Raw genomic sequence first — 135,894 nt, 5'->3', positions numbered from 1 at the left:
AGATCTCTAAAATAAAAACATAACTGTGATATATTCACACGTTTTTTTTTTAAATCGGATAAAAATTGTGACCTCTATAGGGACCACAAGCTCAAAACACGATTTTTCGTACAATCAAGGGATAATAATTCAGGGAGTTACGATCGGATATGCGCGAATATCGAAAGGAACCAAGATCTTTGGGTTATAAACATGCATTTCAAGTTTCATCAAATTCGGATCAAAATTGGGACCTCTAGGAGGTCCACAACCTTGATATACCAGATGTTCACACTATTTGCGTACAAGGGGCGGCCATTTTGTCTGACAGTTTTGGTCCGATTTTTACGAAATTCGAACTCAACTATCATTAGACTGCAACGGTGATATACTAAAACATTTATTTTTTAAATCGAATAAAAATTGTGACCTCTATACCACGGACCACAAGCCAAAAGCGCGATTTTTCGTAAAATCAGGGGCCATAATACATAAAGTTATGGTCTGATAAATGCCAATATCGAAAGGAAACGAGATCTTTGGGAGATAGACCTATATTTCAAGTTTCGTCAAAATCGGATAAAAATTGTGACCTGTAGTGGCGACGACAGTATAGATCAACATGAAAATGTGGGCTTATAAAAATAGCAATCGAAGGCTTATTTTCTCGTCTTCATTATACAACAGTGTTCCATATTTTGTATATATACTATTCAAAAAAAGTAGGGGATATTTGATTTTGGGGGCATAATACTAAAATATGCAAATGACTACGAAAAAAGTCACTATAGAACCTAACAGAAGAAACATTTCCAGTTACATGTGACGCCCAAACGCACCAATAGCTACCGCATGGAATGCAGGTGATGCTTTGGATCATCATGGGGGTCCAACCCAAGATTTGCACGACTCTGACTTTGAATGTTACAGTCATTGTGGCATTGAATTCAAGGGTGGAAACATCAGTTTAATTGTTTTAGTGACCAGAAAACAAATTTTGATATGCGTCGGCTTACCCAAAATGAAAGGTTACGTGCCCTTGGCATGCTACAGATCGGCACAACACAGGCGGTTGTGGCGCGGACGATGAATGTTTCTCAGTCTGTCATAAGCAGGCTATGGTCCAGATACCGTGATACACAATCTGTACAGGACAGACCACGCTCAGGTCGACCAAGGGCGACAACTCAAGCCCAGGATCGATTTATCCGTACCTTGGCCTTGAGAAATCGTGTCATCACAGCAAATCAGATCAGCGATCGTCTTCAAACAGACACTGGTGTGAGAGTCAGTGGCCAGACGATTCGGAATCGACTGCATAGGGGTCACCTTCGCGCCCGACGTCCTCGCGTGATCCCTTGTTTGAGAGATCATCACATTCAGGCAAGACGTCGTTGGTGTAGGGATCGTCAACACTGGGATAATCGACGCTGAAGCAATGTGATGTTTTCAGATGAGTCAAGGTTCACTGTTGATTTTTTGGACAGACGTAGGAGGGTGTGGCGTCGTCGAAACGAGCGCTTCCAAGACGTTAACGTCATCAGACATGATCGATTTGGGGGTGGTTCTGTTATGGTGTGGGGAGGCATCACTGTTGCTGGAAGAACGGCTTTACATGTTGTTGCAGGGCGTGTTACAGGCCAGTACTACCGGGACAACATCTTGGCAGTCCATGTTGTGGCGTTCGCACGACGTCATGGCCGCCGTTTCATCTTCCAGGATGACAACGCAAGATGTCACAGGGCCAGGATCGTTACAGGTTACCTCCAACAACAGAACATCACCACATTACCTTGGCCAGCACTGAGTCCCGACCTCTCCCCCATCGAGCATGTCTGGGACATGCTTGGACAGAGGTTACGTCAACGTCAACAACGTCCTGCCAATGTCCAAGAACTTGCTGCTGCGTTGCAACAGGAATGGGACAATCTGGACCAAAATGACCTTAGACGTCTCATTAGGAGTATGCCACGTCGGATCAATGCTTGTTTGGCAAACAGAGGAGGATTTACCCGTTACTGACTTGGTTGTGATGCTGTGGTAACTTTGCTGTTTGACCCCGGGTATCATTTTACCCTTATAATGGTCAGTCTGTGCCTTACTTAGTCTAACGATCATTTGGAATAAATCGATGAATGTGAACTTCATTTCATTTTGTCATTTGTTTCTTCGTCAGTTTCATTAGGTGAATAGTATATATCTTCATTGCACTGTGGTTGTCATTCTTTGCTTGACGGGAGAACCCTCCTCGAAACGTCGCTGAAATAAATCCTTTAAGTAACTTGTATTCCATAATTGTGTCATGTGTTATTCTCATTCAGTTACTAAATGCCACTTTAAACAATTTAAAACAATTCATTATACCAGTCGCTGATGAACACTAGGAGGTTAAACCCCATTTCATTTCATTTTGAAATATGCTTTCCTGGTTCTTCTAGAACTGATTTATCCACAGTTATATATGAAACAATAGGCTTACCATGGAGATAGTTTATCGACAGTTATGCGAGATAATTAATTTATGGATATAACTTCCAATTTTATAAACAAGGCAGGTGGTTCAACTGATTTTGTGTTCCAGCGTAGATACAGTAATTCCAAAATGAAACTAAAATTAGTACTACAGGCATACTCATTAGATTTTGACCTAACTCAAAAGGATTTTGATCTTATAACCTCTACGATATTGGGATAGATATTTGAAATAGTCAATAATTAAGCTTTACATCTATGTATAATCTTAGTTTTGTCAAGGACTGACAGGAAATTCTCAACCAGAAAAATGACAATGAAACTGACATGTTGTATATAAAGTTACATACTGAAGTCTAGAATATGTTATTTCATATAATTATTCAACATCAAAAAGACCCAGAGAGAGAAATGGGGTTTAACATCCACTTGACACAAACAAAGTCATTTCGGGACTAACATGGTTCAATTTTATTTCAGTGATTTGCTTGCACTTAGGACCCGGAGAAAACTCAAGAGGTTGGACAGGTGTACAAGCAGGGAATCAAAACCATGCCACTTTACTCAATGGCAGACCTTATGATGCAATGCACAGGTGTTAACCATTCGCCTCTCCCAACATCAAAAACACCACAGACACATTAAATTAATCACAATTTTTAATTTTTAAAATTCACAAATAACATTTCAAATTTAAAATAAAATTCCTAAATGATAGAAATGAACATAAATGCTGTGAATACACAAGAAATTGTACATGCTTACTTCTGTGGTGTGAATGGTCTTTAAATTGTAATAAATAAAAACTAAAATAAATATATCTACATCATTTTTTTCTGTCTCTTAATTTTAAGATTGCAAGTGGATGGAGATTTAAGTAAATTATTTACACAATAGAAATAATACATCCAGTTCCTCCCAGAGTGATATTTTTTTTAAATACAGAGGCCCACCATTACAAATGGAAAAGAAGTTTGATCAAAGGCAGTTATCAAATAAAATCAACATATAATGAACAAGGAGAAATTTACAAATAGTTTATAGCACCATGACCATATAGTTAATTATATTCACATACACTAACCATAAAATTTGAATAAAATATATTAAGGGACTAGACAGAACTTCTAATGAAATGCATAAAATATTTACGTGATTCCTGCACTCAATGTTAATTTTAATAGATTTATAAGTATTTTTAATTATTTCTCCAAATTGAAAGCCTATTTAATTGTACATTATGATACTAGTTCTAATTTATAGAAATCCTCATTAAAATAAACCAATATATACATTAGACCAGTATTAATTAAATTGCATCAGAGAAAATAATAATTAAAATGTACAAATATCTTAATTGGAATAGTCCTAATTAAAACAGACATGTATCTTAATTGGAGTTGTCCTAATTAAAACAGTCCTGTGTGTTAATTGGAGTTGTCCTAATAATAATTATACTAATACATTATATTAATTGTAGAAGTCCTAATTATAACGTGCTGATATATTAATTGGAGAAGTCCATTTATAACATACTAATATGTTAATTAGGGAAGGCTGATTTTGAATGCACCAAAATATAACCTACAAATATATTAATCTGAGAAGAATAAATTAAATTGAGATGCATAAATAGAGCAATTAAATGTACAAATTCGTTGGATTAGAAGTTCTACTAATTGAAATGAACAAATAAATTAATCCCACCATAATACAATCACCAGACTGATTAAACCATTACTAATTTAAAATTAAACATTGGGGTCGAATTCAGATTTCATAAACATCAATAGTTGAAATTAATTTATATACAAACTTATCTAAAGGCTAATAGAATTCTTATAGTGGTCTTTATCGAACATGCAATAAGATGATGGTTGATGATAAAAATAAGATATAGATGTGGTTTGTTCTATAGTTCAATTTTCTCATCATTTGATTCTGTCGATAATTTTCCTTTTTCTACAGCGTCTATAACTCTTTTCATACTATCAGCGACTGTAAAAAAAATATTTACACTAATGGATTAACTGTAATGACAGTATACTTGTAATTATATTCCATAAACATTAACTTCTACTGATCGACTGTAATGACAGAAACTTGTAATTATATTCCATAAACACTAACTTATATATTATCATGTTAATAAATTTAAATGTCTAAATCCTAAATGACAAGGGGATCACAGTGGCTAAGTGGGTAAGATGCTGGCTCACTAGCCTAGAGGTCGGGTGTTTGATCCCTGCATTGGCCGAGAAAGTTCATCCAGATTTTCCAGTGTGGTTCCCCCCTTGTCAGTGATGCAGGACGGAGGGCCTGACAAGGACAGCTGTCTAGTCATTTGGATGGGACGAAAAATCGAGGTCCCGTGTACACATTGGCGTGCACGTAAAAGATCCCTTGACAGTTGGAATTCGATATAAGAGTAGGCCGTAGTGCCGCTGTCCGGCCAAAATTTCCCTCATAGCACACTGTATGGCATATCCCCGTCTTCATTAGCCGAGTTCGGAGCAGAACAGTAGGATGTTAAACCCAATTTCATTTCCTAAATGACAATTTATACTAAACCTAAAACATTTAAATGCAAATGTTATTAATGGAACAGGTGGTTGCCATACAAGATACGCCCACATTTTGCAAGTGATGGACAGAGAACGAGCTAAAAAAATAATGTGATTTTTTGTACAATTAGGGGCCATACTCCAGGAAGTTACGGTCCGATATGCGTGAATATTGAAAGGAACCAAGATCTTTGGGTTATGAACATACATTTCAAGTTTCATCAAAATCGGATAAAAATTGTGACCTCTATAGGGTCCACAAGCTAAAAACGCGACTTTTCGTACAATCAGGGGCCATAATCCATGAAGTTACGGTCCGATACATGCCAATATCAAAAGGTACCGAGATCTTGGGGAGATAAACCAATATTTCAAGTTGCGTTGAAATTGGATCAAAATTGTGACCTATAGAGTGTCTACAAACAATTGTGGACGAACAGGGACGACGACAATATACGTCCACATGAAAATGTGGGTGTATAACAAAACAGGTTTGGTTTGATCAAAGCCAGTTTTTATAGAGACATTATTGTCTGTGGTCTACAGTGTGGAGAAATGGGGTTTAACTGGGCTAATGAACTTGGCTATGAGGGAAATTTTTTCCGTACAGCGGCGTTACAGCCTACTCTTATATCAAATTCCAACTGCCATCGGGGAACCACAACGGAAAATACAAATTTATATAACATTTGAACCCAGAAACACACCATTGGCATTAAGAAATGATACGAAATGGGGTTTAATATCCTATTGTTCTAAACCGACTGGGCTAATCAAGACGCACATACGCCATACAGTGTGCTGCAAGAGAAATTTTGCCCTGTCAGTGGCGCTACGGTCTACTCTTTATTTCGACTTCCAACTGTCATAGGATCTTTTACGTTCATGCCAATGTGTATACAGGACCTTGGTTTTAAATCCTGTCAAAATGACTAGACACTGTCCTTGTCAGGTCCTCCTTCCTGCAGCATTGACAAGAGGACACAGCACCTGAAAATCCAAGAGGAACTTTTTTGGCCAACATCAGGAGCAAACCTGAGACCTCCTGGTTAGTGAGCCAGCATCTTACTCACTGAGGCATCGCGCCTCCCAGACCCCCCCCCCCCCCAGCAATAAGCAAGTTTACCTCTTGCATTTTGCCTCTTTAATACATTACTGTAACTTTATCTTAGCACACGGCATGCACTCTTAATAAAACGCAAATTTGTCCATCACCAAATATAGAGGTTTTTTGAGGGAATAATTTTTTTTTAATCTTAAGAATCAACTTACTGTGTGAAACCATAGGATAATAATACTTATAACTAGGGTTACCATCTTCATTTTTAAACTCTTTTCTAACTTTACCACTTGGATCTGAAAGAAATAATGAAGAACTATTCACTGAATGATTGTGAATGTGTCCCAACTGTTACTTTGTCTGAAACACTGGAGGACAGTGTATGTGAAGGGCTCGACTAGGTCTTGCAGCCCGCTTACATGTCAAATGAAGTCATTCGCCTGCGTCTTAAGTAGAATAAAGTGGGTTAAAGCCTTGTTTAAGAATTATCATAACCCGCCCTACCAGATACATTGCAGTTAGTAAGATAATGTCAAATAGGGAGCGGGATGTGTCATTTGTCAGCGATGTATTCCTCCCATGTAAAGTAATAAAAAAAATAAAAAAGTTTGTGTTTTGCCTATAGGACTCCTCACAGTGAAAGCACTGTGCCTACAATACTTACATTTAGACGCTAATTCAGAGGAAAGTATACTAATCAATCCATTAGTCTAAAATTAGCAACACCAGTTCAATCTGATTCTAATGACTTCAGTACAAATGTAAGGAAGGCTGCTTAAATTTCTAAACTGCTTCCGAAGTCTGATATTATTTTCTCATGTTTAGAAAAGACTTTGTGTATGACAAAAAGAAAATCGCTGAAAATAGTATAAAGATGCCACTCTACCGAAATCGAATGGGTACAATGAATCAGAAGCATATGCAAAAAGGGGAGATAACTTCAATATAATTGCCAATTCACAACCTGTTTGATTTGCATCTTCAAAGAGATGAACATTTTTAAATAAAATAGAAGAGATTAATCAAAGGCTGATATAATATCAGGAAATCTACAAACCTCTATTCTTATAGAGCAATCATGCAAACTGGATAACAATAAACCAGACAAAACATATGAGTTCACTTTTTCCTAATCAAAGCTTGTCCATTGACTAAAATAGACTGATTGACTTGCTTGAAAAACACAAGTGATAGTATTCACAATCACTTATAACTTACACTAATTAAATCATGTAACAATATGTTATTAATGAAACAACACAGGTAAATGGGAAGTATGACATATTGGTTTGATCAAAGGCAGTTTGTATAGACATTATTGTCAGTGGTCTACAGTATGGAGAAACACTATGCTAACCTACCTAGAAATAAAACTCGGGGTATATAACCACCATCAGGTGTATATTGACTATCTGTTGGTTCTTCATCATCCTACAAATAACAAATAGTACTAATCTATATTACAGGGGAAAATGTGTTTGTTGATTTGCCTGAAATCTTAAAATAACTTTATAAGAATCATTTTTTTTAAAGGTGCTTTTTATTTTGTATTTGCTGCACTATTTAATGACGAAATCAACATAACACACCATGGTTCCCAAGATATCCAAGATGTCCAAAGGACAAAACTCCATTTGCAATATTGGGTCATGGAAGTTATCTGCCCGACAAGATGTTTGCAATTTGCACAAGAGAGAGGGACAGAAAACAAGTTTAAAATGATTTCATAACCAAGTTTTTTTTTTTACGAAAAATTCAATGGTGCCATATATTTTGTAGTTACTGCAGTATGTAATTAACAATTATTGCTATATACGGATGTTACAGAAATGGAGATAAACTCTACCAATGCTGTAAGAGAGCTAGCTGTATATAAATATTTAGTTTTTATATAATATTTTCCGGATTAGAATTTATTTGGCGAAGTTCAACGTAGTATTTATCTGATCATTCAAATCTGCTATTGGAAAATAGTTGTAAACATAATGTTTAAAGAATCTGGAAAATTAGTCTATCTTTCTATTCTTTCAATGGCAATGACAAAGAGCATAATAATAACAATGTAATTCAGTCTTGCTTTTAAATGTCAATTCTAAAGCCTAATATATCACAGGGACGAAGAGGGAATCTGTCAAGACTGTGTCTTTAAAAATAAAATAAATAAATAAATACCCTTGAATTAACCATCACAAAGTTTTCACTAAGACTTTCTATATCTTTTGATTCAGCAAATTTGGGCATTAAAGCTACAATAACATAAAATAAAAGAATAAAAATATAAGATAGTCTTATACAAACGCGTTTACAAACATATTAACTGCCGACATCTTAGCAATCATTCAAAACACTGTAAAATATAATAAATTCATATAAAATTCTAACTCTTAATATCAAACAGTTGTACATTCTACTGTGAACTTATTCATGTGTAGTGGTTATCAAATCAAATGTAAAGTAATTAATTAAGTACCATTATAAAATGTTTAAAATTGTCCCACACACTACTGACTAAATGAACTGCCTTTATTGGCCTATCATACAAAAAACAGAACACAAATAGGCAAAATCATGATACGATATTTTTTTGTAATTTTTTTTTACTTGAAAATGTCAACTAGTGGCTGTTCATAAAAAAAAATAAACACGTACGACGATCACAATAACAATATGTTATGGTCACAATAACAATATGTAATTCACAATAACAATGTAGATACCGTATATGATAAAAAGACTTGATATTATTACCTTTACATGCACCACACCATGATTTGTGTATAACAATCATCAATGGTTTCTGTCTGAAAATAACGAAGAGAACAAATAATACAATTTATTTGACATGCAAAATGATTAAAATATTTTGATATTCAAATGACATCGGCACCATTTTATTTTTGTGATTATAGAAAATAATTAGGGATATCAGTAGGCTACATATAGACATGTTATGAATAATCAAACAAAAGTCCTATTCAACTCATGCAAATAAACACTGTGTATAAATCTAAGGTCAATTGAATGATGATTTTAGCATTGTAGGGAAAAAAATGACAGGGCGACATCAATATACAATCACTTTTCAATGTGGGTGTATAAAAGGAAATCAAGTAGATTAAGTAGCCGGGGGGTCTAGAGTGTCGCGCTTCGACATCTAGCTGGCCGGTCACCTCTAGCTTGCAGTTGTGGTTTCGATCCCAGATCCCAGGTGTAAGCATATGTGACTTGGAGATAGGGAAGCCTTCTCAACCTCGTGGGCTTACTCCAGGTACTCCGGTTTCTTCCCACAGGAAAGACCCCTACGCGTGCGCTAAGATAATAAAAATGAAAATAAGACAACTTGTCTGTGATACCTTCGGTGGAAGCAGACGTTAAACACTAAGAACAACATTAAGTAGCCAATCAATGTAGGTGCAGAAGATTGTAATAGGTTTGATCATTTAATAAATTTGCGCGTAGGGGTTTTTAGCAGTGGGAGGAAACCGGAGAAACCGGAGGAGCCGGAGAAAACCCACGAGGTTGGACAGGCGACCATACTCCTTGTCACATACAACTGGGGATTCGAAACCACGCCAGTTGACTCAATGACAGGTCTTATGATACAGCGCACAGTGCGCACGTGCTAACCATTCGGCCATCCAACCCCCCGCTGAATCGTCATACATCTAGCCGGCGGTATATTTGTAATAAATAAGTGCCTGAATCATCTTTATATTATATAATGTTAGAGTTGAACATCCACTTACTCATCTTTAGCTATCTTTAAACCATCTTCTAGTAATACCCAGTTAATATTATCATTCCATCCTGAAATACAACAAAAACACAATTCATTATTCCCATTCTCTTCTTAAAAATTAAAAGTTTTTAATAAACTTATTGATTTTATAGGTAAATAAAACAAGATCCTGACTTACTTTCCATCACAAACATTTTTGAAGCTTAATACCAGTATTTCAGATAGAGAGAACAAAATACATATAATTACAAAAGTTCTAAATATGACAAAAAAGGTATCCAAAAATGATTTACATACTGGATTCTTATTAAATAACAAAAATTTAATTGATTATTTAAAACCAGTTTATCTATAACCATTATAAACATGCTGGCACAATCTTTAAGTGTGGCTGAAAGCTGAGTCCCCTTTTATGTTGATGTTTTGATTTTGTTTTGTTAATTAAATGTTAAATAATAATCAATTTGAGTACATTTTAGCATGGATTAAGCCAAGGAAAATTTGATATTTTCTGAAAATGCAAAAAATGCACAGAAGCTTTAAATATTTGAAATTTGACTAAAATATGTATCATGGCTCCGATACTAACTTCTTCAATTTGAAAATGTACAACATTTTAACTGTCAAAGAATTGCAAGTCTAAATTGAGGTTCTTATATATTAAACCATTGAAATTTTATTATTTTATAGTTATAATCTTTGGAAACTAAATTTTTAAAAAAATTGTTTAAATCTAATGTATCGGATTTGTGATATTGGTATGATATTCTGACTCTCTCTAGACTCTGTCTAAAATAACTACTACAGACCATGGAGAGATCAGATAATTCAATTAAATTTAAGGTTGGCCAGGGTTTGTATTCAACAATTTATCAAATCAATAAAGTTTACACAACAAATATAGTTTTTATTGATAAAACTCTGGCCATCTGTTACATGCATTGCATTCAATCCCATGCTTTACATCTGTTCTATCACTTTTTTAACTGAGTTTTCCAGTCAGTGATTCTTGCAAGCGAAATAAATTTATCCATGAATTTTATGAGATCTACAATTTTATTCAAAGCAGGGCACTCTGCACAGCCAGAAATGAGCTGTAATAAAGTTTGAAGTTATTTTATTCAAACTGTGTTCAACAATCATTTCTAAAGTGATTACTCGGTATGAAAAACAACTCCTGTGCACATGAATTCATTAGCTCATTATATGGTATATAATCTCTAAGAGGCATTTAGTAACTGGATAGAGCAATAAACTATACACATACTTATGGAAAAACAGCTACTTATTTATTTGAGCGACGTTTCGAAGAGTAACTGGATAGTAACTGGATAGAGCAATAAACTATACACATACTTATGGAAAAACAGCTACTTATTTATTTGAGCGACGTTTCGAAGAGTATTCTCTCAACGTTATCAAGCTAATACAGTAATACAAAAATGTGAGGACAATTTATACAGAAAAACTATAACAACAATTCCTGAAACCACAGGACTATCTGGTATATATTGACCTATAATTAGCCATGGTTATGATATTCTAAAATGTTTTGTCATTGCAGTAATATTTTGATTGTAAGAGTTTATTTTTCAGTTTGCTATTTTACCAACCATGCGGTTCAGTGCGGCATGGATTGGTTTAAAAGAATTTATATTTGCCGTTAGAATTTCTCTAGTTGTCTATAATGTTTTGTATAAAATAATCTGAGTCGGTCGACCAGCTGGTGAGCACTGAGCAGTAAACAGACTGGTTTCACCTAACTATTAGTATTATCCAACCTGGGTACAGCGGTCACGATTTCAGTGTATGCAATACATCTTAAATGGATAAAACTTAATAAATACAGCATGATCGTATATTTAATGATGATCATTGGGGAAACTAAGATAAGGTTTGAAATACATTAATTTTCAACATGCCAATATGATGGCATAATTGTCATATTTATAATTTTTCAAGTTTTGTCTTTGCTGGAGTTTTTTTAAATCACGATTTATGGGGGACCGTGTCGGTATCAAAAAGTTTCCAAACCTTTGCAAACTCATGCATGCGGATTTATATTATAAGTAAAGAAAAACTTCTCAGATGTACACATTTATCATCCTGATGTCCTGATTGATATGGTGAAAACAATTACTGGCACTGCAGTGAAGACACGTTGACATGTCATGTACCGGTATCTAAAACCAACACGTCACCACTGAATTCAATCAATTACATACGTACAATACCGTCAAATCCAGTAGACAGGGGTATTTATCGCTGTAAAGTTATATGGATAAAGCAATTTAAAATTTTACCTCTCGCTAATTCATTTGCTGTAGACTGGGTAACACATATTAACAGAGAAACCATAGACAACACGGTAAAGTCAGCCATTGTACTTGACAAGTGACGTAGAAGATAGACAGATTTTTCCAGTTGCGGAGTTTAACATCGATAGGATAACTCTCACAAAACTCAAAACTTAATTTCAGGAATGCATTTGCATTTAATCGGTCCAGAAAACAGTGGTCAGAAAATAAAAAAAAAATAAAATTAGATCACGAATGAACGATTATATATAATGTAACAGTCGGTTATGATCTAATTGACTTTTTTTTTCTTGAAAGTTTTTAAAATTTGTCATCCCTGGGGCCATCTCTATCCTTTTGCTTTTCGGGTAGAGATTCGAGAGCCGCGATGGCTCAGTGAGAAGAGAGAGAGAGAGAGAGAGAGAGAGAGGGGTGGGGGGTAACGTCCACTCGACACAAATTAGATCATTTCAGGACTAACATATGGTTTAATTTTATTTCAATAATTCGCTTGCGTGTAGGGGCCTTTAGCAGTGGGGGAAAACCTGAGGGCCCGGAGAAAACTACCCTATAATCCTTGTCACGTACAACCGGGGATTCGAAACCACGCCAGTTGACTCAATGACAGGCCTTATGATACAGCGCGCACATGCTAACCATTTGGCCATCCACCATCGGGATTTCCGGAGCGTTTTTTTTCCTTTGTCAGTACCACAAGGAACAATACATAGTCCTTCGGATGGTAACAAAAACTGAGGTTCCCTGTACATTGGCGTGCACGTAAAATAACCCATAACGGGCGGTCATATTCGGCCGATAAAGACCTTCAGGATTTTTCAAGCCAAGCAATCACTTGTCAGAAATAGGGGGTTAATCGGACGTTAAGCTAGACGAAAACAAAAAGCCAGTTTTTAATGTAATTTATAATGATTCAATAAACTATAAGTCTTGCTACTTTGATGCAAAGGGAAGTCGTCCTTTATAAAATCTTATTTGTTCGGGTTTTTTTTGTGGGGGGGGGGGGGGTAAATCAAATATTTAGCGAAATGTCATTGAAAGGATGCGTTTCAGCAATATTTAAGAGTTTAAGAGAATAACACGGGTTAATTGTGAACGAAAGACTATTATTAGTCCTCTGCATCTACATGGTGCTCTGTAATAATTTTCGAATCATATAAACGTTTAGTTTAGATGTGGAATTGGTGATGTTTCCAACAGACACTTGTATTGGAGTCCAGATAATCATGTCTAAAAGCTTCGCGTGGTAGTTCCGTTTATCGTCGCTCATGACAAAAAAACAACAAACAGTAGTTCTTTATCAGGTAATTTTGACGACGGCCATTTACGAGCAACTTAGACACGGTTTGATTTGCACACATAATCTCACGTTAATCAACAGATAATTTATGAAATCTATACTCTTTAGAAACAGAATTCAAGATTTATTCGATAAATAAATGGAATTAATATTTTATTACAATTTTGGTTGTTTGTGAGGTTATTATTTCTTTTTTTGCGTTGTGGATATGACACCGTTACATAACAGATACAGATTTCACGTCATTTGTACATATCTATAAGATTGGATATAATGAATTAACTATATAACAGTGGGTTCATTCCACTAAGAAATATTTTCGTCTCCAGGGATATCCTATACTGATGTAACTCAGACCAAAAAGAACAGCAGGGGAGATGGTTCATTCGCCATTTTTCTTAGCTTTTTATGACTTTTTTATTATGTAAATATAAAGATCTAAAATACCTCAAATAATACAATTTAACTCTCTATTTTCTCATCTTACCAAAGGCTAATCAAAAAATCGAAACCATTGAAGCAGACCAAGAAATATAACAATTCAAATAATATAATAAAGAAATGTTTGTTGTCACTTACTATAAAATATTAAATATGGTTCCGCGTGACTGAGTTATTTCAACGTGTTGGCTGAAATTTGAAGACGTGGAACGAGCCTGGCCAGTGACAGTACGGTAATTTTATGAATAGCACTGTTCTTGTAGAATTCTAGTTACGCATAAAGAATAAGGTAAGATTTTTATCTATATATACTATTCAAAAAAAGTAGGGGATATTTGATTTTTAAGTGTTATTAAAGTCACCTAATGAAACTGACGAAGAAACAAATGACAAAATGAAATGAAGTTCACATTCATCGATTTATTCCAAATGATGGTTAGACTAAGTAAGGCACAGACTGACCATTATAAGGGTAAAATGATACCCGGGGTCAAACAGCAAAGTTACAACAGCATCACAACCACGTCAGTAACGGGTAAATCCTCCTCTGTTTGCCAAACAAGCATTGATCCGACGTGGCATACTCCTAATGAGACGTCTAAGGTCATTTTGGTCCAGATTGTCCCATTCCTGTTGCAACGCAGCAGCAAGTTCTTGGACATTGGCAGAACGTTGTTGACGTTGACGTAACCTCTGTCCAAGCATGTCCCAGACATGCTCGATGGGGGAGAGGTCGGGACTCAGTGCTGGCCAAGGTAATGTGGTGATGTTCTGTTGTTGGAGGTAACCTGTAACGATCCTGGCCCTGTGACATCTTGCGTTGTCATCCTGGAAGATGAAACGGCGGCCATGACGTCGTGCGAACGGCACAACATGGACTGCCAAGATGTTGTCCCGGTAGTACTGGCCTGTAACACGCCCTGCAACAACATGTAAAGCCGTTCTTCCAGCAACAGTGATGCCTCCCCACACCATAACAGAACCACCCCCAAATCGACCATGTCTGATGACGTTAACGTCTTGGAAGCGCTCGTTTCGACGACGCCACACCCTCCTACGTCTGTCCAAAAAATCAACAGTGAACCTTGACTCATCTGAAAACATCACATTGCTCCAGCGTCGATTATCCCAGTGTTGACGATCCCTACACCAACGACGTCTTGCCTGAATGTTATGATCTCTCAAACAAGGGATCACGCGAGGACGTCGGGCGCGAAGGTGACCCCTATGCAGTCGATTCCGAATCGTCTGGCCACTCACTCTCACACCAGTGTCTGTTTGAAGACGAGCGCTGATCTGATTTGCTGTGATGACACGATTTCTCAAGGCCAAGGTACGGATAAATCGATCCTGGGCTTGAGTTGTCGCCCTTGGTCGACCTGAGCGTGGTCTGTCCTGTACAGATTGTGTATCACGGTATCTGGACCATAGCCTGCTTATGACAGACTGAGAAACATTCATCGTCCGCGCCACAACCGCCTGTGTTGTGCCGATCTGTAGCATGCCAAGGGCACGTAACCTTTCATTTTGGGTAAGCCGACGCATATCAAAATTTGTTTTCTGGTCACTAAAACAATTAAACTGATGTTTCCACCCTGGAATTCAATGCCACAATGACTGTAACATTCAAAGTCAGAGTCGTGCAAATCTTGGGTTGGACCCCCATGATGATCCCAAGCATCACCTGCATTCCATGCCTTAGCTATTGGTGCGTTTGGGCGTCACATGTAACTGGAAATGTTTCTTCTGTAAGGTTCTATAGTGACTTTTTTCGTAGTCATTTGCATATTTTAGTATTATGCCCCCAAAATCAAATATCCCCTACTTTTTTTGAATAGTATATAAGGAAAAAAACACAGCACGGTAAACTTCGTTATTTGGGATTTCAACCGATGAAAAGAAAATTAAGAAAATCGAAGTTTGACATTAAAGACCCAGACTAAAAAGCAGAACACTATGCACAATACAAATGCTTTCTTTCCAAAAACTTATAGTCCAAAATGTAAGAGGAAATATTGTGGGACTTGATCGACAAGGATACCAGTGCCGGATTTAGATGAAGATAGCCCCTAGGCTGTTCCACTTATGCGGCCTCTCACAATCCCCCACCCCCATAAGCAAAGCCGTAAATGATGACATATGTTTAAAACTACAGCACGTGTAAGAAAGGCTTATGATAGCGTGAAAAATTTACACATTGGCCGGAGGACCCCATGACATTGAAGCCCTAGGCTTCAGAAGTCCAGACTGCTAAGCATGTAAATGTGACATTCCGCACATGCATATAACCCCATATCTGCTGAAATTATAAGAAACTCAATGTTTTTTTTTTGTACCAGGTACAACTGAAGTTGTTACGTTGATGTTTCTTATTCATGATTTCTATACTGAAATATTCGGATAGGGAAAATTAAAATTCATACTATTATCTTAAAATCTAATCCCCGTGTAGATTTCTTTACGGTATATAAAAAATAAATACAATGAAATATATATATTTTTTTTGCCTTGTCATGACAATAATAATAGTTGCATCAAATCTAAAATCTGACAAAAATTTAATGCATGCATACTTTATAATATTCTTATTTGCATTTTAAAATCTTGGGCGTTATTCATTAAAGAAAATATAGATTTAGATACAAGAAGGTGGGATTTGTCTTGAAAGAAAATAATTACATTGTATCTCAGCATCTGTATATGGAATATAGATAAAGACAAAATTCTAAAGTTTTAGTCATGGCGAGTCGACGCTTTAGTAATATAATCCAGATGATTATCGAGTAAATGAAATGGAGTTTAATGTATATAATAATACTGTTCTGATCCAACTGGGCTAATGAAGACAGCCATACGCCATACAGTGCGCCGTGAGGGCAATTCCTAAAGCCAAGTGGTGTTTTACGTACGGGATCTCGTTTTTTTGTGCCATCCGAATGATTATACGTTGTCTCTCACGATTATTGAGTAAGTTTGTTGGTTGTATGCATTACAAATATTCATTATTATTATTATTATTATAACAGTCGAAACACCACGATTGATTCCTTAGTATGGCGCTGATTCACAGCCGGACTCAGTAACAAGGAGGTGCCAGGTTCGATCCCGCTGTTGACGTAGACGACAGTTCCTCTGGACTGTCCAGGTTGTTTTTGCCCTGCGGAGCGCCGCTGTGCGGACAAATTGTCCCTCACAACACACTGCATGCTCGTCTCAATTAGCCCGACTGGTGAAGAAAAGAAAGACGCTAAACCTCACCCCATTTCAATTTTGTTGAACATATTGATGGATCATTTATCACCTGACCACCGAAAGCGTTTTTAAAGCTTGTGACCTAGGTTTACACGTCAGATATCATGAGATATGATGCACTATTTGTACCAGTTTTCTACACATAAAAAAACATTGTTTTGAAAAAAAAACCAAAAAAACTTCTGATCAAAGGGAGTCTAACTCTTTTGATATATAAAAAAGAGTTTTGCGTAATGCTTGTGATTTTCGCAAGATAGTATCAATATAAAACATTAAAATGGGTATTCTTCATTCAGCTTTTGTCACTATTTCTTCATATACCAGTGAAGCTTTTTGTATGCCCACGAATTTCATTCATGCTTATGGACTACCTCTAAATGTGCGAGTAGACATTCGATAACATTCATGTAGTCAGTAAGTTGATTAGATGTTTCATTACATTTACCTACGGTATACCTCTGTGCCGTGAGGGAATTTACAATAATTACCAATAATTTGATTTGCTATAGCATTAATTATAGTACTATAAATCACATCGGCGATACAAATTTATTGTGAAAGCTTGTGACACATCTGTTAACATTTTGGGTTTTGGTTTGTCAATTTTAAAGCTTGTAAACGCTTTACAGATCGATCAGTCTAGGCTTGTATTGCGATATATTGCAATATTTCTATTTGCATTGTTATATGAAAACTGTGCAATATTTTATATTTTATCAAACTAATACGCATTTTCAGTTTAGAAATACTCAGAAATTGAAAAAATGCACACGATTAACAATGGAGATTTTGCCAAAAATGAGATATTTGCGGATGTGAAAAAAGGGACCATTTATTAAAATATTGTTTAATATTGACTTTGAGAAATCTTATCATAATATACTATTCAAAAAAAGTAGGGGATATTTGATTTTGGGGGCATAATACTAAAATATGCAAATGACTACGAAAAAAGTCACTATAGAACCTAACAGAAGAAACATTTCCAGTTACATGTGACGCCCAAACGCACCAATAGCTACCGCATGGAATGCAGGTGATGCTTGGGATCATCATGGGGGTCCAACCCAAGATTTGCACGACTCTGACTTTGAATGTTACAGTCATTGTGGCATTGAATTCCAGGGTGGAAACATCAGTTTAATTGTTTTAGTGACCAGAAAACAAATTTTGATATGCGTCGGCTTACCCAAAATGAAAGGTTACGTGCCCTTGGCATGCTACAGATCGGCACAACACAGGCGGTTGTGGCGCGGACGATGAATGTTTCTCAGTCTGTCATAAGCAGGCTATGGTCCAGATACCGTGATACACAATCTGTACAGGACAGACCACGCTCAGGTCGACCAAGGGCGACAACTCAAGCCAGGATCGATTTATCCGTACCTTGGCCTTGAGAAATCGTGTCATCACAGCAAATCAGATCAGCGCTCGTCTTCAAACAGACACTGGTGTGAGAGTGAGTGGCCAGACGATTCGGAATCGACTGCATAGGGGTCACCTTCGCGCCCGACGTCCTCGCGTGATCCCTTGTTTGAGAGATCATCACATTCAGGCAAGACGTCGTTGGTGTAGGGATCGTCAACACTGGGATAATCGACGCTGGAGCAATGTGATGTTTTCAGATGAGTCAAGGTTCACTGTTGATTTTTTGGACAGACGTAGGAGGGTGTGGCGTCGTCGAAACGAGCGCTTCCAAGACGTTAACGTCATCAGACATGATCGATTTGGGGGTGGTTCTGTTATGGTGTGGGGAGGCATCACTGTTGCTGGAAGAACGGCTTTACATGTTGTTGCAGGGTGTGTTACAGGCCAGTACTACCGGGACAACATCTTGGCAGTCCATGTTGTGCCGTTCGCACGACGTCATGGCCGCCGTTTCATATTCCAGGATGACAACGCAAGATGTCACAGGGCCAGGATCGTTACAGGTTACCTCCAACAACAGAACATCACCACATTACCTTGGCCAGCACTGAGTCCCGACCTCTCCCCTATCGAGCATGTCTGGGACATGCTTGGACAGAGGTTACGTCAACGTCAACAACGTCCTGCCAATGTCCAAGAACTTGCTGCTGCGTTGCAACAGGAATGGGACAATCTGGACCAAAATGACCTTAGACGTCTCATTAGGAGTATGCCACGTCGGATCAATGCTTGTTTGGCAAACAGAGGAGGATTTACCCGTTACTGACTTGGTTGTGATGATGTGGTAATTTTGCTGTTTGACCCCGGGTATCATTTTACCCTTATAATGGTCAGTCTGTGCCTTACTTAGTCTAACGATCATTTGGAATAAATCGATGAATGTGAACTTCATTTCATTTTGTCATTTGTTTCTTCGTCAGTTTCATTAGGTGACTTTAATAACACTTAAAAATCAAATATCCCCTACTTTTTTTGAATAGTATACATTAATATTCGGTATACTGTGACAAGTCTAGCTCACACTCCCAAAGCGTCATACTCGAAGAAACTGTATGGTCACGAGGACCGGTCACCTCTGGTGTACCACAAGGTACAGTCCTTGGGGGCCCTGCTGTTTCTTACATAATATCAATGACATGACATGCCAGAAACCCCAACTTCGTCAGAGACCAAATCATTTGTAGATGATAACATGCTATTTAGAACCACCAACAGCTAAACAGACAGTGACCTGGAATGAAATGAAATGAAATGGAGTGTAACCCCCTTTTAAAGAGAGCAAGTATACAGAATAGCTGTAACACTTTATAACAAGAAAGTAAAATATCTGATGTATAACGAAACTACTATGTCTACGGGAAATCCACACAATATCATACTTCAAAAATTCTAATTATTAATAAATGTTTAACACTTTTTGTCCAGATAATAATAATAATATATTGCATTTGATAATGCGCCACATCCACCCAAGTGAGTGCTCTGTGCGCGGTGTAGATGTGAAAGTAGCTGTAGAATTTAGTTATCTATTCAAAGTTTTGTTTAAAGAGGAAAGTCTTCAGTTGAGTCTTGAATGTAGAGAGGTTGTGACAGGACTTGATGTTGGGTGGCAGAGATTTACGTCAAGTCATTAGATGAAAGAAACATCACGGGGTCTTATCGCGGTCGTAATCACTGTTTATGTAATTATAAAAAAAATAACTGTTAGTGATAAGATCAATAAGGTGATATTGGGTATAAAAGGGATAGGCCTCGTCTTATTTTTATGATTACATGTAAAAGGCTTGACAACTAAACAAAATTTGACAAAGAATTGACATAACAGTAATATCACCGGCAGTGGTCTTTTCCAATCTGGTCAGAGGTAAATAGCCCAAATTCTTCTGCTCTGTAACACCTGAAGAATCATTACACGGTTGAAATACGAATCCCCCTTATAAATGAAATGGTATACGCATAAGCAAGTGGTACTTCTAACATTATAATTCATTCCTTCATTTATACTTTCTTTGGTTCAGAAAAGTAGGACGTTAAAACCAATCTCATTTAATTTCTTTGTCTTTAGTGGCCTATTTGGGTAATGTGCGCTATCTGTCACTGTATAAAGAGAATATACTTGTACATGTATTGTGAAATGATATCTGTAAGTCAATTTATGGAAATATTATAATGAAGGATAATATACGATTTGGGGGCTTTTTCCACATCCGCCTTAATTCATTATTGTCAAATAGTTGTACGTTGTATATCACCTGCCTATCAAGACCAGGTTAACCCAATCTGTGTTTAAATAATGACGATTAGATGACATTTTCGCAATAACTATTTAAACAGTTTTCTTAGAGGGGACACTGCGACCACCTACACACACACACCCTTACCAATACCTTGTTGCAAAGGGGCGGGAAGTTCGCCCTGTTCTTCCGGAGTCCCTTGTGGAACCTACGCATTTAACTAAATAAATAGATACGTAGTTTACAGTTTGCTTTCTTTATTTTAGAATGGAATTACATTCAGTAACCGGGACAAATTTGAAATGTACAGATAGAAGAAACAAACTAAAGTTTTAATGTTAAAACATTTTATCGATCGATATTTATAAATATAACAATGTCACGACAAGAGCTTTACGATGATAATATGAGTCGTATGTTCGCTAGACACAGAGCAGTGTATCTGGGTAATTTGAGTGGGTCTTGGAATTCTAACGATTCCAGAATATCATACCAGGTAAGACCTTTTTTTAAAATACACCTAATTTAAAAAAAAATAAAATAAGATAAAACGCTATCGTTAATTTGCAAAGTTATGGGTCCGTTTCCTTTTATCTTAATGAACATAGTATGCTGCCAACATTAGAAGTAAATTACGCAATTGAAAAGTGTATCAGCCCAGTACGAAGTGTTTTGTGCCATCGGAAGGCTGTTTATCACTTGAGAATTTACACAACAACAACTACAAAAACAAAAACATCATCAAAAACCAAAACAAAACAAAAATGGTATTACCATATTATAAATTATTGAAACAATGATTATTTGTAGATGACCGAAATGTGAGACGCATTATAGACCGTCCAGCAATTTGTTTTACACACACTAACTGACGTAATCTATAAAATAATGCTATTTTTATTTTTTGCGTATTAAGCGCAACAAATTGGTTTGGCAAAGAGACTGCATTTAATATCATTTTATGTAGTTTAAAAACTTTTGTGACCCCCCCCCCCCCCCACATCACACCACCACTCACCCGGTCAACTAACACCCCGACCCCCCCCCCCCCACACCCAAACCCTGAGATCCACCCTCCTGCATTCGAAAATCCCACAAACATCACTGGTCATATCACGTTACATTTATTGTATTTAGGTGTTTGTTATAATATACGGCATTATTTTAAACATGATATTTGATTAATATGGTTTCCATGGTAAACCAGTTACTTCGTAGTTTTCTATCTTATTACCAGGATACACTGTAATAATATATATATATATTACAATAATATATGTAGTTCATAGTTAATGAAGCATATTAATTGCCTGCAGTGTTGTTTTTACCGACAAAGAAAGTATGTCTATAGTAGCGGGAATAGCACAAAAACTGAGGTCCGATGTAACAATATCTAGAAACTCGGCTTTACCTATATTGTCCTGGAATGATTAAAATAGTATTAGTCTCAAATAAACTAACGAGGCTTTAAATTTCGTAACCATATATTCAAATATATATGGGTGGAAACCTCCCGGATGTCTAGTTAAAAACTCCAAACCGTGCACGCCCGTATTATTTTTTTCAGTTAATGTAAATTAATCTGGATAATTTGTAAACGTTATAAATTATCAGCAAAGAAGAACATTCGAACCTTATCCTACTACAATGCATGTTATTTGATCGTTAATACCAAGCAATGACCAGTATTTGAATAGCGTATTAAATATCCCTACTGTCCACATCAAAGTCTAGACAAGCAACGCATCTTTAAAAAAATCTTTATTGGGTTATTGGTAGGTGATTTGCAATACGTTTAATTTTGTTTGTTTAATATAACTTGCTTTACATTATTTTCAGAAAACCAAGCAGTGGGTTGATAGTAACATGTCGTCCTTTGATTCCTCCGATACACCGACACCGCAAAACAAATCCGGAAAATCCCTGAAAAAAATAGTGAAATCTTTTGCTGAAAGGACGTCCATGCAGGGTGTTCCAAATATCAATAACTCTAAACACTGGTTCCAGAAGTTAATCTGGTCTGTTCTGTTGGTGGGGTCCATGGTGGCAATGACCTTTCATCTTAAATTTTTGTTTGACACGTATTATGCTTGGCCAAAACATTCAACGGTGTCTTTAGGATTTAATAGCCTCGAGTTTCCAGCAGTCACCATATGCAACGTGAATCCAATCAGACAGTCGAAGATACATTTGGGTTCTGCAGCCTTGCGAAACATCGTCTCTGTAACCAGCCCAGAAAATATTGTGAAAAAGATGAACGAACGTAAGGTAAGTGTCTCCATTAAACATACATTAAGCAAGAGCTAAATCTGCCAATTGCAGCAGATCTTTCTTTAGGCCTGAAATGTTATCTAAATCATTAACTAGACATTAAGTAACTTATCCAGACCATAATAAACTCTCGATGGCATCGCTAGCCTGCGATATTTACTGGATTAGAACCCGATCTGCTGCTCAACGCTCATTGATAATTAAATCAAAAATGGATAATCGAGACTTTAGTAATGATGATCGAGGCTAGGCCCAAAATACAATCGCTACATTCTCGGTTCAGAGTGGATCAATTTGACCTATTATAGTGAGAACTGTCAGCTCTTTGTCTAATCTTCCATAATGTATCTTTAAGAACTGGGTTTTTTTTATTTCCGAAGCATGTGCTACTTACCTTCATATCAAGCATTTTGTATGAATTGGAAAAACGAAGATGGACTAATATAATAAAGAGATTTTGAAAATACACACTTATACAGCATGACTTTAATTTGCCAAGAGCATGATGTCCTAATATAGAGATTACGCTAATACATTAATGATTTAGTTTGGGCTAAAATTTATCAATGACCAATTGTCGTATGAAACTCAATGATAATAATAACAGACAGAAAAGGATAAATTGTTCCTTGGCGCAACCACCCAAGTACCCACTAAGGGTATTTGTCCTCGTTCTTAACCCGAATGTGCTTGTTGTGGAGTGTCACTCTGTTCCTCCTGTGTATTGTTTAGCCGATGTAATGCAGCCACCAACCACAATAACGTATTGTGTAAATTTCATTTTAATATATAAAACTGTCCCCATTCAAATTTTGAACGTGTCATGATGTTTTTTAAAAAGATTTTGTATGGACGTTTTGGTAGAGTATTTGGTCATTTTCTCATATCTTTGCAAAGTTTGGAAAGTTTGAAACCAGTTTGTGGTGACTTTTCATTTTTTTTCGGTTCGTAAACATGTTTGAGCGAAAGCATTGCATTATCAGTTAAAAGCATTGGCTATTTTCGGGTAATCAGAAAAGCTTTTTATTCCTCCAAACGCTTTCCATATGATTGTATAAATACGCCTAGCAAGATTACACGGATCATACGAGTCAAATTCTCAATATACTTTTATGTATCAGTGATTTTGTAGAAAATCTATGTTTATATCCTGTTTTGTTCGTTCATAACCAATATACCGAGAACGGGGATTGGTTTTGTATTTGGTTCCTTTGTGGATTTTATTTTGAAGTGGTTACTGTTAACAATGCCATTACAAATCAAAAGCGTCTCATGGTTTTGTAACCATACCATAAAACAATGGTCCAGGAATCTCTTCCAGTTATTGTATTCTGGGTGGTTTCAGTGCCATTTCCAAATTTAACATCCAGGTACGGCAGCTGAATTATTAAAAGAATTGTCAGTTCACCCCTTTCAACACCACAAAAACAAATTCGAGACCAAAATAACGTATAAGTCGAAACAGGTCAAACAAGAATTGGACTAAACTGTATTATATTATCGAAAACAACATGCCCCTTCACGCCATAGACGTAGGATTTATACTCTTCAAAAAAAGTTGGGGATATTCAGAAACAATACAAAACTGCGGAAATGCACTGCTGTTTTTATTAGAGGTAATCAGTGTATGTTAATAATAGGCCAATTGCCTAGACATGAACATAAACAGTTCATATGGGCGGCTTGTCTGACGGTCCCATTTCACTCGCAAAGAGATACACTGTCAAATGTGAAAATGGACGTTTTGATTTGGGGCAATCTGACCAACTCCTCTTGCAGTGCCACGGCCAATTCTTGCAGTGTTGTCGGTTGACGTTGACGTCGACGAACACGTCTCCTGATCATGTCCCAGACATGCTCTATAGGGGAAAGGTCAGGACTCATGGCTGGCCAAGGCATATGGACAATATGGTGACGCTGGAGGTAGTCATTCACGACACGAGCGCGGTGGGCACGGGCATTTTCATCTTGAAAGATGAAACGTCGACCTGCACGTTGAGCAAAGGGCAGAACTATCGCTGCCAGGATGTGGTCACGGTAGCACACACCAGTGACCCTTCCTTGAACAATATGCAAGTCCGTTCTGCCAGTCATGGTGATTCCTCCCCACACCGTAACAGACCCATGCTGTCTGACGTTAACGCTAGTATGACGTCCATTTACACTCCTCCAAACGCGAGCACGCCTGTCGGTGAAATCCAGAGTAAATCTGGACTCATCTGAGAACATTACACGCGCCCATCGACGATTACCCCCTTGTGCTGGCGAGTCATTGGCGGCACAGCACGCGGTCGCCGCGCATGCAAATGGGCTGCATGTAGCCGATTTCTAATCGTTTGGGGTGTAACTCGAATTCGTGTAACTTGGTACAAGTTTACAGGAAGCTGATTGGCCGTTTGTCATCGATTTCGAAGGACCTGTGTACGAATGTATCGATCCTAGGCTTGTGTAGTGGTTCTAGGACGACCCGAACGAGGTTTTTTATCAACATTGTGTGTTTGTTGGTACCGGTTCCACATTAAGCATGTTGGCAAATGCTCGCTCTGTAAAACCCATTTGAAGCATGCCAATAGCACGTAGACGTCCATCATGTTGAAGACGTCTCATCGCAAAATATACGTAACACACTAAAGCAAAGATACGCTAAACAGTAAATCTTATGCAAGAACCGATAGGAGAGCAAATATGGATAGGATAATCCAGCACGTGGCAGTTTTCATCAACCCTTCCTTGAAGTGTGAAATTTGAGAATGAACCCCTTCCACGTGTATTGCGCTACGTGGTTCTGTTGGGGGATAAGTTCTTCATCTGTGAACATACTCTCAAAGCATGTCAAGTGTCCATGACTATTCATCATATCACAACCTGCATAGGTATTTGCATTTCAATATCCCCTATTTATTTTGAAGAGTATATTTTAGTTCATGTCATGCGATGCCATAATATGGACTACCCCTCCCCTTCCCCCACACACACCTAATTATACGTCCTTCCTACATTCCCCCCCCCCCCCTCGCCTACAGACATGCCTTCCTACATTCATCACTCTGTTAATTTTATAAAAACCTGATTATACAGTTTCTGAATCTAAAATAGAGTAACGCCTCTCTTCCCCACGCGCTTCAGTCCGAAAATTCTTATTCCGTTGAACCGTTGATAGTGATTTCAACCTTTAGTTGAAATTGAACCAAGGGGTTTGCACTAATACCAAGAATTACAATACAGTTATCAGACACGTGTCACATCAAGTATATGTTGTGACTTGATTTGAAGGGTAATCATGTGTAAAACGTCTTTGGTGTACAGAGTTTAGTCTATTATATAAAGATTTGATATTGATGAAAGCTCACTTATCTATCAATTGTATCTGGAAATTATTATGTTTAAATATGTTCTTTGAATGCGAGCTATATACACGGTTCATTAACGAATAATTACATTTCGCAATGAAAGTACCTAAATTTTAAAAGAATCGGGATTGAAATTAAATGACACTGTTATGTCGTATACAATAATCGTGGGGGTTTACATCAAACGTCAAATAGACTTTCGGATTTTCAGAATTTAAATTACCAACATTTACCATGCCATGTAATACCACCGCGGCACACTATATGACATCAAACCATGCCATACTATACCACAGCATACCGTATAACATAATATACACATCACACCACATCAAATCATACCATAGCGTATACCATCACATCATATTATAGCATATGGCATCACAGAATATGATATAATATAATATTAAACTCTACTGCATTGTGCATATACCAGACGGAATCACACCATACTATAACACATCACACTATAGAACAAGTCATATCATACCATACTATGTATTCACATTCACACCATAGTATATTATATGACATTCTATTCCATCACACCACACCCAATCGTCATAACCAGTCCTTAATACGATTTCGTTTCGACTTTTGTAAACACATTTTGAAAATATCAGCACCGACACATAATTATATTTGTCGGTGACAAATATTCCTTAGTGTGCGCGGGCCTTTATATAAATCCAAAGCAACTGGTATATATATTTTTACTAGATATTATACAAAACCTTGTTATCGCTAAATATGGTCGAGTTACCTGTTCGCATGGCTAAACAAGAATTATATTGGCAATCGAGAGGAAGGGGAGAAGAAGGTGCTGTAAACAATATCTTAGACAACAATGTAGCACAGTAGGTGATAATCTAGCCACAATAATCTTGAGAAAGATGAGGACTTGTAGAGCAGATTAACCTGTAATTTGGTACATGATTTTAGCTATGTGATAGATATTAAACCCCTTTATACATCTGAACATGGACAATTACACAAATACCAAACATATTGTTATAGAAATTACTGAAAATCCATCATCAATAAAACACTTCATTATCGTGCTGTTTGACATCTTATCTGTATTTTCACTATTTGTAATATATAATAAAGTAATTTGGGGTATTTGTAAAATGCGTAATTCCAGGACATTGACGTACCATCATTGAACATGTCAACAATATCGATAGAAGGGTAGAGTTTGACTTCATGACATAAATATTTAAACTATTTCAGAACAAAACAGCGCAAGAACAGACAACGGGAAATATAAGAGTTCGAAGAGAAGTTACAAATTCACCCCCAACAACAACAACAACAAAAACAACAACTCGTAGCACTATTGACCGAATCCTCGACATTTTGTTTGGGCGTAAACCCCAAAACACAGAAACTAGCGAGGTTAGAAAACCGAAGCTTACCAACTGTCTCTAATTCGTGTCATCTAAAATATATTATATATCACATAGCTAATAAACTAACATAACAATACTTTTAATTGATGTAAATGTAACTACATCCGCATTTAACTAACAAAATGTAATAACATACCTTCATAATTAAAATTATAGTAACAGCAGGAGTCGTGTGTGGTTTGGGCCTTTCAAAACACAGGGATTTCATGTTAGGACTGATTGTGTATAGCGATTCAGTCAGATTGTCTGCCAAATATAACATAATTATATCTTTACATACACGTGTAACCTATACTGGGTCCATGTCTTACATTATAACATTTTTACATGGTTATGTAAACTTTTATACTCTAACCATACCTAACATTATAACATCTGTACATGCTTATGTAAACTTTTATTATGTAGCCATACCTAATATTATAATATCTTCTAGCATTAAAACATCTTTATATAGTTTATGTAAACTTTTATACTGTAGCGATATCTAACATTATAACATCTTTACATGTTTATGTAAACTTTTATACTGTAGCCATACCTAACGTTAAAAGATATTTACATGTTTATGTAAACGTTTGTATTGTAACCATAACATTATTATACTGTTCGGCGCATGGCATTATTGTAGACACACACATTTATTTATCCTCCTTGAATAACGGTATATAGGGGTTTTTGAAATGCAAATACTTATGCAGGTTGTGATATGATAAATAGTCATAGACACTTTGAGAGTATGTTCACAAATGAATAACTTATCGCCCCAACAGAACCACTGGGCTGCAAGTGCGACACGCAATAGCGCCATACACGTGGGAGGGGTTCATTGTCAAATTTGACACTTCAAGGAAGGGTTGATGAAAACTGCATTTGCTGGTTTATCCTCTCCATGTTTGCTTTCCTATCGGTTCTTGCATAAGATTAGCGTATCTTTGCTTTAGTGTGTTACGTTTAATTTGTAATGAGACGTCTTCAACATGATGAACGTCTACGTGCTATTGGCATGCTTCAAATGGGTTCTACACAGCGAGCAGTAGCCAACATGGTTAATGTGTCACAGTCTGTGATCAGTAGGTTGTGGAACCGGTACCAACAAACACACAATGTTGATGATAGACCTCGTTCAGGTCGTCCTAGAGCCACTACACAAGCCCAGGGTCGATACATTCGTACACAGGTCTTTCGAAATCGAGGACAAACGGCCAATCAGGTTTCTGTTAACTTACACCAAGTTACAGTAATTCGAGTTACACCCCAAACGATTAGAAATCGGCTACATGCAACCCATTTGCACGCGCGACGACCGCGTGATGTGCCTCCAGCACATGGAAAACAGGCGTCAATGGTGTAGGCAGCGTATAAATTGGGGTAATCGTCGATGGGCGCGTGTAATGTTCTCAGATGAGTCCAGATTTACTCTGGATTTCACCGATAGGCGTGCTCGCGTTTCGAGGCGTGTAAATGAGCGTCATGCTAACGTTAACGTCAGACAGCATGACAGATTCGGGCGTGGGTCTGTTATGGTGTGGGGAGGAATCACCATGACTGGCAGAACGGACTTGCATATTGTTCAAGGAAGGTTCACTTTGCTCAACGTGCAGGTCGACGTTTCAACTTTCAAGATGATAATGCCCGTGCCCACCGCGCTCGTGTCGTGAATGACTACCTCCAGCGTCACCATATTGTCCATATGCCTTGGCCAGCCATGAGTCCTGACCTTTCCCCTATAGAGCATGTCTGGAACATGACCGGGAGACGTGTTCGTCGACCTCAACGTCAACCGACAACACTGCAAGAATTGACCGTGGCACTGCAAGAGGTGTGGGTCAGACTGCCCCAAATCGTGATTGGACGGTTGATTAGGAGCATGCCACGACGAATTGCTGAATGTCTGAGGATTGGTGGAGCAAATTACTAATTATTAAGACAAAAATCAAAAGGTCCATTTTCACTTTTGACAGTGTATCATTTTGCGAGATAAATGGGTTCGTCGGATAAGCCGCCCATGAACTGTTTATGTTCATGTGTAGGCAATCGACCTGTTATTAACATTCACGGGTTACCTCTAATAAAAACAACAGTGCATTTCCGCAGTTTTGTATTATTTCTGAATATCTCCTACTTTTTTTTGAAGAGTATATATTGAGAATGTTGCAATTTCAGCAAATACTTTTTTTTATTAGAAAAATGTTTCAATTAACCATTTAAATACATCAGGTGATATTATTTGGATTCATTTCTTATCCCACACTTCAGATTTTATCATGCTTAAATCTACATTATAATATATAATTTTATATAATGAAATGCAGTTTAATAGAATGCGACAAAAAATGTTGGTATCAGGAACGGAGATCTACAGAATATTTCTTTCACCTTAAAGAAGACACCCCGGTTTACAACGGGTCTCTGAAAAATGTTCGCTCAAGTAATGCGTTCGCCTATTAAGCCGATTGGAAATGATGACGAAAACAGTTTTTATGGAGGTGGCCTAACTCGTTTAGAGTGCCTTCCTTCAATTTTTCTTTGAGAAACCTGAACAACAATAACTGGCAATATCTATACCCGAGTTATAGACAGGTTTATCCAACAACGACAACTGGAGTTTGATATTTTGAAAATAACCAGTGTTATTCACCTTTCTCAGAGAATTAACCAGTTTTATTCAATGAAATGTATATGGGACTTCTCCTTTAAATGAACATTGTGCTCGTTTGTTCATTCTTCTCCTATATAATATTTCTACGCTACACTAGCCATGTTTTAATAATGACAAAAGTCACTCAGCTGACTAACAGAAGAATGTTCTCTCAACCTTATAATTTTAGCTTTTCTTTCAAATTCACTCTTAAAATGCTAACCCTATACATCTGTTCCAAGAAACAAATTCCAATTTATTTTTGCCCTAACCACAAATAAAAATGTGTAGCTTATGGCATAGTTGGTTTTGAATTTTCCAGTTAATTTGAAATCAGTACAACCCCGTAGGCGTGAATGCGACGGTTAAAATGACTAGCTTACGGCACGCTACACTTAATGATTAGATCTATATAATACAAGATATAAATGAAAATTATAACCCAGTACTTTTTCACACATCATCTAACTAAGCTTTTTAACATTTTTGATTCTAGCACCTACGCACTTCAAGAAACGCTAAACCAAAACGGAAGGTATTGTATTTGACAATGTGTACGCCCGTCTGTTACGGGTATTGTCGTCACCAGGGCCTTCTTAACGCATTTGACTCTCGGCAGTTGCCCGGGGGCCCCACGGGGATATAGGCCCCATGTTTATGTATTTGCTGTCAATAAATAAATACTAAACTGCACTAAACAATATATATTTGTTGAATAATTTCGTCCATCATTTACATTTTTATTCTTGTAAGTGGTTGTGTATGTAGGGCCCGAGTGCATTGCTTTGCCCGGGGGCCTATAATGGTGTTAAGACGGCCTTGGTTGTCACCCCACTTAATTCTTTATAGAGACTACAATATTTATTTGGTATTTTTGGTATTTATATATTTGTCTCCCTAGTTAAGATGGCGAATAATTGTCGACTGCAAGAAGAAGAAGAAGCATATTGATGCTATGAATTACATAATGAAACACTTTAATTTCTTGGTATTTGTATAGGCCATGAACCTTTCAAACAAAAGCCCTATACAGAGGGAAAGAGGTTATGATAATTCATTCAAACAATAGGTTTTGATTTATTTATTATTTTTTGATTTTGTTGTTATTGTTGTGGGTGGTGTGGTCAGCACAACTTGGCTTATTCTATTAATTCTTACATAATTGCAAATTTCTTTCTTTGTTGTTAGTAGACTATTTCGCTTGCTATTTGTTTTATTTTCCATATTTACTTATGAGATCCAAACATTTATTTGAAAATATGAATAATATTATTCTTATACAGCAGTTTTCTAATTGATAGGCAATCACAAATAAGTATAAATGTAAACTTTTACAATAACATATATAAAAAAATAAGACATTTATATTTGTTGGAAAGTAAGTTACCTTTAATTTTGTCCATCCTTGATAACTGTAGAAAGAATCGGAAAGTGAAGAAACAGAAGATGGGAATATAAGGAAAGGAAGCACCGAAGCAGCTACAAGTTTACTTACCGAGGGATTTTCAACAATGGTTACCGAGGAAACTACCAGACACAAATCTACAACTGAATATTTGTCAACAATGGCTATTGAGGAAACTACCAGTCAAAAATCCACAACTGAATATTTGCCAACCGCGACGTCCGCGGGTGTGGGGGACGAAAGGGGCAGTGCAGATAAGGGTAGCACAGAGCTTGTTAATGAAGAGGGGGGTGAAGAAATAGGCTTAGTTAACACAGTCAATCTTAAACCAAAACAACCAGAGAACAAAGACATTATACTTTTACCACACACTACAACAACGGAGAAACCCACAATTACAGTAGAACCCATTATACCAACTGAGAAACCAACTACAACAACTAAAAAAACAACTAAAACAACTAGAAAACCTACTGAAAAACTGACTATGACAACTGAGACACCAACTACGACAACTGAGAACCAGCCCAATACAACTCAAATCGACAATTCAAATTCGCAAAACAGTGCCGAAGAGCTATCGTCCAAGGGGGCAAAAACGAAACTAGCCGCCAAGAACATCCAATTTCAGATGGTTGAATCTAAGAATGGTATTAAACTTCTAAATGATATTGAACTAGATTTCCAAAATGTTCGAAAGCAAGTAAAGGCTGAAATGGAAAGTGAAGGGGACGCAGAAGCAACATCATTAGCTTTACCTCAGCAATCTATGATGTCACAAATAATAGAAGAGTTTCAATATTTGTTCAGTCAGGAACAAAGGTAGGAATTTAATCCAAGTTTGTTTGATTTTAACGCTAATATCGGCCCTGTCGTTTTTCTTCAACAACTAGGAATGTCTCATCCTTAAAACACTGATGCACAATTCAAGGTGATAACAATCACGATATATCGTCTGTTTACTGTTATCGTTTAACGTTTGGCCATTGCGATATACATTAAACATTATGTTATTATCAGGCGTTGTTGTGATTTTGTCTATACCGACCAGATACGTTATTTGCTGAAATGAAATAGGGTTTAAAGTGCAACTTCTACACACCGATCAGGTAGATTGACGGGTAAACGCCATGTAATGTGCTGTGAGGGTATTTTGCGCCTTATACTCTTCGTTGAAGTCCAACTGTCAAGTCTTCTTTGCGTCCAGGGGTGATCCTCAGGTTTTCGTTCCACCCAAACAACAAGACATTGCTGCTCACCTCCCCAAGGAAATGTCTCGGCCAACAACCGGATTGGTCACGGGATCTTCCTGTGAGTCCGTGCCATACTTACTGAGCTACCGCGGTCCCTGCGTTATTTTTCATTGTTCGTATTATTTGTATTTCGAAGTTAATTGTAAATGAAATACTGTGTTTTACTATATTTCAGATCTGTACGAGTTGCAATGGGTCATCAGCTAGATGATATGTTAGTGGATTGTAGTTTTGGTGGACGAATCTGTCATCCACAGTGAGTAGTCACTACGCCCTTGTGTCATTCGCCCCCCCCCCCCCCTTACGAAAACACAGTACAAAACATAGCAATGCATGCTTAGATTATTAAACAAAATATAGTGTTTTCGTGGAAAATTTAAATTGTGTAAGGTGACTTGCATCCTTACAGTACCGATGGAAAAAGAAGTTTTTTTCAATGCAGTGTCATCCCTCCCAAGGATCAATATGTGCAATCTTTGAAATAGTTCTAATAATGTTGATAGAATACTTTGCTTGAGCCCCGTTTTCCTCGAATAAGAAGCGTATTAATGTATTAATATGAGAATAATTTCAATAACGGAACATAATTATTTTTCAGGAATTTTAGTTTACGTGCAACAACTGGTCTTGGTAATTGTTTTACTCTACAACATAAAGGTCTGGTTGCTCAAACAAGTGGCTTACAGGAAGGTACGTTATGTCTGATAATTGTATCATAACATTAAAGTTTCCGGACAATATTTTTTTTACATAATATACGCTAAAATTATGTACACAGATTGATCATGTAACATTTGATCATCGAAACAAAAACCCAAACGTCAACGGTAGATAATATCCAGGCTCGGATTAAATAGAAACCCATGATTAGATTTTATCCAACACTGATAGGCGGCGCTAGCTTGTTTACATCGTCTGCAAAGCGGAATTAAACCATTTTTGGACGGATATTACTTTTAGTTTCCCAACCTTTACAATATTGAACCAGGACTAAAATATTTCTTTTAGAGCTTCAACTTTCACGATATATATTGTATTTGCGACTTTTTAAAAAATCCCCCGAATTTTCTCCTTAATTTTTTTCTGATTTAAATATATTTATTTACAGGAATGCAACTGGTAATATATCTAGAAAATGGGGAATATTTACGAGGTTTAACAAGTGGGAATGGCGGTCAAATTGTTATACACGATAGGGATTCCTGTCCTTTTCCACAAAATGATGGTATAGCTATAGCTTCTGGTACTGAATCAAATATTGGTTTAAGATTGGTATGTCTACATTAAATATAAATATCCCCTTTTATTCACATATTGTGTCTATACGTGCTATACGTTTTTCTATTTGATAACGGTGTGGGAGGGGGGTGGATGGCCGAATGGTTAGCAAGCGCGCGCTGTATTATGCGGTCTGTCATTGAGTCAACTGGCTGGGTTTCGATTCCCCGGTTGTACGTGACAAGGAGTTAAGTCACCTGTCCAAACTCGTGGGTTTTCTCCGTGTCCACTGCTAAAAACCCCTACGCGCAAGCGAATTATTGAAATAAAATTGGAACCATGTGTTAGTCCCGAAATGACCTTGTTTGTGTCGAATGAACGTTAAACCCAATTTCTCTCTCTCTCCCTATTTGATAACTGAAGATTGGCTCGTAAAAACAGTATTGTGTAAAAGGGCAATATTGGTACCAGTCATTATCACATATGTGATAGAACTGGTTAAACACGTTCCAAATATAATTTTAACACAGAGATCATTGCTACGATAGATGTACGGTGTAATCAATGTTTCAACAATCGGAAGTGACGAACGCAAAAGGAAAACACGAGTTATCCCTCTATATAACTGACTGAAGTGACGAGTGATAACAGATACATGGGCGAATTTCTGCTTGGAGATATGTTTCACTATCCTTTATTTTCAGTTTATTGAATCAATATAATTACGGCTTCCCCCGTCCATTTTTTACAGACTAATAAGAAGCTTTATATATCTTCCACGATTTTCTGTTCTTTGAATTAATATATTTTATATTTTTATAATTTTATTTTTAATTTTTTGTTTTTTTAATTTATTATTATTTTTCTTTACACCTGCATCAGCGATCACTCTTGTTCACTTATACATACACACTTCTCTTTATATTATTGTTTATCTATAGCTCAGGTTAATCGTATTCCATTAACGGTGTTAATACACTGATCTTTATAAATATAGCATTCACCTCCTTTTAATCCCTGTAAGAGATTTTCGTTGTGTAGGTTTAGTTCCTAATGGCCCCCTAATCAAAGGTGTTAAGCTTTAATTGCATTTGATTATTATCTTTGTTGCACATTCTGTATATATATTTGCCCACAATTCACATATATATTTGTATCATTTGCTTGATAAGCACGAGAGTATCCTCGTCGAAACGTCGCTTAGTATCAAACTCAGTAATTGTGTATCCATAAAATTGTACATTGTGTTCATTTAGTATACTATAATATCGAAGTACATATTATATTAATTGCAGGTAAATATAGAGAGATTGGGGTTACCACATGGTACATGTGAAGAAGGCGATTTATTTAAGGAACAATATGGATTTAAATATACTAGACAGGTAGTGTTATATAGTGTTACCTACATGTTTGCCCCGGAATTGCCTCTTTAAAGCTATGACAGCGTTATTCATTAGAAGTTTAGAAAGACGTTGCCGAATTTTGTAACCATGGGATAATTTAATAACTATTGATTTCAATTTTTAAAATGTTTGGGACATGCATTAATTAGTGCCAACTTTGAAAATAGATAGTTAAATATATGTTTTAAAAATTTAGCCGGATGCACTTCGTTCGGGATAAGGATGAAAAATATACATGTCATGTTTTCACTTGTTTTTATTTGGTATTAGGTGCAGGATTTTATCAGTTTTAATTGATGTTATTTAAGCATGTATTTTAAATTACAGGCATGTCAGGTATTCTGTCTACAAACGTTAATTAGTTCTATATGTAAATGCTATGATGAAGATGAAGAAGAGTTAAACATCATCGCTCATATACAAGAACACTATGATCCGTGTAGAAATATTAGCGGTAGGTGCTCTATACACCAATCTATTCAATCAAACAAAACCTCGATATAATCCGATTCCTGTATTTAAAGCTTAGCGTTCACTTGTCGGGGGTATATTTAGAGTAAAATCATAAATCATAATAAGGCAAATTGTAGTAATTATAAAACAGTTCATCATCCCTACTGTTTGAGATAAATTGACGCAATACATAATACACGCCACTAAATTTAACTAAAGATATGATCATTTATAATCTCCTAAATATTTAGCTGAAGACTTGGATCGCAACTATTTTGGCATTTTACCACTGGCGGCTCGATTACAAGAACTGGTTTCCTGTATTTGCGTCACATCCGGAACTTTAACGTAGACTTGGACACAGTAAAAAAACTTTACTTTAAGCATTATTTTTGGAATCTGTTGACGGCCACATTGTCCTTTAGTGAGATAATATTTTACGATTACCCCATTTTACTTTCAGAAATTAGATGTATGCTCAACATACAAAGAGATTATGAAAAGGGTGAGCAAAAATGTGAATGTGATAATCCTTGCATGTAAGTCATTTTAAAATATTCACTGAAAGATTGATAATTAAAACTGTATTTTGAATTATGTGTTCACATGTCCATTTGTTCCAGAATTTCATATAGTATCTTTACTTCCAATTTAGGGAAAAAATGACCAAATTTTGGATAACATTTTTAGATTAATTCATATTTTATCAATAAAATCTAACGTATATTTTCCCCAGAGAAACCAGATATCAACATACTATTTCTGCCAGACAATGGCCATCTGATGAGTACACGGTAAGTATTTTATTATTCAATGATCAATAAAATCTTAGCGCTTTTACTGAAAAAAAACCTGTACAACTTAGCACCCCGCTTCCCCACTGCTTTTAATTGCAATTAGTATGCTCATTTAACTAATTTATTTGACAATCGTTTTTTGAACAGAACATCCTACTTACTGCTTTATGTGAGAAGAAAAGTCCCGAAGAATGCCAAAGATTAAGGAATATGGAGCCCAGGGAATTAGCGTAAGTAGACATATATAAAATTGGTAGTTTTCTATTTAAAGTAGCTAAGTCTCTAACTCAATATCATCCAAAATCTTCAACATTGAAAACACGATTTATTTGTCAAATTAAATCAACATTCATGTTGTGATCTTACCGGAAAAAGATGGGCTTTTGATATCCAATATTTAAGACAAAATAAACATTTTACCATTGGTACACGAATCGTGTACCATAATGCGCTTCAGCCCCAGTTGTATCAAGAGACTCGAGGGACGAGGCTAGTAGACACATTGCACCAAATCAAACGGCGCCTGTAGACTGGAATAACCAGACGCTAGAAATTTGCACTCGATTGAGACTGCTGGCTTATTTCGCCGAACATAACTGATTTGAAATTGAAGTAAAACGGAAACCATTGAATGTAAATCAGTTGATATACATTCATATTACAGTATTATATGCGTTGCGACCCACTTTTGTCAATTTCTAGCTCCCAAATGTTAGCGATTTAGCTCCTTTAAATGTTAAATGATACCTTTGGTTTCATATGTATTTATACTATATTGTTGGCAATTATTTAAAAATGTATGTACTTCAAATTTTGATCTCAACAAGGAGCTCTCTCTCACCGTACAGATACTATACAATGATAAGGTCTATATATAAGTTCAGAATTGTCTCTTGCAGGAATAATTTTTTGAAAATTAATATTTACTATGAAGATCTGAATTATGAAAATATAACAGAAGAAGAAGATTATGAGGTAGGTAATTTAGAGCACCATGCAGAAATTGAAAAAAACGATAACCCGGGGAGGGGGGGGCAGCAAATTTCAACCATACTTGGTCTATGGGGACCCCTAGGCGACAGAAGTCACATGATGAAGTGAAAAAATTTTGAACGGACAACTTCCGGTATAACTGGAAATTGTTGTTTTGGGGTAAAAGTTGACATATTTCGACCAATTTGTTACCCTAATTTCAAAACGCTCCTACCCGAAATGTCGTGTCTCTAAATTTTTGATATTGGTCAGGTATGATAGGCCTAGTAGTCGTCTTAAAATCCTGCAGTCGTTTGGGAATGAATGAATCATGTGGAATTTTCTCCGAGTGATCATAAAGTGGTCATTTTACATATGTTTAAAACTATGCTATCCTAAAACGCATGTAGCTGCTTCTTTGCAGGTCTGACATAGAATTGCTTGGTGTGGTTGTGAAGGGCATTTCTCAAAGTAAATGTCAAAAGAAAAAAACTGACCGGAACGCAACCCACTAGAGTGCTGTAATATTCTGAAAATGTGTAAAAACGGTATTTTCCACGAAATTCGTCTTTTCACTGTGATCGACTACTATTTTCAAGAGTTCAAATGACCGTTGATTATGAACATTAGTACTATTTTTGTTACTTGAACGTTCCTTGTGCCAAATATACTATCTTGGTTAAAAATCATGAAGTTTTTGTGACAAAATCGGACGTTCGCGGTCATCGTAGGAAAGGGGCTTAATTGGTGTATAATATTGCAGGATCAGGCAACGATTATTCTCATCTGTATTCAGTAGTTAGTAGCACGGAAGTGCATAAATGCAAGGACTGGCATAGCAAGCTTTTATTTTAGCACAATTTAACCAAAGCAGCACCTTTTCAGCAATGACTAACGATTATCTTCAAATGACTACTGATCATCACCATTACTTGTAATATTTCGTAATTTCAACGTGAATCGTGTCAAATACATCATTTTGTTTAAAATCATAATATTTTTGTGACAAAATCTGACTTTCACGCTTGCTTGATAGCCATAGGGAAGAGTCATAAGTGGTGTGTAATTTTGCAGGGATCAGACCACTGTTAATAAGATCTGTATTCATGAGCAGATCATCGTATAAATTTGACTGACATGACTATCATAAACTTGATATCTTTTAATTTGTACATCTTTTCATGTAAAGAAGAACCATAAGAAGAAACATTCAGAAGTGTTCATGTAGGGACATTTAATGTCGGGTATTTAAATCTCTGAATCATGGCATAGATCACAACAGGATTTATGGCACTCCAGGATAATGTTGACCGCATGTGCCAAACTCCTACATATACCTACGTTCGAGCAGAAGTGCTCACTTATTTAGATTCCTACGTTCGAGTGTAAATGCTCTCTGACCTTCCTTCAAGGTTTTTGGACCACAGAGTACTGTTTTATTTTGTAGTACTGTTTTTGACCTCTTCTCCTTCAGGGATTTCAATATGGAATTATCATAGCCTCCCGATCTGTAATGCCTCTCCATGAAAACGTACAAATGTTTCCATACAATGATCGGCTACCTAATACAGATGGGAATAAGCTGGTCTGATTCCTAAAATATGTTTGACCAAACTAACCTATTTGGCACAAGGAACATTGGTAGAAAAGGTGTTGTATAGTCGTCTTGCTGTCACTGGATCATCTACAATCCCCTCGTCCTTAAAATCTGTTACAAGAGCGAACATGTACATCCCTCAGAGACACTTCTTTTACCCAAGAGTTAAAATATGCTTACACTGAATCGTGTATCATATTTCACCTTTCATTATATCATATTTATAGAAGACGATTTGTTCTGTTTAAATTGCATTGGACATTCATGAAACTTGTCCCTGGTCTAACATACAGACTTTAGACTTTAGATCCTAAGGTCTGTCATTGAGTTATGTGGTGTGACAGCATGCCGGTGACATGGTGTGGTGTTGTTTGTCCAACCTCATGGATATTCTCTTTTCCCACAAGTGTATTATTGAAGTAAAATTGTACCATATGTTAGTCCCAAAATGACATAGTTTGTGTTGAGTGGACCTTAAACCCCATTTCTCTCTTTTAAGTCAAAATCACCCTTGTTAACGAATATATTAACTTTGTGATGATGTCCATAGATACAGTATGCATCACCATATTATGCTAGTCCCAAAATGACCTAGTTTGTGTCCAGTGGACTTTAAATCTCATTTTACTTTGTTCCTCTCATGTCTAAATCATCCTTGCTAACGACTAAATGGATTTGTAAAGATGTCCATACATATACGCCATCTGGGGTATTGATAGACGGGACATTTTATCCTAATTTTTGGTGTTTTTAATATATTTCTCCTGTTTTTATTATGACTGTTCCGGTCATTTTTATTTTTTATTTTGTTAGTAGGAATGTTGTTAGTTGTGGGTAACATTCAACTTTGGTCCTAGTCCCTGCAAAGAACGAGCTATAGCCTCTTAAACATTGGTTTTCATTAAATTCAATTTTCAGAGAGAGTTGGGTATCCGGCCAGTACAAAGGTATCATTAGCAGTAGAAACTTCAAACACAGTGTGAAGGAGGAACCTGAGTGGTCCCACTAATGCCCAAAATTTTGTCTATCCAAATCAATTATTGTCCGAATAGCAGGTCATTCAAATTTGGATCCAAAATTGCCTATTTTTGGCTTATTTTTCGATTAAAAAATACTTTTCCAATTTTCCAGATCGGTATCAACTGAATACATCTAATATTTTGGGGGGATGTATCTGGGTACTAACCCATCTCACAGAAAAAATTTGGTCCAAATCCCTGACCCAAGGGTTATCACCCCCTGCATGGTGCTCTCGCGGACACACTCATAATATGTACAACAATATTCAGAGAGCAACGGCCTGTCATAACAATCACTATAACGGGCGGGGAGGGGGTGGGTGTATATTATTATTAATGGGGAAGTTTCTGATTTTACAAAACACCGTAAATCAACTTCCAAAATGTGACGATATAGCCAACCATCTGCTTTATCTAAAAATTTCATATCAAAAGGAATTTCATTCTGTAAGTGATACACACTTGTCTTACCAGTATATAGACGGGAGTACCGGTGGCTCCGAGAGTAAGACGTTGGATCGCCAATCTGGAGGTCGGGTGTTCGATTTTCCGGCGTAGTTCCCCCTTGTCAGTGGTGCATTACGTGGGATCTGACAAGGGCAAACGTATAGTTGTTCGGATGAGACACGTAAAAGAACCATTGGCAGATGGAATATGAAATTATCCCAGTCGGTGCTGAACAGTAGGACGTTAACCCTCATTTCATTTCATTTCAGTATATAGACATGGTTATCTATGGTTGTTCTGTTTATTTCAGACCTCCCAGTTTATATCGGATGTTGGTGGTACTATTGGTTTGTGGGTTGGCTTGTCCATGTTGAGTATGTTTGAAGTGGTTGAATTCGTCGTACAGATACTCCAATTCTTTACATTTTCTCTGTGGTTCCGGAAAAAGCCCAAAACAACGAAAGAAAATACACAGCTTTCAACGCATCATAAAACATGGGATGGATTGTGAAAGTTTATACCACGTCCTTTACCATTACCTAGAAGATGTAGTCTTGCATTAGTCTTTATACTTTTGTGATCAATTAGGAATGTTTTTATTACATGATTATTATTGCATACGGTGACAATGTGTTAGTTATCACATTTGTATTGAGCATTTTGTTAAATTTTCGAACCCAAGTCATTGCATCTTATCCCATGATGATGGAATATTGTTGATTTTGTGTCTTCTACTGTGAGATATTATAGCACCTGCGACAATTTTTACTTGTATATAAAAAAGATGAATTTCTTTAAAACATCTAGTCGACGCCATAGAAAAGAGCATTTTTAGACGTATACTAATGATAAATATTTTTTAATAAACGATTCAAGTGAATACATATACATTTCATGAATTTTAGATAATTAAAGGAGGGATATATCTATCTATCTATATGTATGGAATCCTGTATTTATGTTGTTTCTGTGAAGTATTATAGTGGTTCGTTATCCCAAGGTTCGAATTTTGGCACATATCTAACCTAACTTCCTGGATTATTGCCCCTGATTGTACGGAAATCGCCTAAATCTTTTTTTTTTTTACAAATGCTTCACTCTTTCATTTTGTTTTCAAATTCGATGTGTAGCATTGGGACAATGAATCCTATCGATTTTTCCTACTTTCCTATATCTCTTGGCGTGTCTTGTTGCATCCCAAGCCATGTTTTAGAAATGGAAATATTGTTAGAATTCTTTTATAGCATTATATAAATATATTTATTGTTTGTATTTCAATAAACTTATGTACTAAACCCCATTGTATTAAACAGAGGTTTTTACAAATTAGAAATGCGTTTTCTCTGGGTAGTTTTATGATAATAACTTGATTACCATTAACCGCGACTTTGTAGGTTGAACGTCAACATATGCTGTCAAAAAACAAATTATGTGCCATAAATCAGTATTAAGAAGAGTTTAATTAACATCAATACATGTCGATCGATTTCCACTTATTTTCAGACATTCAGGCAAAGTTTGACACTCGGTAGAATTAATTGAGACCTCGGTTAAATGGAGCTCTGACTTCAGTGTAAGGGCCCCTCTGTCTGTGTCCAGTCGAAAGGCACACGAATATTTTAATTCAGCATTTACAATTGAAATAAGTTTTCACTCAACCTCTCGAGGCCCTCCAGCTGGCGAAGGTCATTTTTCTTTTGTCAACTGTGTTTCCAGGGAGTGGGTGGTTAACGATTTTAGAACCACTTTCCAATTACAATACTCTTTTTGTTCGTTAATCGTGAAGAGTTCAGTAAGACCTCGACAAAGAAACTCAATGGTTTGAAAAAGCTTCCCATATTCTTATTAATCCTGTGTTTCACCTCTATTAACACTTTTGCCACGGCAAGATGTAAGTCTGATGCTTTACGTACAATCGATATTCCGAACTTGTTTTTCGGGACTAACATGTATATTAACTCGCTTGGGAAATCGAACCGATTGGTGAGGGGTGAGGCCACATCCATACAAACCATGCCTTTGGGGTAATTAATTTATTTTGTCAACCAGAAGCTTTCTGACGGGAAATAATATTTACCAATTTCTGCATTTACCATTATACCATGTATTTAGTATATCTATTTAAGTCATTTTCTTTTGACTGTATATAGTAAGCTGAATAACAAAATAAAAACATATTTTACTGCCGGGTGTTATTGCCAAGCCAAGGACTCTTTCTTTCAAGTCCACACAGAATTCATGCCAGCCCCATAGCTCAGTGGAAACTTGGGCTGAAAATTGGAAATGAAATGGGGTTTAACGTCCTACTGGGCTAATGAAGACGGACATACGCCATACAGTGTGCTATGACGGAAATTTTGCCCGGACAGCGGCACTACGACTCACTCTTAAGGTCTTGCGTCCCATCCGAACAACTATACGTTGTCCTTTGCCAGGTCCTCCATCCTGCACCATTGACAAAGGGGAACCACGCCGGAAAATTCCGATGAACTTTCTCGGTTAAAACAGGGATCGAACACGGGACCTCCAGGTAAGCGAGCCAATGTCTTTCTCACTGAGCCTTTCCCATTACTCTTCTTCCAATTCCAACTGTGATAAAAAAAAAATGACATATTATTGCCGAATTATCATTGAAATTCTGACAAAACGGAGGCATCAGCGTTATCATATAGGTACTTTCATAACAACTTTTAAAAAATATTAATCATAGCAGGACTTTTATTTATTTATAATGTAGGCCTACCTGAATAATCCAATTTTTTTCGTTTAAAATGTTATTAGTGAATTGATTAAAACTAGGTGACGCACGGACATTTTTTCTGTTTATTTCTGAATTCGTAAGAGTGAATTTTTTTTATGAATAGTTGGTTTTGGACAGATATCATAGTCTCATATAACGACGTCTTCACGGGAATTAACAGTCAGTTGAAAATCCTATGTGTGGCTGTTCACATACATCAACAATAACGGCTATCCTTGATTTGCGTCACTTACCGGTTCTTCAAATCTATTACACACCCTCCCCTCCAGCAAGCATTACAGATGTAATTCACACAAACTAGTAGCTTGTGCATATTGCGCTTGCAAACTTGGAATACACATAGATCACTTGGTTGTATATTTGATACAACAGTATAATAGATTTTCAATACACAGAGAGCAATCAATTCTATATTAGGCTTGCAATACACATAGACCAGTTGATTGTGTATTATTCTTGTAATCAAAAAAGACCAGTCAATTGTGTATTATATTATACTTGCACTGTATATTACACTTTCAATACACATCGCCCAATATTGCACTGGTAATTCATATAGACATGGAAAGTGTTCATTAATAATCTAAAATACATAGTTACAGACATTTTGCTTGTTCCATATCCAAACTTTATATCCATACAAAATTTATAAATGTCATAAAACAAATGATGGATAATTGAAATTGGATACATTGGCGTAATACCGACAAGAACGAACTATGACTTAAATAGATAAACGATTAATATAACCGACAGACGAGGAGAAACTTTAACTTACACTGGATAAACTATTTATAAAACTCACAGACAATGAGACAAGAATAAACGTGTGATAGATATAATATGTCATGTAACTCGTATCCAAAACTCGGCTCAATTGAATGAAAATTAAGGATGATATGCAGGTTGCAAGAGTCTGTGCATGTTTGAACAAACCATCTGTTTTACCAATGAGTATGATATAATCGTGAACATGGAACAAGACGCTGCATAGACGTACCGACAAGAAACATCGGTGAACTGATTGTTTTACATGACATATACATTTAGTCTTGTCTGTGGGTTCTATAAATTCTGTATCCGATCTAAGCAATAATAGCTCACCCCTGTCCGTATCACGCCGTTTTGTCAAAATTCCAATTGTCCATAATTTTATGATACAGTATTTAAATTTTGGATATGATGTGTAAAATATACTTATCTATAATATATCTTTTCTTGTCACTTTTGGCAATACTTGGGACGAGGGGCGCTCTTGCTCATGATTGGTTTAGGACCGTCTTATTCACACTAAGCTATCTAGAGCACGGGCACCTGTAACGTGGAAATATTTCAAAAACAATATTAAGCTATGACTAAGTTAAGTCTAAAGTCTGTTACGTCCATGGTCATAAGTGAGATTATCAAATAACTAGTCGGATTCCAATTTCTAACTCAGGGGCAAATAACTCGTCTGAAACCGATTCCCTTTCAGTGGAAATAATAATACCAAGGTTAGAAACGGGTTGAAATTAAATAATTAGGATAAAAGTTCACTACTCTAAATTCCGTCAACCAGTACCAACACTTACTAATTTTCGCTAGGTAAACACGTGGGTAATTTTAAAAAAAATCATCGTTGTGTAGGGGTTGGGGTGGGGGGGGGGGCAAGGTGCAATGTCTAGTACGGATGCGACTAAAACACGAGGTCCCGTTTACACGTTGGCGTACACCATATCAAGTTACTTTATATTAAAACCCAGCTTGGTTCTAGATAGTAAGATGCTTCAACAATATAGTTTCGTCATATCACCACCGTCATCACTACCCTCACCATCAATGTCAATCTTTCCTTGATATAGACCTGGGGATAGAAAAGTAAAACAAAAATAAGTTAGCTATGTGAGCTCTTCAAAATTTCTAGTATTGGGTTCCAGATAGAATAAATTTCTAAATTGGATTTAGACTTCAGAAACCAAAGGTACTGGGTGAGTCACTTGCCTGGTGGTGTAAATACAAATGCACAGCAGAAATTACAGAAAGGTTATTCCCATCGAAAATGTTATAAGGTGTTTCAGAAATACAAATCACACCCTGCCTCAGACACAAGGCCAAAACATACTTAAATAAACTATACTATACTGTCAGAGAATAACGCATCTCAACCCAACAAATTAATGTCGCATGAATTTTGAGGACAATGAACCATTCCCGCATCACAAGTGAACATATCAGCAGAAACGTTTTTAGTCTGAGCGCCATGGAAAACGCATCACTTAGTTTTTCGTATAACAAAATGATCCTGTAAACATATTTATTTTGCTTCTTATTGTGAACAATATTCAAATGGGAACACATCAGTAACAACACATTTGTACACTTATGGATGTTTAATCTGTAATCAACGGTACAAAGTCAGAGGGGTCAAAACCAAAAGTACGACACAGATGTCAGTAGCGCGTGTGTCCTCCATGGGCTCTTGCACACGCTGTGCAGCGACGTCGCATGGAATTTACCAATGTTTGAAAGAAGGCCTGGGGCAAATTGTTCCATTCTTGGACAAGAGCAGCTTCTAAAGCAGCAATGGTGTGCATCTGTGGTCACGATACAGACGGCGTCCAATCTCATCCCAGACATGTTCTATCGGTGCCATGTCCGGAGACATGGCTAGTCAGTCCAAGACATTGATGTTGTTAGCAGCCAGGAAGTTCATACTAAAACGGGCGGTATGCGGACGTGCATTATCCTGTTGGAAGTGCTGAAGTTGTGGGTGCGCTCGAAACATCGGAACAACAATTGGTTGCAAGACATCATCACGGTAGGCTACAGCATTAACGCGACCCCTGCAAATGTGTAGGGCGGTCCGGTGATGAAATGTGAAGCCTTCCCACACCATTACACTTCCCCCACCCCATCGATTCGTTTCGAAGACGCAGCAGTCTGCAAGACGTTCCCCAAGACGTCTCCACACACGTTGACGGCCATCAGCGTGATAAAGATGAAATCGACTCTCATCACTGAAGAGCACACTTTGCCAGTCTACTCTTCTCCATGTCTGGTGTCCTTGAGCCCATATCAAACGCCGCTGACGGTTATGATCCCTGAGGATAGCTCCAACATAAGGACGTCGTGCACGGAGTCCTACTTCTCTTAGACGGCGTCTTACGGTGTTGGCACTTACTGGTCCTTGTCTTCCGACGACTGCTGGACCTGTTCGAGTCGCTGGGCGGAATCTGTCACGCAGATGAGTGACCCGGATGTAGCGGTCTTGAACCTGGGTTGTAACGCGTTGTGGACCAGGACGTTGACGGTCACGTGTTGATCCAGTAACTTGAACACGTTCCACCAACCTTACAATAGTGGACTGATGACAATTGAAGTGTCTGGCAATAGCACGTATAGACATGCCAGTCCTGGACATTCCCATGGCTTCATTCCATTGATTTTCAGTAAGTCTCGGCATCTCTAGCTCGATTCCTTCACACGTCCAACAACACATTACGACAGATTGACGTTTCACAGTTCATGTACTGCACATTAAGTTGAAAACATGCTTTTAAAGGGCTCACACACAATGCTGCATGTGAATACTGGGTTTTTCATGTGCATCTCGTGCTTAAGTTGACCAACTTCAGATGTCGCCAAAAACACCAAAAAGACAACCGCAGGGGCGGATGCAAGAATTTTTGCAGGAGGGGGTTTGCCAGGTTCCTGAGACAATGTACCCCCCCCCCTCCTTCCGCATGGTCTCTTTCTTCATTTTGGCGTATACACATACACATTGAGCTTTTTAAACAGAGAAATTCAACACCTCGTTTAACGTCAATTTTTATTATGAATTAATACAATGACATTGTGATTCAATTTCATGGATGCAAAGCATTAATTGTGATATCACATAATGTCTATATCATTGTCTCGTGCTTTGAGTGCCCATCCTGTCCCACATCTGACGATAAAGGATAAAGCACACGGCCGAGAAACTTTTCTCATAAAAAGTGTTGATTTACAAAAAAATTTATGTACCCTCACACTATTTTCAAATTTCATCCTTTATCCAAACACTACACCCACCCCTCCGATTTAAGTGAAACTTAAAAGTCTATTTTATGCTAATATCGACAGGAAACGAGATCTTAGGGTGATAAAATCGGATAAAAATTGTGACCTGTAGAGTGTTCACAAACAATCGTGGACGGACGGGCGTCCGGACGGACGGACAGGGGCGACGACAATATACGTCCACATGAAAGTGTTGGCGTATAAAAAAGATAACGTAAATATAATATGCTGAAAATTTCAATCACATTGCTACACTCTGATCTGAAATATTAGCTTTTGAATTTTAGGCTAGCTTCGATCTTCATTACTAAAGTCGGTACAATAAAAAACAAAGTCTCGATTATCCAGTTTACGTTTAATCATTTTTCAAAAAATGTATTCCAATCCGCTAAATATCACAGACTAGCGATGGCACCGAGAGTTGATTATGGTCTGGATAAGTTAATTAATGTCTAATTAATAAATTAGATAACATTTCAGGCCTTAAGAAAGACCTGCAATAGACAGATTTAGCTCTTGCATAATGTATGTTTAATGTATCAAAACTTGCAAAACCCCGACAGCCCATTAAAGATACACGTAAGATTTAGATAAAGACCTGACCGTTCTTGCTATATTAGTTCAAAAATAAATAATGAAAAATGAACATATTGATAATTTCAATCAAATTACTTCATTCTAGGTGTCGGAAGATGTAGAGTAGTTTGTTTATTATCGTAGCAACAGTACTGGACTAACGACATTACGTCTCGACTTTCCCTATTATCGTTAAATTTTTAAATCTCGAGGGCGTTCTAATCCATTTAAATTTTTGCCATTCGATGTTCTAGAGAGTTGATTATGGGTCTGTCATGTGAAAAAAATGTCTAAATAAAGACCTGAAATAGGCAGATTTAGCAAATATAAAATGGCCATCAGTTTGATTTTAAATAACTTGGGTTTTTGGGGTTTTTTTTGTATCCTATTGTAACTAAAAATGTTGATATATCGATCGAAAGCCCCAACTCATCCAAAATCTCCTCAAATGTTAGCCATTGCCCATGTACTAACTTTCAACTTTCGAGACGAGACTCGCCATTATGCCAGAGCGACGTATAGGTCGCCGATAAAGGCGCCTATTTTTTTTATTTTTTTTTTTGGCAACCTCTTCGTCGTGCTGGCTAAAATCGGGAGTGTGGGGTGGGGCAATCTTGGTATTCTGAATTGCTGCAAACTTGGTGTAAATGTTTGATACTGAGAGGGAGACACAGCGAGATAGATATTTAACATCCACGCAATACTAACCAATTTATTTCAGGACTGACTGATGGTATACTTTTATTTCTATAATTTACTGGGGTCTTTAGATGTGTTGTGTGGGGTGCTGTGTGTGTGTGTGGGGGGGGGGGGCATCTGGAGTACCTGGAAAATACCCTACTCACTGTCATGTACAAACCAGGGATCAAACCCAAGAGTTGCATAGATAATAAACTTATGCTCTACAGCGCACGCGTTAGACCACTCACACATATACAATTTGGCACCACACTTAAAAAATTTAAAAAAAAAAATAGTAAACATAGATGAATAATTTTTTATTGATATAAATATATAAATAAATGTTAGACAGTTTTAATATTCCTCTCCTCCTTCTTCTTCTCCTTCACCTTCAACAGAATCAACACCGACTTCTTCATAATCCTTCTCCAGGGCTGCTAAATCTTCTCTAGCTTCTGAAAATTCTCCCTCTTCCATACCTTCACCAACATACCAATGGACGAAAGCCCTCTTAGCGTACATTAAGTCAAATTTATGATCCAGACGAGCCCAGGCTTCAGCAATAGCAGTTGTGTTACTCAACATACAGACAGCTCTCTGTACCTTGGCTAAATCACCTCCTGGCACAACAGTTGGTGGTTGGTAGTTAATGCCGACTTTAAAACCTGTTGGACACCAGTCAACGAATTGGATGGTTCTCTTAGTCTTGATGGTAGCGATAGCAGCATTGACATCTTTAGGAACAACATCACCTCTGTACAACATACAGCACGACATGTACTTGCCGTGACGAGGATCACATTTTACCATCTGGTTAGCGGGTTCAAAGCAAGCATTGGTGATTTCAGCAACTGTAAGTTGTTCATGGTAGGCCTTTTCAGCAGAGATGACTGGTGCATACGTAGCTAGAGGGAAATGGATACGTGGGTAGGGTACCAAATTGGTTTGGAACTCAGTCAGGTCGACGTTCAATGCACCGTCAAATCTTAGAGAAGCTGTGATTGAACTGACAATTTGACCAATTAACCTGTTTAAGTTGGTGTAGGTTGGTCTTTCAATATCCAAGTTGCGACGACAGATATCATAGATAGCTTCATTATCCACCATGAAGGCGCAATCTGAGTGTTCCAAGGTTGTGTGGGTGGTCAGGATAGAGTTGTAGGGTTCGACCACAGCAGTGGAAATCTGGGGAGCGGGGTAGATAGCGAATTCCAGCTTGGATTTCTTGCCATAATCGACACTCAATCTTTCCATGAGAAGGGAAGAGAAACCAGAGCCGGTTCCTCCACCGAAGCTGTGGAAGATAAGGAATCCTTGTAGACCGGTGCATTGATCAGCCAGCTTCCTGATTCTGTCGAGAACTAAATCAATAATCTCTTTACCCACGGTGTAATGACCTCTGGCATAATTATTTGCAGCATCTTCTTTTCCGGTGATAAGTTGTTCTGGGTGGAAGAGTTGGCGGTATGTACCAGTTCTTACTTCATCTACAACTGTTGGTTCCAAGTCAACAAACACAGCTCTTGGTACATGTTTACCAGCACCTGTCTCACTGAAGAAGGTGTTGAAAGAATCGTCTCCACCTCCAATAGTTTTATCTGATGGCATTTGACCATCAGGCTGGATACCATGTTCCAAACAGTACAATTCCCAACAGGCATTGCCCATCTGGACACCAGCCTGACCAATATGTACAGAGATACATTCTCGCTGTAAAGAGAAACAGGGTAGAATAAGTAAAGCTTTATAAAATTAAAGAAAAAACGGCCCAGGTGGGGGTGGGGGTAAATCTATGTGTTCTTTATACCACGTAACTCTATAGATAAGGAAATACACGGGACTTCGGATTTTCGTACCTTCCGAACGACAGGCACATCACCCTTGGAATGTCCGACAAATTTAATGACAAATGAAGGATGTTCTCGACCTATGCTTGGATAAATAAAAAATTCAGGGACATTTTTATTCAGTCTGATTAAAATATAGATCTATACTTCGTTTCGTTTTTTTATACTTTCGATGACCTACACTACATGAAGATCTGACCAGTTGTACTAGGTAGTCGCGTCAGGGGTCATCGGGCGGCTTTTGACCCTCTGACGTCAGACATTGATTAATCAATCAGCGTTGACGTTTCTAGCGGTTTACCCACAGTTCCGTGCAGTGCACTCCAATAACTCGCCGCAACAGACCGTTTCATAGCTAATTCAACTTGAACGCATGTTATATAACAACTCTTCCAGATCCCAGTGTAGTGAATACAAGTAAAACGAGTTTCTAAACTCTAAAAAACGAAACGAAATAGGATCTGTGTTTAATCAGATTGATTTTTATCGTGAGCCCAGTTGCCTAAACATTCAACCACCGGTCGTGGCCCCTACAATACCATCTGAAGCACGGAACAGCACATCGATGTTGAAGTTCTGTCTATATATTTATCATTACCAATATTAAAATAATAAAATGTAATACATGTATCCGTAGAAATATATTGTGGAATATCTTTATAGCGAATAGTTTAACGATATTATATTAATGATATATATAACAACTGACTTACCATTTTGAATTGTAGTATCTAGTATATCCAACAAAGGTATTAAATTGAGTATATCAGCGAAGGCAGGTATTTTAACAAGGAGAACACTGTCTGTAAATGATGGTTAGAAAATGCACACTAAGTTTTATACCTGTATTGGTAAAGCTTTGTTGTTAACTACACAAGGTTTGTTTGTTTGCTGGTAATTAAGTTCTATTAGATAAACCGATTAACGGATTAGATAAACCGATTATCGGATTGCGCATTAAGTGGATTATGGCTTAAACGGATTCAAGGTAGTATAAACTGTTCTAATAACATTATCAATAAATTTGTTTAAATATAGTTATTTTGAAACAAATCTGTTTTAAATAAAAATTTGTATAAAGGACAGTCTGTCACCTTTTAATTACCAAAGTTTATATACATTCTGGAATTGCTATATTCAAATACAAAAAATTGCGATCAGAATTTGAGATTTGATTATATCACATTGTACTTATACCGGTAATGTCAATACTAATGTATAATACCGGGCTACGGAAACAACTTAACCATTTATATATACTAAACAGCACCCCCCCCCCCCCCAAAAAAAAAAAAACAAAAAAAAAACGCAAAAAAAAAACGTCAGCACGATTTCAAAATCAGAGAGGCACTTTAATCAAATCAATTTTTGGTGAACAGTATGTTGACACATTAGTGATTAATTCATCACAATTCCAAGAGGGGATCACGTGGCTAAGTGAGTAAGACGCTGGCTCGCTAGCCTGGAGATCGGGTGTTCGATCCCTGCATTGGCCGAGAAAGTTCATCCAGATTTTCCGGCGTGGTCCCCCCTTGTCAGTGATGCAGGACGGAGGGCCTGACAAGGACAGCTTTCTAGTCGTTCGAATGGGACGAAAAACCGAGGTACCGTGTACACATTGGCGTACACGTAAAGATCCCTTGGCAGTTGGAATTAGATATAAGAGTGTCCATAGTGCCGCTGTCCGGGCAAAATTTCCCTCATAGCACACTGTATGGCGTATGCCCGTCTTCATTAGCCGAGTTCGGAGCAGAACAGTAGGACGTTAAACCCCATTTCATTTCATTTCATTTCATTACAATTCCAAGACATTACGAGAAGGTTTGGAGTCTGTACACAGTCTATACATCTGGTGTGTCCACCGCGAGTGTCAATAATAGCAGCGCAGCGTCTGTGCATGGAGTGGACCAGACAATTGATGAACACCATTGTCACCTGGAACCACACTCTCAGAAAAGCCTGGCGCAATCCATCAGCTGTGTTTGGTCTCGGTATGACGTTATTAAGTCTCCTCTGAATTTCAACCCAATGATGTTCACGCGGGTTTAAGTCCGGACTAAGGGCAAACAAGTGTAGAAAGTCCCGAGTAACTCTGGCGGTGTGGGCATGGGCGTTGTCATGCCCTTAAAACGTTGTTTCGATGACGTGCGAAATGTGGTATGACATGGGGTCTAAAAGCTTGATCGATGTAACCCACTGCTGTGATGCCGCCTTCTCTCATTGGACCAAGATTTTGGAACACCACGGGACACACTCTCTAGTTCAGGCCGATTCCACCCCAAACCATTATGCTTGGGCGTCCCCGTGAGTCTCGTTCCATGACACATTGGTCAGAATAACGTTGGCCACGTCGACGCCATATTCTGGTCCTGTCAATTTGCAGTTGATACGCAATACCGACTCAGAACAGTTCTCCATTGCCTGTGTCGCCAGTTCTGGTGTTGTTGGGCAAACTGTAAACGTTCACGTCGATGGCGAGGGGTGAGGATCAGTCCACGGTAAGGTCTACGGCAATGGATGTTCTCTCTGGTGAGACGTCGGCGCACTGTATCGGTACTGATGGGTCTTCCGTGTGTTCCCACTGTCTGACGTGCTGTCTCAGATGTTGTCGCACAACATGGTGGTCTTGTCGCCTTGTGGTAACCCTTGTTCTACCAGTTCGGGGGCGATCATCCGTGTTGTTGGTGGCCCGAAAGCGTTGCGGAAGTCTGTAGATGGTCCGAACATTGACCTGGAAGTGATTGGCAACGACTTGGGCAGTGCGGCCAGTGTCGAGTCTTCCAAGCACCTGGCTCAACTGAGTTGTCGTGGGTCGTGGCATGCTGCTGACGTTGTAGTGTGAATGATTCAACCAGGTATGGGGGGTGCATTTTATAGGGCTAGTCCCGGTGAACAGCACGTGCAGCATGAATTACATAAAAATCCCGGAGAACACATTACCATCTCAGAAGTTAGGTTGCGTTTTTGAGAACATTTGCTGGGTTCAATTTTGTGGTTGGGAAGGAGCTTTATTGCTCAGGTAAAGTTGGAGATGTGGTCACAAATATACAATAAAAACATTTGGCAAATTTTATGCAATTCGTCTATTCATTTGATGGGTTTTAATTATCTCATATTTGGTTTAACGTTTGGTCTGAATCGGGGTTTGAAAAAAAAAATCCCTCCTTTTAAAGTGAATTAAATTTATTTTATATACACATGTATATTATAGGTATGGCCCTTATCGTAAACTCGTGTTTACCTCTTTTCAGATATTCTCACTTCGAGTGATTCCGACTTCCAACGGGTTCCGATTGAATACATCTGTATCTTGAGACGCCTGTTAATTGTGAAGAATCGTTAGAAGTCAGAATCACTAAGAAGTGGGCAGCTAAAGTAAAAAAAAAACACTTCAATGCGAACAATAAAGTCGAAATACCTGATTTGGGTCAATTTAGGGGGGAGGGGGGTATCTTAAACCCACGGTACACTTTTCTGATTTTTTTTAATAACATGCGTTTTAATATACTCAAAAGAAGTAGGGGATATTGAAATGCAAATACCTATGCAGGTTGTGATATGATAAATAGTCATGCTTTGAGTGTATGTTCACAGATGAAGAACTTATTGCCCCAACAGAAACACTGAGCTGCATATGCGACACGCAATAGCGCCATACACGTGGGAGGGGTTCGTTGTCAAATTTGACACTTCAAGGAAGGGTTGATGAAAACTGTCGCGTGCTGGTTTATCCTATCCATGTTTGCTTTCCTATCGGTTCTTGCATAAGATTTACTGTTAGCGTATCTTTGCTTTAGTGTGTTACGTTTAATTTGCAATGAGACGTCTTCAAAATGATGAACTTCTACGTGCTATTGACATGCTTCAAATGGGTTCTACACAGCGAGCAGTAGCCAACATGCTTAATGTGTCACAGTCTGTGATCAGCAGACTGTGGAACCGGTATCAACAAACACACAATGCTGATGATAGACTTCGTTCAGGTCGTCCTAGAGCCACTACACAAGCCCAGGATCGATACATTCGTACACAGGTCCTGCGAAATTGAGGACAAACGGCCTATCAGATTTCTATAAACTTGTACCAAGTTACAGGAATTCGAGTTACACCCCAAACGATTAGAAATCGGCCCATTTGCATGCGCGACGACCGCGTGTTGTGCCTCCATTAACTCGCCAGCACATGGCAAAGAGACGTTAATGATGTAGGCAGCGTAGAAATTGGGGTAATCGTTGATGGGTGCGTGTAATGTTCCCAAATGAATCCAAATTTACTCTGGATTTTACCGATAGGCGTGCTCGCGTTTGGAGGCGTATAAATGAGCGTCATGCTAACGTTAACGTCAGACAGCATGACAGATTCGGGCGTGGATCTGTTATGGTGTAGGGAGGAATCACCACGACTGGCAGAACGGACTTGCGTATTGTTCAAGGAAGGGTCACTAGTGTGTACTGTCATATAGTAATGATGATACTATATGACATGCACTACATTTTGCAGGCCTTTGCTTTAAGCGAGGGGGATGTCATATAGTAATGATGATATTATATGTGTTGTTCCTTTAATGTAAGGTTGTATGTATGTGTGAGAGAGTGTACACTCCAGTGAGAGAGGTCAGTTAACTTGTGGTTTTCACTGTGTGAGGACATCATTTTGTGTTGTGACAGTTTTGCTCAGTTTATTGGAATAAACACCTCTAGAACTTATAAATACTTCTGTTCTGTCATCTAAGTATATGAATAGGCTAAAGGCCTATTCCACAGTACTACCGTGACCACACCCTGGCACCGATAGTTCTGCCCTTTGCTCAACGTGCCGGTCGACGTTTCATCTTTCAAAATGATAATACCCGTGCCCACCGCGCTCGTGTCGTGAATGACTACCCCCATCGTCACCATATTGTCCATATGCCTTGGCCAGCCATGAGTACTGATCTTTCCCCTATAGAGCATGTCTGGGACATGATCGGGAGACGTGTTCGTCGACGTCAACGTCGACCGACAACACTGCAAGAATTGGCCGTGGCACTGCAAGAGGAATGGGTCAGATTGCCCCAAATCGTGATTGGACGGTTGATTAGAAGCATGCTACTGCGAATTGCTGAATGTCTGAGGATTGGTGGAGCAATTACTCATTATTAAGACAAAAATCAAAAACGTCCTTTTTCACTTTTGACAGTATATCTCTTTGTTGGTGAAATGGGGCCATCAGATAAGACACCCATATGAACTGTTTATGTTCATGTGTAGGCAATTGGCCTGTTATTAACATACACTGGTTACCTCTAATAAAAACAGCAGTGCATTTCCACAGTTTTGTATTGTTTCTGAATATCCCCAACTTTTTTTGAAGAGTATATATATATATATATATATATATATTTTATTTGTACTCATAATAATAGTACTTATTTTATTGTTTCTGGGGCTTGGATTTTTAGTTCACCGTGTTGTAGGCCTGTCGTTGTGTCAACTGACGTGGTTTCGAATCTCCGGTTGTACGTGACAAGGAGTAGGGTCGCCTGTCTAACCTCGTGGGGTTTCTCCGGGTCCTTCGGTTTCCTCCTACTGCTAAAGACCCCTACGCGCAAGCAAATTATTGAAATAAAATTAACACAACCATATGTTAGTCCCGAAATGACCTAGTTTGTGTCGAGTGGACGTTAAACCCCATTTCTCTCTTTACAGTGTCGGTTCTACGGGTTTTCTAGGCAAACAATGAAATGGGGTTTAACGTCCTACTGTTATGCTCCGACTGTTCTAATGAAGGCGGGCATACACCATACAGTGTGCTATGGGGGTAATTTTGCCAGGACAGTGGCGCTATGGCCTACTCTTATATCAAATTCCAACTGCCAGGGATATTTTATGTGCACTCCATACCATCTGAACGTTTAGGTTTTCGAGGCATTTTACTACCCGATAGATTAAGTTGTATAAAGTGTACTACTTCAAAGAGTATGGTAATCATATGCTTTGTAGAGCGGTTGGTCGAGTGGGCTTAACGCAATGAAGGAATAAAATGGGTTTTGACATCCTACTTTTCTGACCAACTGGACTAATGGAGACGGCCATACACCATACAGTGTGTTATGAGGGAAATTGAATTTCAACTGGTAAGGGTTCTTTTACATGTTCCCAAAGTTTACCAGGGGTACCTTGTTAGTGGGCCAGCGCCTTACCCACAGAGCCACCTTAGCTCCCATGGTCTAAATACGTGCCAGGAATCTGAAGTATTGGGGCATAGGGGTGCGAGGTGGTGTGTGTGTGTTACAACAAATAAAAATGATCATTGAGGGAAAATAACTCCAAAGGCTATAACTACGCTATATGGACCCAGACTACAAATTCTCTTGAATTAATAGTCCGATCCTTAATAAAACTATTTCATACAATTCACAATGAGAAAGGAAATAACCATTGGGGATACCGATGATGGTAGAAATCGTGGAACAAGCTTTATATTGTAGGTTATTATGTTTATGGCAAAAAAACCAATGTTGATATTTTTTTCTGAGTAGGTCTTCATAGTACGGGGCGCCATGAATAGTAAGGCAGCCATTTTGCGATAATATTCCAACTTATATTTTGTTTTCAACTTATCTATATTGACATGTCGATAACATTATAAACAAGTTATTAGTATTTATAGGGGTCATGACTATGTTCCAGATCTTTTTTCCATCACTTCATGAAGATATTTACAAGATGGCGGCCATTTTTGGTGGGAAAATGGGACCATGTTAATATTTTGATTACGTAGTAGTGTTTGGTGTCAAAATATATGTTTTCGGGGTCGCAGATTCCATTTCTGTCAATAACAGCCTTCTAAAATAATCACATGTTCACATACTTTGCATATTTCCAAGATGGCGGCCATTTTTGGCGGGAGGAAGGGACGATGTGCAGATTTTGATTAAGTAGTAGTGTTAGGTGGCAATATATATGTTTAAGGGGCGCATATTCCATTTCTGACATTTACAACCTTGTAAAATTATCACATGTTCACATTTTTAGCATATTTCCAATATATTGCTGCCACTTGTGCCGGGAAAATCGGACACTGTTCTAATTTTAATTAAGTAGTAGTGTTTGGTGTCAATATATATGTTTACCGGGGCGCAGATTCCATTTCTGACATTTACAACCTTATTATCATTTATTTACTGGTTATTTACAGGTTTCTGAGCCCGATTCTGCTACGTTGGCTATTGGCTTGTAGCACATTCCTGAAAGCCGGTATCGTCTCGTACCCCTTTGGTATATTATCCAACGATGAAAATTCCTCATCCGATATTACCACTGAGCCGATATCGATTTTACCGGGAAAGAGAAGCCTATTCACTCAGTCTCCTGGCACGAAGGCAAAGAAAGCGTAATGGCAGCGTGGGGCTTGCGTCAATATGAGTGGCGAGAAAGTGACATGCGCCATTCATGCTCCTGCTACGACCACACCAAGCGCTTACTACGCATAACGCGCACCAGTCAAGATCTTACTAGGCTCATGGTCAAGCTTTGACTACGCACTCCATGTTCCCACCATGCTCTCGCGGTTAGCAGTCAGACCGGGATACGTGCCTACCTATCGCAAGCCGCTCTCGCCACGACTATAGAGACTGTGCCATGCTTTCCCCGCCCTCATTTACTTTCAAAGCAGAAAACAACCACAGGTCAAGCAATAAAGAACATTTTTTAGTTTTCTTGATGTTTCCTCTTTGGATGCTAGACTAGAGCTGGTGGATGAGGCTCAATTACCTTCCCTATAAGTGGTGACATAGTTGTTTTTCCAACGACTCATTCCACATGGGGTATATTATCATGGGGTCAGTTGATAATATAGTCTATAGCAAGTATTACTATTTCATTTGCAGTCCTTGCTTTTATCTCTTTGTATAACACTCTCAAAAGTTGTACGTCTCACATTTTTAACCATCTTTAATTTTGTATGTATAACTGACAGGCAACATAAACTGAAAGTCTCGATGGCGTCACCAAGTCTTAAAATCAGACTGGAGTACAACTACAACAAAGCGACCGACCAAGTAAATGTGCTATTTTTCTAGAATATCGATATTAGCTCAGTGGTCAATTTGGGTGAGGAATTTTCATAGTTAGATAATATACCTAATGTGTCAAACACGACACTGGCTTCCACGGAACATGCTACAAGCGTCTACATAACAGAATTGGATTCAGAAACCTTCTCAGTAACGTGTTTAGAAAACCTGCCACAAACACGGCCATCTTGAAATATGCTGAATAGGTGAACATACCATTATTTCACGCAGTTGTAAATGGCAGAAATGGAATCTGTGCCCCCGAAAACATATATTGACATAAAACACGACTACTTAATCAAAATCAGCAGATCGTCCCATTTTCCCGCCACAAAATGGCCACCATCATGGAAATATGCAAAACAGGTAGGCATGTGACCATTTTACCCAGTTGTAACTAGCAGAAATATATTGACACCAAATACGACTACTTAATCAATATTAGCACATCGTCCAATTTTCGAATCCCGCCACAAAATGGCCGCCGTCATGGAGATATACAAAATAGGTGAGCATGTGGCTATTTTTATACGCCCACATTTTCATGCGGACGTAAATTGTCGTCGCCCCTGTCCGTCCGTCCGTCCACAATTGTTTGTGAACACTCTACAGGTCACAATTTTTCTCGGTTCCTTTCGATATTGGCATGTATCGGACTGTAACTTTATGGATTATGGACCCTGATTGTACGAAAAATCAGGTATTTAGCTTGTGAACACTGTAGAGGTCACAATTTTTATCCGATTTGGTTTAAACTTGAAATGTATGTTTATAACCCATAGATCTCGGTTCCTGTCGATATTCGCGTATATCGGATCATAACTTCCTGAATTATGACCCCTGATCGCACGAAAAATCGCGTTTTTAGCTTGTGGACCCCATAGAGGTCACAATTTTTATCCGATTTAAAAAAAAACCGTTACAATATATCACCATAACACCCTAAGGGTGGTTGAGTTCGAATTTCGTAAAAATCTGACCGAAACTGACAGACAAAATGGCCGCTCCTCGTTCGCAAATAGTGTCAAAATATTGTGTATCAGGGCTGTGGACCCTCTGGAGGTCACAATTTTCATCCGATTTTGATGAAACTTGAAATGCAGGCTTATAACCCACAGATCTCGGTTCCTTTCGATATTCGAGCATATCGGACCATAACTTCCTGAATTATGGACCCTGACTGTACGAAAATCGCATTTTTAACTTGTGGACCCCATAGAGGTCACAATTTTTATCCGATTTAAAAAAAAACCTTTGAATATATCACCGTTACACCCTAAGGGTGGTTGAGTTCGAACTTCGTAAAAATCGGACCGAAACTGACGGACAAAATGGCCTCCCCTCGAAAGCAAATAGTGTAAACATCTGGTATATCAAAGTTGTGGACCCTCTAGAGGCCACACTTTTGATCTAATTTTGATGAAACTTGAAATGCAAGTTTATAACCCTAAGATCTCAGTTCCTGTCAATACTCATGCATATCGGATCGTAACTTCCTGAATTAAGGCCTCTGATTGTAAGCAAAATCGCGTTATTAGCTTGTGGTCCCTGTAGAGGTCACAATTTTTATCCGATTTAAAAAAAAACGTGTTAATATATCACCATTACACACTAAGATCATGGTTCCTTTTGATAATCGCGGATACCCGAAATTTTTTCCGATTTTATAAACCATAATGAAGGTGGAATTCGTATTTCGGGAATATTGAAATGAAACTGCCCCACAAAATCTGAAAACATTTATATTGACAACAAACACTACTACTTAATCAAAATCAGCACATCGTCTGATTTCCCGCCAAAAATGGTCGTCATCTTGGAAATATCTTCATGGAGTGATGGGAAAAAATCTGAAATACAGTCACGAACCCTGCCAATGTCACACCACAGTTGATAACATTATGAATAAGTTAAAAACAAAATATAAATTGGAATGTTATCGCATAATGGCTACCTTACAATTAATGGCGCCCCGTACTGTGAAGACCTACTCAGAAAAAATGTCAACATTGGTTTTTTTTTTTGTCATTAAACATCATAACCTTCAAAATAAAGCTTGTTCCACGATTTCTACCCGAAAAGCCGGCGGGTGGGAATTATGTAACAAACCGAATCGGACCACAATGCTAAATCTATGCTTTTTCTAGGCCTATAATATTTTCTTTAACATTCCAGTCATAATCTTTATAACCACAAAGAGCATACACTACAATTATTTGAAGAAATCTTGGAAGGGAGAGGGAGAGAGAGAGAGAGAGAAATGGGTTTAGCGTCCACTAGACACAAACTAGGTCAATTTTATTTCAATAATTCACTGTGCATGGGTCTTCAGCGGTGGGAGTAAATCGGAGGACTTGGAGAACCAGCGGCTGCCAGGCAGGATACGCCCACATTTTCGAGAGATGGAAAGAGAACAAGCTAACAAGAAAGTGATTTTTCCTACTATCAAGGGCCATAATTTAGGAAATTACAATTCAATATGCGCGAATATCGAAAGGAACTGAGATCTTTGTGTTATAAACTTACATTTCAAGTTTCAACAAAATCGGATAAAAATTGTGACCTCTATAGGGTCCACAACCTTGATATACCATATTTTTACGCTATTTGAGAACGAACGGCGGCCATTTTGTCTGTCAATTTTGGGCCGATTTTCACGAAATTCGAACTCAACCTTTCTTAGGGTGTAACGGTGATATAATAATATGTTTTTTTTAAATCGAATAAAAATTATGACCTCTACAGGGTCCACAAGCTAAAAACGCGATTTTTCGTACAATCAGGGGCCATAATTCAGGAAGTTACGGTCCGATATGCGCGAAGATCGAAAGGAACCGAGATCTTTGGGTTATAAGCTTACATTTCAATTTTCAACAAAATCGGATAAAAATTGTGACCTCTATAGGGTCCACAACCTTGATATACCATATTTTACGCTATTTGAGAACGAACGGCGGCCATTTTGTCTGTCAATTTTGGGCCGATTTTCACGAAATTCGAACTCAATTCTTAGGGTGTAACGGTGATATAATAATACGGTTTTTTAAATCGGATAAAAATTATGACCTTTATAGGGTCCACAAGATAAAAACGTGATTTTTCGTACAATCAGGGGCCATAATTCAGGAAGTTACGGTCCGATATGTGCGAATATCGAAAGGAACCGAGATCTTTGGGTTATAAACTTACATTTCAAGTTTAAAAAAAATCGGATAAAAATTGTGACCTCTATAGAGTCCACAAGCTAAAAACGTGATTTTTGGTACAATAAGGGGCCATAATCCATGAAGTTTCGATCCGATACATGCCAATATCGAAAGCAGCCGAGATCTTTTGGGGTTAAACCTATATTTCAAGTTTCGTCAAAATCGGATAAGAATTGTGACCTGTAGAGAGTCCACAAACGATTGTGGACGGACGGTCGTCCGGACGGACAGGGGCGACGGCATAATACGTCCACATGAAAATGTGGGCGTATAAAAACTACAAGGTTGTACAGGCGATCGTCATTACAAACGGGGAATTGAGCAAATAGTGATGGGGATTAATTTTTCTCTGCAAGATCAAAGGAATCTACATAGCTGAGACCTTATTTTCAAAAGTGCTTTACCGGATTTCCACATAACAGGTTTATACATATAAATCGGATATGGGGTAGGGTAAGGGAGGATTTTCTACAACTTTAATATGGGGAAAAAAATACCGACTAACTTCCAAATATATAATGAAAACAAAGTAACTTATTTCCTTTTTACTATCTGTTATGTTTTATGTACATGTATGAAAAGTGAGATTGGATCTCATTACAAATAACAAATTATGTTTCACTGCTGAATTCTTACAAACAAACTGGGGGGAAAAACCATGAACAAATTTGTCTAGAAAATTGATTATTAATACATGTATATCTTCAAAAAAAAAAGCCAACAGTGAGGCTGATGTCCCCCGACAGACGAACCCATTTTAATAGCCCCCTGCTTTCTTCAAAAGGCGGGGGCCAGGGGACAAAAAAAAAGGGTTTTATTTTTCCCTACAAACAATAACATACTAAACAAAACAATTTAACCAATACCAGCAAACGTTAACTGAATTGAAATATGTAAGTTTGTACAAGCATACTGGTTTATAATAATGACATAATTAAAAGCTTTCACGATGAAGAATAATGTAACAGTTCTGAAACTGCACCATGTATTCACTTTTTTCAATGAACATAATATTGTTTAATGTGTCAATCCTATATTGTAGTATAACAAACGACTATATAAGTCTACAAACAAAACAATGTTTAAGCACACAATAGAATTACAGTCAGAAATAGGTTTTATCATTTTATGGGTGTTGAATTAGATTCATCTTTGAAATGAGTTCACTGTGTATGAAATGTCTGTCAAATGATATTTTAGGTATCAACATCTATTTATTTCATGTATTTGCCTTCATGTTGAGCCAGGTGCTTTGCTGAAGCTTTCGCATCAAAAAATAACTGGCTCATTTCTTCCACTTCTTCTTTTCCAATGCATTCTTTTCCATTTATGTGCGCTAAAATATTACCTGGTGTCAAAAGTTGAACAGCATAACGTAAGGTACTTGTCTTGCCAATCTCAGCCAAACTCTGTAATGAATCGTCATCAATCTGTATCACCTCTGTCTGACTCCTGATGCGTAAAATTTGTGCCATTTCTTCAGCAGAATATGTCGTTGTTCTTATAATCATAATACGATCAAGTAAATCAAGTGGCATGCCGTGTGGTGCAACAATGTCATCAGTCCCTTTAATCACACAGTTTCCTCTATTTGTAGCAAATATAACAATTGGAGCAATGGTAGACTCTAAAGCTCTATGTAAATACGTAAAACACTCAATGTCAAGCATGTGAACTTCATCAATAAATAGAACACCGGGAACCAGTTCTGCAATTCCCTGATCAATGTACTTATTCACAACTTTGTTGATTTCTTTACGTAACTTGTCTGTGATCTCTGTCTTTTTAGGTTTCATAAGTTGTCCCATCATTGACATGATGTCTTGTCCTCCTTGTGGTCGAGCATTAGCAACATCTAAATCATGAAGAGTGACATCTTGGATGACTTCTTTTTTCTTGTGAACATCTCCTTTCGGTAAAGGAACATATTCTTCTGCCTCTAAATCAAATTCGGTTGCAAAACTATCAGATCTTCCTTGTCTTTTGACAGCACCACTGTTAGACTCGATGTAAATGACATCCCCTACCTCTACCTTTTCTTTTTGCAAACTTTCATAGATTGATGGATCTAGTTTTAGTTGTTTTGTGCCTTTTGACGTTTTTAATCCAATGATAACATGACTGATTGTTTTGCCGTAACCTCCCATTGGATTTTCTGTTTCAACAGGAGTGAGTTCAGTTACTTCACCATCGTAGACTTCCTTGGTTTCTTTGATTCTCAACCCAATTGCTCTCCTAAAATTTTCCATTAAAACTTCAGTTTTCTTTATTTCAGACGAATAAACTTCACTTCCAACCATGGGACAGAATGGAACTTTGGTACCCAATTCCTGCGCAATCGCCAATGCTATAGCCGTCTTTCCTGTTCCTGGTGGTCCTGCTAAAAGAACAGCCCGTCCTGCCATTTTCTTTGATTTTATAAGTTCCACAATTATCCCAGCAGCTTCACGTGCCTCGGTCTGTCCGACCAATCCTGCTGCATTTTGAATCGCATATCCATTGTCATCAAGTCCCAGGCCCTTGACATGACTGTGGGATGCAATTCTCTGGGCTTTTGACGTACTTTTTACTTCCTCGATCTTCATTCTACTATTTCGTAAATGATAAAACCCAATTTCATAGATTAAAACTGTGGATGTTTTCGACAAGCACGCGTTTCTCTAGCGACACTGAAGCGCCACCTGTGATGATATAAAATTTTGACAAGGACTATTCGATCAAGACTGGTACAGTTTTCAAGGCTTTACAATATTTATGTAATTTAATATTATACAGTGATGTATAACAGTTTTGAGCAAAATTTAAATATTATACAATTTGTCGTCCGTAAAATTTGCAATTTAGGTGGAATAGACGTGACATTGCCAGCCAAAAAAAAAAAAAAAAAAAAAAAAATACACGCTCCAAGACATGTTTTATATATCCAGATTTCCTTCAGTTCAACGTCCAACCATAGAAATATATACAGACGCAGATTGCGATAATCTCCACAAATTGCTATATTATTCTTCTCCAGATAGTTAGTTAATAGTTCAAAAAGAGGAGGGGATTTAAGTCGTTTTTACACAGAAAGGTATTAATATACACCTTTAAGAGCACTGGTGTATTCAAGACAGTTTTTGTCGACAAAAAAAAAACAAAAAAAAAAAAATAATAATTGGACTCGGACTAACACATATGTGTGCACTTCTCCGACAACACTCTGCAATGCATATTATCTATTTACATGCCTATTCATAGTCTCGTTGTGTGATAAAGTTATATATAAAATGTAAAAGCAATTTTCATATCAGTTGCCTGGAGGGATACCATGTAAGCTTTTGGTAAAACTTTTAAATGGGCTATTGCAATTTATTTCACAGATCCGAGTTAATTCGAAAGCCTTCTTCTAACTCTGATGACTGACCTTTATAAGTTCAAATGCCTTCTACGCGTGGCCTCAAATCACACGGTGTCGATCATTTGCTCGTTATCGCGTACATTGCGTAAACAAGACGTAACGTAAACTGGTCCGGGCAGAATGGCGACTTTTACGCATTTTATGTACCCATTTAGGCCTACATTAAATAGGAAATATTTTTTATCCAGATATACTTAAACACATTTATATATTTTTCTAATACTTAAAAAAAAAATGTTCTAGAATTTAATTTGCAGAAAGAAAAAAGTAAATATTGTGAGCTAAGTAACCCACACCGATGTCATCACTCTCAATGATTGTAGCGGCCTAGCGAATTTTCATTTCTGTTCAGTTTGGGACTATTGTAACTCTGAATATCTAGCTGTGTTAGTTAGAATTTTTTTTAAACATTAGTTCCCTTATCTAAAAGATCTTCTAGATTTCGCCAACATAAAATTAAAATGGTATATCTTGCTATATCATAGCTTACGTAAATCAAATTTCTGCTTTCAGTGATAAAAAACTTTGTTTGGCATCCCCAAAGTTTATAGACAAACTATGGCGCTTCGTCGAATTTCTATGGGTTACTGCATTCCATACCTTGGAAAATCTGGAGTTATTCTCTTACGTCAACCAATCCATACAAGAAATACTGAGATTTCAAAACATTTTAAACTAAGAGAAGTTTCGTGTGAAAAAGACAACAGACCCCTTGTTCTTTTATTCGACTGGTTGTATGCTAAGCCCTCTGCTGTAAATAAATACTGTGATTTATATCATCATTGTGGTTTAGATGTTTTGACAGTAAGTGGCCGCGTATCCCAATTTCTGTGGCCACCAAATGCAGTGAAGTTATCAGAAGAACTAATGTCGTATCTTTTATTTGAAAGAAAACCACAGAAATACCTCGTCCATGCCTTTTCAGTGGGGGCTTATAATTACGATGTTGCTTTGTATCATGCTTTTGAAAATTCAGATAAATATGGTAAGTTCAGATCACGGATTCAGGGTCAGATATTTGACAGTGTTACAATTGGAAGTTATGAAGTTATGTGTCGTGGCTTGGCTACTAATCTACCTCAAAACCGAATAATTCAAAAAAGTATTTTAACAATTCTTGACACATATTATAATTTAACAAGTGAACATACCAAGGATCAGTACAACAAACTTGTTGATTTCTTTAAAGACAAACCAATAAAAGTGCCAACTCTATTGTTTTATGCCAAAAACGACCCCATGTGTGACGTGGTTTCCATGGAGATGATGATATGTAAATGGCAGAAAATGGATAATTTTGATATCACCTTTAAAGGATGGGATGATTCTATTCACTGTGCTCATCTTAAGTGTCACCCACAAGACTATCGTAAAAAATGGACAGAATTTATGCAAAAAGTGAACATTGCTTCTTCTACTGTGTAATAGTATAAATGCAATCTACCACAAAGAAATGCCAACAATGTGAACTAGGAATATTGCATTAGATATAATATTATAAAGTAATGTTGTTATGTGTAATGTATATTGCATAGTCTTTGTGTGTTTCTCTGTGGCTAAGTTCTATGATAATCGTCACTGCATTTATTTTGTAGAACTTTGAAATTTTGTGACCTAATCATGATAGTCTATCCCAATCGCGTTATTCCCTTCCGTCAAGTCCCATGTTCACAATTTATTTAATTCAAAACATTTAGCGGGGAGGGGGATTGGATGACCGAATGGTTAGCACGTGCGCGCTGTATCATAAGGCCTGTCATGGAGTCAACAGGCGTGGTTTCGAATCCCCGGTTGTACGTGACAAGGAGTAGGGTTGCCTGTCTAACCTCGTGGGTTTTCACCGGGTCCTCCGGTTCCCTCCCACTGCTAAAGACCCCTACGCGCAAACGCATTATTGAAATAATAAAAAAAAACATATGTTAGTCCCGAAATGTGTCAAGTGGACGTTAAACCCCATTTCTCCCTCTCTCTCTTTTAACGGGGAGTTATAAGTCATCTGTTAACAAATGAAAAAAAAAAACAACTGAATATAGGAGTCCTCCTAATGAATATTGTAAAACAACACACTTATGTGACAAGTGTCACGGTCGTGTGCTTCATTCTTTATCGTCAGATGGTGGGATGGAATGGGCATTAAAAGCGTGCGATAATGATGTAGACATATGCGATATCACAATTAATGCTTTGCATCAGTGAAATTGAATTACAATGTGATCCTATTAATTCATCATAATAAAAATTGACGTGAACCTGGGTGTTGGATTTCTTTCTTTAAAAAGCTGTGTGTATGTATGCCTACGTAATTTGGAGACGATGATGGCATCATGCATTGTCAACTGTCAAAAATGTCCATAACAGGAACCTGGCAAACTCCCTCCTGCAAAAATTCCTGATATTCGTTGTGTTTAATTACGTCACGATTCAACTCATACCACCTCCGTTTTCGGGACTGAGATAATTGTGACAGACTGAATTCCACGTCACTCGATTGCATCTCGAGCATCCCCTAAATGTCACGAAGCGATCACTTGAAAATCCTGGCCTATAACTACATAATATATGAGAGTTCCATAAGATAACCATAGACTATACTACTAAAGTATGAATAACTGCCCGTTATGAACAAACGAGTTTATTGATGTATACACAAACTATTACCAAATAATTTGTAGTAGCCTTTTGGACATTGAAACCATTGGAACAGAGTTTAGTACTTCATTCCCAGGACACTTGATTAATACCAAATCTTATTTGCAATACAGGTCAGTCAGCACTATCTCTGTCCAATCTGAAGGACAGACCCACCTACCTGCCGATAAAAAAGCCAGCTACCATTTAATTTTCGTATGTTAGTTACGTACCTATCTCTCTTAACTATCTCGGCCATGGGACCTCCAGTCCAGGTTAGCGAGTCAACGTCTTGTTTTTCTTGTAAATAGGCGAGGCAACGTCTTACCCACCGAGCCACCGCGACTCCTATGGGAAATAGAATTTCAGCAATTTTTAGAAATGAAATGGGGTTTAACGTCCTACTGGGCTAATGAAGACGGGCATATGCCATACAGTGTGCTATGAGGGAAATTTTTCCCGGCCCACTCTTATATCGAATGCCAACTGCCATGGGATCTTTTACGTGCACGCCAATGTATACACGGGACCTTGGTTTTTCGTCACATCCGAACGACTAGACAGCTGTCCTTGTCAGGCCCTCCGTCCTGCACCACTGACAAGGGGGTCGAACCACGTCGGAAAATCCGACCTCTAGGTTAGCGAGCCAGAGTCATCACCCAGCCAGCCACCGTGGCTCCAGCAATTTTTAGAGCAAAATGCGCACAGAACTGCAGTATATTCTGTGTGTCTTTGCTGATAAATAAACACAATAATGGCTATACCTTCACTAACAAAATATTATAGGCCTGCTATATAGGCTTAATAGATAGTAATGGATTGATTTTTTCGGGTAATGGTAAACAATCATATTAATCTCGTTGTTGGCAGAACTCCGCAGAACGCAAATAACACCACAGTGATCAGCAGGGAATATTCGCTAGGTCAATCATTGGCTCAATGTCGCGTGCTTTGTTTACATAAAAGTTTACTGGTTCGGGCGGAATGGAGCCTTTTACTCGTTCTAATACCCATTTACACTAAATAGGCAATAATTTTACCTACAAATACGTCAAACGTCTTTATTTATTTTTCTAATACATAAAAAAAAATGTTTTAGAATTTAATTTGTCGGAGGAAAAAAGTTAATATTTGTGGCTCATTAAGTCGCATCGATGTCATCCTTATCAGTGATTGTCGCGGCCTAGCCAATATTCACTGCTGATCAGTGTTCTATGATTAGTATTACACCGAAAAGATACGTGCATGATCCTTGTCAAAAGTTTATATTATGTTGCTTAATTTTGCAACCCAGTTACCCCCCTTGGCAAAAGCGAAACTCCGAAAATTCCACTCTAAAAGTCACAAAATATAAACACACAAGACAAGAAGAATGTTTTGATTCTGTTTTATCTTAGATATTATTCGCTGTGACATTTTTATCACAGTAGACATGGATATATTTTCTGACAAACATACACAGAATAATAGAACTGGCGATTTGTAATCAATCATTCGATTCAGTTCCAAATCAAATCCAGTACGAGTACGTAGATCAAGTGGAGAGGGTAACAACGCGTAGGTATATCATAATGTCCAAAATAGCCCCAAAACTATGTAGCTCCCAATACCATGCTATTGCAAATAATAAATTTAATTGTTCCCCGCCTCACGAAGAAAGCAGGGGACTATTAAAATGGTCTGTCCATCTGTCTTTGTTCTGCTCCGAACTGGGCTAATGAAGTCGGGCATAGTACAGTACTACTATTACTATTAGTAGGCCTATACACCATAGACTACACTACAGTGTGCTATGAGGTAAAGTTTGCCAATGTGTACACGGGAACTTGGTTTTTGCGTCCCATCCGAACGACTAGACAGCTGTTCTTGTCAGGCCCATCCGTCCTGCAGCACTGACAAGTGGGAACCACGCCGGACAATCTTGATGAACTTTCTCGGCCAATGCAGGGATCAAACACCCAACCTCCAGGCTGGCGAGCCAGCGTCTCACTCAGTTAGCCCACTTGGTGTAGGTTTTTATTAAGTGAATGCTTTGATGGAGTTCGAAAATGAACATTTTCTGCTTAGGGTAAGCAGAGATAAGCAATTTGATTGGTTGATGCTTTGGGACACGATAACTTTGGTTCTAATTAAGTGAGAGTAAGCAGAGCGATAAGCAATTGGATTGGTCGAGACTTGGAAGCTGGACAACTTTGATTCTAATTGAGTGATGGTGTAACAATACCATAAAAAAGTTTGATGCTGCGCATTTTATGCTTAGGCAGAAATAAATACTTCAATCTGATTAAGAAGACAATAACTCTCCTTCTAACTGAGGTAGAATGTTCAAACTTGGTGTAGGTGTCTATTAGGTGAATGCCTTGACAGAGTTTGATCATGTGCATTTTCCACTACTAAGCAGAGATAAGCAATTTGACTGGTTGGGATTTTGGAACATGATAACTTTGGTTCTAATTGGGTGAGAGTGATGAAACTCCGAGATGTCCGAGTATAGATTCTTTAATTCAGGTAGAATGTCTTGACTGAATTCAACGATTGACATTTTCTGCTAAAGCAGAGCTAAGCAATTTCATTGGTCGATACTTTGTGTCCCCAAGTTTGGGACAAGATAACTTTGATTCTAACTAATAAAGAGTGACGAAATTTAGTGTAGTGTTTCGCTACCAGGTACGTACTTCAAAACTTTGACTGTTTGATCGTGAATATTTTATGATTAGACTAAGGATAGATAATCGGTTTGATTGCTCGATACTTTTGAAAAAGATAAATGTGCAATTAAAGATACATTATGGGAGATAAGATAAAGAGCTGGCAGTTTTCAATATAATAGTTAAAAACTAGATAATGTAAAGGGAATTTTAGGTTTAGCCTCGATTATCCTTACTAAAGTTATAAACAACATAGTCTCGATTATCCATTTTTTGATTTAATCATCAATGAGCATTGAGCAGCAGATCGGATTCAAATCCAGTAAATAGTGCAGACTAGCAATGACATCGAGAGTTGATTATGTTCTGGATAAATTAATGTCTAATTAATAATTTAGATAAAATTTCAGGCCTAAAGAAAGACCTGCAATAGGCAGATTTAGCTCTTGCATAATGTATGTTTAATTAATATATGTCATCTATTTATTTTGGGATTTTGGTAGGGGACGTTAGCCTCACTGTTGGCTTGTTTTTACCCTGCATTTATTGAAATAAATTGTAATATTTATTGAAATAAATTGTAATATTTATTGAAATAAATTGTAATATTTATTGAAATAAATTGTAATATTTATTGAAATAAATTGTAATATTTATTGAAATAATTTCTAACATTGCTTTGTTTGTTATATTACAGATTATGACCTACTCTCAACAAATGGAAGAGAAATTAGTGAAAACCGAACGAAGACTAAGACTAAAAGGATCACAAGGCAAGAATCTACGTGTTGTAAGAGAATTGTACCTTAGAGATGATGTACCATGTCAGAGTGACCGATGTTTGGCAAACTGTGAAAATAACATTGGTATGGTAATGATCCCAGACTTAATTAAAAATAAAAATCCTGTTGTTTTTTTTAAAAAAAGAAATTGGTCTTTGTTTATTTTATACATGGAATTTGAATTTGCTAAAATGTTTACATTTTCTGACTTGCAAATTTACAAAATGATTTATCAGCTAAATATTTTCAATATGTACCAAACATTGAGATAGAAATACAGACAACAAGAGGTTTATAAGCTTATTCAAGGAATGCCAAGCAGTCCTGTAAATGTTAGAAGCTTGTAGACTATCATGACACTAGTAATTTTAAAAGAATGGTATAATATTTAATTGCAGGTATGCATGGTACCATAGGAAGATTATCAAATGAGTCAACACATTATATAATACCTGATTGTCAAGTTGCTAGAGACTATTTAGAAATACTTGAGACACCTGATATAAAAGGGATTGTTTTTACACAAACAGCTGTTCATAGTGTAAGTAAGCTGATCTCCAATCTCACGCCTACCAGGTATATTGACGGATCCATGCAAGTCAAACAATTAGGACATTGGTCTCTTGACTACAATGTGTGGTATTCGAATTTCAGCTTTGCATGATCTTTAAGTATAGATTTTGCTGATCCATTTAGATGGAACAAAAAATGATTGACGTCCAAATAAAAGGAAGCCTTGAAAGTTAGAATTCAAGGCCGAGTGGAGAAAGGTCTGGCCGAATTTGTGATTCCTAGTATTTCACTGGTAAAAGAATATATAAATAACTGTGTGTTAGTCTGAAAATAACCAAAGTATTGATATCTTTAAAATTGAAAACAATCTGTATTCTAGGTACAACATGAAGGCAGTAAAAGATTACACACCCGTTTACAGAATCTGATAAAAGATGGTAGAAAAAGATCAGTTATGTTCCACAATGAATTTCAAAGATATGCTTACTGTGAACGATTACCTGGGGAAAACCTTGTTCAGTGGCAAAGCAGGTCATTATATTTATCGTAAATAAATAAGATTTTTGTTGATTTGGTCAGTTTGTATAATTGGTGTAGAAATAGCTCATGTTCAGTCTGCATTACCAAGACTGCAAAGTCATTTTGAGACTAGCATATTAATACTGTTCAATCAGATTTTTTTTAATTTTATAAAATTGTTTAGAATGATTTTTTCTTATAGAAGTACATATAAAGCCTGTGAATGGTATTATGATCATTTAGCTGGTCAAATTCCTATGGTGATGTTGACCCATAATGAAGAGGTAAGAGAAATCCAGGAAGGAAAACTATATTTAAAGGAGAACTTTTATCCTTGACCAATACATGTATTTCAATTGGTAGACAATTTTTGTCTCATGATATTAGAATTTTAGGTTCTGGTTTCACACTTGCCACTATGTATGATTCTCTGTTAAAATGGTAGATAAACAAAAGACCTTTATAGGATTTTACCTTAATTATTTGCTCTAGAATATGAGAGGTCTGTGTAAATTGTGTAAACTATACACATTTCTTAATGAAAAGACTGTAGTTGAATCTGATTTGTATAATTAGACCGTTCATTGAAACGGACCCCATCTTTCAATTATAAAAGTATATAAGGTTTGCTATTTTAATTAAGAATTTTAACTTTTAAGACATCTATCGTTGTTGGAATCTTGAATTTAATTGTCTTAATGTAGGCCTACACAAAGAAACAGCCAAACTTAAACAATTTCATTTTTGATTAATGTACATGCTGTGTTGATTGTTAAATTTTATTGCCTTACTGTACATGAAAAAAACCAAAAAAAAACCCAGCCAATCTTAAATAATTTCAGTTTTTATTATACGCCCACATTTTATGTGGATGTATATTGTTGTCACCCCTGTCCGTCGGTCCGTCCATCCGTCCACAATTTGTCTGTGGACAATCTACAGGTCACGATTTTTATCCGATTTTGATGAAATTTGAAATATAGGTTTATCTCCAAAAGTTCTCGGTTTCTTTCGATATTGGCATGTAATTGATCGAAACTTCATGGATTATGGCCCCTGATTGTACGAATAATCATTTTTTTAGGTTCTGGACCAGTGATGGGATTTCAAAATTTTTCTTGTCGGACATTTTTTTCACGAAAATAAATGGGCACAACTCTTATCGTTATTTAAGCAGGCATTTTCAAACCACAATTAAGAATCATGTGTCAACAAAATATTCAAATTCATACGTAATAAAAAAATTGGTGCACCTCGTTATTTTTCATGTTTAATTCCCGTACGGTATTCAAATTTATGTCAATAATATTCCTACAAAATTACATGACATCGTAATACCATAGAATGAAAGCGTGTCAATACGCACCTGTTTCAAATTCCCCCCAAATTACCGTATGTTTTGGGTCATAAATCGATACATTTTTCTACAAAATGTCTGGCATTCGTCTTATACTCCGTTTCGACTTGTATACGGAAGGTAAAAAAATGACATCCCGAAATTTATTTGGCAGTAAACATCGCTCTTCCACACAGGCGAGTGACACCAACTGCTAAATAATCGCATTGAACTCTAGCAAGTGCTATCGTCTAAAACAATTAACTACTTACGTTATTCCAATCGATATATTCATCAACATTTCTTAGCGTGTTTATTTATTTAAAAACATAAACCCCATTCAAAATATGATCATAAATCCGACAATATGCCATCAAAATAAAATCTTTTCTCCGACATCAGAAGTATTAAATTTGGTATGTTTACATCTCCTAATTTCACATGTCTCGCGAGATTTCTACTTTCATTTCAATTACTGTACTATAACCGCCATGCGTGTGTATGAAATAGCTTTATTTAACTTCGGCTTCCACCGAAGAAATATCACAGACAAGTTATTGGATACAATGTATATTGATTTGGGGTGTTATATATACTATTAGGATATGTTACATATATGACTAATTGATTCCTACGTGTTGTCGGCCGACATCAAGGAGATTGAAACATCTGACAATGGAGAATCACTGGTTAATCACGTAGATTAAGTTTATAATCACTCTTATTGGATTGATATATATTCCGACAAAGGAGAAGCAATGACTTCTGTTCAGGATTGGATTGATGAATTGTCCGACAAAGGATTAATCAAGGCAGATTAAGTAGTTGATTGAGGTAGGTGTATAGACGGTATAGCATGATAAATATGTCGACCACTTAATTACCTAATCAATCCAGCCTATTATCAATGATAATCGGGTTGAATGGTAGTTACACACTCAGTACACTATATTAATTTTGGAATTTTGAATATTATTCACCATGTCTTGAATATTCCTGATCGGACATTTTAGGATGTTTGGAAAATAGCGTCGGACATGTCCGGAATATACAGGCGAAATCCCATCACTGTTCTGGACACTCTAAGAGGTCACAATTTTCATATGATTTTGATGAAACTTGAAATGCATGTTTATAACCCAAAGATCTTGGTTCCTTTCGATATTTGCGCATATCAGATCTTAATTTCCTGAATTATGGCCCCTGATTGTACTATAAATAACATTTTTAGCTTGTGGCGGTCACAATTATTATCCGATTTAAAAAAACGTTTAAATACATCAATGAAGGTCGAGTTCAAATTTCGTAAAAATCTGACTCAAACTGCCGGACAAAATGGCCGCTCTTTGTACACAAATAGTGTAATAGCATATAATACCAAGGTTGTGGACACTCTAGAAGTAGACATCACAATTTTTATTTGATTTTAAAAAGCGTTTAAATGTATCACCGTTACACCCTAATGACGGAGTTCGAATTTCATGAAAATCGGAACAAAACTGCCTGACAAAATGGCCGCTTCTTGTACTCAAATAGTGTAAAAGTATGTAATACCAAAGTTGTGGACTCTCTAGAAGTAACAATTTTTATCCGATTTTGATGAAACTTAAAATAATATATCTTTATATCCCAAATATCTCAGTCCCTTTCTATATTCGCGTATTTCAGACCATAACTTCCTGGATTATGGCCCCTGATTGTACGAAAAATCATTTTATTTTTTTTTTTTAGCTTGGTCTCTGTCCATCTCTTGCAAAAAGTGGGTGTATTAATTTACTGGCTGTGTGGGATTGTTATTATTTTCTATATTGAGATTATTTTTGTAGGCCATTCAATTATATTCTGATAAGAAAGTAAATGTGTTTGTGATGACAGTAAAAGATTATTTGACTGGATTCTGGGAACAGTTAGAGGGAATTATGGATTTGTATGAATCTTTAACAACAGCTTTAGAAAATAAATCAAAAGGTGAAGGCTTGTCATAATTTAATTTGAATTTGGGGGAATGCATGCTTAGTCAGAAAAACCAAAAAATTAAGGGATACCTGTTACTCAGTATTTACAAATATTATGAAAAAAATTTAACTTTTCAGTTACCCCTTCATTTACAGTAATATGCCTCATGAGTCTTTTTTTTTCAGATGGTCCCTATTACTTAGAGCTTGTACACTTTATGATAATTTATTAGCTCGAGGCAAATTGTTAACATTTAACTACTTAAACAAGGCTAATAAACACCCAAACTGGACATTTTTTAAGTAAAGTAATATGTATGCCTTTATTTTTTTATTGTTTTCTGGTACTAAAAAATTTATAATGAAGGCAGGTATGATAACCATGATATTACCTCACTATTGGGCTATGAACTATTTTGATCTATAAAGTCCTGATTATAGTGGATACTTATATACCAGTTAATGTATTAAAGGTTGGTATTAATTGTTTATATTTTACAGATCGTGATTATAGTGGATATTTACCACTTGATGTATTAGAAGCTGGTATTAAATCTGGAAGATACATACAGGGCATATTAGAAGTTAACAGACACAATGCATCTACAGAGGCTTTTGTAAGAAGATCAGGGTATGTCATTTATCAAAAGAATAAAATGTATCTAATTCTAAAATATACATACGATAGTAGAAAAGTACAAAATATCGTCTGTGAAAGGAGACACCCAAGATATATATTTCAATGAATAAAACTGTTAATTGTGTATGGAAGGCTCTTATTATAGTCCCAAGCAACTATCTGAAGCTCTGTCAGGTGGAGTTGGAGACCAGCATCTTGACTGGCTATCACTTTTGCTTGGATAAACCTGTCTGTTCTATAACTCAGATACATTCATGGTTTACCATGATTAATACAATTTTTAAGATTATTGCTGCATTTTGATAACCTCTTTGCTAAGTTTTATGAAAAGTATTGAATAGTCATGGTCACTTAAAGTAACTGTGTATCATTTGCATTTTTCGGAAAATATCAAATATCTCACAGCTTTATTAAGAAAACAAAATCAAATATGAAAGCTAGTTGTAGCCTGTTTGCTTGGGACAAATAAACTATAACCAAAGTAAAATAGTCATCTGTGTAAGAGAGGTAAATTCTGTGATAAATTTATATTTTATTATACAGAAGACTGAAAAAAGTTGATAGTGTAGACGATATATTTATACATGGTATGGTATCTAGAAATAGATCAATACATGGGGATAGAGTTGTTGTAGAAATTTTACCTCAATCACAGTGGAAGGGAAGATCTTTAGCCATAAGCCCAGCTGAAAGTGAAGGTACTTATTCTTAATAAAACAAAATAATAAAATATGTTCCAAACTGTATTTACAAGATAGAAGATGGTGTGTAAAGCTATATTTTTATATTTTCACTAAAGAAGAAGCTGTTTACCTTCCAAATTCTAACAAAGGATGGCCCAATTTAGTCTTATTAATAGAGCATCTTAAGATATAAGATAATATTTATATAGAGTAAGGAGTAAGTAGAATATGTATTTTATATTTATTATAGAGTAAGTATAATATATATTTTAGATAAATCATCTGCTGATGATAAAGAATCAGATAGTGTTGTACCAACAGGTATTATAGTAGGTATATTACAGAGAAACTGGAGAGATTATGTGGCTACATTTTCACCTGATGAGGTAATCATCATACTACCATACTTCTAAAGTGTAAAATACAATATTGTTATAGTTAGGTTTATGTGATGGTGAATGTCAAGAACATTAGAAATAAATCAAGTTTCATTCTGGAATGATAGGAATTTTGAGCAATTGATAAACTTCTAGGATGGATTTTTTTTAGGGAGTGTGGGGTGGGGGCTTTTATTTCTGCTAATAAAATGAGTTTCAACAACTATAGTTAGAAAAATCTAGTAGTTTGGATCAGTAAATGAGCTTACCGCGCAGGTTGCAACTTGGACATCAATCTTTGAATTGAAATATGTGGAAAAAGTTCCTAATATTTATTGGGATATTTTAGTTTATATTTAAATAATGTTTGTAATATTGTTAGAACTATTAGTTTATATTTAAATAATGTTTGATACAGATCTAATTGTTCATATTTGAATAATGTTTTTTATTATTAAATCTATTACTGTTAGTGTATATTTGAATAATATTTGTCATTGTTAGAACTATTAGATTATATTTAGATAATGTTTGTTCTTATTAGGTCTGTTAGATTGTATTTAAATATTTGTTACTGTTAGATCTATTAGTTTATATTTAAATAATATTTTTTATTATTAGATCTATTAGATCATATTTAAATAATTGTGTTTTATTTCAGGAAGGTAATAAAAATGTTAATAAGGGTGGTAAAGTCTTAGTTATACCGTATGATTATAGAATTCCTAAGATAAGAATTAGTACACGACAGATTGATAAACTCAGAGAACAGAGGTATGTTATGAGATTGGCTTATAAGTTGGATGTATTTATTCATAACATTGAATTTTGGGACCAGAAACTGAGCCCCTTTGTTCTACTTTGGGACGATGCTCCTCGAAAAAAGCCTATAGTAGGCTTCACCAATTCAATAACGATTGACATGAAACGAGGCATGCTTGTTCCTTGCACCATTGCACATAAATTGACAGACCTCAATTTTCTATATGGTGTCGCAATTCCATAATGGCAGCGATGACATCATGCTTGGTTCATGGTCGATAGTAAGCTTGTACTTTTGAATCAATTACCAGTTGTATTTATTTTGTTAGTCACTCCATATTGTCTATGAAAATTTTTTCTTACAGAGTACTAGTCAGACTTGATTCATGGGAAATGGACTCTCAGTATCCAAACGGACATTTTGTAAGAAGTCTTGGAATGTTAGGTAATTTGGAAACGGAAGTGGCTACCTTGTTGGTAGAGAATTCAATACAAGCCCTTCCATTTACTGATAACCAGGTTTGATTTTTTTTAATTATTTACATTTATATATTCAACAAGTTCAGATATTTCCTCCTTGTTGTTTATTTCTCAAATCATGCATGATTATTACATGTCTGTGGCATGTATGATGGGTTTTCTCTAATCATGATTATTTATTTAAAATCATAGAAACCTCCATTAAAATTCTTATGAACAAGAGATTTTTTCCATTTTTTTCAAAAACTGGTAAGAGAGAATTTAGGAAGTGTTTACAACATAAAAGTTATATACCAGGGTCCGTATTCAAAGGTTTTCTTAAAGTTAAGTAAAAACACAAAATTTTTCCACATAACTGACTGTATTATCTTAAATCGGTATTCAAAGGTTGTATTTTACATATATACTCAAAGCCATTAAAAATGAAATGCGTAATTCGTGAAATATTTCTGGTAAACGTTTTCTTGGGCTTTCCTATCTTATGGCACATAAGTGAAACTTGTGATGGGTCTCTTTTTGTGGAATTCTGGGTTTGAACCCAATATTAGTTCTCGGTAATGAACTTTGTTCGAGCAAACGCAACACTTGTCTTTTTTCACGATTTTAAGCAGTCCCATGTCACACGTTTTGCATGTGCATTCCCTGCACTCTGGCCCTTTAAATAGAGATCAAAATTTCAACATTCAACACTTCGGAAAAATGCCACGCCTTACACAAGAAAACAGGAACAGAGCTATTGGCATGCTGGATCAGGGGGCATCACAGGTAGCCATCGCCAGACACTTTAATGTCCACCCATCGACAATTGCTCGCCTCAGACAAAGCTTCCATGCCACTAGAAGAGTTGCCAATCGACCCCGACCTGGAGCGCCACCTGTAGTAACAACCTCTGCTCAAGATGGCCATATCCGACTACAGCATCTGTGCAACAGGTTCCAGTCAGCTACTCTACTGCCACGGGGACTGCTGGAACATGGCAACGTCAGATCAGCCCAAAAACAATCCGAAGGCGTCTGGCTGCTCTTGGGGGTACGCTGCCGTCGACCTTACCAAGGTCAAATCCTTTTGCATCGTCATCGACTTTCCAGACAGCAATGGGCCGCAAATCAGGGGTATCTGCACAACACACCATGGCGAAATGTCATCTTGGATGAATCCTGATTCAACCTCAGTTTTCCAGATATGGACATCACCGTATCTACCAATGTCCACATCAACGCTTTGCTTGTAACTGCGTGCTGGAAAGGGATCGTTTCGGGGGAGTTGGCGTCATGGTTTGGGATGCTATCAACGTCAACTTTCGGTCCCTGTTGGTGGTGGTCCAAGGCAATCTCAACGCTCAACATTATGTTGACACCATCCTTCATCCGGTGTTGCTTCCATTGCTGGCTCAATATGGCGTCCGTCAACAGAAGGTTTTCCAGCATGGCAACGCCCGACCCCACACTGCCAGGTTGACAAGAGACTTTCTGAACAATCGTTATGTCCGTGTTATGGATTGTCCCGCTATGTCTCCCGACATAAATCCGATCGAACACCTTTGGGATGAACTTGGACGACGGTTTCGAACTCAAGCCGTGCCACCACGAACTGTTGCAGCGTTGGCACAGGCACTCCAAAATCATTGGCAAATAATCCCACAGCGTGTAATGAGACATCTGTGCCAGTCCATGCCATGGCGACTTCAGGCATGTGTAAGAGCTCAGGGTGGACAAACCCGATATTGACTTCAGCTGACCCCTGCTTTGTTTCATGGTTCTCTGATGTTTCGGTTTTGTGCATTTGTAGTGAATTCTTTCATGAAATTATCCACAGATGCTTGTTATCTTGATTTTGTCAATTGTTATGTACATTTTTAAAAGTTGTTGCAGTAAATAAACTTTGAATTTGGCATTGCGTTTTTAAGGGCTTTGAGTATACTGTTTGAATGGCATTTAGTAATTGAACACATTAAAAATAAACACAACAGTTCTTTGGATAACAATTACTATATTTCTATTAAAGCTACGTTTCAACAATGATTCTCTTGTCGTTATCAAGCACAATACTGATACAGACAGAAGGTACGAAATATATATTATATACTATGTACAATCCAAACATTCAATGAAACCATTTAATTAGGAAGACAGTGATCCTTTGATTATAATAATGGAATCATATGCAATAATATCTAATCGTAATGTATACTTAAGTATACTTGGCTATTTGAAAAACTTAACTCCACACTTAAATTATGGAATACTAACATTCGCCAAATAGCATGAATTTTCAATTTATAGAGTACCCTCCAATGCCAAAAATCATGAATTTCTAACATTGCAAGCAAGTTATGCCCCCTTAAGAGCATCACTCTGCTCTATTAAATTCTTAGTTTACATTACTAGGAAAATGTTTGTCGAAATATTATACTGACTCTGTAACACATGAAAATAGTATGATTATAACTTATGATAAATTATGATAGTGTGCATCCTTTGCCGGAACGGCGTGAAAAGGGGTAGGGTTGCCTGTCCAACCTTTGAGTAATCCGTACTCTGAATATTCCGAATTACGACATCAATCAGCTGTCCCGTCACATGATTTCCATTGAATCAACACTGTATAATCTGACCTTCAATCGGTGGGTGTGAAGCCAATTATCGTGAGATTAAAACTCGGTTGCGTAGGTCTTTGTTGATTACTTTGATAATTTTATAATCCCTTATAAGACAGTTGTGACAAATACTCAAGAATACCCACGAATTTTCCCACGAATTATTCACAGTTGTAAAAATATTCCTAGCACCTGTTGGAAACATTCGTTGTGCATGCCGATTGAACTTGAATACCTAAGTTTGTTCACCCTACAGATCTATCCGAACCGTGTGACGAAGACCTGGACATAGAACGACAGATTATCAATGAATACTTGACACCAAAGACAAGTGTGCGATCAACTGAAGACGATGAAGAAGATAAATTAACGACAGACTTGACCCATTCAAAGTGCCTACGCATGTTATATGAAATAAAAATTAATGTAATAAAATTTTAAATGTACAGAAAGGTTTATCATTTTTATACGCCCACATTTTCATGTGGACGTATATTGTCGTCGCCCCTGTCCGTCCGGACGTCCGTCCGTCCGTCCACAATTTGTTTGTGGACCCTCTACAGGTCACAATTCTTGTCCGATTTTGACGAAACTTGAAATATAGCTTTATCCCAAAAAAATCTCGGCTGCTTTCGATATTGGCATGTATCGGATCGAAATTTCATGGATTATGGCCCCTGTTTGTACGAAAAATCACGTTTTTAGCTTGTGGACCCTATAGAGGTCACAATTTTTATCGGATTTTGTTGAAACTTAAAATGTAAGTTTATAACCCAAAGATCTCAGTTCCTTTCGATATTCGCGCATATCGGACTGTAACTTCCTGAATTATGGCCCCTGTTTGTACGAAAAATCGCGTTTTTAGCTTGTGGACCCTATAGAAGTCATAATTTTTATCCGATTTAAAAATCCGTATAATGATATCACCGTTACACCCTAAGGACGACTGAGATCGAAATTCGTGAAAATCGGCCCAAAATTGACAGACAAAATGGCCGCCGTTCGTTCTCAAATAACGTAAAAATATGGTATATCAAGGTTGTGGACCCTATAGAGGTCACAATTTTTATCCGATTTTGTTGAAACTTGAAATGTAAGTTTATAACCCAAAGATCTCTGTTCCTTTCGATATTCGCGCATATCGGACTTTAACTTCCTGAATTATGGCCCCTGATTGTACGAAAAATCGCGTTTTTAGCTTGTGTACCCTGTAGAAGTCATAATTTTTATCCGATTTAAAAACCCGTATTATTATATCACCGTTACACCCTAAGGACGACTGAGTTCGAATTTCGTGAAAATCGGCCTAAAATTGACAGACAAAATGGCCGCCGTTCGTTCTCAAATAGCGTAAAAATATGGTATATCAAGGTTGTGGACCCTATAGAGGTCACAATTTTTATCCGATTTTGTTGAAACTTGAAATGTAAGTTTATAACCCAAAGATCTTGGTTCCTTTCGATATTCGCGCATATCGGACCGTAACTTCCTGAATTATGGTCCCTGATTGTAGGAAAAATCACGTTTTTAGCTTGTGGACCCTATATATGTCATAATTTTTATCAGATTTAAAAAAACCTATTATTATGTCACCGTTACACCCTAAGGTCGACGGAGTTCGAATTTCGTGAAATTTGGCCCAAAATTGACAGACAAAATGGCTGCCGTTCATTCTCAAATAGCGTAAAAATATGGTATATCAAGGTTGTGGACCCTATAGAGGTCACAATTTTGATCCGATTTTGATGAAACTTGAAATACATATTTATAACCCAAAGATCTTGGTTCCTTTTGATATTCGCACATATTGGATCATAACTTCCTGAATTATGGCCCTTGACTGTACGAAAAAATCACGTCTTTTTTTGAGCTTGTTCTCTGTCCATCTCTTGCAAAATGTGGGCGTATCTTGCATGGCAACCGCTTGTTAAAGGGAATAACGTTCTGGGGATTATAATAATTATAATTAATTACATTATAATAATACTTCCGGTTTTCGAAGATAATACTTCCGGCTTTGAGAAAACTGAGTATTCTGACACTCTGCGTAATCTGACATATTGTAACGATCCCGTACAATGTCGGATTTGACAGAGTCCACTGTATATGGGAATGAGTTGTAAAAAATAAACCATGCCTTGCTTCTAGCGGTAGTATAAATAATTTCTGAAATCTGTAAAGCCATGTCATCACAAATGAATTTAACTTTATTATATGACAGTCGTGGAAACATGATTAAGCAATACGAACGTGGTAAATGATCCTTGGCTATCTCGGTGGTAGTAACCTTATACTCTATTATGGCACTACAACATAAAGCTGACAATGAAAAAAAAATAATTTGAGGCCAGCTACGCTCGGCGACATTGTCTTTGTTTCAATATGAATCCCCCAATATGGGTGTCACACATGGGGGGGTCTGGGGGGGGGGGGGGGTCTGAATATACTTGGACCCCCCCCAAAAAAAATTTACATAGTAGGCCCTAACTCCTATTTATTTACAACAATTATTAGGATTAGTTAAGATTCTATCTGTATAAAAGCTGTACATATCCTAATATGGTTTATACTGCTAAAATAAAACACAGAGATAATAATCCTGGAAACATGTGTGAAGTAAAAAGTACCTGTGTTCCATAAAATTGTGTCTAGTTAGCCTGTCAGTAATATTTTGTTAATTTTTTTCTGCCACTTATCAGAGTGAATCGCATGTAGGTACCCAAAAACATAACCGCCTAAACCAAATATTTATCGCCCACTCAGCCAGCAACGTAACTATAATGCTTTTGCACGCGGTGTCTTGGTAGACATCATGGCCACATGGTGTTTGTTTATATTTTTAAGGGGTTTTAAAAAATGGGTTAGGGTTAGGGGTTAGGGTTGCGCCCCCCCCCCCAATATATATTTCACGGCTACGCCTCTGCCCATAGGTCACTTAAAGTTAAGTGGATTTTTCTCACTTAAACTGGACTTTGAATACCACTAAAATACTAAACACTTAAAATTTAAGGCAGCTTAACTTTGAGAGAGAGAGAGAGAAATGGGGTTTAACGTCCACTCGACACAAACTAGGTCATTTCGGGACTAACATATGGTTTAATTTTATTTACATAATTCGCTTGCGCGTAGGGGTCTTTAGCAGTGGGAGGAAACCGGAGGACCCGGAGAAAACCCACGAGGTTGGACAGGCGACCCTACTCCTTGCCACGTACAACCGGGGATTCGAAACCACGCCAGTCGACTCAATGACAGACTTTATGATACAGCGCGCGCACGCTAATCATTCAGCCATCCAACCCCCCCTTAACTTTGAGGGACAATTTGATACTTAACAGTGCCTTTGAATACCACTTGCCCTTAGCTTACAGGAAGTTACGTATATTTAAGTGAAAGCTAGTAGTTAAGGGCCTATCTTAGACTTAAGATATCCTTTGAATACAGACCCTGTTGTTACAATGGCTTCATTAGATTTTACCATTTGTAATAGTAAAAACTTTATTTATAATCCTTTATATTGGTATATATTATATAGATTAAGGAACTACCATCAGATACGAGTGATAATCCCTGGACAATGACTGATGAAGAAATAAGTAGACGTCGTGATTTACGTAGAAGTCATCTTGTATTTAGTATAGATCCTAAAGGTTGTGAAGATGTTGATGATACATTAAGTATAAGGTACATATCGTATATCCTAATATTTATTTAAGATGTTGTAAGCATAGGTATAGATTTTTTATGTATTGTAGCATCATTAAAGGGTCATTCCACTTCAAATCACCTGATGAGGTAAACTGTACCCCTTTGATTTTGGTGAAATTTCTTTTGAATACACTTGGTTTGGCTGTAAAAGCTGATGTTATGAAATTTTTACATTTGACTCATTCAAGTTTGGTGACATGTATTTCCAGAAACATGAGAGCTTGAGTTAAAAATTGACAGAAATGTCATTGGCCCTATTGGTCAATTTACATGACATTAAAACTAACATATTTTTCAAATCCCCATTTTAAAACATGGCTACGGTCAAACTCCCCGTGGAACTATAAAACTCAACATAGAGAATATTTCACATATAATAATTATCTGTTGAAATTATATAGAGTCGATCTGGGACCTTAAGGATAACCTCATACTTTGTGGCACTAATGTGATTTGATTTGATGTCTATTACATGGATTAAAAGAAAATTTCCTACTAACTAAAGATCTCCAAATTTATTGTTGGGGAGCTTTCTTTATGGAATTGCTCAGACAGAAGATCCATTTCACAAAAATGTGTATTTTATTTTATTTTACCAGAGAATTAGAGAATGGTAATATGGAACTTGGTGTACATATAGCAGATGTTACATATTTTACAGAAGGTGGTAGTTTAACTGATATAGAAGCTAGATCAAGATCTACAACAGTTTATCTATCTGATAGAAGATATGATATGATACCACCTATACTCAGTTCAAACTTATGTTCTTTAATAAGTGGGGTTGATAGGTAAAAAATATACATAAATTTTAAAAAAATATTTTTTTTGATCTTTGTCCTGTCACTGGCACCAGCTCTTGTATTTCTGATGTGTAAAGGCCTTATTTGATGAAATACTCAGGACTTTGGTGAAATTGAGAGTGAACGTTAATGATAATTTCTCCAATGTTAGTATTATATTTATTAGACATTTTCTGAATTCTCCATTACACTGTGTTGAAATAAAACACAATCTGATAAAACATTTATTGCATAAGTAATATTTTTATCTATTATAGCAACTACATTTAGCATAATCTTGTATATGAGCTCTATTGATGTCAAGCTGACAGCAGCATGCAATTCTGAAATAGTCTATACAGGCTGTATTTTGACAAGGACATCGATCTGTTGGTCATTGAAAGTGATGGGAAAATTTTATTTCCCTTCAATAACACACACCCCTAGTTCAGGGTGGAAGTATGTTTGTTAACTTTTTTGTCATATAAAGTATTTTATAATCTACTGTACGTTTGTTAATGTATTTATTATTGTCTGTATTTTATCAGATATGCTATGAGTGTAATATGGGAAATGACAAAAGATTATGAAGTAAAAAAGGTTTGGTATGGAAGAACAGTTATACAATCAAACTATAAACTATTTTATGAGGTAATTAAATTCACTTTACATAATTTCACAGTAAATTTGAATGCAATTGTGCAAAACATTAGATTTTGTAACATACAATTTAAAAAAAAATATTTTTTTTTTTTAGTGGAGTGCTAATTTTTGGAGATTTCTTGTTTTCTTTAGATAGCTCAGAGAATAAATGAAGGAGCTGATGATGATGAGATTATAGAAAATATACCTGAATTACAAGGTCTTGATCAGAAAGAACTAGATATAAGGTATATATAAATATATATATCATCTGTATACCAGATGAAATGAAACAAAATGGGGCTTAAGGTCCTACTACATGTAGCTAATGAAGACGGGCATACACCATTCCATGTGCTATGAGTGAAATTTTGCCTGAACAGCACTATGGCCTCCTCTTATTTCTGATTCCAACTTCACAAGTTCTTTTATGTGCATGCCAATGTGTACACAGGACCTCTAGACAGGCCCTCCTTCCTGCACCAAGTTTTTTTTTTATTGATATGTTATTGTTGTAAATTGATAGACTTGGTGAATTAAGATGGGCTGTTAATAAACTAATGAGTGTAGCTAGAATATTAAAGTCTAGAAGAGCTAGTGGTGGTGGATTAGAGTTAGATAGTGTTGAAGTTAGAGTAGAGATGGAAGAATCAGATGTTGAAAACCTGACACCAAAAGATGTAAGTCATCATTTACTAATTTATCTTACTAATATAAATCATCCAAATTTCTACCTTCAATTTAGAAATGTCCTATGTTTCTGCTCTATCCGGTCTAATAGAGACAGACTTACACCATGTATAATGAAGCTTTGTTTATGTCCACACCAACATGTACATAGGAACTCGTTTTTTTCATTCCATCCAAATGACTAGATGCTGTTCCTGCCAGACCCTATCTCCTGCGTCATTGATAACCTAAACCACGCTCGGCTAACACCGGGATCAAACCCAGGACCTATAGATCAGCAAGCCAGCGCCTTACTTACTGAGCCACTGTGGCTTAGAATTTTCTTTAAAAAGTTATGAGTCTATTGACAATTTAAAATAAAAAAATTGGGGTAAATAACATCATTTCTATCTCGATAGTTTTGAGTTTTGACCTCTTCGATACAATATTACTTGTGTAGAAGATTCTCACTATGTTTATGCATTTATCATCCAGCATTTAGAAGTACATGAAACTATAGCAGAATGTATGATATTTGCTAATCACTGGGTAGCCAAAAAAATAGTTGAACATTTTCCAAATCAAGCATTGGTAAGTTTTAAAAGCATACAATAAACTTTTAAACCTCCGAAAGGATTGTCTATCCTTGCTACTTGGGTAAATTTCTCCACAATGTATTTTTAAGAACATTTTTGTTTTGTTCAAATTATAATTCGAAAGCTTTAGATCAGAGTTAGCTTTGTAAAATTTTAGTCTTTTCCTTTGATTTGCCTTCAATATTTCTCTGAATTATTCTCTGAGAATTTTACTAACAGAAGTCACCCTGTGAATTTTAATGACATCACAGATATTTATAAATATGAATAGTTTTAAGAATATTAATTGTCTATGGTGTAATGTTTTTGTTTGTAGCTACGTAATCACCCATCACCCAGACAAGATCAGTTTGATATGTTGATCAAGTGTGCTGCATCTAGAGGTTTTAATATTGACACTACATCTAATAAAAGTCTAGCAGAATCATTAAATAAATGTGTTGATGTTAATGATCCAACTGTCAATAAGGTATAATATCTATTTCTACTCCATATTGTTTTATTCACAGACATATACTGGTACCCATATTTTAAAAAATTCATCAGCCCAATAGTTTGCTTGGCAATGTTTGTCTCCGCAAGCAAGTATTAAAGGGGAAATCTTAGATTTCACAGGGTAGCCGTCCATATAACTGTGTTTATGTAGACAAATTAAATGCTGTAATATGACGAAATAACCCAAATAGCTATGTCTGAAAATTTCAGCTGAAAATATTGAGTCATTCAGGGATTCCTTTGTTGAATTGTTGTACAAGAGACTTGTTAACAGTGATGATCTCTTACCACTATTACTTAGGCAAGTTTGTAGACATGTATATCCATACACTTGCATGGAATCGGGGAACTAGTCATCAAAAACCTATTAAAGGTGAAAGCTTGTATTCCCAGGAAAATGTACCAGAGAACATCTGATAGTTGTACAGAGTATTCCATTAAATATACCCATTTGATTCAATATGATTTATCTGATACGCCTCCATTAAACATCGTTTGATACGGTACTGAACTTATATTTACACTGACCAATGGTAAATAACCTAGATACATATTTTAGTCTTGTATGTTTTGCGGAAAAGTTGTACTATATAGTTTATTAGATACCTCTTCTCTATACAAATAAACAATTTTATAGTTTTACTCAGATGATATAGTTTGACATGTAAATGTAAGGTAAATTGTACTATCCTGCCATTGACTAGGATATTTTGAGTTTCAAAATGACTTTACACAAGTGCTATAAAGGTATTAAGAAGGCTATTTTATTTGTGAATATCATAAAGAGAGGAACAATTGTTTTTAAAACGGTGGAATTATTACGAGTATCCATTTTCAATTCCAATACAGAATATAAATTGAAATTTGTAATTGTGTGATATAAATACTGTTATATTTCAGTTATTACGTCAGTTAGCTGTTTATGCCATGTCTACAGCCCAGTATTTCTCTACAGGATCTATAGCACATGATCAGTTCTTTCATTATGGTCTAGCTTTAGATCTATATACACATTTTACCTCACCTATCAGACGATATGCTGATATAATAGTAAGTATACTGTACCAACCTCACTACAATTTCATGCATATATTTATGGTTCTATTACCATAACAATTTAGTGGTTGAGTGTGAGTGGTCTAATGTGTATAAATAGGTCATAAGGTCTGTCATTGAATCAAGTGGCATGGTTTCAATCCCAAGCTTAAACATGACATGGAGTGTGGTCGCCTACCCAACCTCATGGGTTTTGTCCAGGTCGTCCAGTTTCCTCCCACATAAAGACCCCTACACACAAGTAAATTATTGAAATAAAAGAATAGTACCACCATCACACTTTTTGGGACACAATAACTCTCTTTCTAATTGAGCTAGAATGTTCAAACTTAGTGTAGGTGTTTATTGGATCAATGTCTTGATGGAGTTCGAAGATGAGCATTTCCTGCTTAGGGTAAGCAGACATAAGCAATTTGATTGGTTGATGCTTTGGGACACGATAACTTTAGTTGTAATTAAGTGAAAGTGATGAAACTTGGTGCATAGTTTCATTACATCAATACCTTGACCAAGTTTGATAATGAGCATTTTCTGCTCAGGGTAAGCAGAGCGATAAGCAATTTGATTGGTCGAGACTTTGGAACACAATAACACTCCTTCTAATTGAGGTAGAATGTTCAATCTTGGTGTAGGCATTCATTAGGTGAATACCTTGATGGCGTTCGATGATGAACATTGTCTGCTTATGGTAACTTATGGTAACAACGATAACTTTAGTTGTAATTAAGTGAGAGTGATGAAACTTGGTGCATAGTTTCATTACATCAATACCTTGACTAAGTTCGATAATGAGCATTTTGTGCTCAGGGTAAGCAGAGCGATAAGCAATTTGATTGGTCGAGACTTTGGAACACAATAACACTCCTTCTAATTGAGGTAGAATGTTCAATCTTGGTGTAGGCATTCATTAGGTGAATACCTTGATGGAGTTCGATGATGAACATTGTCTGCTTATGGTAAGCAGAGATAAGCAATCTGATTGGTTGATGCTTTGGGGCACGATAACTTTGGTTATAATGAAGCGAGAGCATATAAGTTTGATGGTGAGAATTTTCTGCTTAGGCTAAGGAACGATAAGCAATTTGATTGGTCAAAACTTTGGAACATAACAACTCTGCTTTTAATTGAGGTAGAATGTTTAAACTTGATGTAGATGTTCATTAGGTGAATGTCTTGACTGAATTCAATGATTAACATTTTGAGCTGAAGCTAAGCAGAGCTAATCAATTTCATTGGTCGATGCTTTGGGACAAGATAATCTTGATTCTATCTGATAGAGAGTGATGAAACTTAGTGTATAGTTTGATTGCTCGATACTTTGAAAAAAAATAATTGTCGGTTAATTAGTATGTGTCATCTATTTATTTTGGGATTTCAGTGGGGGACATCAGCCTCACTGTTGGCTTGTTTTCTCTTAATAACAGTTGACACTTAACATATTTTTGTCAGATGACATTCCTTTTAAGGCTTTATCATTCCATATTTAATGTAGATTCGGGGGTCAACAAATTATAAACTTCTTAAAAACAACTGTTTGTGTAGGTAAACATTGAAACTTTATGTTATTATTACAGGTCCATAGACAGTTATTAGCAGCTATTGGTGTAGATAATAGTGATAATTTACCCAGTAATAAAATATTAGATGAATTAGCTGATCATATCAATATTAAACACAAGGTATATATATTATATTAAAACATGTACCATAGCAATATTAATCTCACCCACAACTTAGGATTTTTACATAATATAACGCTGATGTGTATAATTTATAACTAACATTTTCTTTATGTTAAATTGCAGGAAATGTTAAATATTTTGTTTATGTCTTTGTTTTTAGGCAGCACAGAATGCTCAAAGAGATTCACAGGAATTGTTCCAGTCTCTATATTTTAAAGATAAGAAACCTGATGATGAACAGTGTATAGTAGATGCTGTTATATTTCAACTACGTATCAATGGATTCTTGGTTTTTATTCCCAGGTATTTCTTCTGTGTATTCTATATCATCTATTTAAATTTCCGTACAAAATCGTTCCAAGTGATGATGGATTTTCAAATCAAACATTGCAGAATTTAAATATGTAATAATCTTAATTTACAAAAGAATGGAGGTTAACATCCCATGCTTATTTTAGAAGGATAGCATTGTAGGCCATAACATAGGTGGTAACATTGAAAGATCTATAAACTAAACTAGAGTTTATTGCTCTATCCAGTTACTAAATGCCTCTCAAAGATCATGAAAGATCTCTTCTCAGAATTTGGAAATTAAAGCTTATGATATACATATTAATTACAAAATGACATAGGTATGTATATTGTTGGGAGATCACATTACTTTCCTGGAAAAGGTTATAGCAACATCACATCATAGTTGTAGGAGCAAATTAGCAGAAGAACCATTGTTTAAAAATCAGTAATATATATACCAAAATAAAGTAACAAGTATGATAAATTCTCTTTTGAAAATATTTTATATATATAGATATGGTATTAAAGGGCCTGTATATTTAAGAAATAAAGAAGGTCAAGTTGTGTTTATTGGTAAAGATGAAAGACCAGAATGGACGTCTGGTACATTAGTTAGAGATGATAAATCAATCACAGTAAACACTCTACATAATTCTCATAAATATTCTCTATTTCATCATATTACAGTAAGTATTTCATACTAATGTTACAAAACTTACAATATCAAGTTTATGTTATATCAGAGTAAATACATCATTACATACATCTATAAGCATGAGATTTTCATCTTAAATCAAACCTGTTTCAACCATGTTTTATTATATAAATAAAACACATGTTGGATTGCCTTTATTTCAGATATGGCTCGAAATTTTTAACAGGTGGTATTTGAACTCTGATTTGTGTCACTGTTGGCTTGAGAACATTTCAAAACACTCAAATGTGGGAGCAATGCATGAAATCTGCTGTTTTTGGTTGTTTTCTAATTACTTTTTTTCTGAAAATTAATGTATACTAACTTCAAAGCTAAATATATCTCAGACTTTTTTTATTCAAAAAAGATAATTCCATGTAACAATACCAGTATCTTGTACAACACATGTCACAACAGATCAGAGTTGGTTGAGAAACGTTACCCAAAGTTTAGAATACATGTGACAAAGGACAGTAATTTGTGCAAAAACATAATCAAAAACAAGAAGTCAGTAATGAGATAATTTTTCAGACAATATCTAATTGTTCATATCTAAAATGTAGTACAATTGATTAAAGAAAACAAATCAAAATTATGAAGGGTAGAAAATCTCTTGACTTGGATTCGATCAGAATAAAATAAGGCACATCAAAAGGTTTTACCCAACAGATCAGAGGATGTTAAATCTTGTGATATTTTCAACTCATTATATCTTTGTAAATACTGAACAGAATTAAACCATTTTTGATATTCCTTATAGAGGTTCAACTTTCACAATATTGAAGTTTGCAAGGCAGTCAAAATCCCTCAGAAGCCGATCAACAGCCAGACCCAGCTGGGAAACGGCACTACATAACAATATATCAATAACTAAATTCAATTTGAAGATGTTGTACTAGGTTGAATACAAATGCTATCATTTCTAAATCTAGGTCCAGATATCATTACAATTATCTAGAGCTCATTCAGCTTCTCTTCGTCTAGAACTATTAGATAATAAACCATTAAAAGATGATAACAGTACATTATATGGTAACCAGAATACAGATAGATCAAATATTGTAAAGGTTAGCTTACTATCTGTTTATCATTATAATAAATAGGATTAATGGATTTTTTTCTTCTGGTAATCCCTAAATGCACTTATTGAATTATACTGTTTTTATGATTGAAATAGTTTCATATACAAACAGTTACCAAGTAAATATCTGATTATTGTTCAGTTTCACAAATATATTTTTATAAATCTCAATATGCATAAACGACAAAGTCGTGTAAGCTTGACTCATGCACATGTTAAATCTACAATAAATAAACTATAGAATATAGCATGTGGGCAGTAGTATAGTGTGCTACATACAGTGCACTTTAGCAAATCCATTGGAATGTCACTGCATTTGAAAAGCTGTAGTAGTTATAATGTGATATATCCCATTTTATAATGACAAGACTCGTGGTATTCTCAATATTTATATAATTATCTTACAGGAAGTACAAAGCACAATGATAAAAGAAAGTGAGAAAGAGTTACCTTCTCATGATCTTGGCCCGAACTTTGCAGCATTGAAACAAGAATTTGGACAGACAGATGATTCAAAGAGTCTTTATCATATCTTTGAAACATTTAAAAAAATATCATTGAAGCCATTATGATTGTAAGACAGAAGATTTTATTTGCTTATTTATGTTTTTTCCAACTCTAATTAGATACAAAGAGGATTTATGATCATTATTACGCTGAGAAGAAATAAAAATGTATCACTGATTTGACTTGAATTGCTGGTGAGACATAATGCAACTAAAGTGCATGATTGTAGGCTGGACACTTACTGACACAAGAAAATCTGGTTATATCTTACAGGGGAGTCATATGCTGTGTACACATTGGCATGCATGTAAAAGAACCCTTGACAGTTGGAATTCAATTGCTGTCTGGGAAAATTTCCCTCATTGCACATTGCATGGTGAATGCCTGTCTTCGTTAGCCCCGTTGGTGGATAAAGTAGTATACAAACCCTGTTTCATTCTGTCACAAAGTGACCTCAGGTTCTTTAACTTACTTGCCCCCTTTTCCAAATTTCCAACAAACAACACAACTAATTAATTTATTTTAAATATGTATATTGTACAATCAATTTACATATACAATTTAAGAGGTTTTTACAAAATTAAATGCGTTAAAGTTACAGTTCATTCCGGCATTTAATACTCTGTTGCTTTAATTCAATCAATCCTCCTGGTTAGCATTCAGATTAATTTTCCGTCTTAATTCCACCATCCCAATTGCGTAAGTTGTTTTTTTAAAACATTTTAAACCCGAACACAAATTCTCGGAAAACACAAAACCTTCACATGTCACAGATCTATTTCTCGTATTCACCTAGACTCACTAATTGTATTAAAACTTCACCAAGATTGAAATGTACTTCACCAAGACTACATGCGTACGATTCACAAAGTTCACCAAGATTAAACTACAATATGATTCACAGGTTACCCCTGGGTTGAAATATGATTTATATCGATCACCTAGACATTACCGGTTAAATGTTATTTCATCAAGGAACGGATTCATCACATTTAAATACATCGTATTTAATTACCAGGTTCTAAGCATCTGAAGCCAGTCATTGGTGTTACCGTAGATATTGAAAAACAGTCATGTCTGGTCCTTTAAAATCTCTCTGATCTAAGTAGAGAAAACAGCCATGTCTATCCTGTAACTTATTTTAAACCTCTCTGACAAACTTTTCTAATTCCTACACCAAGAAACTTTTAGTCACTCAAACATCCAATCAGAATTATACACCACCTGCACATGCATCACAATCCAGACACATTCATTACTTTACACCCTCATTACCTAACTTGCTCAGACATACCAACAATCGTTCTGTAAAAACAACGCATATATACTATTCAAAAAAAGTAGGGGATATTTGATTTTTAAGTGTTATTAAAGTCACCTAATGAAACTGACGAAGAAACAAATGACAAAATGAAATGAAGTTCACATTCATCGATTTATTCCAAATGATCGTTAGACTAAGTAAGGCACAGACTGACCATTATAAGGGTAAAATGATACCCGGGGTCAAACAGCAAAGTTACCACAGCATCACAACCAAGTCAGTAACGGGTAAATCCTCCTCTGTTTGCCAAACAAGCATTGATCCGACGTGGCATACTCCTAATGAGACGTCTAAGGTCATTTTGGTCCAGATTGTCCCATTCCTGTTGCAACGCAGCAGCAAGTTCTTGGACATTGGCAGGACGTTGTTGACGTTGACGTAACCTCTGTCCAAGCATGTCCCAGACATGCTCGATGGGGGAGAGGTCGGGACTCAGTGCTGGCCAAGGTAATGTGGTGATGTTCTGTTGTTGGAGGTAACCTGTAACGATCCTGGCCCTGTGACATCTTGCGTTGTCATCCTGGAAGATGAAACGGCGGCCATGACGTCGTGCGAACGGCACAACATGGACTGCCAAGATGTTGTCCCGGTAGTACTGGCCTGTAACACGCCCTGCAACAACATGTAAAGCCGTTCTTCCAGCAACAGTGATGCCTCCCCACACCATAACAGAACCACCCCCAAATCGATCATGTCTGATGACGTTAACGTCTTGGAAGCGCTCGTTTCGACGACGCCACACCCTCCTACGTCTGTCCAAAAAATCAACAGTGAACCTTGACTCATCTGAAAACATCACATTGCTCCAGCGTCGATTATCCCAGTGTTGACGATCCCTACACCAACGACGTCTTGCCTGAATGTGATGATCTCTCAAACAAGGGATCACGCGAGGACGTCGGGCGCGAAGGTGACCCCTATGCAGTCGATTCCGAATCCTCTGGCCACTCACTCTCACACCAGTGTCTGTTTGAAGACGAGCGCTGATCTGATTTGCTGTGATGGCACGATTTCTCAAGGCCAAGGTACGGATAAATCGATCCTGGGCTTGAATTGTCGCCCTTGGTCGACCTGAGCGTGGTCTGTCCTGTACAGATTGTGTATCACGGTATCTGGACCATAGCCTGCTTATGACAGACTGAGAAACATTCATCGTCCGCGCCACAACCGCCTGTGTTGTGCCGATCTGTAGCATGCCAAGGGCACGTAACCTTTCATTTTGGGTAAGCCGACGCATATCAAAATTTGTTTTCTGGTCACTAAAACAATTAAACTGATGTTTCCACCCTGGAATTCAATGCCACAATGACTGTAACATTCAAAGTCAGAGTCGTGCAAATCTTGGGTTGGACCCCCATGATGATCCCAAGCATGACCTGCATTCCATGCGGTAGCTATTGGTGCGTTTGGGCGTCACATGTAACTGGAAATGTTTCTTCTGTTAGGTTCTATAGTGACTTTTTTCGTAGTCATTTGCATATTTTAGTATTATGCCCCCAAAATCAAATATCCCCTACTTTTTTTGAATAGTATACATTGAAAATAATTAAACTTTATTAACCTGTACAACCCTTAATAAATGTCTTTAAAAGAAATAAATATTCCCTTTAGCCATGTACCAAATTAATTAGGTACCCTAAATCACAGAAATAAACCATGTCACAATTATACATAGCAAATTAACATACCAATTGTGACACATTCATTATATCTTATAAAGTTGACTGTTCATTTACTAAAATATAAAATTCACAATGCAAGCAGTATATTGTTTTTTTAAATTTGTTTGATTGTATATTGTCGTAACACTTGAGGGAAATCGGCCTGTAAAATGTTAATAATGATGTGAGTTTGCAGCAAATTTTAGAAAGTAACTCAATTTTTTGTGATTTATGAACATGCACATATATAGCTAGTGCTATTATTATCATCATTATATAGTATCATTATTATCATTGTGGGTTTATATTGTAAATAAACTAATCATCTTCTGATTGAGCTAAATCTAAATAATGAATTGTTGAATATATATTACATTGTTAAATAAAATACAGAATCTATTTTGTCACCAGTTTTGTTCAATAATTACAAATTGTAATTGGATTTTGTTAGCAGTTTTGTTTAATAATTACAAATTGTAATTGGAGACATAATCAGTGTGATTTTCTTCTAGAGCAAGTGGACCTTGCTATTAAGGATGTCCAAATATAGGGCCTGGGATCAAAGCTGTTCAAAAATACATGTGCTAATAATTGATACCGAAAGAATCCCGGACTCAGTAAGGCCCATTATCAGAATTCCCTAGATTGTGCAGAAAAGTCCACATTAGCAATATGAACAGTTACTTTTTTTGTCCCCTGCCTTTGCATTTAGTTTCAATACATCAGTACCTTGACTAAGTTTGATGATCATTATTTGATTGTAGTTGAGATTGAGTGATGAATCTTTAGTGAAGGGTTTAATCAATACCTTGATTAAGTTCAATAATGAGCATTATGAGTTCAGGTTAAGCAGAATGGTAAGTAATTTGATTGTGCGATGCTTTGTAAGAAGTTAAACGTCTCAAGTAATTAATATTAAAGACTGTTGTCTATTTATTTTGGGATTAAGGCAGGGAACATCAACCTCACTGTTAGCTTGGGTTTTTGTTTAGGAGAAAAATATTTTTTTCTAAGAATAAGACTATAGAGCACATTAATTTGACACATATGCATGATTTTTTCATGAAGGTAATTTGAGACAAACTTTTATCCAAATCAGGTCCTAATTAACAGAGATAGCCTCACTGAAATAAGCACCAGTAGCCAGATTAGGTCAACTTTAAGAATCCATGGATATTAAGTCAGTGTGCACCTTTACATACACATATGTCCCAAGTTTGATCTGGGTTTGTGATTCTTGTGTGGTTTCCCCTTGTCAGTGGTGCAGGATGGAGAGCCTGATTAAGGAACAGTCCAGTAATTTGGATGGTACGGAAAACGAGATCCAGTGTACACCGTGGAGTACTTGTAAAAGAACCCTGAACAGTTGGAATTCAATTGCTGCCTGGGCAAAATTCCCTCATAGCACACAGCATGGTGTATGGCCTTCTTCATTAGCCTGGTTGGAACAGAAAAGTGGGGCTTTAAACCTCATTTCATCATCCACTTGTGATAAAATAAATTTTACAGATGAAAACATCTATCGCAAACAGATCTAAGTGGTCATTTTTTAAACAATATGTTAACTAGTCCCTTAAATTTGACAGTAGCCTTTAATTAGGTGTTATTTTACTAAAACCCTAACTATTGAATGATGTACACCACTAATGGTTGGGAGAGAGAGAGAGAAATGGGGTTTAACGTCCATTCAACACAAACTAGGTCATTTCGGGAAAACACATGGTTCAATTTTATTTCAATAATTCGCTTGCGCGTAGGGGTCTTTAGCAGTGGGGGGAAACCGGATGAATTGGAGAAAACCAACGAGGTTGGAAAGGCGACCCTACTCCTTGTCGCGTACAACTGGGAAATCGAAACCGGGCCAGTTGACTCAATGACAGACTGTATTATACAGCCCAGTGCGCACATGCTAACCATTCGGCCATCCACACCCCACCCCCCGCTAATGGTTGGGTTTGTGTATACTGTACTGATGGATTTTATAATTAGTCACACTTTTACACTAGAAGTGGCATCTTTTACACACACTGTATAAATTAGTCTTCATTTTCTATACACACTAAACATCAGTTTAGAATAATGAAGAAAAGGCAAAACTTTTCATTAGTAAAAGTGAAGGGTATCAGTTTAACAATGATACCTCAGTGGGCGCCCCACTGATTCTTTATCCGTTTAATAAAAAGAGATCTATTTGTTTGATATAAAACTAACTAGAGACGATGTATAGTAAAGATCTTAACCTCATGAATAACTAAAAAAAAAAAGTTCTTGAGAACTTAGATTGAAATGTGTCAGCTAATTATTAACTGAATCTGACAAATTTCCAGATTGTATGTTCCAGATCCCATATGCATGTTCCAGATCCCATATATATATATACAAGTCCACTCACAAAAAAAAAAAAGAAAAAAAAAGAGAACCAATATAAACTTTAAAAATATGATTTATTTGTGTTGAAACACCATGGTACTGGTTAATTAAGCCTTCATCACAATAACGTAACCCTGATGATATAATAAGTTGTAATAAAACCACTACAAGAAGATTGGGCTACAATACACAAAGAGCAGATTTTCATATCCTGTTAATCTAAGTTAAAAAGGTTTGTACATTGTTTCAAGAGGAAAAATCTGTATTAGAAGTGACATTGCATTTTGTGGAGAGTATGTGCTAACTTCACACACAAAAACATTTATTGTCACCTATTTTAGCTGTTGGCCACAGCAATGTTTTTACTTTGGAGAGTTCACACAGTTGCAACCTGCTGTCTTTTTACCTGTTTACTGGCATGTGCAAATCCTTTATTGAACTTGTGATTTAAGTCTATGAAATCAGCTTTAAGTATATAGATTTAAGAAGGCTGATAGGCCAGCAAGATCAAATTAATAATATACATATACATCACTTTATAACAGTCAAAACAAATAGAATAATTAACTTTGATTTTATATCCTTCATTATGGCAAAATGATCTTGATGGCATTCATTAAAAGCTATGGAATGAATGAAATCAATAGATCATATGAATTATCTTTCCTAATTTCAATAAATACACACCACAGATAAATTTAAGTTAATTAGTTTTTAATATTTAATAAAATGATTATGATTATCTTTCAAAAGACAGCAAAATAAAAATTGAAATCTGTTTGATTTTTAAAACAAATTGAATAGAATATCAACTAAATATAGGGATTAATAGACGTTGGATAAAGATTGTCGGCATGAAAGCAATAAGGTAACATTTTTCAAAAGGCCAATCCCCGAGCATGATGTCATCACTTCCATCTTGGAATTATGTCGTCATATCAATAATCGAAGTGACTGTTGACTCATAATGATGAAAAATTTGCATAATTTTTAGCAAATTTCACAAGATATCCATTATTCATGATCATAATAAATAAATACAGCTCTGTGTTGTTTTATTTTACAATTATAATATTTGGGAATACACACCTCACAATTCTACAGAAAACAATTACTGATTATTACTAAGCACTGACAAAAACCAAAGGTTGTATTCCATAGAATTGTGACCTGTGTATTTCCAGTTCAATTACTAAATGCCATTCAAACAATTTTAATTATTTGTCACTTCAACTTTTGAAATTAGTCAAATATATAATAAAAGGAGAATGGCAAGTTGCATTGTTACATGTATATGCAGCTATCAACAACAGTGTTATGTGTTTAAATGCAGGATTTGGGACTGGTAATTTTTTCAAACTAAATGTGTTAAGTTTGAAATAATTATTGCGGATATCATTTAATCTTCATTTTACAAGAAAACTTTAACTTTATATAATTGTACTTCACAGTCCTAAATGTATGGCGACACATTAATTATCAGTCATGGATTGTTTTCCTGGTAATCTAAGGCCATCACATGCAACAGGTTTGATACAATATTATTGCAAATGATGTCATGTCCATAACACAGAACTGTATCACTATAAAAATGCTGTAAACATTTATTTTTCTGGGATATAAAACTTTTTTGGCCATGTTTAATTTTTATCCAATTAGAAATACTACTTTATAGGCCTAAGGGTGTTTCTGAACTTGGATTCTTTTAATTAGTATTTTACAGTGTTCAAATCTTCAAGTTCAATATCATTGTTTATATTCATACAGTGAAAAAGTTGGGAACTGGATGAGACATGAAAAATAAATTTGGAGCAGTTGCATTAGAAAGGAATCAGGATTCAGTTCATATTAGCATAAATCAAACATATCCATACTCTATTAAAAGACTAAATTCTCCTTCAGTATGTGAGTGCTTTATAGAACATGTAACTGGCTTTTATCCAATTGCAATCAATTACTGATTACAGAATGGCCATGGTAAAATGATAACAGTTGAATGATATCCATAATGAGATCAAATAGAGGTATAAATAATGTTTACTGCATTCAAGGGACCTTTACAGAATCTTTAATCTAATCAAAAGTGTGGGGCATATCAATCCATACATTCTCCTATGTTAAGTCCAGTTATTAATTAGTATATAACCATACTCAATGCTGAATATGCAATTTAATTTGGAGACTCTGGTACATGCAGTATTCACCAACAAGACCATGAATATTGTCACTTACTGTAAACGAACATTATTTCAGGAAATATGAAGGTTTGTAAGATTTAATAAATGTCTCTTTAAAGGACAATATTGGTGTCAGTCATTATCACATATGTGATAGAATTGGTTAAACAAGTTCCAAATACAATTTTAACAGAGATCATTGCCACGATAGATGCGTTATGAAGTTTTCAAGAAAGGGAAGTGACAAACGCAAAAGGAAAACACAAGTCATCCTTCTATATAACCTTCTATATAACTAACTGGAGTGATGAGTGATAACAGATACACAGGCAAATTTCCGTTCACTAATAATTCCTTCGAAGACCAAAAGTTGTTATATGAGACTGGGAGGATATCTGACAATTCAAACAAATAATTGACTATCACTAGATAAAAGAAAATGAGAAAAATAGAAAAAAGTCCATGCATTACCATTTTTTTTATTAAGTATAGAATGAACAAAAACAAGGGAATGTACACTAAGAGTATTTCTATTTTTCCCGTTTTCCCTTATCTAGAGACATTCAATTACTTTTTTGAATTATCAGATATCCTCTCACAGCCTCACATAAGAACTTTTGGACTTTGAAGAAATTATTAGTGAGCAGAAATTCACCCATGTATCGGTTATCACTCGTCACTTCAGTCAGTTATATAGAAGGATAACCCATGGTTTCCTTTTGTGTTCATCACTTCCCTTTCTTGAAAGTTTCATAACGCATCTATCATTGCAATGATCTCTTGTGTTATTATATTTGGAACGCGTTTAACCAGTTCTATCACATATGTGACAATGACTGACACCAATATTGTCCTTTAATTAAAATAGTAATTGTGTTCCATATTATGTTTTTGTATTTAATAGGTGTGTCAGTTGCTAAATGCTGCTCAAAGAAGTTTGTAGATGGCCATAATATGTCATATTTTAACTCCATGCAAAGACTGGACATGGTTGGTTATCATAAATAAGGTTTAAATATTGGACATTTTTGGAAAAATTAAAGGACATCACCATATAGATAGTAAGGATCACACATTTGAACAGAGTTAATCCTTTGTGTAAAAAATGATCAGAATAATAGCGAAGCCTTGGTGTAACTAAATAAATTAATGTTGTCAGAGATGCTGCTTTATTAAATTTATCCCTCCACCCCCACCCTTCCATGGTATGGTTATGAAAGCATAAACTGGTGAAATAATTAAAGTAACAAATAGCTGAAGTATTGTGTGCACTACATAAAGACTAGCCAAACAAGTAACCAATAAAAAGCAACTAGGACAAAACATAATAATAATTACTAATATTACATCATAAACATAACATGAGAATGGCTGCAGTTTAAAGGTGCATAGTCCAAATAAACATGTCACACACAGAGCCATGAATACAATATTGTTTCATATATACATCTTCATTTTGTCATTTTGGTTTCTATATACAAATTAACTTATGCACATTGACGGAAAATTTCACATAGGGTAGGTTGTGCATCTTTATCCTTATTTAGGTTCATATTGTTGCACTTCATAATAATTCAAACCATATCCTCCTTCACGAGCCTCTTAATAAAGACGACAGTTGACCGAAGTAAGTTATCAATGAAACGTTGAAACGTTCACAATATAAGTAAGTTGGACTTGTAGATTCATTCACATATGGTTTGTTCCAGACTGCTGTCACACGGTTCCTTCCACAGTTGTATATAATATATCTACAAATGCTTACAGGTTTAAGTTTTAATGTTAGTTTACACAGACACAAGAAGATCATGGATGACTGTTTATATATATATATATATATATATATATATATATATATATATATATATATATATATATTTTTATCCATCTTCTTTAGGGGGAGTAAACCAGCCTGTAATCAAAATCAAATTATTCAGTTAAAAATTGAATAAAAACATGTGAGGAGCTCTAGCTACAAAATACACAATATCACATATGCCCCTTATTTCAGATAGGACATCAGATATATAAGAATTAAGTCAAGCAATCAATTCTGGTTGAAATTGAAAGTGATTTAGTGAAAAAATGTTAAAAATATCTAAATCCTGCCCTTTCAAAGTACCTCAATTTTGGGATCAAGTAACTTTATTTGAAGAGATCTTAACTACCACCACTCAGACAATATATCTATTAATTTTGGTTGTAATCTATTGTCAAGGAGCTTTACAGAAAAAAAAGAGTTGAAAATATCTAAATCTGTACCTTCAAGGCTCGCACCTTTGATGCCAAGTAATTTTATTTGAACAGACCTTGATAAGTATTATCCAAGATCGAAAACCATCATTTTAAGACAAGAAGTTGAAAATACATAATTTGCCAAAGATATATATTTTTTATACGGTGATTCCAGAATATTGGCCTTTAAAAGATATTTCACAACACTCACAGGTAAACATTTTCAGAACTGCACAGAATTTGTTGTTTATGGTTGAACTTGTATGTAACTGTGTTTTCATTTTTTTTAACCCTGTGTCCCATTCAGCCACAGACTGTGACAAATGGACTTTAGCATTCATTCAATGCTTCTCTTTCATTTTTGTGATGTACAATCGTGGGGATAAAACCACAATTGATTTGGTGACAGACCAAAGAGACCAAGTTTTAAACTCACCATGGATTTATACCATGCACAATTTCAATTTTTAAAGAAAATAATAAATCATTAACTCACCATTTTTTTCATGAATCTGTACAAGTGATTTGAAAGACTGCTGTGCTCTAGCTAAGCTGTACTGACTCTGTAAAAACAGAGAAATTAGAATACAATAATGAGTTAGCTGGTTCTCAACCATTATATTTTTTAGTAAATTGGACTTTCACAGGAAGGATTAGTAGCATTGAATGCACCCACAATTAGATTTAAGTAGGGTAATTAACGCGGATTGATGGTAATGATATGAGGATTCCATCATTCATAAAAATACCAGCCTATTCCCACATCATATTGCAGTAGGCTAATTGCAGTAGGCACAGATGGGATTAATATTTAATGTCACTGATCAATGAAAATTTATATAAAGTTTTATCAAAATTAGTATAATTATTGGATTTTTAATGATCATCCGATCAGACTGCTGTATGTTTATAAATTATGCACAGAAGGGAATAAATGTTAGGGTAGATACTGCCTGCTATCAATCATTATTTAGAATGCAATACCAAATTAATATATATTTTGCATTTATAAATAAAGTTACAAAATTTTAAAGAATCAAAAAAACAAATTCTAGTAGGATAATAAAATATCAATAAAGTAGATTTTAAGTTTCATTTAAATTCATTCACTATGTTTCACAGATTTGATCAATCAGATTGCAGTAGGCCAATTAAATATGTACTGATATTCAAATATATAAGCTGGTGATTGTCATAATGAAAGCACATTCTAATAGACATAATCAGCTGCTTTAATCTTAGTATAAAAACATTAAACATAAATATTACATTAAACACACTATACCTTAGATGCACCAAACTGTATTCTTGCTTTGCCTTTAACTAATGTAGCTGATATTTGTAAAATGACGGATTCTAAACTGTAGGCACTAGACCAACCCTTGAAAACATAAATATCACAGGTTAGTTAATACAAGAAGGAAAGGAATGGGGTTTAAAATCTTGTCAACACAATACTTCATGCTGTTTGAAACTAACATATTGAATTGTATTTGCACATTGCTATAGGGAGGATATTTCCAGGAGAGTGACATTTCCATGTACTATTCAAAAACTTTAAATGGCAAAAGGATCTTAAGATACAAATACCGATTACTACATACAATTTGTTTGTGCAATCCAAACAACTTAGTTCACCCTGATACTGTAATATTGGTAATCAATTGTGACTATTGTTAAAATACCTGTTTTGTTGTGTATTTCTTTATTGTTGTATATTTGCTTAAGTCACAATATCCAATTTGTTATATATATTTTATTGTCCCAATACCCAATTTGTTGAATATATTTTATTGTCATAAGATCTGTTTTGCTGTATAGATATTTGGATCACAATATACCTGTTTTGTTATTTTATTGTCATAATACCTGTTTTGATGTATAGATTGTTTGGCAATAATTATACCTGTTTTGTGAGTAATTCCATACAAATTGCACCTCCTCCTAACACATAACCTCCTGTTAATATGGGATGAACTACTCGTACAAATGGTGGATCAAATGGAAAAGAATCCTGAATAAAAATGGAGAATATCTTAACTAGACTATACAACACATGTTAAAATACATAAAATGTAGATGTGAAATTCTCCTTGTAGACTCCAATACTAAATTGTAGCACAAATTAGAAATTTCCTCGATTCTTATCGGTCGAAAAGTGTGGTAGAATGGACAATAAACCCCCTCTAAATTATCAAGGCGAATTACTGCGTATAAATATAACAGTGTACTTTTTTTCATTTTTGTACTCAATGAACTTCCTCAACTCAAATCTTTATTGGCAAATATCTTCAAGGGATTCTGCACACATGACTATCACACCATTTTCAAACATCATCTTTTATGAAATCACATTTCTGAAATACATAAAACAGTAGAAAATCAGTCATAAATTAATTAAAACCATTTTCAGGTATCCAAATATATTCGTAACTAGGCGGTGAAAGTGTCAGTAGGCCTATGTTTTCTTTTTTGGTAGGCTAACTTCACTCACCAATTCTTACTTAATCAGGTGGATTTTTTTTTTAAAATCATGCTTTCAAAATCTGACTAGCATGATCTACCTAATAAAAAGTCATTAGTCACAAGAAATCGATTGAAAATACAATGAGGAAGCTGCATATACAGCTGAAATATAGGCCTAATCATTATCATTTATGCCAAAATTGTCATTTGTTGATCCCACACGTCAGAACAGCTACATAGCAACCCACTAGCATCTTAGGCTAGACATCACTGTCATGGTTTATATGGTATTTTTGACGATATAAGTATGAACTGCAATTGTGTGAAGAAGAACTAGCTACAACATTGTGATAACAGTCTGCAAAATAAAATAATAAAGGCTGAAAACTTACATAAAACTCCCTAAGCGAAGTCATCTTTGTTGTCAAGAGTTACTCCTCTTTTAGTCTCAGCTAGCAGGGCGGAATTATTTCAATCACGCTGATACTGGTGTCGAAATACCACAGTAATACTAATTTCCTGTTTTTTTTAAAATCTTCAAACGTCAAAAATATTTTTTGCTGTCAATACCCGAATACCATTTTCTTTCATAATTCATTTACCAGCAATTCGAGAATCAAACATTTTAAATTTGCAGGAAGCATGGGGCGGTCTAAATCTATTGAAAATATTTTGAAAAATGAACGCAAGCGTGGCCAAATAACGACTTTTTAAAATGGGTGTAAAAATGTTTCCTAAATAGGTCTGAAGAAAATCTCCAAATATTTGAGCTACAATATCGATAAACACGTTCCTGTTACGTATTTATCGCGTCTCATGTTCTAATGGATAATTTAAGCATGGTTAAATGGACAATAAACCCCAGATAAATACGTAACAGGAAGTGTTTATCTCCTAATCATCCATCGCTTGATTCTTTTCTTTTGACTGAAAAGATATGTGCTGAATATGAACTAATGTTTCCATATTGGTTGTTGAGATTTTTCTGGCTTCATGACAAATTTTTGAGCCAATTAATATCATATTATATGTTATTAATGACAATGTCTCCAATTAATACTGTACAAAAATTTCCCACTCTGGGGTGTCATCTTATCCAAACAATTATTACCTATATAAGGTTTATTTACCTTATATGTAAAATTTAACAATATAAAATCTCTGCCTTCTTTTTCTTTAAATGTTTGTAAATCTGTAAATAAAGCACTGTCTTGATCCACCCTATAATACAGAAAATAATACAATTACATTAATCTTTTCAACAGAACTGATGCTCTTACTTTTTAAAATAACAATAAGGAAGGGGGTTTAGTAACTAAAAATTATGTGTTTTTATTTTCATCTTTAACATCACACTTTCCTTCCTTGTTAGCAATGCTGTTGCCAGCCCACACCACTACTCCCTTCAACACCAAATACAAAAAACTTACTTTTTTAATCGCACATTCCATTCATAAAGACTATCATTGACTAGATCTACAGTATATATCTCTGTAATAAAATAATTATTCATTAATTATTCATTAATGCATTCTTGTTTATAACTTTATAAGATTTCTACCTTGTCATGTTACTCTGTAATATTACTAATAATGTTTCTATTCTTACTTTCTTCCAAAACTTTCATCAAGATAAATATAAAAGGGATAAAACTCACCATTTTTAAAGCTGGCAGACCTATATATATCACGTAATTCTTTCATAAGACGGTCAGTTGCTTGTACTGATCCAGATACTGAGCCCTAGAAATAAAAATATTGTATTTTAAAATTGAGATGCCACAAATAAAAGAAATACCATTAACATAAAAATTTCCACTGACATCCAACCATTAAAGATACATTATGGGAGATAAGATAAAGTGATGGCAGTTCTCGCTATAATAGTTAAAGATAGGTTGCCAGGCAACGAAACATACGAATATTCTTACTTTTTTCGGTAATGAATCATTTATAATACACTAAAATCTGATTAAGAGCAACAACTCATGAAGTAATTATCAGAAAACCATTAGAATTTGTTTGGTTTTTATAAAGTTCTGCCCCATGCTAACGTTCTGTATACAAAACTTTTAATATCATGGATTTGTTCAAGTCATAAAAATTCATTGAAAATCAATATACTTGTTCGTCTCAAGATCTTAAACTCTGTGTATCAATCTGAAGTCACTCGGATGATAACTTTAGCCTTTAAGCTTTAGAGCGGAAATTGTTGAAAATCAAGGGCCATAACTCTGGCAGTAATTATCAGAAATCGCTGAAAATCAATAGGCTTCTTCATCTCATGACCTTAAACATGGTCAATCGGATATTAACTTTGGCCTCTAGAGCGTCCACAAGATTTTTCAAAGTGATCAAGGGCCATAACTCTGGCAGTAATAATCGGAAATCGTTGAAAATCAATAGGCTTCTTCATCTCATGACCTTAAACACTGTGTATAAATTTAAGGTCAATCGGATATTAACTTTGGCTTCTAGAGCGTCCACAAGATTTTTTGAAGTGATCAAGGGCCATAACTCTGACAGTAATTATAGGAAATCGTTGAAAATCAATAGGCTTTTTTGTCGCAAGACCTTAAATACTGTGTATAAATTTAAGGTCAATCGGATATTAAATTTGGCTTCTAGAGCGTCCACAAGATTTTTTGAAGTGATCAAGGGCCATAACTCTGGCAGTAATTATCGGAAATTGCTGAAAATCAATAGGCTTCTTCGTCTCAAGACCTTAAACACTGTGTATAAATTTACGGTCAATCGGATATTAACTTTGGCCTCTAGTGCGTCCACAAGCAATTGTGGACGCCGGACAGACGTACGGACCGACGGGGGGCGACAACTATGAGCCGAGAACGAAGCGGGTGAAATTTTCGCATAGTCTCGGTCATCAAATCCACTATGAGCCGAGAACGAAGCGGGTGAAATTTTCGCTTAGTCTCGGTCATCACATTGAATGTTACTAAAATCATTAATGTAAACAGCATAATCTCGATTATCCACTGTTTTGATTTAATTATCAATGGCTGTTAAGCGGCATATAGGAATCTAATCCAGCCAACATCGAAGGCTAGCCTTGACATCAAGAGTTTATTATGGTTTTGATAAGTTAATTAATGTCTAATTGATAACATTTCAGGCCTAAAGAAAGACTTGTAATAAGCAGATTTTGCTCTTGCATAATGCATGTTTAATTAACTCTTAAAACGACCCAGAGGTTTGACGTCATAACGTCATAAAAACCCACGTCATAATGGTCAATAGTATTAAAATATAGATATGCATTTTAAAGTCATATCATTAATAAACAACTGTAGATAGACCCTTAATGTAAATGGATGAAATAATCTAAATTTAATGCCATTTTCATAAATATAAATTAATACAAAAATTAATTTAGACATTTCATGCAAAATCCATGTATATAATGGTTATTTCTATTTTTTTTTTTTTTTGTTCGGCTGTTGTGAACTAAAAATTATTCATCATGAATCTCTTTTAATTTAAGCTTATTTAAGTACCGTAATAGAAATTTGTTGATTAACTAAGCCTACTTCTATCACGTTCTAGGCCTAACGCAAAACTGTAAAAAATCTACACTACAGATAAAATCTGAATCACTGTCATTCAATAAGGATGGTAATCCGTCATTAGGTGAACGTTGCCGAATAGGTCTAGACATATCACCGTTTTATTATAATTTTTCAAGGAGAAACAGTGAGATTTTTAACTGTCAAAATGTCAAACAGGAAGTAAACAAATGAGATAAAGTCGTCTGTTCATAAGGGAAATAACTCTCATTACGCTAGGAACGTTGCATTCGGCTAACCAGTTTTGTCGACAAAAGTCGCCGTGGGTACTTAACGGTAACGTTATAGGTGTCGACAAAAGTCGCCTTGGGTCAGTTAAGAGTTAAAGAAGAAATAAATACTTTAAATGACACCACTAGCATTAATTTCAATACATATTTGTCTTCTGTAACATAACCAAATAAGGTAATGAGTACCATAGTTATACCCTAACTCAGTTGGTCACATACATGTAACTTTCCATATTTGTCATGTTAACACCCTTACAGGTATATTAATTTCATGATAAATTAATTTCTTGTTTTACAGTAATTAAAGATGGGTTCCCGCGTACAAACTGGGTGATTTAATGGTATATATGGACTAAAAACATATTCAAACTAATTAATTTGTCATATCGAATCCTAATTAAATTCTTGGATTATCCACTACCCGTGTCTTTTTCTGTCATTTTTATCTCTTCATAAAGTTTATCAACCTGTACATCAAGCGGTCAATGTTCACGTGTGACCTTTGACATCACGCGTGCAGAAATTCCTAATCGTCGGGCTGTTGATTAGGGGAACCCTTACATTTTTGTCCTGTATACGCTCCATGAGTGTTTTTCTAGTAAGATTAGATATCTCTACTTTCCATATATACCAAAATTACCATACTTTTATTGGAAATAACCACCTGATAAATACTTTTCTGGGAACCCATCTTTAATATTTAAGAATAAATTAAATTGATAATACAAATGACCAAACCTTTAGATATGATAAACGTTGATTCTGTTTTAATCTTTCAAGTACTGCTAAATTACCTAGTTCTATATCTTTATCATCATCTTTAGCTTTCTGATCACTGAAACAATAAAATATTCATATTTTATTATCATGGTATTTAGCATGTGTAATAAAAGCAATTAGCATTCCAGGTCTTTGGGAGAACAAATATTTTTAAGTACATTTTACACCAGGTCTGGGTGATGGCTGTGTGTGATGGTAATGAAAGGTAATCATTACACATTAAGATAAAACACAAGAGTTCTATGGATAAACAATTTAATCAGAGCTAAGTTTCAACAATGATTCTATTGTCATTTTCAAGCATAATACTGATACGGACAGAAAGAACGAAATATATACTATGTACAATCAAAAGATTAGTGAAACCACTTAATTATGAGAACACTGACCCTTTGAATATCTTAATGAAACCATATGCAATAAATACATTATCTAATAGTTAATCGATAAATGCCATTCAAACAGTATACACAGATTAAAGTAATGGACATGTAATGAGTAACGGAACAATTTAAAAGTAAAGAGTAATGGAAAAGAAATTAATCACATTCCATGAGATAAGATGGCTTAAGTCAAGACTATATGCATCTGATTCTGAATGTAGCCGAGTCCTGACCATCTCCTGACTGCAATGGAGCGAGAGAACATACATGCAGAGCTCTATTCATCTCAGTTGAATTAATTTTTAGACAAAAAGTGCATTCTGGTAAACTGGGTTTCAACAAAGTCTTAGCTACAAATTGAACACTTACTATTAATAAATACTGGGGTATTGAAGTCTATTTTATAACTGGTAGAAGAGAATGCAATAAGACAGATTTAGCATTAATCAGTAGATATAATATGGCTATTAGAAATAACTGGCAGTGTGACCTAAGAACAACTATAAGTTTGGGGATAAATTCTATAAATTACTTTTGTGCATCTTCTTCCATATCATAATGGAATTCATCTTCTTCTTCTTCTTCTGAACTATCATTTTGATTACTGGCCATTGCCTGAAATAACAACAAAATATACAATTACGTGCTAATATATTCACACAGTACACAAGCTATATAAAGCAAATACACTTTCTAGAATTTTACAGGCAGGCTTTTATCTCATATTATTCAGTAATAATGCTGAATTTAATTATTGAGTATGAGTATTAAATAAGTAATATTGTTACTTACTTATACAAAAACAAACAAAAACATTCAGTCTTTGCATGGATAAAATATACTATAACCGTTTAAAAACTTATTGAATCCTACACCTCCACGTACTTATTCTTGAATGGATTGGCATTTGGCAACCAAAACAAAATTTGTTCACAGTAAGCGAAGTTATTGAGAGGTAAACAATAGGCACTATGCAAGAATGTTGCTTGTATGCAGATCCCAACAATTAGTATGATTAAATGTGGATTTAAAGAGTCATACCTTAGAATTTGTTTCCATTTGACAAGATGCATCTCCACCTGCATCTATTGTTGGGGCAGGTAACTCATGTAATTGACATAGATCAGTTACAAGTTTCTTCACCTGATGCACAATCTAAATAAATAAATGTTTTCGTCATTTTTATTAGTACGGTAATCATTACTGATTGATATAGCATGAGAGATATGCTTATATTTATAAAAGAGATAGATGTTTTTTTTGTTATTCACAGCATTGCAAAAGAAGATCACCCTGTAATATTAAAATCATATACATGTGTGTATTAGTGATGAGGCTAAATAACTCAATAACTCAAAATGATAATATTATAAAGAGATTAAATTAAATATTCCTAATCTTTAAGTGGTATTTAGCGATCGGTCAACACATTAACAGAACACAGTTTTTATGGGATACAATCACTAGTTTTATTCTAAAAGCACAACGTTTCGACAAGTATCCTCTTATCAAGCACAATGCTTAAAAATAAGAGGATACTTGTCGAAACGTCCTATAAAAACTGTGTTCTGTTAAATATTCCTAGTACATGTAAATATCAAACTGACAAATTATTTCTAGGTCAAATAAAGAAAAAGTGGGAAGTTATATTTTAGGTTTAAGGGCATTGAGTAGTCTTAAGATACACACTAACTTTTCAGCACCCATCTATTAAGACTTTGCAAACTTGTTCCTACCATTTGTTGTATAAAAGTGGGAGATACAAGCACAAAGAAAAAAAAATATTTATGGCAAAAGAGAAGGTTTCTTAGATCAGTCGTTGAATAAATTATGACGTCGCACACATCAGTTATGTGATCCGCAGTAAACAATCATGGTTGCCTCCAGCAACAGTTTGACACTGGTCAATGTATCCCGATTAAGTATCCCTCTACAGTGCAATTATCCTGGGCCCTAATTCACGAAAAATTAAACTAAGATACAATCGAAATTTTAAGAAATACTGCAATTCGATTGGATGACCAGTAAAATCAATTTGCATATATCCAATGAAGTTGCAGTATTTCTTAAAATTTCGGTTGTAACTTAGTTTAAGTTTTCGTGAATAAGGGCCCAGGTTTAGTTGGATTTCTTTTTTTGATAGTCAAAGACTACCATTTTTGAATGTATAAAATGATTTTGAGTGCAACAGTGTAGTGCACTGAAGCAAAATTTTACTTTTTACATCCAAATTGTTGTATTTTAAAATTAGTTGTCGACGTACTCAAAGAATTTACCGAAAATAACAAAATATTGTTTGAAAGTAAATAATGAACACTGATTTTAAAATACTTTGAGTAGATATATTTTAAATATTTGAATGTCTTTAGTGTCGGAATGTTGCTTATAATAACCTTTTCTTTCAATCTACGGGAGGGATTATCGATTTAGCACGAACTTATAGAATTTAAAAAAAAAAACCTCATTATTTCTTGACGTTACCATAGATACAAGACGAACAACCCTCTATAGCCAAACAGTGACCAGTAGGTTTCTAGTTTCTTGGACTTGCATATCATTGTTCATGCCTAATAACTGAGAAAATTAACCTTTTGTTGTCACCAGCACCCTTTAATATCATGCTCTTGGGCCAAGTTTGGAACATAATTGGTATTTTTTTGGTGATTAAACTACATGCATTATGCAAGAGCTAATTCTGCCTATTGCAGGTCTTTCTTTAGGCCTTAAATGTTATCTAAATTATTAATTAGACATTAATTAACTGATCAAGGCAATAAACAAATGGAAATGAAATGAAATGAAATGGGGTTTAACATCCTACTGTTTTGCTCCTAAAATGGGTTAATGAAGACGGGCATACGCCATACAGTGTGCTATGAGGGAAATTTTTCCCGGGCAGCGGCGCTACGGCCTACTCTTATATCGAATTCCAACTGCCAAGGGATCTTTTACATGCACACCAATTTGTACAAAGGGCCTCGGATATGTGTGATTATCAAAAGGAACCAAGATCTTTATGATAAAAACATATATTTAAAGTTTCATCCAAATCCGATAAAACCTGTGGCCTCTAGAGGGTCCACAACTTTGATATACGTGTACAATATTTTTTACACTATTTGCGCACAAGGGGCAGCCATTATGTCCGTCAGTTTTTGTCTGATTTTCACGAAATTCGAACTCAACCATCATTAGTATGTAACTGTGATATATTCACACGTTTTTTCTTAAATCAGATAAAAATTGTGACCTCTATAGGGACCACAAACCTTGATATACCAGATGTTCACACTATTTGCGTACAAGGGGCGGTCATTTTGTCCGACAGCTTTGGTCCGATTTTCACGAAATTCGAACTTAAACATCATTAAGGTGTAACAGTGATATACAAATGTACTAAAACATTTATTTATATCAAATAAAAATTGTGACCTCTAGAGGACCCACAAACTAAAAGCGTGATTTTTCGTACAATCAGGGGCCATAATTCAGGAAGTTACGGTCCGATATGCGCGAATATCAAAAGGAACCAAGATCTGTGGGATATGAACATTCATCCCAAGTTTCATCAAAATTGGATGAAAATTGTGACCTCTAGAGGGTCCACAACCTTGATGTACCATATTTTACACTATTTGCGTAAAAGAGGTGGCCATTTGTCTGGCAGTTTTGGTCCAGTTTTCACGAAATTCAAACTCAACCATCATTAGAGTCTAATGGTGATATATTAAAACATGTTTTTAAATCGGATAAAAGTTGTGACCTCTTGAGGGACCACAAGCTAAAAACGTGATTTTTCGTACAATCAGGGGCCATAATTCAGGAAGTTACGATCCGATCTGCGCGAATAGCGAAAGGAAACAAGATATTTGGGTTATAAACATGCATTTCACGTTTCATCAAAATCGGATCAAAATTGTGACCTCTAGAGTGTCCACAAGCTAAAAACGTGATTTTTCGTACAATCAGGGGCTATAATCCATGAAGTTATGGTCCCATACATGCCAATATCGAAAGGAATCGACATCTTAGGGATAAAAATTGTGACCTGTAAGAGTGTCCACAAACTAGCTTTAAAATGTGAATTTCAGAGTACTCAACACCCTTAAATCAGATATTCTTACAATGTATCATTTAAAGACATGTATATCAATTAAGTTGTAAAATAAATTCTGCTTGTCTCTTATGTCTCAATAAACAGTTTGACTAAGCCGTCTAAGCATTCAAAAATTCTATTGGGATACTCTGTCTGCACGCACTTTAAGCATCTTAATACAGACAGGAATAAAAGTTTGGTTTTGTGTTAATTAGTTTAAAACACATAATATGTAAGATGGATCTGATTAGATTTACTAGTTGATATACATGTACACAGAACTGTCACTTGGCGAAACAAAGTTGTGTTTGAAAGTAAGATAGAATTCCTTCCATTGTAAAAAAAAAGAGAAAAAATAGAATGAAATTATAACCAAATTTAATATGCCTGTTAGTGTTTAACCCAGGCTAAATGTACATCACAGAACTAGAATATTTATACTTGTATGGAAATATTTAATGTATCAAGAACAGGTTCACTATTACAATGAAATAAACAAAATCTTTGCCTTATTTAAATTAACCTACATGTGTTATAATTAGTTATTTATAATAGTCCAGTTAACGAAAGTCATATTATCTAAGCAAAAAAAAAACCAAACCCACCAATGTGGAGTGGAGGTTGATAGTTTATGTTGTTTCAGGCTAAACCTTTGAGCCGGTAAGGCTAATTCAAAATAAATAATATAAACACAAAGTTTTATGAGATTAATAAGGACATGGTTAAAGAATGTATAATGATTGTGAAATTTATCATAAATCAAGTGATCAATAAAGCTTACATTATAATTTTCAGGTGGACTGTCTGTCAATCTACCTATTACAGTTGTCAAGGTCACATCTTCTGAATCACTAAACCATATAGGGGCTGTCTGAGGATAAGTTTCCTACAAAAACACAAATTATATTAATAAGTTACAGACTAACTGTATTTTGATTTTCAGCATCACAGTATAATAAGTAGAATCTATACAAAGAGACGATAACAAGTGTTGAGAAAATTTTCACACAGAAAAAATAGTTTGGAGAGGCATGAAAACGTTTTGATGAAAAAGTTTCAGGAAAAAATGTATGACTAACTGGGCTCTTTCTGGGTGTACAAAGTGTAAAAAAAAAGGAGTAAAAAATTTATTGTGGTAAATAAATAGTGACAGTTTATATAAAACATATTTCATTACATAGGCCTACATGCTACACATCATGTAGATGGATGTGCATATTTTTTTACAGTAGATAAAAAATATATACGCTTATTGGTTGGATACAATGATGTAATAGTTATTATGATTATTATACCATTTTCGAAAGGTGTGTCATTATCAATCATGGTTTGTTTCAATAATTATAACTCATGTTTTATTCTAATAACTAATGAAAAAAGAAAAATAACATAATAAAACATGATTTTTTACTAATATTAATAAGCTTATCTTATATGAAAAGTAAATGACCATTCTAATATTACAATAATACAACCCTGTGATTGAAAATTTTATCTTAGAGGAAATGTGGACAGATGTTTATGGAAATTGCAACAAGGAAAAAACATCTAATAACCAGTAGATTTCCAAAAATCCTTTATGAAAAGGTGGAATTGATGAGATAAATACGGATATGGAGCTACAGAAATCATTTCTCTGGAAACAAGTGCAACTCGTTTGTTCGTTCTTGGTGTTTAACGTCTGCTTCCACATAAGTGATATCGCAGACAAGACATAGGAGAGCCGAAGCTGATTCCTGTTTTTTAGAATATGATTTTGCAGTCTTTCCATTTGGCCTTAGGCCATGGATTTGGTTTAGTGGGAAGTTCTTCCCTTCATTTAATATAAAACATATCGTTTGGTAGATGATCTCGTCTGCTTCTGGATTGGTAGATGTCATCGTTTTAGTGTTTAGGTGCCAGGCCCGTCTTATCGTGGCCTCCCCTTACTCCACTATCTCACTCTCTGGGTTTGGTATCAGTTTTATTTGCGGAATAGTGTTTAGGTGCCGAGTTCATCTGACCGTAACTCCCCCTTTCTCCACTATCCTGCTAGTTTGGTAGATGTCATCTTTGTGGGGTTTGTGTTTAGGTGCCAGGCCCATCTTATCGTGACCTCCCCTTACTCCACTATCCCACTCTGTAGGTTTGGTGTCTGTTTTTGGTGGAATAGTGTTTAGATGCCGAGTCCGTCTGATCGTGACTCCCCCTTACTCCACTATCCTGCCAGTTTTGTATAACTCCACTATGTAGTTTAGTGGTTAGATGCCGGGCCCGTCTAACCGTGACCCCCTCTCACTTCACTATTCTACTTAGTCCAACTGTGTCCATTAGGGCGTGGATTTGTTCGAAGATTTGCAGTTTCAGATTTGGTCTCAGGAAGAGTAGGTTCTTAGTGTTGAATGGTATGTTGTTGGTCTCCATTGTTCTCACTAGTTCCCTTCTCTCCTCGTATACCTCGCAGTCTACCAGGACATGGTTGGTGGTACATTCTTCTCCGCACTCACAGATGATGACTTGGTGTTTGTAGTCTCGCAGCCGCTCTTTCACCCTTAGCTTCGATATAAGTCTACAAATATCTCTTCTAGGGTGATTGAGTGTTGTCTTTGTGTAGATCTTGTCATCCAGCCGGAATCTGTATGTGTCAAGTTCAACGAGATTTAATTCCCAGATTGAATTGACCTGTCTTTTGACCATACTGTAGATTTCCGTGGTGCTGTAGTCTATGGTGCGGAGTGGTGCTGTGTCCTTGAGACCTTCATTGGCGAGTCGATCTGCCTCCTCGTTTCCTCTAATGTTGACATGTGATGGAATCCACACGAGTTCTACTTTGCTTCCCTTCTCTAAAACCCTCTGGTACAGCTGCCTGATTTCCAAAATGACTTTTGGTCTCGAGTCCGAGTTGTCATTTTGGATTGAAATCACGACTGCTCAGAGAGTCGCTTGGAATGACGAACTTACTAGTCTTTTGATGGGAAATCCATGATATAGCGTCACGAATGGCCACAAGCTCTGCAGTGTACACCGAACAGTTATTGGGCAGTTTCCTGCTTATTCCCTGTTCCCCGTTTGGCAGGTATATTCCAAACGAGCTGGTGCCCCTTTCAGGAATGCGTGAGCCATCCGTGTACACATGGTCCCAGTCATCAGACGGCCAGTTGTCTTCCAGGTGTTCTAGAGAGAAAGCACATGCAGCAGTGGGTTGTTTTTCTTGTCGGTTTTCTGTAGTAGATCTAGATTAACCGGCGGTATAGGGAGCGTCCAAGGGGCGATCGCTGGGGGGTCGTGTTCATTTATCACAAGCTCCCCCAGTCGCAGTTCCTTGATTGTTTCCCTGATACCCTGGCCGAAGCTTTTCTTTCTAGGATCTCTCACATAACTTGTATTTTGTAGACTGACAAAGGTTGGGGATCTTTCGCCCAGTTGCGAGATCTTAGCCCAGGACCTTGTCGCTAGTTCTTTTCTTCTTAGGGATAGGGGCAACTCCCTGACTTCTTGCAGTAGTGCCTCTCTCCCAGTCCCTTGCCCTACGCCAGTCGCAATACACAGAGCTTTGTATTGTATGGTGTCAAGCTTCCTTAAGAGTAATGGCGCGCAGTTCATGAAGGCCAGAGAGCCGTAGTCTAATACAGTGCAACTAATACAGTATAACTATATTTCTCCTAGAGTTTCCTAAATGTATGTCTAAATAACCAATAAGACATACTGTATGTTGATGAATTAAATCTATATGATTATAACTTGAAACCGTTTCATTTCATAAAAGTTGACATCAGTAATTACTTATATTGGCTTTACTGATGTTCATAGTGGCCTCAATCCAAATGCACACCCATCTTTTTGTTTTAATCAGAAAACTATTATTGCATTTATTCTGATCAATTTAATAGCCTAAGCTACTGTGTCTCGCTGATTTCATATATAACAAATCATTCTGTTGTTAATTGTTTTATTTTATTACACTAGGTAATTAAGAAATCAGTAAGGTGTTAATGAGTACACAACCCTACTAGCTAGTTTGTGTAATTGGAATGTAGAGAAATACCCAGTTACAAACTCCTAATAAACACTTGGTTAGTGTTTGAGAAAATTTAGAGTGTTTTAAATAAATGGCAAAAATCGTTTTAGAGTAGACCTATCTTTGTGAGTTGGAGTGAAAATGTTTCAATGAATGAATTTGAGTTTCATTGACATTATTGGGGTAAAGTGTATAGACTGGCTTGAATTCAAATACATGCTCTTTAAAGGCACAAACAAGCCAGACCAATCTCATTTATTTTAAACGTAAAAAAAGGCATTATTTTAATGTATTAAAAACTTGTTATTATGAAATATTATGAAATTAAGCAATAACAAAGTTTATTTGGGATACAGGTGAATATGTCCATTTTTATATATTTAATTTCTTACATCTTAGATAGCCTTTTAATTAAGACATTTCATTGGCTAACCTAGACTGTAAAACATGATAAGTACCGGTAACAAAAATGGATTAATATATTATTATATCGCCGAAAAAATGATGTCCTGGACAGTTTACATATAACATGCAATATGGGTAAACAAGTGATAAATAAACAACTGTCCATTGATATTCTTAAAGGAGCTAAGTCGCTAAATTTGGGACCTAGAAATTGACACAAATGGGTCGCAACGCATACAATAATGTAATATGAATGTATTTAAATTGATTTACATTCAATCGTTTCTGTTTTTACTGTAATTTCTAATCAGTTAGGTTCGGCGAAATACTCCGGTATTCTCAATCGAATTTCAATCTCGAGCGTCTGGTTTTCCCAGTCTACGCCGATAGTATTTATTGGGCATGCTCTCCAGATAAGAATATAGCTTCACCATTTGACATGACTTGTGGAATATGCCTAGCCTCGTTTTTCGAGTCCCTTATTACAAATAGCACTGAAACGCATTATGGTACACGATTCATGTACCAAATGTAAAATGTTTATTTTGTCTTAAATATTGGATATCAGAAGGTTATCTTTTCCTGGTAAGATCACAAATTTAAAGCGACAAACAAATCGTGTTTTCAATGTCGAAGATTTTTGATGATATTGAGTTAAAGACTTAGCTACTTTAATTTTTTGTGGTGAAAACTGTGACTAAAAAAACAATTTCCCGTGGAATTCTGTTTCAACCCATCCCATTTCTGAGATCAAATCTCTTGTCTATTAGACAGTGTCAATCTAGTTAATACAACATCATTCAGGAATTATCCAGATATATAATATCATGGAAAGTGATAATCTAGTAAACAACAAAATCATTCAATTATGGAAGCAGCACATGAATGAGTACCGGTGCACTTATTCTTGAGGTTTGGTAATGGTAATGGTACATTTTTATGATTGTCAAGCTTCTTGTCATCTTTTGTTCAAAGCGCCAGATAAAACGTGATTTTGTAGTCACTCACTTCAACCCAAATTTTGTTATTCCTGAGCTTCTTGAACTAAAAAATGAGCATCTTATTTCTTTACCTAAATCAGTAAATCTTTATGTTTCAGTTCTTTTCTTTCTTTTAATTTTGTCAAAGTTTAGTTAGATCATGCAGTGGAAAATTATTTTAAAAATCTGTAAATAGGTGTTTTGATGAAATGTCATTCAATAATTTTTATACAGATTTTATTTGAGAAAATGTATGACGCATTATTGATGTCATTTAATTATTTACCGTTATGTTGGCATGAATGTCGTATTTCTCTCCATTTCTTCCAATGAATCTGCATGACAGTTCATCAACAGAAGCCGAGCGAATTTGAAAACGTTCGTGGTCTTTGGAAAAAGAGGTCTCTAAAAACTTAATGTCCTGTTTCAATTTAGCTAAACAAGCCATTCCCACGGTCGGGTTATATTTTGGACTTCATTAAAATTCCTAAAATCCCTAATTTCATTCAGGAAATAACAGTCCAGTCAACAGATCTTGCAAAGCGCAGGCGCGTTCTCCAACAAGCCTTTTCCGGAATAAGTAGTCCTGTGTATACGGTACTTTGTATGTATTGACATTTCTTTAGACAGACGTCTTAGTGTTCAAGACACAATTAGAAAGCGTATACGAATTATCTGCCCTTTAATATGGCGGCAAATCCGAGAAATTAACCAAGTTTTTACATGAAATTGTTAGTTTATGTATTTTTTTTTGTTCAGTATATATTACAATCGCATTCTAACAAAATCCATATATTTCTAGGAACTGTTGGCCGACTTTTTGGCTTGTTCCTTCACATATGTTCTGACATTGTTCACTGGCACTGGTACTGCTTGTCTGCTGATCGGCAATGGCAATGTCAATGAAGTCAAGTTAGCCATAGATGAGTTAGCCTAGTTAGGCCAAGTTCAGCAATAGTTTAGCTCTGAACGTAGGTCTCATTTACATTCACCCTTGGTTTGTTCCTTCACATATGTTCTGACATTGTTCACTGTCACTGCTCGTCTGCTGATCGGCAATGGCAATGCCAGTGAAGTCAAGTTAGCCATAGATAGATGAGTTAGCCTAGTTAGGCCAAGTTCAGCAATAGTTCAGCTCTGAACGTAGGTCTCATTACATTCGCCCTGTACGTTCAGGAACCGTCCTATTGAAACCTTGTCGAAAATAAAATCACTTCCCAGTCAATTTTACTGGGCAACATTTCACTGCTAAACGGTCGCATGGCTCATACTGGTTTTAGTGAGGTAAGCAAGGTCATATTTTCCCACTAATCACTAAGATTAAGAAGATGTCTATTTCATTTACATTGTTCAGGCGGACTGACACATGACCATTTAGCGATTTTATTTTCGATAAGGATTTAATAGGACGGTTCCTGAACGTACAGGGCGAGTGTAATGAGACCTATGTTCAATACGAACGAAACTAGTCACTGACATTCGGGATAACCAGGTCTTCATAGCCACCTTATCTCTTATATTATTTGTAAAATACCCTTTCATAAAGAAGATAAACAATGTTATACATTATAAACCGGAACTAATCTTATCACAGACATTTATCCATCAAATAGTTTATATTCACATTTCATATCAAGTCAATTAATTATGTTGTCTAAACATTAAAATCGTAACGTCAATTAACAAACAATACAGGTATACTTTATTACAAAAACATCGGTGAACTAATCTAAAATCTAAAATCATAACGGCAATTAAATAACAATACGAATATACTTTACTACAAAAACATCAGTGAACTGACCTAAAATCATAACGCTAATTAAATACTGTCAGACTGCATTTCCGGCTGTCTATATTTTAAAAATTTCTTGGAGAGGTCCCCATACCCTCCATAAGGGCTCACTACTTTGGCACTTTTCACTCTGGTCGGATAAACTAGTGGTCAGACGACAGGCGGTATCTGGTAAGATCTATTTATCTTAACGATCAGTGCCTGAAATACTACCAGATTGCATTTCCGGCAGTCAATTTTTCAAAAAATTCTGGAGAAGGCCCCCATACCCCTAGTTAGAGCTCGCGCCTTTTCCCCCTTAACCTTGGACTTTGCCCCTGCTTTGCCCTGCCTACCACCGGCTGCTGGCGCCGATACTGAGTGGTGACCAAACTGTTACAATTCTCTGTTTTGTTAATATATAATGTAGGCATACAATTACAAATAGACTACTGGTGCATTGTTAATTCCATATGAATAATTATTATCATATTGAAATCTTGTTTTTATATTTTACAGATTTTCATCATGTTTTATAGATGAATTTGGTGTGAAAGATCAAATTTGACTGTTGTACATACATACAATTAAATCATTTGAATGCTTGGTTACCTTGTAAAGGCTTTTAGACAGCATATCATTAAATCAAGTGGTATCAAAAGGAAACCATTTGCATCTGAAGTTCTTACATGTCATCTTAAACAGCGCCACCTTCCACATTGGACATCATTCAGTGTTTATCAACATTCTGTCATCAACGATCAGTTTGGATTTTCACATTTTAACTGGAAAGTAGATGGTGTGAATTATCACATATTGAGAACTGGATGTTTTCCTTTTATCAAATACCACTGTTCAAAGCGACTTTATGAAGATCTGTCTTTCGATGATACTTTCTTCACATGGTTAAAATTTTTAAACTTGGGTAAGAAATAAGATATTCTAATTCCATTGTTTTGAAATGTAAGAAAAAGCACGAGATTAGAGATGTTAGTTGAGAATGTAAAACAGGTTGAATGAAAACAAGAGCATTATGACTAACATAGTGTTCATTAGTGCAATGAAGTTCCTGTTCAAGGGGTGTACATGTACAGAGAGAAAGAGTGAGAGTGCATTCTACTTTGTAAACAACAGAAAGTTTTGTCAAGGAAGATCAAGTATAAAGAATCAGAAGGCCAACAATTGTTTTTTTTTTTACAATAGACAGAAACATTTATACAATATTATTGAAATTTCCCTTAAATACTACACCCAGAGAAAAAGCTACATTATGCACTGTAGTACAGATTATTTAAACAATGAAAGGTTTGTATCGTCATTGTTCAATCAATACAGGTGCCAAAATCATGTTATTTTATTTTTTAGGTATTCCAACATTAGCCTATGGTGTTGCTTCCTGGATGTTGGTTAAAATATCCGAAGATATTCATACATCAAAAGGAATTGTTAAAATCTACTTCTTATTACAAGAGGACAAGGATGCTATAAATTAGTTACAGCAGTAATAAATAGTAAAAATTATCAGTGATCAGCATTAAAGTAAAGGGAGGTGACTCTTATTAGCAGCATGGTACCTCAAAGTTATGAGCTGAGTTTTTTTGCCTCTATCGTGTTGGTTGTGGTCATATTTATTGTTGTGTTTTTGATTCTCTCATCATGTGTGAAGTGTTTACGCTGGTTATTCTCTGTACTGTGGAATTACTTTATAGGCAAGGATTCAGAACAACATCCGGAAAATGTGGAAGAAGTAAAACGAGAAATACCTACTAAATCTGATAAAAAGAAGAAATAAAGAAAAACATGGTGTCTGCTAAAATTCTGTTGTAATGGAATATTCTTCATAATGGATAGAATAGATTAATAAGATTATTTGATTTGGTTTTTTAAAATTAAATTGTCACTTTATTTAACTTAAAGAGGCTTTAGAACTTTTAGCAAGAACTTAAATGTAATCCTATGATATTGTAAACCAATCAAAACTAAATTTTGCATGCCATCTGATTTGAAAACCCTTTGATATCACTTTTAATAAAAAATTAAATTTTTACAGACCAACAGAGATCTCTTAAATTCTTGTTCCTCTTTAATCCCTAGGGCAGCTGTTTTTCTTTAATAAAATAATATTGTACTTTATAGCATCATAATGTTTTTATTTTGGAGTAGATAAATATTTTTATTTTAGTTTTATATAAGCTTACTTTTAGTCGAATACGTATCACAGTAGTACATTAGAACTTATACAAAGTGTTGTCAATAGAAACACTACCATTTAAATCATATTTGCAGCAGTGTTTATGGCCAATTCCCCATTAGGCCCACTTTTCTGCTGATACAGCATTAGAAAGCATGTGGTAATCTATAGAAATATCTCATTACAGTTTGGTTTGTTATAAGACCAGTGTCTGCATGGCTCCTAGCAGTGTTTTAAAAATATTATTGTCTGATGAGGTTTTTCTATTTATAACTTGACATGTGTAATATATACGAGGATTGGAAACACTTGAAGGTATAAGAAATAATGATGGAATGAAATTGCTTACCCACTAGTATGTTGTCATTACATCTATTTCATACTTATAAGGGCTTATAAATGTTTTTAATCTTTTTATTGACACATTGACATATAAGAGGTTATGGTTAGATTTATTGTATTATATCACAAGTGGCAGAGATAGAGTTATTAATGAGATAAGTGCCTTCCATTGTTTTTATACACCTGCTGTATAATGTCATCACCCCTGTCTGTTTGTGTATCCGCTAAATCACATGTATTTTTTTGTGCTAAACTACATGTAACTTTATGCAAATGTCTTTTCCAGAGTTACTTCCCCTTTCACTGAAACTTTTAAATTGCTCTACACAGGAGTTTTGAGGTTTTTATTTTCAAACATGCTGGATTTGTTGAGCTAGCTTAATTATAACAAGGAACCCTTTTTAATGTCGTGCAACTAATGTTACTCATTTAAACGCTATTGTCCCTGTCACAGAGATGGTCATCTTACAACGTATGTCATTCATGCAACCTTTAACAATGGTGTTGCTAGATGATATAATTAGTGATGCTGTTGTAGACATAACGATATGTTACTTTTGCTTATGTTTTTATATTTTTTCGTATCTACACAGAAGTAATAATTTATTATTCAAGTGCAGCTAGATACATAATTAGTATCATGTTGATTGTAAAGTTTATTTTTTATGAATAATAATCAGTTTGACATTATCTTATAATTTGTTTATACAACATATAGTTACTGTTTATTATCACAGAAGTGATTTCAAAATAATAAAAGTCATCTGAAATGATTTCGTTAATGTCCACTTACGGGTCAACTTTCAGATCAAACAATTTTTTTAAATTTCATCACCTTCCATGGATAAAATATAATCGTATGAACATTCTTTGGGTCTGAGATGGCAAAAATTATCATTAGGAGATTGCCTATTGTAATGGTTTAACCTCACTTTCCCCACATTTGATTGTTTTGATAAAGGATTAGGAGGTTACTAGACTGTGGGTGTAGGACTATAGTCTGTTCTAATTAATTAGATCACTGGTGTAAACTCCTCACTCTAATTATTGTTACTGGTGAACACTTCCCACTATCAGTAGATTGGGCAAATTGGTGAAATCAGTTTACTAATAAATTTACATTGTGAGCTGTTTTGATGTAATAATTATTTTGAAATGAAAACAAATAAACTACTGATATTTAATCACAGCTTATCAGTTGATATATATATAGCTCTTCTGAATCACAAATGGTCTTGTCTACGATATCACCTTAGGTGGAAGTGGACGTAAAACTCCAGAAACGAACGGACGAACACAAATGGTCATTCCAAAATGGTGAATGCTCTGGTTAACTTTAGATACATTGCTAATACTAAAGGTGGTCAGAATTATATATGCACTTTCTATATATTACTTATATATATATATTATAATAAGTAATATATAGAAAGTGCATATATAATATATATATTTGTACTTATTATATATTTATTATATTATATATGTATTAATTTGTATATTATTATAATAAGTAATATATAGAAAGTGCATATATAATATATATATTTGTACTTATTATATATTTATTATATTATATATGTATTAATTTGTATATTATTAAAATTCTGGAAATGGTGTAATATATATATAAGAATCCATATTATATGTATTTTTTTACATGTAATCTTTTTCACTAATATTATTTAAATCATTTTGTTGAAGTATCACAAACTTGTTACAGACTATACTTTAAACCCCCTTTGTTGATTAATTAGTCGTGACCTGGTGGACCCAGACTCGAAACAATAGATGTGTGGAAAGTGAGTTGTCCCCATTGTAATGTGTCCTAATAAAGTAATTGATATTTGAGCCACAGATGTAATGATAATTAATAAAAACTTGAGAATGAAAGCAAATCTTGTTGCCAGGTTAAATTGTGTATCTTCTATGAGTAAGACCAGCAAATAAAAGTTATTTAGAAGATATGTTAATAATTTGCTGTAATATCACATATAAATATACAGAAATTTGAGGTATATCCAATAATGATATTGATATGTAATATTATAGTTTTTTCAAAGCTGGTGATAGTTGTTATTATTTATGATATCCAATGTGTTAAACATTATATATTTTAATGTTAATAGTTGAATTAGCATCACAAAGTAGATGTAGACTATAGATTTTTGCAGTAGAAATACTCGTAATCGTATTGTACATTGTCAATATCTACAATATATAAAAAAAAACACTTACTGTCTGTACTAGCGGGTTTAAAAATAAATAATCTTTATTTTCAAAAACCTTATTTCTTTTTACTGATATTATACTATTGTATATGTTCTTTCAATGTATTCATTGAATAATCTGTAGTTCTTTAGGTTACCTCATTATTTCTGTATAAAGCAGCTCATTTTCCCAAGAAGTAAGTAACTGCCTTTTATGGATAGAGTAATTGAGGGAGTGTAATGTGATAGCAGAACAGAGTGTAGATGCATTTTTTTTAAGTTTGGATAATTAAAGGCTCTGATGTAAAACAGTAGCTCCTGCATTGAGTTCACAAAGTACATGTATGCATTTATTAACAAAATAGTAATATTGATATTATTTAAAAGAAAATTATAATTTTAATTATCAATTTTCAAGGTGCTTTTTGTGTACATAGATATATTTAGATTTGAATTAGATAATATCTAATGCATTTGAGTTAATATTTGTCATAGAATCCTAATAAGTCGTGAACAAAATACTGTAAAATGTCAAGTTACTGAATATTATAAGAGAGTCTCATCTGTTTCGGTGTTCAATCATCTTGCATACTGAAAATCTCCTAGCAAAACCTGCAAACATGCTCATCTTATCCATAGGTGCTCAACAGGTGTGTGTGTGTGTGGGGGGGGCGGGATGGCTGAATGTCATTTAGCACGTGTGCGCTGTATCATAAAGTCTGTCATTGAGTCAACTGGCATGGTTTCAATTCCCTGGTTGTACGTGACAAGGAGTAGGGTTGCCTGTCCAACCTCATGGGTTTTCTCTGGACCCTCCGGTTTCCTCCCACTGGTAAAGACCCCTACGCGCAAGCAAATTATGGAAATAAAATTGAACCATATGTTAGTCCCAAATGACCTAATTTGTGTCGAGTGCACATTAAACCCCATTTCTCTCTCTCTCTCTCTCTCTCTCTCTCTCTCTCTCTCAACAGGTAGTCGAATATACCCCCAACCTTTTTATGTGGACGTATTATGCCATCGTCCCTCTGTCCACAATTTGTTTGTGGACAATCTACAGTTTACAATTTTTATCCGATTTTGACGAAACTTGAAATATACGTCTATCTCCCAAAGATCTCGGTTCCTTTCGATATTGGCATTTATCGGACCATATCTGCATGGATTATGGCCCCTGATTGTACGAAAAATCATGTTTTTAGCTGGTGGACACCCTAGAGGGAGGTCACAATTATCATCTGATTTTAAAGAAACTTGAAATACATGTTTATAACCCAAATATCTTGGTTCCTTTTGATATTCGGGCAGATTGGATCATAACTTACAAAATTATGGCCTGTGATTTTACGAAAAATCACGTTTTTAGCTTGTCGTCCCTCTACAGGTCCCAATTATTATCCAATCTAGTATTCACAATTTTGATCCAGTTTTGATGAAACTTGAAATACATGTTTATAACCCAAAGATCTCGATATTCGCGCATATTGGATCGTAACTTCCTGAATTATGGCCCATGATTGTACGAAAAATTGCGTTTTTTAGCTTGTGGTCCCTCTAGAGGTCACAATTTTTATCCGATTTAAAAAAAACGTTCAAATATATATCCGTTACACCCTAATGATAGTTTAGTTTGAATTTCGTGAAAATCGGCCCAAATCTGCCAGACAGAATGGCCACCCCTCATATGCAGATAGTGTAAAAATATGGTATATCAAGGTTGTGGACCCTCTAGAGGTCACAATTTTGATCCAATTTTGATGAAACTTTAAATTCATGTTTATATCTTGAAGATCTTGATTCCTACCGATAATCATGCATATCCGAATGTAACTTCCTGGATTATGGCCCCTGATTGTTTGAAAAATACAATTTGTATTCAATTTTAAAAAACATTTGAATATATCAATGAAGGTTGAATTTGAATTTCATAAAAATCGAACCGAAACTGCCAGACAAAATGGTCGATCCATGTATGCAAATATTATAAAAGTGTGTAATGTACCAATTTTTATCCGGTTTTGATGAAACTTGAAATATATGTTTATGATCCAAAGATTTCAGTCCCTTTTGATATTTGTGCATTTCAGACCATAACTTCTTGGATTATGGCGCCTGATTGTATGAAAAATCGCGTTTTTATTTTTAGCTTGTTCTCTATCCATCTCTTGCAAAATGTCGGCGTATCTTGTCTGGCAACCGCTGGTTCATTTTATTTCACCAATATATTATGTTTATTAAATGTTAAAAAGAATCTTGAAGAAACGATAACCGTACACCCTATTTTAGAAGTGCATGTATATATGATAGATTGGATTAATGCGGAAAAATGCACATCTATTGTTACCACTGTATTTGATTTACTATGAAAAAAAATTCCACCGGGTAACGATAACTTAATTATTTGAAGTAAAAAAGTATATTATGTGGAAAAATGACCAACTTTTAAGGATGGGAAGGGGTACTTTTTACTATGTAAAATCAAAGAACATTTATGTTTCTTATTATCTGATACTTGATCTCCATGTATGTACGTTAAAAATAAAGATAATTTGCTGTTTGTAACAAATTGCAATATTTGATTTATTTATTATGTTGTGATTTCAATTCAGACTTTCTATAACTATGCTTTGGTTCAGTTGGCACTAGATGACTTGAAATAGTGCTATGATATTAATTCAGACTTTCTGTAAATAGCGCTACTGAGTGGCTACACTAATGATATTTGATGGTCACAGCCTAGAAATAAATGTGTATTGAAATTAATGCTTCTGGAGAAAGATGTATTTAGTGCATTAATTTCTTGTTTTAAAGTGTGTGTAGGCCCCTACATATATTATTTTAATAGTTTCTGCCTTAAATCTCTTAGCCAATACAGGGGCATCTGCCTGAAACTTATTACGTATATGGAGTATAATAGACTGTAGTCGTGTATTGTATAGGGGTAAATACAGTGATTTATTGTCTGAACGATCTAAGATCATATGATTAGGATCTATGCAGACATGTTTCGATCCCAATATTGTTCGTGACAAAGGGCAGGTGTTGCTTGCTTTAACATCAATTATCCACTTTGCTTTCCTCCCACCGAGTGAACATTAAATCTATGTTCTCTTTTTCTCCCTCTGACAAGAATGTGTTAGTCCCAAGACAACCAGCAATATAGACAGTTATTCTATACCATTCCATTCTATACAGTTTATAAAATAAAAAGCTTTGACGTTATAGTCCTAACATGCTAACTGTTCAATGTAGAATTCAAAACCATATACCCACAAACCATCTGTCCCAAAACTTATTTAAATCGATCAATTTCATAAAAGATTAAAAAAATTATGAATAATAGAAATTTTGAAAAAAAAATGGTCTTACTAATCACCAACAAGAGCGTTGGTTTTTTTTTATCAAAAACACTTATCCATAAATTTGTCAATTTATGAAATCATTTATGGAATCATCTTTCAAAATAAACACTCTTGTCAGTGATTAGTAGGACCCATTATATTTTTGATGTTTTAATGACAATCTCTTTTTACAGTTATTTTATAGTTATACAAACATTCAATGACATTTGAATCAAAATGGTGGGTGTGGTAGAAATGGAATTACGGTTTTCAGATATTTATTGAATAATCTAACTGCCAACTGAGACAAAGGTTAGATAATATTAATCTTCTTTTATTTGAAATGTCCTTATCAGGTTAGTTTGTTTTCTCGTTAGTGTTTGTGTGTTATCTTTAAAAAAACCTTCAGAACTATAAATGCTGTCTTTACATCGATTTTACTAAAACAAGATAGAATCTATGTGGTAAATAAAATGGTAGTGTTGCTGCAATGGGAAACGTATACAGAAACAACATACATTTACACAGAATTAGGAAACTTTGTGCCCACACTGAAATTTACCGGAAACTTCAGACCAGAATACTACTATTTAGTATTTAGTTAATTACCTCTCCGGCTCCCATTATTTGTTGTCCCCCGTTGTCTTTTTAGTTTGGTTGTAATCAGAGAGAGAAATGGGGTTTAACGTCTACTCAATACAAACTAGGTCATTTTGAGACTAACACATTGTTCAATTTTTTTTTTTAACTTACTTGCGCGTAGGGGTTTTTAGCAGTGGGAGGAATCCAGAGGACCCTGAGAAAACCCACGATGTTGGGCAGGCGACCCTACTACTTGTCACATACAACCAGGGAATCGTAACCCCGCCAGTTAAGTCAATGACAGACCTTATGATACAGCTCACACATGCTAACCATTCGGCCATCCAACCTCCCTGGTTGTATTAAAAAAGTAGTACAATCAGTACTAAATGGCTATCAAAATCAATAAATACAAAACGAAAAATCAATGGAATGTGTCGACAGATGTTCCAATAGCAAATTAAAATCAGGTGTTCCAGATGAAATAAGCAAACTCTACCTTGTGTATGATACTTGTGACAACTATTATATGTAACCATGAAAGGGAAATTCACTAAATGTTTTGAATCTTTTTACAAAATTTAATTCATATTAGATATGAATTACTGAATTAATTATAAAATAAATTAGTAGCAATGGTGATTATAAGCTGATGCATTTGTTAAATAAAGGAAAACTGCCCTTAGTACCCAATGCCTATTACTTGTATTAATTAAGCTGAATAAATTGAAAGTAAATGTCAGACAAAATTCATTAAAGTGTGACTTTAAGGTTTATGTAGAATATAAAAGCAATTAATTTATGTATTTTCTTTTTTATCCATAATTAATATAAATGTTTATATCATGTGATCTAATTAGTGAGTCTACCTTTTGATTTTATCAGGCAATACTCAGTACGTACTAATTAAAAAAAAAAGAATTGATTTTATTTTATTAACAATACGTATGGAATTACTGAAACCTGTTTGTCTATAACTAGATAAAAATACATTATTTCACCAAGTTAAACGCTAATCAGGTATTTGCTTTGGTATACTTAGGTATCATAGTCAACCAGTATGTGCACACTGCATACATGAAACCATTTTGATTGCTCCAATTGTGAAACAGTTTCAGACGATTCATTATGAAAAATTTCCACAATGTGCATGGATCATAAACTAGAAATGCACAATAACCTGGATTGGCATCATATATATATTAAGTTTAGGACAAAACAAGCCTTATTCCCATTTCTTATGGTTAATGGAGTCACAGTGGCTAAGTAAGAGACACTGGCTCACTAGCCTGGAGCTCGTGGGTTCACTTCCGATGTTTGGCAAGAAAGTTCATCGGGATTCTCTGGCATGGCTTCCCCTTGTCATTGATGCAGTACGGAGAGTCTGACAAGGACAACTGTCTAGTCATTCAGATGGGATGGAAAACTGAGGTCCTGTGTACACATTGGCATGCACATAAAAGATCCCATGGCATTTAAAAGTAGGCTGTAGGGCCGCTGCCTGGGCAAAATTTCCCTCATAGCACTCTGCATGGCGTATGCCCGTCTTCATTAGCCCAGTAGGACGTTAAAGCCCATTTCATTTCATTTACATGAAATGTAAAAGATCCCATGACAGTTGAAATTCAAAGAAGAGCAAGCATGAATATGCAGCTGACTGGATAAAATTCTCCCATTATATTTTACCAGAAATTTTGTTTAAAATGTAATGGTAGTTTCAAAATGCATGACATATAGTGTTGGCTGAATGCAAACCTAATTCTTATCCTCTGGGGAAAAGCTGAAGTTAATTTCACTTATTCCTGCAAGGTACCTAACCTATGATATTCTTCTTGCTGTATGATATATTTAGATGGGGAGGTAGTTAGGTGTTGCCAGAGAGGCAAAATATTGACTTAATCTGTCAAAATAATGTTGTTTTGTGGGTATTTATAAATTCTTGTCACTTCCTTTAAGATCAATTTTAAAATTTCATGCAGAAAACCCTTTTTGTTTCCTGTTTAGATTTTCTATTTAAAAGACAAAACAATTTTTGTAAATTTGATAGACATGTTTGTTATGAGAAAAATAAATATTAACCCATTTGTGTTTCCATAGAAACAATCAGATTTGTCTGATTTTGAGGATTGAACAAGACTGAAATGAAATAGAATTTCATTAGAACCCCTCTCAGTCATGTGTAATGGAGATGAAATGAATATTCCATTTATGTACTTTTGTTGATTTTACTGGATGTTTACATAGTATCTTATTAGTTTTATTGTTGAGCTGTGTTATTCCTCTTATTTGAAGATATTTTACATGAGTGTAAAGAATCAGAAATTAAAAAAAAAAACTAAAAAAAAATGGAATAAAGTTATAATTACATGATTATATATAAATTTATTGTTCCCCGCCTTTCAGCAGTAGCAAGGAACTATTAAATTGGGTCCATTCATCATTCTCTATGTTTGGGAAACAATAACTCTACTTCTAACTGGGGTATAATGTTCAATCTTGGTGTGGATGTTCGTTATATGAGTGTCTTGACTGGGGTCGATTATGAACATTTTCCGCTTAGGTTAAGCAGAGATAAGCAATTTGATTTGTCAATGCTTTGGAACACAAAAACTCTGATTCTAATTGATAATTTGATTTTATCAATAGTTTAACTAAGTTCAATAATGACCATTTTCTGCTCATGTTAAAGGGGCTAAATCGCTAATACTTGGTACCTAAAAATTGACACAAATGGTCGCAACGCATATAATAATGTAATATGAATGTATATAAACTGATTTACATTAAATCTTTTCTGTTCTTATTGTAATTTCTAATCAGTTATGTTCGGCGAAATACGCCAGAAGTCTCAATTGAATGGCAATCTTTAGCGTCTGGTTATTCCAGTCTACACCGATGGTACTTATTGCGCATGCTCTCCAGATAAGAACATAGCGTCACCATTTGACATGACTTGTGGAATATGTCTAGCCTCGTTCTTTGAGTCCCTTGTTTCAAATGGCGCTGAAACGAATTATGGTACACGATTCGTGTACCAATGGTAAAATGTTTATTTTGTCTTGAATATTGGATATCAGACGCCCATCTTTTCCCTGTAAGACCACAAGACCAATGTTGATTTGAATTGACAAATAATTTGTGTTTTCAAAGATTTTTGATGATATTGAGTTGGAGACTTAGCTACTTTAAACATCAATTTAATTGCTTGATGCAACTAGTAAGCTTGTTTAACATGTTATCTGTGATAATTCATACAGTAAAGATGAATATAGAAAATAGATGTTTCTTGTTGCTAAGAGACTATAAACATAGAAATGATTATAATTGGATGTTTGTATGTAATAATCCTCTCATTTATCTATATGAATGTAAGTTAATTGTAAAGATTTCATAAAGTCTTATCGATTTTATCCTCATGATACTGCGTATTTATTTATCCAATAAATAGCCAAAAAGAAAAACATGTACTTATGGAAGACAGCTACTAGTGTATTTAAGGCGACATTTTGAAAAGTATTCTCTCATGTTACCAAGCCTTAAAGGAGCTAAATCGCTAATATTTGGGACCTAGATATTGACACAAATGGGTCGCATTGCATATAATAATGTAATATGAATGTATATAAACTGATTTACATTCAATCGGTACTGTTTTTACTCTAATTTCAAATCAGTTATGGTCGGCGAAATACGCCAGAAGTGTCAATCGAATGCGGCAATCTCTAGTGTCTGGTTATTCCAGTCTACACCAATAGTATTTATTGTGCATGCTAACCAGATAAGAATATGGCCTCACCGTTTGACATGACTTGTGGAATATGTCTAGCCTCGTTCTTTGAGTCCCTTATTACAAATGGCACTGAAACACATTATGGTACACAATTCATTTGTTTTGTCTTAAATATTGGATATCAGAAGCCCATCTTTTCACGATACGATAACAACACCAATGTTGATTTAAATTGACAAATAATTTGTGTTTTCAATGTTGAAGACTTTGGATGATATTGAGTTAGAGACTTAGCTACTTTAAATACAATGGTAGCTGTTTTCCATAAATATGTGTTTTGTTATTTTTTAACCTTATCCACTACTATCCAGTTACTAAATGCCATTTAAAGATTAATAAAAAGACAGGATTGTTTGTAATATCTTTCATCTATCCTTGAATGTAGAAATGATAATAAATATGGCTTAATTATTAGTTAGCTGATAACTAATATATAGAACGTAAGCAGTTTCTTTATTATTCTAGCCCAGTTTCAACTTGATAGGATTCTGACTACAGCTACAGCAGGGGCTGGGGGTCAAGATTTTGTAATGGCTCCTCAGTAGGGGGTCTGGGAAATTGCAATTTTGAGCACCTTTTGATCTAAAAATTTGTAAATTCTTTTTGCCTTTCATAACTGATATATTGCACCTTTGACGCCCCCTTGGAACCAAATATCTATCATTCTATGTCTCTGAAATATTTTGTGATTTTGAACCTGTTTTATTTACTGTTAAGTTTACAATTCTGTCCTCAGCTCTGAGTAGAAGTATCATTTTGGGGTCAGTGACAGAAGGCCCCAGGATAAATTTGCAGTTCTCATTCCCATTGACGACTCATATTTTACGCCTTCGGCACCACTTCCACAATTCATAGGACCAAGGCTTGAAAATTTGTGTAATTTTGAACATTTTTTGTTCATAATTCTAGTCCTAGCTATTAGAAACACATTTTCAAGGTCTAGGTAGTGAAACAGTCTTGGGTGCATTTTGCTATTAAAATGCTTTCTTTCTCCGATCATTGGAAAACTTCTTTAGCCACCAAACATTTATCATTATATAGTTAAAAGAATTTGGGCCATTGGCCCCACATCTGCTAAAACAGATATCACTTCGGTGGAAGCGGATGTAAAATACAACTAACTCACACACACTAAAACATTTGTAGGGGAGCACACATCACCATTATAATGAATATAAGTTGACTTCTAGTAGTCGCCAATTGCCGTATGTGTTTTGTTAAATGTGAAATTAAACCCCAATCTTTCATTTCGTATTCAAACT

At 35.7% G+C, this 135,894-nt stretch overlaps 7 protein-coding genes across 7 annotated transcripts; 4 read left to right on the top strand and 3 right to left on the bottom strand.

The window, feature by feature from the left end:
• Positions 1 to 21,202: 21,202 nt before the first annotated feature.
• Positions 21,203 to 43,030, top strand: LOC126817912 (amiloride-sensitive sodium channel subunit gamma-2). The gene is made up of 14 exons (XM_050545084.2): positions 21,203 to 21,280; positions 22,624 to 23,052; positions 30,955 to 30,993; positions 31,877 to 32,685; positions 33,292 to 33,372; positions 33,715 to 33,806; positions 34,225 to 34,388; positions 35,630 to 35,719; positions 36,068 to 36,194; positions 36,657 to 36,732; positions 36,930 to 36,987; positions 37,138 to 37,220; positions 37,890 to 37,965; positions 41,336 to 43,030. Exons 2-14 carry the CDS (start codon positions 22,651 to 22,653, stop codon positions 41,534 to 41,536), a joined length of 2,298 nt encoding a protein of 765 aa, XP_050401041.1. The 5' UTR covers positions 21,203 to 21,280; positions 22,624 to 22,650; the 3' UTR covers positions 41,537 to 43,030.
• A 6,408-nt stretch (positions 43,031 to 49,438) lies between these two features.
• Positions 49,439 to 51,782, bottom strand: LOC126817591 (tubulin alpha-2/alpha-4 chain). Its single transcript, XM_050544661.1, has 2 exons — positions 51,645 to 51,782; positions 49,439 to 50,794 (listed from the first exon to the last, which is right to left on the bottom strand). The coding sequence occupies exons 1-2, from the start codon at positions 51,645 to 51,647 to the stop codon at positions 49,439 to 49,441; spliced, it is 1,359 nt and encodes a 452-aa protein (XP_050400618.1). The 5' UTR covers positions 51,648 to 51,782.
• A 10,941-nt stretch (positions 51,783 to 62,723) lies between these two features.
• LOC126818237 (ruvB-like 1) lies at positions 62,724 to 64,867 on the bottom strand. The gene has a single exon (XM_050545535.2). The coding sequence runs from the start codon at positions 64,776 to 64,778 to the stop codon at positions 63,408 to 63,410; it is 1,371 nt and encodes a 456-aa protein (XP_050401492.1). The 5' UTR covers positions 64,779 to 64,867; the 3' UTR covers positions 62,724 to 63,407.
• A 277-nt stretch (positions 64,868 to 65,144) lies between these two features.
• LOC126818236 (uncharacterized) lies at positions 65,145 to 67,777 on the top strand. Its single transcript, XM_050545534.2, has 2 exons — positions 65,145 to 65,266; positions 66,107 to 67,777. The coding sequence occupies exon 2, from the start codon at positions 66,152 to 66,154 to the stop codon at positions 67,016 to 67,018; it is 867 nt and encodes a 288-aa protein (XP_050401491.1). The 5' UTR covers positions 65,145 to 65,266; positions 66,107 to 66,151; the 3' UTR covers positions 67,019 to 67,777.
• Positions 67,778 to 69,529: 1,752 nt separating this feature from the next.
• On the top strand, positions 69,530 to 77,710 carry LOC130010468 (DIS3-like exonuclease 1). Its single transcript, XM_056100222.1, has 9 exons — positions 69,530 to 69,778; positions 71,567 to 71,735; positions 72,050 to 72,192; positions 72,544 to 72,695; positions 72,886 to 72,967; positions 75,846 to 75,987; positions 76,476 to 76,605; positions 77,158 to 77,312; positions 77,571 to 77,710. The coding sequence occupies exons 2-9, from the start codon at positions 71,570 to 71,572 to the stop codon at positions 77,708 to 77,710; spliced, it is 1,110 nt and encodes a 369-aa protein (XP_055956197.1). The 5' UTR covers positions 69,530 to 69,778; positions 71,567 to 71,569.
• Positions 77,711 to 86,765: 9,055 nt separating this feature from the next.
• LOC126818223 (DIS3-like exonuclease 1) lies at positions 86,766 to 93,892 on the top strand. The gene is made up of 10 exons (XM_050545509.1): positions 86,766 to 86,889; positions 87,168 to 87,321; positions 87,806 to 87,901; positions 88,223 to 88,375; positions 89,302 to 89,451; positions 91,032 to 91,136; positions 91,300 to 91,442; positions 91,948 to 92,119; positions 93,060 to 93,194; positions 93,616 to 93,892. Exons 2-10 carry the CDS (start codon positions 87,202 to 87,204, stop codon positions 93,778 to 93,780), a joined length of 1,239 nt encoding a protein of 412 aa, XP_050401466.1. The 5' UTR covers positions 86,766 to 86,889; positions 87,168 to 87,201; the 3' UTR covers positions 93,781 to 93,892.
• A 5,233-nt stretch (positions 93,893 to 99,125) lies between these two features.
• Positions 99,126 to 120,963, bottom strand: LOC126818230 (ubiquitin-conjugating enzyme E2 Q1). The gene is made up of 12 exons (XM_050545530.2): positions 120,689 to 120,963; positions 115,802 to 115,906; positions 111,966 to 112,079; positions 111,457 to 111,539; positions 110,500 to 110,596; positions 107,606 to 107,690; positions 107,379 to 107,439; positions 107,079 to 107,169; positions 105,389 to 105,496; positions 104,768 to 104,863; positions 103,979 to 104,045; positions 99,126 to 103,159 (listed from the first exon to the last, which is right to left on the bottom strand). The coding sequence occupies exons 1-12, from the start codon at positions 120,848 to 120,850 to the stop codon at positions 103,128 to 103,130; spliced, it is 1,101 nt and encodes a 366-aa protein (XP_050401487.1). The 5' UTR covers positions 120,851 to 120,963; the 3' UTR covers positions 99,126 to 103,127.
• Positions 120,964 to 135,894: the final 14,931 nt, after the last annotated feature.

The sequence above is a fragment of the Patella vulgata genome, chromosome 4 (assembly GCF_932274485.2).
Source record: "Patella vulgata chromosome 4, xgPatVulg1.2, whole genome shotgun sequence".
In the NCBI taxonomy this organism is placed as follows: domain Eukaryota; kingdom Metazoa; phylum Mollusca; class Gastropoda; family Patellidae; genus Patella; species Patella vulgata.
The sequence above is the reverse complement of the archived record's forward strand: the minus strand, read 5'-3'. Positions and strand labels throughout refer to the sequence as shown.

Excerpts from the sequence above, each read along its gene's own strand:
- LOC126818230 (XM_050545530.2), bottom strand. The coding sequence starts at position 120,850 with ATGGCTTGTTTAGCTAAATTGAAACAGGACATTAAGTTTTTAGAGACC. Across the intron at positions 111,540-111,965 it reads AAATGGAAACAAATTCTAAG|GCAATGGCCAGTAATCAAAA; the intron begins GTATGACTCTTT and ends TTGTTATTTCAG. Across the intron at positions 103,160-103,978 it reads ACAGATTCATGAAAAAAATG|GCTGGTTTACTCCCCCTAAA; the intron begins GTGAGTTAATGA and ends TTTTGATTACAG.
- LOC130010468 (XM_056100222.1), top strand. The coding sequence starts at position 71,570 with ATGACCTACTCTCAACAAATGGAAGAGAAATTAGTGAAAACCGAACGA. Across the intron at positions 72,193-72,543 it reads CACAAACAGCTGTTCATAGT|GTACAACATGAAGGCAGTAA; the intron begins GTAAGTAAGCTG and ends TCTGTATTCTAG. Across the intron at positions 72,968-75,845 it reads TGTTGACCCATAATGAAGAG|GCCATTCAATTATATTCTGA; the intron begins GTAAGAGAAATC and ends TTATTTTTGTAG.
- LOC126818223 (XM_050545509.1), top strand. The coding sequence starts at position 87,202 with ATGAGTGTAGCTAGAATATTAAAGTCTAGAAGAGCTAGTGGTGGTGGA. Across the intron at positions 87,902-88,222 it reads ATTTTCCAAATCAAGCATTG|CTACGTAATCACCCATCACC; the intron begins GTAAGTTTTAAA and ends TTTTGTTTGTAG. Across the intron at positions 91,137-91,299 it reads ATATCAATATTAAACACAAG|GCAGCACAGAATGCTCAAAG; the intron begins GTATATATATTA and ends CTTTGTTTTTAG.
- LOC126818237 (XM_050545535.2), bottom strand. The coding sequence starts at position 64,778 with ATGAAGATCGAGGAAGTAAAAAGTACGTCAAAAGCCCAGAGAATTGCA.
- LOC126817912 (XM_050545084.2), top strand. The coding sequence starts at position 22,651 with ATGTCGTCCTTTGATTCCTCCGATACACCGACACCGCAAAACAAATCC. Across the intron at positions 23,053-30,954 it reads AAAAGATGAACGAACGTAAG|CACCTACGCACTTCAAGAAA; the intron begins GTAAGTGTCTCC and ends TTTTGATTCTAG. Across the intron at positions 37,966-41,335 it reads CAGAAGAAGAAGATTATGAG|ACCTCCCAGTTTATATCGGA; the intron begins GTAGGTAATTTA and ends TGTTTATTTCAG.
- LOC126818236 (XM_050545534.2), top strand. The coding sequence starts at position 66,152 with ATGGCGCTTCGTCGAATTTCTATGGGTTACTGCATTCCATACCTTGGA.